This window comes from Eptesicus fuscus, chromosome 2 (genome assembly GCF_027574615.1).
Source record: "Eptesicus fuscus isolate TK198812 chromosome 2, DD_ASM_mEF_20220401, whole genome shotgun sequence".
In the NCBI taxonomy this organism is placed as follows: Eukaryota; Metazoa; Chordata; class Mammalia; order Chiroptera; family Vespertilionidae; genus Eptesicus; species Eptesicus fuscus.
Window position 1 is genome coordinate 68,013,679 of NC_072474.1, and position 112,313 is coordinate 68,125,991.

Genomic DNA, 112,313 nt, shown 5'->3' on the forward strand with positions numbered 1-112,313 from the left:
TGGTTGAAGAAACAAGGCTCAGCAATTTGGGATCACATCGCTCTCTCTGAATCAACTGTCACAATACTGGTATGAGAGTGTCATCTATCATCTGACACTTTACTTCTTCAAGGGAATAGTTCTTATTGTTACAGATCAAAGAGTGAGTTAGTGTTTCTCACGCATTGATTGCTAGGACTTGACGCTTTATGACTCACGTGTTCATCTCCATCCCCTGGAGCCATTCACTTCATGCTAGTTGGAGGTCCCTCTAAGAAAATGAAATTCCTGCCTCAGCGTTATCCAGTAAAGTAAAACCTGGAGTGTGTGCTTCCAGTTTCCACTTGCACACTGTAATCTTAGTAAAAAGGAAGGGAATACATTTCCTTTCCCCTACAAGGTTGACCTCTGACTTCATAATAAACTTACAAAATTGTCATATAATTCAGGTATCTCAAGCACACAAAGTAAAAAACACTCTCCAAATCTTTGGGGTTGAGGAGAAAAAAAAACTTCAAAAGAAGTACTTACAGCAAACTGTTATGTTTAACTCACTCACCGGCTGTTCCCATCATCTTTGTCCCTTTGCTCATTTTTTTTTAATATATATTTTATTGATTTTTTTACAGAGAGGAAGGGAGAGAGATAGAGAGTTAGAAACATCGATCAGCTGCCTTTTGCACACCCCCCACTGGGGATGTGCCCGCAACCAAGGCACATGCCCTTGACCGGAATCGAACCTGGGACCTTTCAGTCCGCAGGCTGACGCTCCATCTGACCATTGCAGTCCCTTGCTTGAGACTCTTCATGAATTCCCATTGTACACAAGATGAAATTGAAATCCCTGGTCCTGGTATACAAAGCCCTCACGATCTGGCTCCTGCTTGCCTATTTGATCTTATCAACAATTATTCTTTCTGCCCCATCTCTCCCAACAAACACATACAAGAACACAGAACATTCTTGAAATTCTGAATTATATGTAGTTCTTAAACATACATGTCTCTCTTCTGTTTTGGTATCTGCTCATCTGCCATTCCCTCTGTTGGTATTCTAGAACTTTCCCCCATCATGTCCAATGGATAAATTAATGTTTATCCTAGCCCAATCTCTTCTATGAAGCTTACTCCAATTTCTCCATATTACCCATCCATGACTATTTTTTTACAAGACTAAGTTCTTTGAAGAGGGGGACTACATTTAATTCATCTTTACAACCCTGTTGCTTAGCAGTATCTGGCATGATAGGTCCTCTATGTTCAAATAAATGAATGAATGCAAATCATAAATTAATATATCAGATATAAAGATTGAAATATTTTTTACAATATGTTTTTATTGATTTCAGAGAGAAGAAGGGAGAGGAAAAGATAGAAACATCAACGATGATAGAGAATGATGAGGATAATCAGGTCATGTTGATAGTTGGATGAAAAGAAAAAATGAGTGGCAAGATAACTGAGTGGATACTCTTAATCTTTAATGAGCTAGGAACAAAAGAAGCAGATTTAAAAGGAAAATTTTGAGTTCCATCTTGGATACATGAATTTGAGGGCCTCAATATCCAGTTGGAAAAGGCAGGTGTACATATGGATGTGGAGCTCAGGAGAGAGAGGTGGTGGCTTTACATATTTGGGCATCATCAGACTACAAATCACTTTGAAAGCCTTGGGTACAATTAAGAGTGCCCAGAGAGCAGAGGTCTGAGGAGCAAACTGTAGCACACAGACTTCCTAGGCTATTATGCAAATGTATACTTTAAGGTAATGATCTCCAAATTACGTTTTGTAGAACTTTAGTCCTACAAGATACTCCTAAAAAAAAAAAAATTGTTCTGTGGCAAAATGTTGAGAAAAATAATGACCACTAGAGATTATAATAGTACACAATAACATATCAACATAAAGGCTCTGAGAAGTCTGAGAATGAAGAAACCTCTAGCATTTTCATTATATTTGGCTACAGACACGTTTCTTCTCCCTCAATAATCATTGTTACTATCTTAAGAAACACACCCAAGGAACACATTTTGAAAAGTGTTTTTCTATGGTAATCTAATCCTTCAAAAGAATAAAAGGTCAAATAGAATTATATCAAAGGTAAGGTTTTTAGGGTAGATTTATGAAGAAATTACTTTGTCATTTCTGTCAAATAGATATATTTTCTATATCTAGGTTCGTCTATGTAAGTTTATGCATATGTTGGGGCATTTTAATGCTTTTAGAATTTGAAGTGCTCAAGTCAAAATAACTACCAAATTTTCCATGAGTATCTTTCTCTCAAACCTAAAGAAAGGTTGTAAGTTCATAACAAAGAAGAATTCTTGTTTAAATTTGAATATGGGATCTCTGATGGCTAATAAAAGTTATCTTATGAAAACAAAGTTTGAAGGACAAAAGTAATTTTTCAAGGCATCCATTAAAATTGAGAAGAGGCACAAAATTGGTGGGGGGTTTTCTTATAAACTGCTTATTTAGTGTGCAAGCTACTATAATTTACTTCACTTATGGTGCTTTCAGTATGTTGATTCAGAAAATGAGTTGGGTAATAACACACCTTATAAGAGGCAGCAGATGGCATAATAATTTCCCTTGCTTAGCAACTAATACCTTATCCACTATAAGCACTGTCTAGATTTCCATACTAATGTGCAGTGTTAGAACATTTAACAATAGGAAGCCCCAACTCCTGTAGTCACGGGTCTAGGTATGAGTCAGATGTTACATAACAGCCGGCTGCATCTAAACAAAGGAGTTCAGATTTAAATTCTAAATTTTCTTTGGTTTTAAGGTTGAAATGCCATAGTTTTAAAAACCTGAATTATGATTGGAAGTTAACTAGACTTGTGGTGCTCATTTCACAATATATACAAATATAGAATCATTATGTTGTACACCTGTATGTCAATTATGCCTCAATTAAAAAAACAATAACAACCTGAATCATGCCATCACTTTGTATTTATGTCATATATTTCAGAGAAGATGTTGAGTAAATTGGATCTTACTTTTCCCCCAAGAAACTCCTACATGATAGATGAGGAGTTAGGGGAGGAAGGAAAAACAATGGCTAAAGGAGCTGTTTCTTGGACTCACTAGCTGATTGATCGTGAGTAAATACTTAACTGCACCAAGTCTCTATTTCCACATTAGTAAATTATTAATAACATCACAGGGTTGTTGTGAAGACCAAAGCCAAACAACAGCCTTCACTAGAATGTAAGCTTCATAAAGGCACATATTTTTCTCTTTTTGGCTCACTTTTTGGCTTAATGCCTAGAATTGTATCTGGCATATACAATCATTCAGTGAGTTCTCTGAGATGTTTTCAATGTTAAAGACATGTAATGTATTATATGTAAGGTTTTATTATTATTCACTAAACTACAGAAGGCAGAAAAGGCAAAAGGAGGGAAAGTGACCAGCTTAAATTATTTCTTAAGTCAGAATGGAGTTAAGACTAGATTTTGAGGTCTAGACATTTTATCTATTTGATTATTCACCAAATTTTTTAGTGTACATACTATACACCAGTCATGGTACTAGGAACTAGATATATAATGGTAAAAATGTATATGATACATAATAGTAAGATATGGGAGATAGCTGTATGTTAAACCTATGAATACACAAAGTTTATTAAGTGCTATAAATGAAGAACAGCATCTGATGAGAGGAAAACAGGAAGTGAAGGTGCCGTAAGTTACAGCTAGGCTAAGCGTCTAAAATTTATCAACAAAAACAGCTCACTCTTTTGACAAGACATGTATTTTTAGAGAATGCTCATTCATTTTTATACATATCACTGTTTCTAGCTATCACCCAATCAGGAGAAACTTACCAATATCATATAGAACGAGCCATCCAAGACAAATTTATTAATATAGAAATTTGGAAAAACAATGACAACATTATTCACTCACACCTGCATTTTTGTTCTCACAACTATAAGCTCAATGATGTTTGTTGACCTTGATATTAAAAACTTGGCTATAAATCTTAAAACTTGTTTTCAAAATTACATACGGTCATTAAACCAAACTCACACCATGCCCTACTTTAAGTAGGCACTCAAAGGATTTTGTTGTGTTGAATTTTATTCTTTTAGAATGGTGAGAGTTATCACGGGGATAGCCAAACTTCAGTTTCCCATGGGAACACATATTTGTTAAATGATTAGCTTTCTCATTAAAAAAATATTTTTTCCAAACTAAAGACATGTAATGAAGGCTCTGACTTATTATTCCTTTGAATTCTCAATGAAGCCATTGAGATCACTTGACAAGCCCACCTGCTTTTAATGGTTAATTTAGGCTTTTAATCCATGTGAAATTACTATCTAACTTGCAGGCAATGCTGGGAGAAGAGCAATAGTTGAAATCAACCCTTTCTTTTTAAATGGACATAAAGAAAGAGAACATTGTATCCTATATTAAAGAGCAACTGTTGGTAGATATACTCTCTTAGCCTGACATGGTTGACAGCTAAAATTTTAAGGTCAGATATTTCTAATTACCAGTAATTTTTTGAAACTTAAAAAAATAATAATAAAAGCAGAAGTATTTCACTAAATAATTTAAGAGGAAAAAATAATCAAGCCTTTGTGAAAAAAATATGGATTTTTATGACAAGATCAGTGGAAGTAGAAAAATGGATTTAAATATCCATTAGGAAAGGTGTGATAGATTTCTTAAAATCTTTTTTAAGGGGTAAGTTTTCAAAAAACTTTCTGTCCAATACAATAACTTGTTACTCTAAAAAACTGCAATTTATAGTTTTAAATAGTTCTTCCCCAGAATTAGTTTCTTTTAAAAATCAACTATATTGAGGTATAATGTATATAAAATAAAATACACCATTTTAAGCATATAACTCAGCATAAGTATTCCTAAAAAATTTAGTGCTATACAAATTCCCACAATAAGAAAACAAAGGGGCCAGGGGGAAAATGGGGTTAGGAGAACAATAGTCAAAGACTATGTTATTGATACACTAAACAAACAAACAAAAACAACCTAATAAAAAGATAACACACTTGAACAACTTTAAACCAACAGACATTTATAAAACACTTTACCCAACACAAGTAGAACATATAGTCTTCTCCAGTGCACACAGAACATTCTATATGATAGACTATATCCCAGGCCATAAAACAAAACTTAATAAATTTAAAAGGATTGAAATCATGCAAAGTATGTTCTCCAACTATCAGACTGAGTAAAATTATAAATTAATAACAAGTAAATTTGAAAAATTAATGAAGATATAGAAATTAACACAATACTAAATAACCAATGGATCAAAGAAGAAATCACAAGGGAAACTGGAAAACAATTTGAGATGATGAAATATAACATATCAAAACCCATGGGATTTAACTAAATCAGCACTTAAAGGAACATTGATAGCTTTAAATGCCTATATTAAGAGAAAATGATATCAAATCAATAACCTAAACTTCCACCTGAAGACATTAGAAAAAGCAAGGGGAAGGATGGACATAATAGAATAGGGTGGTAATAAATCAAATAAGAAATAGAAATAACTACTAAAACCAAAACTTAATTCTTTGAAAAGATCAATAAAATTCAAACTTTAGACTGTTCAAGCAAAGAAAAGAATCAAGTAACTAAAACCAGGAATGAAAAAGAAGACATTCCTATCAACCATGCAGAAAAGCATAGTAAGAACAGATTAGTAATTGCCAGCGGTGGGGTGGGGAGTGAGGTGCGGGGAAAATGCGTGAAGGTGGTCAAAGGGTAAAAACTTCCAGTTATGAGATGAGTACGTCCAGGGCACGTAATGTACAACATGGTGACTATAGTTAAGAATGCTGTGCTGCACATTTGAAAGTTGCTGAGTGAGTAGATCTTAAAAGTCCTCATCATAAGAAAAAAAATTGTAACTATGTGTGGTGATGGATGTTCACTAAACTTAGTGTTATTACATTTTCTTTTTAAAAGGTAATTTTTTAATAGAAATGATAAAATGAGAAAAACATCTTTTGTATTTTCCACATATTTCTAGCATTCTTCATCATTTGTACAGAACTGATTTTATATCTGGCATCATTTTCTTTCCCTACAACTTCCTTTAATATTTCTAACAATTCATGTCTGCTGGAAAAAAAATGTTTGTGCTTTTGTAAAAGAAAGTGTTTATGATGCTTTTATTATTGCAGGATATTTTTACTTAGAATCCTAAGTTAACTTAAAAACACACAAAACATGCTAAAGTTATCATTCCATTCCTTTTGGCTTGCATGATTGCTGACAAGAAATCTGTAGTAATTCTTATCTTGGTACCCCTGGTGTGTTTTTTCTCTGACTTCTCTTAGAGTTTTATTTTATCACTGGTTCTCACCACTTTCAATATGATATGCCTATCAATAGGGACTGTAACACATATCTGCTAATATACTATATACCATGCTATGTTCATATTATGGAGTACTACAAAGCATTCTTTAAAATGCAGTAGTCATGGAATACTGCTCTATATAATGTTGAGTAAAAAAATTAATTGCATCCGCATCAGCAGTGTACTAGGGTTCCTTTTTCTCAACAGCCTCGGCAGAGGCAGCCATTCTGGTGCAGCCACTATGGAAATCAGTGTGGAGTTTCCTCAAAAAAATTAAAAATGGAACTCCCATTTGACCCAGTGATCCCACTTCTAGGAATATATCCTAAGAAGCCTGAAACACCAATCAGAAAGAACATATGCACCCCTATGTTCATAGCAGCACTATTTACAATAGCTAAGATCTGGAAACAGCCCAAGTGCCCATCAGTAGATGAATGGATAAAAAAGCTGTGGTACATTTACATCATGGAATACTATGCAGCAATAAAAATGAAGGATCTCTTACCCTTTGAGACAGCATGGAGGGACCTGGAGAGTATTATGCTAAGCAAAATAAGCCAGTCAGAGAAAGACAAGTATCACATGATATCACTCACATGTGGAATCAAATGAACAAAATAAACTGATGAACAACATAGATCCAGAAACATAGAAGCATGGAACAGTCTGTCACATCTCAAAGGGGAGGCCTGGGTGGGTGGTTGGGAAGAGATCAACCAAATAACTTGTATCCATATTTGCATAACCCATGAACACAGATAATAGTGTGGTGAAGGCCATGGGCGGGGGCCGGGGGGCATGAGCAGGGGGGCAGGAGTAAGGGGGCGGGGGTGGGCTAGAAAGGATCAATGGTGGGGGGGAGGAGACATATGTAATATTTTCAACAATAAAGATTTTTAAAAAATTAAATTTAAAAATTTAAATTGCAAAAGGATGTATATGGTATAATACTATCTATTTATAAATATGGAAACCCTCCATATGCCAAAAGGCAATAAATTGTATAGATCAAGGGACATAATTTGTACAAGTATAGAAGATCCACATGAAGCCACAGGGAGGCTGGGTGGGGAAATCACACAAATGTTGCTCTGATTGATCATTTACCATGGAATCTGTTCATGTGTGTATGTTTAATAAAATGAAATTGGCATTTCTCTCCTCCAAAAAAGGCAACATTTCTTTTACATTCAAATATTTTCTATTGTTTGAATGTAAAAACACCTTTAGAGTAACAGAGTTAATATAGTTATTGATTTCATAGACATCCTAGGAGACATTGAATAAATATTCAATGAATGAATGGGCCTTAGAGATTTGTGGAGCCTCCTGTCATTGTCACTAATTCTTCCTAAATATTCATCAGAGATAGTGGCCTGGTATAGTGGGCATTTATTGGTTTTGCCAGCCCAGCATCCAATAGCCCTTTCTTTTGGTAAAGGTACTTCAATACCCCCCTGGCATTTCTTCTACCCTACCGCATGTACTGTTGGTGAGATTATCAATTCTGCCTTCTCCTGACCAAGGAGTGGACATGTAAACTAAACCAGGCCAAGCAGACTCTCTCCCCTTAGAATCCTGAGTGGAGGGACAGGAGGTCAGAAAACAGAGCTGATTTGCCTTGACAGCATCTCTCTGGGGACACTGCCAATTGATTCCTATTTAGATTCCTTGAGCTGAGCTGCTTCAGATTCTGTGAATTACCCCATGTCCTTACAATACAGTCCTCTCTGGTTTAGTCAGTCAGTCGTTGATGTTGATTGTAACTGAAGAACACTAACTGACAGAGCTGCATGTAAATACATAAAATGAAAAGGTCACCACTAGCTTGCAAGAGTCCACAGCATTTTGTTTAACTTTGCGCCAGAATTTGCTTCTCTATTGTCTACATTAGTCCCAGCTCTACTTCTGGAAGCTCATAGCATAAATGTACTCCACCTTCCAAATGGCACACATTTAAAAACTACTCTCATTTATCCCTAAATACTTTCTCAGCAAAATAACTCATTTTCTCGATTAAAACATGTATGACTACTACACACTCACTAGAATGCCTACAATATAAAGGACAGGCCATTCCAAGTGTTGACAAGGATGTGGAGAAAGTGTAGCTCTTATGCATTGCTGGAGAGAATGTAAAATGATGCAGCCACTTCTGAAAAACAGTTTATATAATTTACACATAGATATAATTTACTTAATATTTTTAAATGGACTACAAAGAATCACCTACTGTAATGTTATCCTAAGCAGTAATACGCATGAAATCATGATCCTATACACATTAACTATTAATTTAAAATAGTGGATCACTTACTATTAAAATTACTTAACTATTAATTTAAAATGTGGATCACTTACTATTAAAATTAATTTCTTGTGCCACTAATGGCATACATAGTGCCCTTTGGGAAATATTAGGTTATTCTATTTAACTTAAATATTTATATAAATTAATTTTCATTAAAGCAGTTACCAACTTAGAAAAGAATAATATAAAGTTTATGTAGCACATACTGAAATACAAAAAGAATTAGATCTTTCAATTAGCAGTTACTTGGAAAGGACTTGGGTTGGCTTTTCTCAATTGAAAGTGACGAAAGAGCTGGAGATATGACCGATCTCCAGAGCCAAGATGTCTTCTTTCCTACAGGCCACCCAACATGATCTCAGCCTGTAATGTGGGGAAAGACCACCACACAGAAAGAGAGAAAAAGGAAGTATTAAAAAAATGTCATTACATAAAGAATTGTGAGGTCATTCTTTTCTTTAGATTCTTCCGTGTTCTTCCTTTCTCTACTTGCCAAATTTATTTAATGTGCATCAATTTTTAAAAATAAAATACAGTAAAAATTTCATTCTTTTGGATACCTTCAGATGAAAATTTAATATTTTTAATTATAATCATAGTTAAATTTCTAATCTTATTTCTAATCTTCTATTTTAATTCAAAAATAAAAATTTAAGTGGAAATATCAATTTCTTTTTTTAAGTACTGACACTCATACCACCTTTTGTGGCTAATTGTATTTACTATGTTCTTTAAGTTCTCAGAACACCAAAAACATATTATTTTTTCATTATTACACAAAAAATATAAACCAAAAGAACGAAATGCTCTCAAAGGCCAGAATAGAATACAAACACAATAGGTTCTGTAAAATGGACCTAAAATCTTCTTGTAATTGTGGTTTGATTATTCTTAAAACTCTATAGGTTAAGGGATATGATATATAGAATTCGCTTTAATTACTCCAGTAGGACTGAGGACAAGCTAGGGGTGGTGTGTAGATGAAATGGATAGATGTAACCAGAACAACATAATATTGATAATTGTGAAAGCTTGGTAGTGACTAAATAGGTATTATTTTATTTTTTAAATTTTCTGAATATTTGATTCTACAATAAAAGTTAAAATAAAAACAGATAAAACCCTTAATATGCAGTTACAGAGACAACTAAAGCAACCACTGTAGTGCCCAAAATAGAAAATAAACAAAAAAATTATTCCAAAACAAAACACCAAAAGGTCTATAAGTATTTTTGCTATTTAATTTGTATAGTAAAATGAAAAAACAATCCTTTACCATTAAGGCCACTATTTTCAAGTTGCATGAAAGGTTATTATCGCCACCTACTGGACATTGTGATTAACTACTTGTATTTTAAAAATCACTATTGAATAGATTCTCCTATCCTATCCCAAGCCTTTGGTCTTTAAGATAATGCATATACTATTGAATTTATGTTTATGTGTGTGTGTTTACACTCATAATGTTAATTAATAATGTTATATTACACAACTTCTAACAGCATGAAATGCCACCTGCAAAAGGTGTATCAAAATTTTTGTTAGAAAGTACACTGATGATCATCGAATGATGTCCTTCTTTAATAGAAAATCCCTTATTTTAAATAGTTTTCCAGAGGGTTGGAACACAGAATTTAAATTATTTACACATAGAAATAAACCATAAAGTTATAAACTAGTCTTGGCTCTTAAATATAGTGCTGCTTTATTTTTATCTCAGTCTTTCAAAATCTTGATTTTTTTTATCACAACTTTACATCCTTTGTAAGTTGGCTAATTGCATATATCAGTGATTCTCAGCCGTGGTGTATAGAATTACCTGTGGAACTTTTTAATAAACTGATGCTTGTACCAAAGCCAGATATCTTTTTATCCAGCCACAGTTAGAAGAGCCATTATTAGATACCAGTGGTTCTCAAAGAGTGGTCCCTGGACCAGCATAATAATCATCTGGGAACTCGTCAGAAATGTCAGTTTTCAGGGTCCACCCAATTGTTCAGTGTAGTCCAGCAATTTGTACTCACAAACCCTCCAAGTGATTTGGATGCAGGCTTAAGTTTGAGAATCTTTAGCATTTACAATTAAAATGGAAAGTTTTTACTCCTTTTAAATATAATATTTCATTTACTGCTAAGAAAATAGTAATAATTTTTAAAAGTAATCTAGTACAATTCTACAGTTTTTCCAGAAGCATCTACACTAATAAAAGAGAAACATGCAAACTGACCATCACTCTGCTACACCCACCAGCCAATCAGGAGCAAGTATGCAAATTAACCCAACAAAAATGGTAGCAGCCACGGAGCTGGAGCGAGCAGGAGGCTTGGGTTGCCCCTGGTGATGGAGGAAGCCAAGCTTCCCATCCGCCCTGGCTGGTCCTGGCCTCCGCTCTAGGCTATAAAGTTTCAATTATAGAAGATAAATAAATCCCAGACACCTGCTTCCAGCCAGCCCTGGCCTCCACTCAGGAGGCACTGGAAAAAAAAAAAAAAAGAGAAAAGAAAAAAAGGAAGGGCTGGGAGCTTGGATCGCTCGGGGGCATGGCCAGCCTGAAAATGGCCATCAGCCCCTCACCCAGGCTGGCCAGGCACCCCAGTGGGGACCCCAACCCTGAAAGGGGTGTGGCCAGCCTGAAAATGGTCCTCAGACCCTCACCCAGGCTGGCCAGACACCCCAGTGGGGACCCCCACCCTGAAGGGGGTGTGGCCAGCCTGAAAACAGCCCTCAACCCCTCACCCAGGCTGGCCACACCCCCATGGGGTGAGGGTCCCACTGGGGGGCTTGACCAGTCTGCAAACAGCCATCAGCCCCTCACCCAGGCTGGCCAGGCACCCCAGTGGGGATCCCCATCCTGAAGGGGGTGTGGCCAGCCTGAAAACGGCCCTCAGCCCCTCACCCAGGCTGGCCAGGCATCCCAACAGGACCCCCACCCTGATCCGAGACACCCTTCAGGGCAAACCAGCCGGCCCCCACCCATGCACCAGGTCTCTATCTATACTAATAAAAGGGTAATATGCTAATTAGATTGGGAGACCTTCCAGAAGATCTTCTGGACGTTCTTCTGGAAAAAGCCATGGTGGCGGGGCCAAGGGAGAGGCGGTTAGAGGCCAAGAGGGGAGGGCAGTTGTGGATGATCAGGCCAGGATGGGACAGCAGTTGTGAGTGATCAGGCTGGTGGGGGCCAGGGCTGTTGGGGGTAAGCAGACCAGCAGGGGGGCCAGTTGGGGGTGAGCAGGACATCAGTGGGGGTCAGTTGGAGGTGATCAGGACAGCAGGGGGGCCAGTTTGGAGTGAGCAGGCCAGTAGGGGTGCAGTTGGGGGCGAGCAGGCCAGTGGGGAAGAAAGGTGGGGTCGAGCAGGCCAGCAGGGGGGGTAGTTGGGGTGAGCAGGCCAGCAGAGGGGAGCATTTGAGGGCAGGCGAGCACACTGGCATGGGGGGCAGTTGGGGGTGATCAGGCTGGCAGGGGGGGTCGTTAGGGGCAGAGTCGTTAGGGGCAATCAGGCAGGCAAGCAGGTGAGCGGTTAGGAGCCAGCAGTCCCGGATTGCAAGAGGAATGTCCGACTGCTGGTTTAGGTCTGATCCCTATAAACCGGCAGTCAGACATCCTTTGAGGGGTCCAAGATTGGAGAGGGTGCAGGCTGGGCTGAGGGACACCCCCCCATGTACGAATTTTGTGCACCGGAGCACTAGTCTATAATAATAAAAGCATAATATACTAATTAGACTGAACAGTTGAATGACCATCTGCAGGAAGCTGGGGCTGCAAGGGCCGAGGCAAGCCGCTGCCACTGCGAGGGCCAAGCCCCTTGCACGAATTTCGTGCATCAGGCCTCTAGTATTATTATAAACACTCAACATCAGTTCTAGTTAGCCAGTAGGGAAATTGCTGTAATGGAAGGGTAGGGAATTATTTATTCACTAGAAATAATTCCTTACCCTTCCATTAGAGCAATTCATGCATGGGGGTGTGTCCCTCAGCCCAGCCTGCACCCTCTCCAATCTGGGAACCCTCAACAGATGTCCGACTGCCCATTTAGGCCTGATCCCGGGATCGGGCCTAAATGGGCAGTCAGACATCCCGCTCACAATCCAGGACTGCTGGCTCCCAACTGCTCGCCTGCCTGCCTTCCTGATTGCCCCTAACAGCTTCTGCTTGCCAGCCTGATCACCCCCTAATCACTCCCCTGCCAGCCTGATTGATGACTAACTGCTCCCCTGCCAGGCCAATTGCCCCTAACTGTCCTCCCTTGCCGGCCTGGTCACCCCTAACTGCCCTCCCCTGCAGGCCTGGTCCCCCCCAACTGCCCTCTCCTGCCAACCCAGTCACCCCTAACTACCCTCCCCTGCCAGCCTAATTGCCCCTAACTTCTCTCCCCTGCTGGTCTAGTCCCCCCCCCCCCAACTTCCCTCCCCTGCAGGCCTGGTAGCCCCCAACTTCCCTCTCCTGCAGGCCTGGTCCCCCCAAACTGCCCTCCCCTGCAGGCTTGATTGCCCCCAACTGCCCTCCCTTGCAGGCCTGGTACCCCCCAACTGCTCTCCCCTGAAGGCCGGGTAGCCCCAACTTTCCTTTCCTGCAGGCCTGGTCCCCGCAACTGCTCTCCTTTACAGGCCTGGGTCTCCCCCTCCCCCCAACTGCCCTCCCCTGCTGGCCTGATTGCCCACAACTGCCCTCCCTTGCAGGCCTGGTCCCTCCCAACTGCCCTCCCCAGCTGGCCATCTTGTGTCCACAAGGGGGCAGCCATCTTGTGTGTTGGAGTGACGGTCAATTTGCATATTACTTTTATTAGATCGGATAGGCCAGTTAGTAAAACCCTGGAATGTTCTTGCCCTGAGAAAGTTTTCCAACCATATTCCCTTGTCCTGATCAAAAGGCACCTTTTTAAAACATAAGACCTTTAGCCATGTCATACCTTTTAATCCAGGAATGTCACTTCTAGAAATAGAGAAAATAAATTTTGCCCAAAGAGTTTCTCTAAAGCATTAAAAATAAGAGGGGAAGGGAGACCCAAGCACATTAAATGCCTCCAAATTGGGAAATGACTCCATAAATTAAACATCAACAGGATGGAATCTTTTTAACCACTAAAAGGATGTTTTTCATATGAAATTTTACATAATATGGAGAATTGTTTGATAACAACATGTGTCTTAATGTTCTGTCAGTTGAAAAAAACAATGGAAAACATCAAAATTTTAATACTCCTGGCTGGCGTGGCTCAGTGGTTGAGCATGAACCTATGAACCCAAAGGTCATGGCTGGATTCCCTCCCCATCAGGGCACATGCCTGGGTTACTGGCTCGATCCCCAGTGGGGGGCATGCAGGAGGCAGCCTATCAATGATTCTCTCATCATTGATGTTTCCCTTCCTCTCTCCCTCTCCCTTTCTCTCTGAAATCAATAAAAATATATTAAAAATATATTAATGCTGGTTACCTATGAGTAGTAGGATTATGTGATTTTGAAAATATTAGTGTTTTTAAAATTGTCGATTTTCTTGTGATTAACAGAGTAAATACAATAGAGCTTCTACTCTGTGAACCTGAATCTTCAAATAATGATTAATTAGTAAGCTTTCAAAAGATGGTAATTGTGGGAAATAAGATGTTTTCTCTCTCCATCCTGCATTACTCTTATCTCATTCATCCCACTCCTTCCACCTTTTATTTCTACTCTCTTCCCATCAACCGTCATTACCCCATAATCTCAGATACTAAGAAACTGAGGTGTAATTATTCAATATTTTTAAATTTTAAGTGCTCAGATAAATAGTTTAATTTACCTTAAAATATACAAACAGAAAGTAAAATAGACTAATGGTTAAAAGAACATGCTGCAAAATCAGACAGACCTAGTTTAGAATCTTAGCTTGCCACGTATGGGACCTCCTACAAATTTAAACTTCCTTATCTATAAAATGGGAGCAACACTCTCCTCCTCCCTGGACTGCTGTGAGGATGAAATGAGAGGACGCAGGGAAAGCATAAGATGGAAGGCAACTGCCATTATTGTTTTATAGTTAATGTAGCTGGCTGTTTTTTGTAAACAGCCTTTAAATTTTCTCTGTAGGAAAAAAAGCTTACCGAGGTTCAGTGCTTGCACAGTTATTTGGACTTCTCAAAATACTAAAATTCAAAAACAACTTGGGAGACTTACATGGAGCTGTCAAAATATTCTTCATAAACTGGCTGTTACTAAAACCCACCAACAAATTTATCAGTACTGTTATTTCATAAAGTGAAAGACAGCCTCAGAATATGAGAAATCATTCCCAAGAAAGGACAGTTGGCAACTGTATGACAAAATTATCTACCTTTTTTAAAATTATTATTCCTGTTTGTCATCTACCAGTAAACACTTTAGGACCAATACCAGTTTGCAAACTGGCACTTGATGAAAGACATATAACTTCTTAGCCTGATTCTTCATCCATAAAGGAGGTTGTTCTAGCTACCTCCTGGGATGTTCATTCAACAAACACTAAGCAAGTGATTACTTCCTATTAAGCAGAGGAATTCAGAATCAAACGAGGTTAAGTATATGAAAACACTATACACAGTGCTTGTATATCACAAAGCACCATAAAAATAGAGTATTATTATAAAAATAAAAATATTATATATTGATTCCTAAGAGGAAAAAAAAAAGATTTTACACCTACATTTAAATGGCTTAGTCATTTTCTATATTCATGTTACATCAAATAACATTCAGAATTTTTTAGTATGAACACTTTCCAACGTTTTCCATATTTTTTCTTTAGAAAATAGTCATATTTGTGATGTACTTCACTACTCTGTCATTCTCTCTCTTATGGGAATTGCGGATGTTTCTTTTCCCTCAGATGGTATAGTTCTCAAGGGAAAGTTATTAAGCTAAAAATTGCTGCTATAATAACATAATAATTCAGCATGTAAAAGCTGAATTCTAAGGAAGATTTAAAGGGATCTAAAGGCAGGCTCAGACACAGAGAAAATTTTATTTTCTTATTTTTGAAAATGTAAGACTTTCCAGTGTTAAAATCCACTTCTAAGTATGATGATCAAAAAATAACAAGACAGCCCAGTCCAGCCAGTATCGCTCAGTGGTTGAGCATCCACCTACGAAGTACAAAGCAGGAGGTCATGATTCGATTCCCAGTCAGGGAACACGTCCAGGTTTCCTGTTCTATCCCCAGTAGGGGGTGTGCAGGAGGTGGCATATTAATGATTCTCTCTCATCATTGATGTTTCTCTCTCTCTCCCTCTCCCTTCCTCTCTGAAATTAATACTAGTAAATAAAAATAAAAAAAGAGCGCTAGGTAGTCTGGCTCAGTGGATGGAGCATCAGCCCACAGACTGAAGGGTCATAGGTTCAATTCCGGTCAAGGGCATGTACCTGGGTTGCAGGATTGATCCCCGGCCCTGGTCAGGGCCTGTGCTGAAGGCAACCAATTGATGGGTCTCTCTCACATCTATGTTTCTCTCTCTGTCTCTCCCCCTCCTTCCCATTCTCTCTAAAAATCAATGGAAAAATGTCCTCAGGTGAGGATTAACAAAATAAATACATACATACATACATACATCCTATATCATAAAAGGCTAATATGCAAATAGATCGAACAGTGGAACAACCAAACAACCGGGCGCTATGACGTGTGCTGACCACCAGGGGCATGTGCAGAACACGGCAGGCGTCGGCCGCAGCGGGATGGTGGAGCAGGTGAGCCGGGGTGCCAGACCAAGGCGGGGCACTGGTCGCTGTTATCGGAGCGAGCCTCTGGTGGCTACTGAAAATTCTTTGCTCCTGTGCACCGCAGTCCCATCCAGCTCTCAAACCTTCTGCTGGCACTGGCCCCACTTGCACCTGGCACCAGAGCCACCACTTGCACCCACTACCAGTGCCCAGCCCCAGTCCCAATCACTCGGTGCCATCAGCGGGTGCGAGCTGCGGCTGCCAGCCCTGATCGCCCCTGAGGGCTTCTCCACCTTCCTCTGCTCCTGAGGGGCAATCAGGGCAGCAGCCATCACTTGCACCCACTGCTGGTGCCAGCTCCAATCACTCCGCACAGTCAGCGGATGCGGAGCAGGGCTGGCGCTGTCGGCATGTGGGAGCGGAGGCGGGAGCAGAGCTGCTGGCAAACGGGGACTGGGGGCCACAGCAGGAGGGGCCGGGCAGGAGCATGGAGGATGGGCTGAAACCCGCCCCTGTGCCTACCACAGCCTTGCAGCCCACAGTTCCTTCCAATGTGCACTTATTCGTGCAATGGGCCCCTAGTACATAAATAAATAACAAGACACCAAATGTAGAAATTATACAGTTTTATGATTTTTCTGTTGCTTCTTCATCCGCTATGAGTAATTTCACAATACAACACTTTCAGGCAGCTTCTCTGCTACTTTCTTTGGTTTCCACTTCTTTAGGCAAAAATGGCTCCATCTTTAGTAACAAACCTTCGCTTGTCGAACTACGAAGGAAAGCTCGTACCACAAAGGGTCCTGGAAACAAAGAGAAGAATCAACTTTCATTTTATTCGAGATACCTAATAAGCAAATATAAACATAAAACAATAAACCTTATAGAACTCATGAGATAGCTTGTAAGTACTGACATTACTGAACTAATATTTTGAAGTATAAGAAAGGAAAAATCATTTTATTTCTAGAGTAGAAGACAAACTAGCTACACTCTAGAATATCAGAGACTTATCCTTTAAACTACACATAATCACGAAAAATGCATTTCTCTCTTCCAGAATATGGTCACTTACAATTTATTTTATTGCAAAGTCAACAATGAAAGAGCAGGTGGGTAATATTTACATTTGATGAAAATAGTCTAAATATTTATTTAAAGTAGTCAACACAGATTTAATAAAATTCCTTAAAAATTAAAAGGCTTTTCCTATGACTAATGTTAAAGGACTTTGTTCAAAGTGGCAAAAACCAGATAACTACATTGTTTTTAGAGATTTACTATCATTCTACTCCGCTATCGTCTCAGAGGAGCCTATACTCAAATCAAAGTTATCCATGGAATACAAGAATCCATATATATACCATTACTAAGCACTATGGTCAAATCTAGGACAACAGATTTAGCAAATAAGGTAGTTATCACCAGTGTGTTTTAACTCTCAAAGAAAGTGAAAAATAGTGAAATATTGTGATATAGTTCGACACTTGGTTATGAAACTCAAAGTGACAGATTCCTCTAATGATAGAATTATAAGTGGGTAGTCCATTGAAGATAAAGACACTTGCTTGGCTTCAAACAGCTGCGAGTGAAACTTGCCTCAGGAAGGAATGAGTAGCATGTGTGCAATGATAGGGGCACTGGACGTGCGCCTAGTCTACTACACAGCCTCGATCACGTTTCACTGTTCTCATGACATAATTAAAACCTTGTCTCTTCTCTGAAATAAATAAGATTTAGAAAGCTAGTGCCAGTGGCAAAGTGAATGGCGAGGCTTCATACCATTTCTATGTTTTATTTTAGTTTCTATTTAATGCCATTGTAAGTTTAAGGCGATCAGTTACTGTTTTCCTTCAAATTTTATTTATTACATGTAATGGAAGAAATCATGTGGGAATTTACGAAGGTTTCAGGATGTAAAGTATTCCCACTAATGTTAAAGAGGTCTTCTCTCTAAACAACTACACTTGTTAATAAGGCAATTAAGAATCCTTTGAAGAGGAGAGAAACCAAGATGGCGGTATAGGTAAACACCTAACCTGCAGCCTCGCACAACAATTTCAAAAATACAACTAAAAGTCAAAACGGACATCATCCAGAACCACAGGAAAGCTGGCTGATTGAAATGCCCACAACTAGAAGGAAAGAGAAAACCACAACGAAAATCAGAGGAGCCGTAAAAGCCTGAGGTACGAAGACACGGGCGGAGACATGGGCGCGTGTGCGTGCGGGGAGGACGGATCTGGAGAGGACGGGGCAGCTGAGTGCCTGGCCGGCGTTCTCTAGCGGGAAGGAGATAAAAGGTCCAGATTGCGCTGAACCCCAGCTCCGACTGCACTGAACCCCAGTTCCAGGCGAGACCCTCGGGACCCAGGCTCATACTGGGGGAATCTGGGCTGTAAGGTGGAAACTCAGGGGAGCGGCGAAAGGCAGAGCTCCAGAGGCGCGCACGGGAATGTGCGCAGAGGACGGACTGTTGACTGTGCCGCTGAATTGCCCTAGCGGGAAGGAGACAAAAGCTCCGGACTGCGCTGAGCCCCAGTTCAGACTGCACTGAACCCCAGTTCCGGGCGAGAATCTGGGAATCCAGATTCATTGGGGGAGTGACTAGACTGTTTGGCAGCGGGCAAAACTCCAGGGCGCCTTTCTCTCAGAGGTGCCTGCAGGGAGTACAGAGGGACACTGAGGGACACTGAGACCCAGGAACCTCATAGGGCGGGGTTGACGGGAAGCCAAGGCTGTAGGCTCCACCCTGAAACTCCGCCCCATCCAAGCTGAGCACAGAGGCTTTTATAATTTTGCAAGTCTAGTTGAATAAGGCTGTCTCCCAGTGTAGACACAGCTGATCCTCACAGCCAATTGGACTGGAGGTCAAATCCTCCCAGTGTACCAACAGCAATCAAGGCTTAACAACACCAAGACTTTGCACTCAGCCCACAAAGGGGGGTACCAAGAGCGACCACCTAGGGATATTGGGGAAGCTGAGCTACCAGCCCCTATAGGTCACTGACCACACAAAGCCACTCCATCAACACAGGGAGGCAGCCAAAATGTGGAAACACCGAAGCAGGTCACGAATAGAAGAGATGGAGGAAAGTAAACTAATGGACGACACAGTGTTCAGAACCACATTTATAAGGTTACTGAAGAATCTTCTAAAAACCGCTGAGAAACTTGAAGAGACCTTCAAGGACCTTAATGAGAATACCAAAAAAATGGAAAAGGACCAGTCAGAAATTATGCATACACTGTCTGAAATAAAGAATATACAGAAACTCAACTGTAGATCACCGCACCCCAAAAGTCAAACCAAAGATCTGGAACATGAGGAAGCAAAAAACACCCAACCAGAGAGGTGGAAAGTAAGAAGAATCCAAAAGTGTGAGGATAGCGTAAGGAGCCTCTGGGATGGCTTTAAGCGTACCAACATCCGAATTTTTGGGGTGCCAGAAGAAGAGAGAGAGCAAGATACTGAAAACCTATCTGAAGAAATAATGACAGAAAACTTCCCCCACCTGATGAAAGAAATAGACTTACAAGTCCAGGAAGCACACAGAACCCCAAACAAGAGGAATCCAAAGAGGACCACACCAAGACACATCATAATTAAAATGCCAAGGGCAAAAGACAAAGAGAGCATCTTAAAAGCAGCAAGAGAAAAACAGTTAGTTACCTACAAAAGAGTACCTATACGACTGTCAGCTGATTTCTCAACAGAAACTATGCAGGCCAGACGGGAGTGGCAAGAAATATTCAAAGTGATGAACAGCAAGAACCTACAACCAAGATTACTCTACCCAGCAAAGCTATCATTCAGAATTGAAGGTCAGATAAAGAGCTTCACAGACAAGAAAAAGCTAAAGGAGTTCACCACCAAACCAGGATTACATGAAATGCTGAAGGGTATTCTTTAAGAAGAGGAAGAAGAAAAAAAAGGTAAAGGTAAAAATTATGAACAACAAAAAGACATCAAATACATACCTACCAACAAGTGAATCTAAAAATCAAGTGAATAAAAAAATCTGAAGAACAGAATGGACTGGTGAATATAATAGAATCAGGGACATAGAAAGGGAGGCGACAGACAATTCTCAGGGGGAAGGGGGTCTGAGGGGTGCAGGAAGAGCTTGGACAAAAATCTTACACCTATGGATGAAGACAGTGGTGGGGGGGGGTAAGGGTATGGGGTGGGGTGGGGAATCAGGTGGAGGGGAGCTATGGGGCGGGGGGAGAGGAACACCTGTAATAATCATCTGAACAATAAAGATTTATTAAAAAAAAAAAAGAATCCTTTGAAGAATTAAATGTTATTTATTTAATCCCTGGAAATACTGTTGCTATTGTAGTTGCATATGACTTAATTGTCTTCTTAATATTTTACATTTTTAAAGTATCACAGGGCTATAGGGAAGTCTAACCCTGCTACCCACTCACCCAAATTCAGCGGTCTGTGCCTACAAACGTCATCGATAACAGCTTGCAGATTGGCAGTTATCTGGTCACTTGACATATCCAGCTTTAAAAAAAAAAGTATAGCATTAATGACGTGAAAGTGAAAAAAAATAATACAAATTTTGGTAACTGTATCAGTGTTTATTCTAGACAGTATTTTTCAAATATTCAACTAATGTAAATTATCTATCAAAAGTCCCTACTGTAAAAGAAAAGCCTCTAACTCTTCTTTTAGAATGCTACATTTACATGTCTTTATATGTCAAGACTTAACTGCCTTACAGAACATATTACAGCAAAGTGTTTTGAAGTTATTCCATTTGAGATTCCTTGATTTCCAAGTAATTTCCCCAAAACTTATCCTCGGGCACACCTCTTACTCCTAACTCTCAAGAAATAAGTAATATTTTCTTTTGAGGTTATTGACTTACTTTTGAAGGAAACAAAGACAATGTTTAGAAATTAATGCTTTCACAAGGTCAAAATAAAATGACTTGACTACATACATTCAGACAAGCACAAATCTCACACAGAGACGTTTTTCAGGATGCTATGCTAACATTCTATGCCATAATAATTATCCTGCTATTTAGCAAAAAATACAGCAAGTAAATAAATACAGGGAACAAGATCTATTCATAAACCCCTAAACCTTGGGAAAATCACACCTTCGGAAAGTCCTTATGTTTATTATTCAGATTCAATGCATGTTATTCTTAAGTATCCCAGTTAAAACCAGTTATATTACATTTCAATATTTAGAGGATTTTGCACTTTACAAAATGAATCCATTTTTTAAAAATTAATTTAAAACTTATAATAGCGTAACCAGCAAAAGCCACATAGTAAGAGTTCAAGTTCAAACAAGATTTCTATTTTCCAATGACCCTGAGAAATGTGTCACATAACCATAAAGATAATTCCTCAGGGGGAAAAATATATCCTCATCCTCATTAGACAACATTTACCCGACACTCTCTTGGGCAAGATGCAGTACCAAACCCTAAATAAGAGGATATGGACATTACTAGAGGAATTTTCACTTTTATGCCAATCTGGGAAGAAAAATATCAAGCAATGCTTAGTTCACCTTACAAAGTCCACAGACCTGATAGTCTTTACTTTGCATTGTAGCAAGTAGTACACTGGCAGACAAGGCACCTGATATTTGTTATGTTAGAAAAGAAAACAAAAACAAAATGCCAAAGGTATCAACATGTGTCCCTATCTCCTTTCATTCCCCCCTTAATTCTCCACCTTACCTCAAATCGGCTTTCCTTCTATATCAACTGAAGCAATCACCACAGATCTAATAAGTTCTCTTACCCTTTGCTAAAGATCTACCCTAAATTTAGGATAGCAATAGACACAAGGAAAAGCAAGATGTGCAGCATAATTTTTTAAATAGTTTGTTATGCTATATAGACTAAACTTATCAGATTTTTGTAACTACTATATAATTTCTGCTGACCTATATTGCCATTCCTATAGTAAACTAATAATGACATGGCTTTAGAAATGAAAAACAAATACTTCCCTTAAAATTTTCATCAGTAGGATGATTTCAATTATTTCATTAAGTTTTGAAATAGTTTATACTTTTATCCAAATTATATTACCCTATCTTTACTGCGTACTATGTCTCTAGTGAACTAAAAATATATTTGTAGCCATAATACTTCATTTTATTTTTTCGTTTAGGTACTTTGCAATCTTATTTAAAATTTATATATTTTATGGGCATAACTGTGGTTATTTAATTGGCTATTGATGACAAGATAGCTATGTACAATTATAAAATGTATGCATGCATGAGAAATTTATTTGGACTGATAACAATCTAGAGATAACTCACGAAAGCAACATCAGTTACTATGCACTTCCAATGGTGTTTTCCCATGCAATTACATTTTGTGGTCTTCCGAAGGAAGTCAAGGATGACCATTATGAGGAAACAATACCTGTTCTATTCTCAACAGCAGAGCATGAGACTTGCTACAGCAGCTTAAAACAACAACAAAACAGGACTGGGTTGACCTTGAAGGGTAACTGAACTATGTTAAGCACCATATCTGGCAATATAGGTCACCATATTGTATGTGCATAATGTATGTACTTGAATATATAATAGTTACATAACTATCTTTAGCTAAGATAATTATCCACTGCAGGACAAAATAGTTATTCCTCATCTGCAGCATAGATGTTTTTAAGAAAAGACTGCTTCACTGAATCCTACCTTCTGCTTAACATTTCTTATTATAGAAATAATTTCCTAAGCAGACTAGATGGAAGACTGACCACAGAAATCAGAAGGTTCGTGCAGCGAATATACGTGAACTCTACCTCTTTGCTTTAACTCTCAGATTTTCCTCTTTCTGTGAAATTCCTAAACTTTGTCTTCAATCACTTTCTACCATTATGAGAAAATTAAAAAACATTTTCTGTCCCTTTGAGATACAAATGTATGCAGGACAAATTGTAGTCGTGAGCATGTCTAAAGCAGTGATTCTTAAATGTTCTTCAGGTTATCAAACCTCATTCCAGAAAAATGCACACAGGCACAAACAAAAAATTTAGGGTATATCTTCATGGATTAAAAGAAGGGGGAAGAGAGAAGTAGGCGTCCTGAGAAAAGTTCGTCAGTTAAGCAAGATCTTGGGGCCACACTTTGAGAATCACCAGAATAGAATTAAATCTGTTCAAATATTCTGAATGACTAAGGACTACAGTGTGAAAAAAGGATTCAATTTAATTTTTTACATTTTACAGAGGATAGAAAAAAAAAAAGGCAAATTATGTATACATGACTGTTAGACAATCACATGACCCTCCCGAAGTGGCCAGCTCTGTCACTGTAAGTGCTCTGACAGCCTCAGATGACTGATCATCTCTAAATGGAACTGCAGGGAGGGCTGCTACTTTACGTTTTAGAACATCTGACCTCCAAAATCCCTTCCAAGTGCAATGTTCTAAGATTAAATGACTGTGGCCTGGCATATGGGCCAATACTCTTAATCCCCATGACTCCTAACAATCTAAACCAAGAAAAGGAAGATAATCTGAGTTTCCTATACAACACTAAGGAAAATAATAATTGATTTATTAACTAGCTGTTTATTAGGTCTTACTCTTATTCAAGCTCCGTTCTAAGCATTACAGAGATATTATCATTCACGTCTCTTAAGACATAAATAACTTTATGAGGTCCTTTTCCCAAGTTCCCGTCTCTCCCTGATCTCCCTAGTACTTTCTGGTTCCCTGGGGCTCTCCCTTTTGGCAGTCTGCCCAGAAAGCTGGAGCTTTATTTACGCCCCATTTTGCCACTATCTGCAACTGTTCCTGCAGTGGGGGCCAACTGGTAGGCAGACAGAAAGAGAAAAAAAAAAAAAAGCAAAGGCAGTGTGCCCCATCCTCTGGTGACCACAGATCCTCTAGTCACAAAGGAAGGCTCCCCAACTCAACATACCTGGATCCTCCTCTGCATCCACTGCTACTACTAAGAGCCATACCTCTACTTCTCAAGCCTGGCGCGCTCTGCCTGCACTGCTGTCTGCTGCCTGGTTTCAGTCTAAGTTGAGACCAGGCCATGTGACAACACAAGGGAAAAATGACAAACTCACAGCCAGTTTGGTGGTACTTCAAATTCTGGTCTACCCTAATTTTCCTGCCACTATTTACTTTTCAGCATCTTCGAACAGCTGCTCCATGCATTCTGTGCAGGTTTATAATAGTGGCATTCCTGAGAGAGATGGGGGTCATGTCATTACACCTCCTCACCCGGAACTGGAACTTCCCAAGCTTATGAATTATGTATTTATATTCTAGGGTTGGCAAACTTTTTCTGTAAAGGATCAGATATTTATATTTGATATAAATATTTTAGGCTTTGAGGGCCACATATGATTTCTGCTGCATATTCTTTTTTATCTACAACCCTTTAAAAGACCATTCTAAGTTCACATATGATTTAAAAAATGATCACTGAGCCATGATTTGCCAACTCTTGTATTAATATACACTATTTGTCTACAAATATATAAAAATGCATGCAAAGGCAAGTTGTGGTATGAGTTATGTTTTATGTCACTTTAACAAATAATTTACCAAAATCTAAAGGAACTAACTGCTTTCACCATTGCTTATGATAAAGCTGTTTAAAAACAAAATTCTGTAAAAGCTACCATACTTATCACTGGTTTTTTAAATAAAGTTTACAAAAGAAAGCTGTGTGGGCAGGATACTGACAACTACTTATTAAAAAACTAGAGGCCCAGTGCACAAAATTTGTGCACTGGGTGGGGGAGGGGAATGTCCCTCAGCCCAGCCTGCACCCTCTCCAATCTGGGATCCCTTGGGGGATGTCCGACTGCTGGTTTAGGCCCGATCCCAAACAGGGCTCTCACAATCAGGGCTGCTGGTTCCCAACCGCTCACCTGCCTGTCTGCCTGGTTGTCCCTAACCACTCTGCCTGCTAGCCTGATCACCCTCTAACCACTCCCCTGCCAGCCTGATTGATGCCTAACTGCTCCCCTGCCGGCCCGATTGCCCCCAACTGCCCTTCCCTGCTGGCCCGATCGCCCCCACTGCCCTCCCCTGCCAGCCCGGTTGCCCCCAAGTGCCCTCCTCTGAAGGCCTGGTCCCTCCCAACTTCCCTCCCTCCCCTGCAGGCCCAGTAGCCCCCAACTGCCCTCCCCTGCCAGCCTGGTCACCCCCAACTGCTCTCCCCTGCTGGTCTAGTTGCCCCTAACTGCCCTCCCCTGCTAGCCTGATCACCCACAACTGTCCTCCCCTGCCGGCCTGGTCGCCACCAACTGCCCTCCCCTGCTGGCCTGATCGCCCACAACTGTCCTCCCCTGATGGCCATCTTGTGACGGTCATCTTGTGACCACACGGGGGCGGCCATCTTGTGTGAGGGTGTGACGGTCAATTTGCATATTACCTCTTTATTATATAGGATGGACTGGCAAAGAAAGGAAAGCACGTCAGTTCACTTTCCTTTTACACATTATGCCACGTTTGTATTTGTCATCTGTGCTATTCTACTGATTGGTGATCACTACATTGTTGAGTGAATGCAATGTATTAAAGAGAAAAATTAGCTGTTCTCCCAAATACTATGGTTTTTCTTATGCTATTATTTATCTAAAGAAGGGGAGAGACACGCTTTCAATTCCCCCAAATTCTGGGAAATTATCATCTGATTTCACAACAGTATAGGTAAGAAAACTGGAAATAATAAACTATTTTTCATTCTAATATTCCTACTGGGAAGAATACTGATAAAAATCTATCCAACGAATGCAACCTAAAATACTACAAGGATTACTCATCCCAGTTAAATATACATCTTTCACAACAAAGCAGCAAGCAAAATGCTGGCACATATTGAGTTCTAGATACATCTTAGTTTCCCCTTGTTCTTAGTCCCATATTATTGGAGGTCTAAGATCTATTGCCAATATACTTCCTTTAATTTTAATGAGAACAAGTACAGAATTTGACTTCTACATTCTACAATTTACCTTCTTCTCTTTATAAGCCTCTTATTCATGGCACAGCACACTATAGTAGACCAAAAATAATGCAACCAAAAAAAGTTAATCATCAACTAGAAGGAATGGAGGGAAAGGAAGGGAAATAACAGTGAGCCCTGAGCCAATGGGCTGCCACCTTTTTTTTTTTTTTTTTTAAATATATTTTATTTATTTTTTACAGAGAGGAAGAGAGAGGGATAGAGAGTTAGAAACATCGATGAGAGAGAAACATCGATCAGCTGCCTCTTGCACACCCCCTACTGGGGATGTGCCCGCAACCAAGGTACATGCCCTCGACCGGAATCGAACCCGGGACCCTTGAGTCCATAGGCCGACGCTCTATCCACTGAGCCAAACCGGTTTCGGCTGGGCTGCCACCTTTTAGCTAATTATTGTTTCTAATTGATTTAAGCAATATTCCTTGTTTGCCAGTTTTTCAACTTATGGACCTAGATGCTTCAAAATAAGTCTTCAATTTCCATGCACTATATACTATCCACATTTTGTTTAACTGAACTCCAACACATTCACTTTTCCTGTTCTAACATGTTCGCTGAAACTAAAGACTCTGATTTCAACACAAGATTTATGATGCTTATTCCCTTACCCTGAACTTGTTTATTTTTGTTAGAATATACTTCATCTTTTATCAGCTTCCAGGTTGATAATATTCCTGCCACAAAATAATCACTATTACTCAAGCGAAGTATAGTGATACATGCCTATGAATGGACCATGTCTACAACTTTAAAAAACAAGGGAGAGAAAAGCATATCAAAGACACTGCCTTTATATTAAGTATGTAAAAGATCCAAGTATATTTGAAACCCAGACAAGAAACACTAGTTAAATCAGGTCTTGGCATAATCTGGTATAAACATATGAGTTGTCCTACCTCTGTTTTTTCTTTTTAGAAAATGAGCTTACGTTTGATTTGCCAATAGCATTATTACTTGTAAGTCCTCCAAGTCTGGATATTTACATGGTTTTAAAGGGGGTTATAATTGTTTTTCCTTTAATGCTATGATAACTGTTCATGTCAAAGCTAGGCTATTACATAATGTATTTTCAAAACATGTTCTTCAAAATTTCAGTCATATTTAGTGACGTTTTTACAAGTCTTCCCCTTTCCAAATTATTTAAGATTTCATGTTCTAATTACCTATTAATAAAAATACAGAAATAGTAAGTTTCTAAACTAAAACAGGAATATATACAGGTATCTATTTTCTCTAAGCAAACTACTTTTACTGGTTTTTCTAAACAAATTGGTGACTCTAGGTATGATGAGTGTATAGGTAGGTGTTCACTGTACTATTTTTTTCAACTTTTCCATTCATTTTAAAATTTTCAAAATAAAAAACTGAGGGAAAAGATATGTAGACATTGAAGATACTTACCAGTGCCAACTTAACTAGAGGCCAGGCTTTATGAAGCAATAAATTCCAAGAAAATATGTGATATTTCATTACTTTCTTACCTGAAATGCTATGAATATGGTTTAATTTCTCTTTAGATTTTCTTTTCTAAAGTGCTTTGAACACTGGGTGTCCCCAATGTTATAAAATAAAATGAAGATAAAACATCAAGATTCCTGATTTTATGGTTTTCAGAAAATTTTCACAGTAAAGTCTTTTTTAAAAGCCTCACTTGAATGAGCTTTTATACTTGAAAAGAATTACTTTGAAGTGAAAAATTAAAATAGAAAGTTGATTGGACTATATAACTGGTGCTCACTAAACATTCTTTTGCTGGCCAAATACTTGTTATAAAGAATGAGAATTCAACCAAGTTGCTGTGCTGACAGCTAAGCACTTATAAAAGCAACAAACTACAAAAAATAATCTGAAACTATGATTTCATAATATACTGTACTCTTTAAAAGGCCCAGGTGCATTATAATGCAAATCTATGTTTTATCCTCAAACTGTAACTTTATTAATCCCAAAAGATTTTTCAGTCAGAATTTATTTGAAAATCAAAGTAATTTCCCATGAAAACTACATTCTTCTACATAAGTGAGATTCTATTTAACTAAATTCACACGCAAAAGTTAGCTAATTGCTGCTTGAAAACATATACAGAAAAAACATGGGTCAGATATTAAAGACTCTTTCAGGAGTATATATAATAGGCCATGAGAGTCATGTAATTTATTCTGGTATTAAATATTATGATACTTAAATACACCACATAAGCACATTCCAAATTTTCCTTTAAACTACAGTTCATGTCCTCTCTTCTGAATAAATGCTTCCTATTACATGTCTTAATGTGCCATATTTTACTACAATGTTATCACATCTGTTTGTTTTGAAATATGTGAGACAGTTAACATTAGGAGAGAGAACATTTTTAGTTTTTGACAAAAATAAAGGTATTATATGTGCTTCATGTAAAACGGTAAAGTCAATACTAATAGAAAATCAGAAAGAACTTTTACTTTATAATAAAGGCCAAGTTAAGAAAGCCAATCAACAATGCAAATGGCTTAAAATTACACTTAACACGTCTTCTGAAAAAGTAGGTTGGAGGCCAAGTATCTTAAATCACACAAGGAATCCATTAGTGAGGAAAAAACAAAGCAGGTTCTGAGAGCCTCAAAGCTAACATAAAATGGACTTGTGGTATGTTGTAAAATACTAACAGGCACCCTTTGAAAAGTACTTCAAAATCTTTATTCTGGCAGGTGTATGCTATAATATCTGGAGACTGCTTAATTTTCCTGTGTAATGTCAAAATATACACCTAAGTATTTCCATAATAAATAGAGGATAGGATAATTCTGACTCTCATTTTGTGAAATTCCAGAAATTAAAATTTTCACTTTCTATATTACTTACTCCATAAGGATTGCTTGAAAAGTTTATTGTAAATCAGTCAAATTTTTAGAAAACAAAACACTGATTCACTATATATTATGTATAACAGTATCTCAGTAATTTCTAACTGATCTTCCATTGGCAGTAGCTTTTGATTATTTGTACCTTCATTCATTCAACAATTATGTATTGAGCACCTACTATTTGCCAGGCACTATTCTAGGAACTGGGGGTACAGCAATAAACAAATGAACAAAAATTCCTACCTTTTATTTTTTTATTCTTTTAGGTTTCTTGGCTCCTCCTCAATTGTGGCAAAACCTTAATTGTCTCCCAAATCTATCCCCTCATTTTTATTTTTTTAATTTACTGATTTTGAGAGAGGAAGGCGGGGGGGAAGGGGGAAGAGAGAGAGAAACATCCATTTGTTGTTCTGGTTATTCATGCATTCATGTGCCCTGATGGGAATCAAACCCATAACCAAATGAGCCACCTGGCCAGTGCCTCCCCTCTTCGTTTATTATTTTCTTAAATATATTTGTATTGATTTCAGAAAGGGAGAAATAGAAACATCAATGATGACAGAGAATCATTGATCGGCTACCTCCTGCACACCTCCTATTGGGGATGGAGCCTGTAACCCGGGCATGTGCCCTTGACCGAAATCGAACCCAGGACCCTTCGTCCACAGGCCAACACTCTATCCACTAAGCCAAACCTGCTAGGGCTCCCCTCTTCTATTAAATAAAGTTTTAACTGGGCACATGAGCATCTAGATAGATACTAGATAGCACAGACTTTCAGCTAAGCTACATGACTAACTCTGGACCATGGGACGGGAGCAGAAGTGATGAAGCCAATGACTCATATGCTTGAAAGAAAGCTGGTTGCTGTCTACCTTTTCTTGCCTCCTCCACACTGGCTACAAGTCAGACTTGGTAGCAGCAAGATTCATCTATAAAGAATAAAATACCCTAGGAAACGGCAGAGAGAGAGAGAGAGAGAGAGAGAGAGAGAGAGAGAGAGAGAGAGAGAGAGAGAGAGAGAGAGAAGGCGGGAGGGAGGGAGAACCTTGATCCCTGTTTAACTCTGTGAAGAATAGCTCCGAGCTGCTCACCAGCTCAAACTTTGTCATAATTAAGCCACTGTTATTTGGTCCCTTTAAAACACCTGAACCAATATAAATGTATAGTAGCCCATTTATTATCTTACATATTATTTTAAAATATGAATATGACCCTTAATTTACCTGCTGTATATTTTCAAACTCCTCCTAGAAATAGTCCTTGACCTACTCCATGGCATAATTACACATCAATCATTGCTTCTTTTCTGCAATTTCCTTCTATCTTATATATATTTCTATTATCATGTTTTTATATAATTTATTTCCATATGTAGCTCCTCTACCACATATATTTTTCTTAAGAAAAAAGGTCTTCAGAGAACCAAGATGGCAGCAAAGGTAAACAACTCAACTGCCGCCTCGCACAACAATTTCAAAACTACAACTAAAAGACAAAACGTCTACCATCCAGAACCACGGGAAAGCTGGCTGAGTGGAAGATTTACAACTAAGAAGAGAAAGGAGCACAAACGCTGAAAAGCTGAGGTACGGAGGCGCGCGAATCGGGCTGGTGGCGGGTGACTGGGCATACGGTTTTTCAACCTGAAGGGAGACAAGCTCCCGATCACTCTGAAATCCAGTTTCTGGGACACGCGGGGAACCCAGACACCTACGGGGAGAAGCTGGACTCTCAGCCATCGGGTCGGAAAGTGAGAGTGACTTTTTTGCAGAGGTGCGCCCAGTAATCATTCTTTACTGCACTGGAGCGCAGGACGCAGGGACTTGGAAATGCGGAATAGCAGAGAAGGCTGATGGCAGCCATCGCCATTTGCCACGCCCTAGCCTAGTGACGCCCTGAGACCCCGTCCCGCACATTCTACAAACCTGCCCAGGCTTCACACAGCAGCTTTTACATATAAATGGCCCGTTCTGTGGAAGCTTAACCAAATAAACTGCATCTCCAGTCAGACTGCTCCAAAACCGCCCAAGCAAGGAGGAGAAAACTGTAGTTCTTGCTGTAGCTCCTGCTGGGTGGCCTCACACAGTAGCTGACCTGCACCCCATTGGAGATCCAGTCACTAGTGTATCTAGTGGTTGGTGTGAGACGACACCAGATTTCAACCACTCTCATAAGGGACACAATGAAGAGGCAGACTCAGTGAGCACCAAATCCCCACTGGAACAAGTCCTGCCCCATAAACGTGTCTCCAGCACAGCAATTCTTCTGTTATAGACACAGCGGGTCCTCACAGCCAATTGGCCTGGAGGTCAATTCCTCCCAGTGACACCAACAACAATCAAGACTTAACTACAACAAGGCTGTACACACAGTCCACAAAGGGGTACACCAAGAGTGTCCACCTCAGGTAACTGGGAGGCTGACCCGTTGAATCAATAGGACACCTAGTACACAAAGCTACCCTACCAACTCAGGGAAGCAGCGAAAATGAGGAGGCAAGGAAACAGATCACAAACGAACGAAATGGAGGAGAACAAACGAATGGACATAGAGTTCAAAACCACAGTTATAAGGTTTTTCAAGAATTTCATGGAAAAGGCCAATAAATTTAATGCGACCCTCGAGGATATGAAAAAGGACCAACTAGAAATTAAACATACATTGACTGAAATAAAGAATATTATACAGAGACCCAAGAGCAGACTAGAGGAACGCAAGAATCAAGTCAAAGATGTGTAATACAAAGAGGCAAAGGACACTCCTCCAGAGAAGCAAGAAGAGAAGAGAACTTAGAAAGTTGAAGATAGTGTAAGAAGCCTCTGGGACAACTTCAAGCATACCAACATCAGAACTATGGGGGTGCCAGAAGAAGAGAGAGAGCAAGACACTGAAAACCTATTTGAAGAAATAATGACAGGAAACTTCCCCCACCTGGTGAAAGAAATAGACTTACAAGTTCAGGAAGCACACAGAACCCCAAACAAAAAGAATCCAAAGAGGACCACACCAAGACACATCATAATTAAAATGCCAAGGGCAAAAGACAAAGAGAGAATCTTACAAGCAGCAAGAGAAAAACAGTTACCTACAAGGGAGCACCCATACAATTATCAGCTGATTTCTCAACAGAAACTATGCAGGCCAGACGGGAGTGGCAAGAAATATTCAAAGTGATGAATAGCAAGAAACTACAACCAAGACTACTCTACCCAGCAAAGTTATCATTCAGAATTGAAGGGAAGATAAAGAGCTTCACAGATAAGAAAAAGCTAAAGGAGTTCATCACCACCAAACCAGTATTATATGAAATGCTGAAAGGTATTCTTTAAAAAGAGGAAAAAGAAGAAAAAAGTAAAGATAAAAATTATGAACAACAAATACATATCTACCAACAAGTGAATCTAAAAGTCAAGTGAATTAAAAATCTGAGGAAAAGAATAAACTGGTGAACATAATAGAATCAGAGGCATAGAATGGGAGTGGATTGATAATTCTCAGGGGGAAAGGGGTGTCTGTGTGGGGGGTACAGGAAGAGACTGGACAAAAATCATACACCTATGGATAAGGACAGCCGGGGGGAGGTAAAGGCAGAGGGGGGGGGGGTGGGAACCGGGTGGAGGGGAGATATGGGGGAAAAGAAGGAGAAACAATTATAATAATCTGAACAATAAAGATTTATTAAATTACAAAAAAAAAAAAAGGTCTTATTCTATTTTGCATTACATTGTGCCTGGCACAAATTCAGAACTTGAACATTAATTTGGTTGTTTTTGTTTTTCTTTTTTAGGCTATACTAGGTGTATTGGTTAATAATGCGGAATTTTTTCAATAGATGGAGTTACACATATGTTGATATATATGTGATTTGATGTTATGCCATTTTGTTGTATTGACAAGCTTCAAAACTTCATATGTCAAATTTGCTGAAGGTGTTAACATCATAAATATTTTTACACTTAAAAATGTCAAATTTCATGCCAAAAGAAAGAGCATTTGTGGGAAGTTATAATTCATTACTTTATTTTGAAGAAAAGTGCTGCTGAATACTTCAGGAAGCTTATGGTGAACATGCTCCATCTCAAGATACTTGTGAACGCTGGTTTAAATGCTTTAAAAGTGATGATTTTGATGTGAAAGACAAAGAACATCCAGGTCAACCGAAAAAGTTTGAAGGCCAACAATTACAAGCATTATTGGATGAAGATGTGTGTCAAACTCAAAAACAACTTGCAGAAAGATTAAACGTTGCTCAGCAAACAATTTCTGATCGTTTACAAGCAATGGGAAAGATTTTAAAGGAAGGAAAATGGGTGCCACATCAACTGAACCAAAGACAAATGGAAAACCAAAAAATCATCAGTAAAATGTTGCTTCAACAGCTAGAAAGTCTTTTTTGCATTAAATTGTGACTGGCAATGAAAAGTGGATTTATTTTGAGAATCCCAAATGCACAAAATCATGGGTTGATCCAGATCAACCATCAACATCAACTGCAAGGCCAAATCGCTTCGGAAAGAAGACAATGCTCTGTGTTTGGTGGGATCAGGAAGGTGTGGTGTATTATGAGCTTCTAAAACCAGGTGAAACAGTTAATACTGATCGCTACTGACAACAAATAATCAATATGAACCACGCTTTGATCATGAAACGACCAGAATGTGCCAGAAGACATGGCAAAGTAATTTTGCTTCATGATGATGCACCATCACACACTTCAAAACCAGTTAAAGACACGTTAAAAGATCCTGCCTGGGAAGTATTAACCCACCCGCTGTATTCACCAGACCTTGCTCCTTCAGATTACCACTTGTTCTGATCGATGGCAAGACACTTTCTGAGCAGCACTTCAAAACATAGAAAGAAGTGGAAAATTGGGTCTCTGAATGGTTTGCCTCAAAGCAAGAAAAGTTCTATTGGGAAGGTATCCACAAATTACCTGAAAGATGGGGAAATGTGTAGCTAGCGATGGACATTACTTTGACTGAAATACTTTTGATGTTTCTCTTGAGATTACTGTGTTTTCTTTGATTACAAAATCCACTATTATTAACCGGTACACCTAGTATTATAAGTGAGCTAATAATTTTTCCTATTCAGAGAATAAAATTTAAGCAAAGTCAACAAATAAGAATAAATTTTTAAAATATATACGATATATTAAAAATCTCTAGAGATCCTGGGTTAGAAAAAATATCAGTCCCAAACACTGTGTAGAAAGGCTTTATTTTCCATAGTTAGCAGATGCCAGGCAATCTGTTTGTGAACACTTCAATTTTACAAGCAGTCCACCTTCTATGAACATGGCTCTTGTCAATTCCATTTAGTAGGCACTAGTAAACAGTGAATCATGGCAGAGGCAAATCAGCAGGGGTGCACAGTAAACGGAGTCACAGGACCCCACACAGAAAAAAAGAGAGAGGTAGAGAATCAGGTCAGGCCTAAGAATATTTGAAAAGAAAGTATTAAGAATGGATGACAGATGAAGAAACTTAAAATTTTAAGAAGTAGAACAGAAGAAGATTTTATCCTAAGAAAACAATAGTAATGTTCACCTTAGAATTTTTAAGCTACTAATTTAACCAAGTACATATATCAATTTGAAAAATTTTAAATGCCAATAGAGTTATCTAGGCAGTAAAATTATGACTGTTATGTTGTTTTCTATATTATAAACTCAGATAAATCACTTTAAAGTTATTTAATTATTATCTGAAATGAAACTGCTACTTAGAATATATATACTGGACAGGTTCATATTATATTTCAGCTTCATTTTTTTTTTTTTTTAAAGAATCTACCTTAGTTCATTTCTATTTCATGGAAAGAGTCATAAATTAAAAAAAAAAAAAAAAAAAAAACTAGGGCCCTAGCCAGTTTGGCTCAATGGATAGAGTGGACTGAAGGGTCCAGGGTTCGATTCTGGTCAAGGGCACGTACCTCGGTTGCAGGCTCCTCCCCGGCTCAGGCTCAGGCCCTGGTCCTCTGCGTGCAGGAGGCAACCAATCCATGTTTTTCTCTCATATCCATAGTTCTGTCTTTCCCTCTCTCTTCCACTCTCTATACTCAGGTGAGGATTAAAAAAAAAAAAAAAAAAGGTTAGGGTCCAGTTGTAAAAATGTGTTTCTACTCCCCTGTAAACCTTTATTTTTAGTTTTATGCTTTAAGATCCTTCCCTTAAATCTGGCCATTTAGCAACTTATTTTATCCCAACCAATTCATTCTTCATGACGAGAAATATTGATTACATGATAGCAATATAATTGACTAAAAAATAAAATATTCCAAAACCAAACTGTTCTGTCTGCACGATGTCCAACATTATCCTCTGAATGACATTCTCGCTGACATAAGCATTTGCATGTACACGTAACCAATTTCATGAACATGTAAAGTATAGGTACAAATGGTAGGAAAGAAAAACGAAACCCATTTACCCACAAGTACTACTCACAAATGTTGGACAGTGGCTCTAACACATTAGTACAGTTCTGATAGACAAAGGCATCACAAGTGGCTTGGTTCTCATACTCAAGATGCTAATCCTAAAATCAGATAACTATATAAGATCATTCAACTGATTGTATTTATCACTTTGATACAGAAGAAAAACCAGCTTAAACTACTCAACATCAGTTTCACATTACATCAAAAGTAGATATGAATCGTGAAGCAATGTGGCAGTGCAGACTCTAGAACAGGCGTCCTCAAACTATGGCCCGCGGGCCACATGCGGGTGTTTTTCCCCTTTTGTTTTTTTACTTCAAAATAAGATATGTGCAGTGTGCATAGGAATTTGTTCACAGTTTTTTTTAAACTATAGTCCGGCCCTCCAACGGCCTGAAGGACAGTGAACTGGGCCCCTGTTTAAAAAGTTTGAGGACCCCTGCTCTAGAACCATAACAAGGAACACCAAGATGATTTAAGTAAAGTTAAGACAGTCTCTCTTGTACAGGTAAAAGAAAACACAAAATTAATACATTTTGGAGAAACCAAGATGGCGGCATAGGTAAACACCTAAACTGCTGCCTCGCACAACAATATCAAAACTACAACTAAAAGACAAAACAGACATCATCCAGAACCACAGGAAGGCTGGCTGAGTGGAAATTCTACAACTAGAAGGAAAGAGAAAGGCACACTGAGACTCAGAGGAGCTGCAGAGGCAGAGGCACTGAGACACGCGCAGAGAGGACTGGCAACTGAGTGCACGGCTGGCTTTCTCAATTGGGAGGGAGACAAAAGCTCCTGACTGTGCTGAACTACAGTTCTGGGCAAGACTCTGGGGACCCAGACTCATACGGGGAGAAACTGGACTGTCAGGAAAGAGAAAAGCACACTGAGACTCAGAGGACCTGTGGAAGGCAGAGGTACCGAGGCGTGCACGCTGAGAGGGCGAGCAACTGAGTACGCGGCTGGCTTTCTCAAGCGGGAGGGAGACAAAAGCTCCCGACAGCACTGAACTCCAGTTACAGGTGAGACTCTGGGCACCCAGACTCATTTGGGGAGAAACTGGACTGTCTGGCAGCGGGAGGAACTCGAGGGCGGCTTTCTCTCAGAGGTGCTTGCAGCGATTACCACGGGACACTGAGACCCAGGGGCCTATTAGGGCAGGGCTGACGGGAAACCAATGCTGTCTGCTCCGCCCCATCCAAGCTGAGCACAGAGGCTTTTGCAAGTCTTGTCTCATAAGGGTGTCTCCAGCACAGAAGTTCTCCCAGTAGACACAGCTGATCCTCACAGCCAATTGGCCTGGAGGTCAATTCCTCCCAGTGATACCAACAACAATCAAGGCTTAACTATAACAAGACTGTGCACACAGCACACAAAGGGGTGCACCAAGAGTGTCCACCTCAGGTAACTGGGGAGGCTGCGCCACGGGGCCCTATAGGACACCTAGCACACAAAGCCACTCTATCAACTCAGGGAAGCAGCCAAAATGCGGAGACAAAGAAACAGATCACAAATGAAAGAAATGGAGGAAAGCAAACGACTGGATATAGAGTTCAAAACTATGGTTATAAGGTTTTTCAAGAATTTTCTAGAAAAGGCCAATAAATTTAGCGAGACCCTTGAGGATATGAAAAAGGACCAACTAGAAATTAAGCATACACTGACTGAAATAAAAAATATTATACAGAGACCCAACAGCAGACTAGAGGAATGCAAGAATCAAGTCAAAGTTTGGAATACAAAGAGGCAAAGTACACTCCTCCAGAGAAGCAAGAAGAGAAGAGAACTTAGAAAGTTGAAGATAGTGTAAGAAGCCTCTGGGACAACTTCAAGCATACCAACATCAGAATTATGGGGGTGCCAGAAGAAGAGAGAGAGCAAGACACTGAAAACCTATTTGAAGAAATAATGACAGAAAACTTCCCCCACCTGGTGAAAGAAATAGACTTACAAGTCCAGGAAGCGCACAGAACCCCAAACAAAAGGAATCCAAAGAGGACCACACCAAGATACATCATAATTAAAATGCCAAGAGCAAAAGACAAAGAGAGAATATTAAAAGCAGCAAGAGAAAAACAGTTAGTTACCTACAAGGGAGCACCCATACGACTGTCAGCTGATTTCTCAACAGAAACTATGCAGGCCAGATGGGAGTGGCAAGAAATATTCAAAGTGATGAATAGCAAGAACCTACAACCAAGATTACTCCACCCAGCAAAGCTATCATTCAGAATTGAAGGGCAGATAAAGAGATTCACAGATAAGAAAAAGCTAAAGGAGTTCATCACCACCAAACCAGTATTATATGAAATGCTGAAAGATATTCTTTAAGAAGAGGAAGAAGAAAAAAAAGGTAAAGATAAAAATTATGAACAACAAATACATATCTATCAACAAGTGAATCTAAAAATCAAGTGAATAAAAAATCTGATGAACAGAGTAAACTGGTGAATAGAATAGAATCAGGGGCATAGAAAGGGAGTGGACTGACAATTCTCGGGGGGAAAGGGGTGTGGGGTGTGCGGGAAGAGACTGGACAAAAATCGTACACCTATGGATGAGGACAGTGGGAGGGTTAAGGGCAGAGGGTGGGGTGGGAACCAGGTGGAGGGGAGCTATGGGGGAAAAGAAGAACAATTGTAATAATCTGAACAATAAAGATTTATTAAATTAAAAAAAAATACATTTTGCTCTCCCAAAACCCATCTTTCTAGATTAGGGGTCAACAAACCTTTTTCCCTAAAGAGTCACATATTAACCCTTTGCACTCGCTTGCTTTTTTCTCGATTCCTTTATTCTAATGCTAACCGTGTCGAGTCACACTCGACATCCGAGTGCAAAAGGTTAAATACTTTAGGCTTTGTGTGCCTCATATGATCTCTGTAGAAAATTCTTTGTTTTGTTTTGCTGTTTACAACCATTTAAACGGTAAAGGCCATTTTTAGTTCACAGACTATAAGAAAATGAGCCACAATTGGATTTGGGCTATAGTTTCTTGACCCTGATCTTGATACCCATTTTGTATCCAAAATGAGGAGGAACTCTCCCTAAATGAGGACTGTGATGCTGTCAATGGCCTTTCATCTGCATATTCATCCCCAATCCAATTCTAATAATACACAGGTGGCAACAACAAACAGCTTCAGTATTTCCAACTATATAATAAGAGTAACATCACTCTTGGAAATATGAAACGTTTAGGAAAACTATGTTACTTTGCTTTGAAATCTTTTTTTCAAAAATCTGTTATCTCTGATAATTAAAACCAGTATTTCTATGGAATAGTTATACTGTATTCTATACAATGGTAAACAGATTTTTATTCCTTTTTAAACAACTTTATTGAGGTATTCCTTACTGCATATTTTTAACAGTTTTATTGAGGCATATTTTGCATTTCATATTATTCACCATTTTCTAATTTACAATTCAATTATTTTTTAATAAGTTTACCAAGTTGGGCAATCATCACCAGCAAGCAGTTTTAAAACATCTTCATCAACCCAATATGACTTATGCACATTTACTGTTCTGCCTGTTTCTTCCTGCTGCCACCCCAGGTAACCACTAATATACTTTTTGTCTTAAAAAAAAAAACAACACATCTTTTTTGGATATTTCATATAAATAGTAGCACACAGTAAGTGATTTCTGTGTCTGGTGTCTTTCACTAAGCATAATGTTTTTGAGGTTCATCCACAACATAGCATGTATCTATAGTTTGTTCCTATTTATTGCCAAATAGTATCCCATGGGATCTGCTGCACATCTTTAAAGTGTTAATATATTGCCACAGCCAGTTTGGCTCAGTGGATAGAGTGTCAGCTTGTGGACTGAAGTGTCCTGGGTTCGATTCTGGTCAAGGGCACATGCCTGGGTTGTGGGATCGATACCCAGTAAGGGGCGTGCAGGAGGCAGCTGATCAATGATTCTTTTTCTCTCTCCCTCTCTTTTCCTCTCCGAAGTCCATAATATATATATATATATATATATATATATATATATATATATATATACACACACACACACACACACACACACACATACATACACATATTAAAGTGTTAATATGTTAACTATGTACACACTCATGAAACCATTACCAGTCAGGATAACAAACATGTCACTGATCCTCAAAATTCCTACCCTCTTCTTCCTAATCTCTCCTTCCCACCTTTGTCCCCAAGGCAACTATTGATCTGCTTTCTGTCTGTCACTATACATTATTTTGCATTTGCCAGAATTTTATATAAATAGAATCATACAATATGCAATCCTTTTTGTCTGGCTTCTTTCACTCTGCATAATTATTTTTAAGTTCATCCATGTTAAAGCATGCATCAGTAGTTTCTTTTTTTTTTTCTTTTTTTTTCAAATATATTTTATTGATTTTTTACAGAGAGGAAGAGAGAGGGATAGAGAGTTAGAAACATCGATGAGAGAGAAACATCGATCAGCTGCCGTCTGCACACCCCCTACTGGGGACGTGCCCGCAACCAAGCTACATGCCCTTGACCGGAATCGAACCTGGGACCCTTGAGTCCGCAGGCCGACGCTCTATCCACTGAGCCAAACCGGTTTCGGCGAGTAGTTTCTTTTAATTTCTGAAGAATATTCTATTATAGAGATACTAGAGGCCTGGTGCATGGATTCATGCACCGGTGGGGTCCCTCAGCCTGGCCCGTGCCCACATGCAATTCAGGACCCCTCGGGGGATGTTGGACTGCCGGTTTCAGCCCAACATCCTCCAAAGGATATAGTAGTGTGTGAAGTGGCAGGGAGCCGGGGAGGAGCCTGAGTCTGGGCCAGGCACCACGCTGCTCCCACTCATCCTGGCCCCGCTGTGCCTGCCACCGCCTGGTAGGTGCTGCTTGTGCCACCGCAGCTGCGCTTGCCAGCCATGAGCCCTGCGTCTGGCACCCATAGGTCAGCTGAGCGGGAGTGCACTGACCACCAGGGGGCAGCCCTGTGTTGAGCATCTGCCCTCTGGTGGTCAGTGCACATCATAGTGACCAGTCGACAGGTCGGTCGGTCACTTAGGCTTTCATATATATAGATAGCCCTGGCCAGTTTGGCTCAGTGGTTAAGAGCATTGGCCCATGGACTGAAGGGTCCAGGTTCAATTCTCGGTCAGGGGCATGTACTTAGGTTGCAGGCTCAGTCAGGGAGTATGCGGGAGGCAACCAATCGATGTGTCTCTTTCACATCTCTCTCCCTCTCTCCTTCCTCCCACCTCCCTCCTCCCTCCCTTTCACTCTGTCTAAAAAATCAATGGAAAAACATCCTTGAGTGAGGATTTAAAAAAATAATAATTTTATAAAAATCTAACAAAGTTTATTTATAATTCATATTTCACTAGATATGTAGCTATTACAAATAACTCTTGATATAAGCATTTGTTTACAAGTTTTTTTATGGAGATATGTTTTCATCTCTCCTGAGTAACTATCTAAAAGTGGAATAGTGGAATCATATAAGAGGTGGATGTTAAGCTTCTTAAACTGCCAAACTGTTTGCCAAACAGATGGCAGCATCATTTTACATTCCCACAGTAGTGTTATGAGCATTCCAGTCCCTCCATGTCCTCATCAACACTTGTCATAGTCTTTTTAATTTTAGTTATTCCAGTGAATATATAATGATATGTCACTGTGATTTTAATTTGTATTTCTTTAATGACTAATAATGTTGAGCATCTTCCAATGTGTCTGTCATGTGTTTGTCACACCGTGGTAAGGTGTGTTCAAATCTTTTGCTGATTTTTAAAAGGGAATTGTTTTATTATTGATTTTATAATTTTAACATCTATGTTCATGAATGATATTGGACTACCCTTTTCTCATTTTGGTCTGGTTTTGATATCAAGGTAATGTTAATTGCTTTAGAAGGAGGATAAATCAGGTTCCTATTAACTCCATTTCAACCTAGAAAGTCTTTGATAGTTACCATGTCATTTTATCTACCCCTTCCTCGCCTAGAAAGTCCGTATCACTATTAACTTCATTTTCCATATACAGGGCATGGGGGGAAACTGAAACTCAGAGAGCAAGGTGGCAGAGTTCTAATCTGGAACTAGGATTTGAAGAGACAGTATGAATCTAAAACCCATTATTATACTACAATATTTAAGTAGTATTCAAAAAGGTTCACTTTAAACACACAGAATAAGTTGTTTTTCATTATAAAAATTACTAGAGGCCCAGTGCACGAAATTCATGCACGGGTAGGGTCCCTAGGCCTGGCCAGTGATCAGGGTCGATCGTTGGGGAGACCGGCGGGGTGATCGAGGGGCTCCCGCTGCCACCCGCCTTGGCCGGCCTGGCAACACTCACTCGCTGGACCCGCGCCCCCCCACTCCCCCTACTGCTGCCACCTGTCGCCTCCCTCTGCGGGCTGGGAGCAGCTCCTGCATTGAGCGTCTGTCCCCTGGTGATCAGTGTGCATCATAGCGACCGGTTGTTCCTCTGGCGGTTCTGCTGTTCAGTCAATTTGCATATTAGGCTTTTATTATATAGGATTATATCTCTAAAAGATCCAGGGAGTCTGATCTGAAGCCCATGTCTTTTTTTTTTTTTTTTTTTTAGTATATTTTTATTGATTTCAGAGAGAAAGGGTGAGGGAAAGAGAGACAGAAACATCAATGATGAGAGAGAATCATTGATCAGCTGCCTCCTGCATGCCCCATACTGGGTATTGAGCTGCAACTGGGCATGTGCCCTGACCGGGAATCAAACTCTGACCTCCTGGTTCATAGGTCAATGCTCAACTACTGTGCCACACTGGCTGAGCTGAAGCCCATGTCTTAATCATTATAGTATTTGTTGAAAAGAATAAATAAGATGCCATGGCTTAGTATACTCTAAGTCTGGATCTATATAAACTACTAACTATTGAATATACTGAAAACATTACTTAAAAAGAAAAAAATCTAGCTGTAAAGAGTTTTATAAAGATATTCTATAGCCCCCAAAAGTCCAACCAAAAGAGTAACGACAATAGCTGCTACCATTTTAAAATTTTACTTAATCTTTAAAACCACATTGTGAAACAGGTATTACCATATAAGTTTTATGGATGAGGAAATGTGAGACACAACAACATTAAGACACTTGTTTAAAGTCTGCCATTCCTTAAGTAGCAGTACTGGTATTCAAACCCATGTCACTATAGCTCCAGAATATTCTCTTAAAATTTGTATTTCTTTTTTTTTTTTTACATTACAATGTTGTCATCCCTAAGAAACAAGAAGCACTGCCAAGGGCCTTTGGGGAATAAGGAAATTCCTACATCAGGTTCTGGCAGAGGTCAAAGCCAAATGAACTGGAGCTGAGCTTTGATGGTAATGATGGCAATGAGCGGTTTCCCAATCCCTGACTGGATTAAACCTGCTTTGCCCCTTTATAAAGCAAGTTTTCCTTCCATAAAACTATCAGAGCACTTTTTCTACATCTCTGATTATCTACAGTGGACACAGTTCAATTAGCTTGGACTACTACCTGTTGGCTATAATGCATAATTCCTCTTAGGAGTAGGATGGGAGGAAGAATAACAGCTATTCACGTAATTCCAGCCATGAGGCTGAATGGTACAGAGGTAAAGAGCCTGCACTCTGGAGGAGACTGCCAAGATTCAAATACCTATTCTGCCTTATACTAGCTATGGGACCTTGGAAAAAGTATTGAACCTCCCTGGGCTTCCATGCCTTCATCTATAAAATGGGGATAATTTACCTCTCACAGGTTTAAGGATTAAAAGATACAATACATAAAAAATGTTTAGAATGGTGCCTGGCACTTGGTAGGCAATTTAAAATTTGCTATCAATATTACTATTATCCCTATAGTTATTGCACAAAATAAAATTACATTACATAGATATTTTAGAGATTCTTTAATATAAAAAAGATATTAGCGGTCCTAGCTGGTTTGGCTCAGGAGACAAGAGCGTCAGCCTACGGACTGAAGGGTCCTGGGTTTGATTCTAGTCAAGGGCACATGCCCGAGTTGCGGGCTCGATCCCCCGTGGGGGGCGTGCAGGAGGCAGCCGATCAATAATTTTCTCTCATCATTGATGTTTCTATCTTTCTCTCCCTCTCCCTTCCTCTCTGAAATTAATAAAAATATATTTTAAAAAAAGATATTAGCAAATAGCTGTGTATTTAAAAACATAATCCTATAAAAATTTGACAGATCTATAGTAGTTTCTTAAAAGTAGATTTGGAAATTGATTTCTAGCATCTTCTGTAAATAGACAAAAAAGTTTTAAAACCCATTCAGAGATAATCAGAAATAATTCATAAAAATAAAGGAAATTACTCAATTCCATTAAAGTAGTATAAAATCTAGACCCTACTTTATTAGGGGACAGAAATAACATACAGAATAGATAATGAAATAAGGCAAAGTACAAGTAAATATCAGTGGGTAGCACGTAACTCAGAAGGAAGAAATTCTATAGTACCATTAAAATTTATGTGTTCAATCAATAAACAAATTATCTATGTGCCACTCCTAATGCTAGTGACAAGAACAAGTTCAAAGGACTGATATGTTATAAATTATTAATGAATCACTTAAGCAAAAAAATATAAAAGGGTTATTGAATAATTTCCACTGTTAACTTACTGTTGCTATTTTGGTCGAGAGAAAGTTCTCCCTTTCTTCATCTACATTAATTTCAATTCCAGTTTTAAATAATTCAAGCATTTTGGGGATGTCACGGCCAATGGAATCTGGTTAGAAAAATAAAATATCCAAAGTTAATCATTCCATCTAACCAAGTAGCAAAAATTAATGAATAAGAAAAGCATTAATCTCATGTTAATATATACTAAATAAGTTGTGGCAGAGATACTCCAGGGTGGCCCCAGTTCCTGGAGTTTATGCCCTTGTGTAATCCCCCCTTGAGCGTGGATGGGACCTGCAACTGGCTCTCACCAACAGGATGATTATGTGTACATGATTACATTACATAGAACTGCAATGCCTATCTTAGAGGAGACTCTCCTCCTACTGGCTGTGAAGAAGCAAGCTGCAATGTTATGAGGTGCATATGAAGATGGCCACAGGGTAAGAAACTGAGACCCTCAGTCCAGCAGCCTGAAAGGAACTGAATTCTGCCAAAAAGTCACATGAATATAGAAGCGAATCCTTCCCCAGTCACAGATGAGAACACAGCTCTACTCTACACCTTGACTGAAGCCCAAGACCCTGAAGCTGAGATAATAAATGTGTGTTGTTATAAGCCACTAATTTTGTGGTAATATTGCTACACAGTAATAGATAACTAATAAAAAAGTATGTGTAATTATGCTGCTTATCTACTTTAGAAACACTAATGACAAATTAAAACAAAATCTGTAAAACAATCCAATATAATAAAAGGCTAATATACAAAGTGTCCCCTCGGGAGTTTGACCCACCAGGAGTTCAACCGCTCACTATGATGTGCGCTGACCACCAGGGGCAGCACGGAACAAAGGAAGACCCTGGCCGGCAGCCGGGGAAGGAAGACTCCAATAGTCCCTGATCACTGGCCAGGCCTAGGGACCCTACCCGTGCACGAATTTTCGTGCATCAGGCCTCTAGTCCATAATAAAAGGTAACAGTGGAGTCTTGAAATCTTTTAAGAACATTTTACCTACCTTTGTGTAAAATTCACCTGACCTGCCTTACCATAAAGAAAGGTAGAAACTAGGAAAAGTAGCAAGATTTAGCAGCAGAAATAATATCATAGTGAATGATACAGCTCATTACTGTACAAAGCTGGCATAAAAAACAAGTTAAGAATTAAAACTTAATTTATTGGATTCTAATGTCACTTTGTCATCCCTTAACATGAAGAAAAAAAAAAAAAGGATGCAATTGAATATAGAAAGGAGAAAAACAGAATCAAGGTAAAAGAAAAATAAGAATTTTCAAAGGATCATAGTGGAAACTCCAAACATAAACTAATTTTCCTAATCATTAGTCATTAAAATTTTAACTTGAATTTACTACATAAAAATACATATTTTTAATATTCTACAATACTATAATTAACTTGAAAATTTTTTGATTTTGTACATAGAAAATGTGAATTATTTGAAGGGTAAGAAGTAAAATAAGGAATGTGCTATTAAAGACACACTACTACCACTGTGACTCCAGCAATTCTTCCCATGATAAGTCAATATTTAAAATTTATAAAGAACTTACACAACTCAACACCAAAAAAAACCCAAACAATCCAATTACTATAAGAAAATGGACAAAGGACCTGAATAGACATTTCTTCAAAGAGGACATTCTGATGGCCTACAGGCATGTGAAAAGATACTCAATGTCACTAATCATCAGAGAAATGCAAATAAAAACCACGAGATACCACGTCACACCTGCCAGAATAGCTACCATCAATAAATCAACAAACAAGTGTTGGCAAGGATGCAGAGAAGAGGGAACCCTTGTACACTGTTGGTGGGAATACAGATGGTGCAGCCACTGTGGAAAGCAAAAAATTAAAAATGGAATAGCTTTATGACCCAGCAATTCCACTTCTGGGGATATATCCAAAGAAAACTGAAACATTGATTCAAAAGAATATATGCACCCCTATGTTCATTGCAGTGTCATTTACAATAGCTAAGATTTGGAAGCAGCCCAAGTGGCCATCAGTAGATGAGTGGATAAAAAAGCTGTGATAGTGGATAGTGTTGGCCTGAAGACTGAAGGGTCCTGGGTTCAATTCCGGTCAAGAGCACAAGCCCAGGTTGTGGGCTGGACCTCCAGTAGGGGCCGTGCAGGAGCCAATCAATGATTCTCATCATTGATGTTTCTCTCTCTCCCTCAGTAAAAAGATATTAAAAAAAAAAAAGAAGAAGAAGAAAGTTGTGGTACATTTACATAATGGAATACTACTTGGCCATAAAAAAAGTAAGTCTTACATTTTGCAACAGCATGGATGGACCTGGAGAGTATTATGCTAACTGCAACAAGCCAGTCAGAGAAAGACAAGTACCATATGATTTCACTTATATGTGGAATCTAATGAACAAAACAGAAACAGACTCACAGATACAGAAAACAAACTGACAGCTGTTAGAGAGGAGGGGGCGGGGCTGGGTGGAAAAATGAAGGGATTAAACAAAAAACAAAACTCATACACACAGATACCAGTATGGTGATTATCAGAGGAAAAGGGTGGGAGGGACGGAGAAGGTAAAGGGTGGATAAATGGTGATGAAAGGAGACTTGACTTTGGGTAGTAAACACACAATACAATATACAGATGATGTACTATAAAATTGAACACCTGAAACCTATATAACTTTATTAACCAATGTCACCCCAATAAAAAATTTTTTTAAAACCTTATTCTATAGAAAGCACAATATACACTCAGCATATATTACTTCTAAGGATCATCTGAGTCATTCCATATGGCTCAGGAGCACTTTACTCACAAGGAGCTTTAAATCTAATTAGGAGAAAAGGGATGTGCAGAAGCAACAACTACTGAAAAATAGATTTTTCTTAGTATCACATTCTGATATAACTGAGTACTAAATAGTATGATAGATATTATAATAACAAACAGTAAGATGCTAATGCAGTAGTCCCCCATTATCAACCATTTGGCTTTCCATGCTTTCAGTTATCCATGGTTAACTGCAGTTCAAAAATATTAAATGAAAAATTACAAAAATAAAAAATTCATAAGTTTTAAATTGCATGCTGTACTAAGGAGCATGATGAAACCTCACACCATCATCCCACTGGGACATGAGTGATCCTTTTGTCCAGCGCACCCCCACTGTATATGCTACCTGCCTGTCAGACAGTTAATAGCTGTCTCCATTATCAGAGAGAGACCACATTCACATAAACTTTTAATACAACATATTGTTATAAATGTTCTATATCATTAGTTACTGTTGTTAACCTCTTACTGTGCCAAATATATAAATTCCATTTTATCATAGATACATATAGAAAAAGTAAGGAATACAATATAACAAATGTATGCTGAAAGAATGAGCAAACAAATTACTTCATAATTTTGAGTCTGATATCACAGTGATATTATAGTGATAATGAAATGGGGAAAATAGGGCTTAATGAGGAAAGGGAACCACTGTAGTTCTGTATTAAAATATAATGAAGTGAAGTTGCTGATGGGATACTGTACACAGTTAGAAGAACTAGAAAACAAGTGAGAGATTGGGGATAATGATACGTATGAGTTGTTAAGCCAGTTCTATCCTAAAACAAACACAAACAACCTTCCTTTGACCTAAAATATTTCCTTTTCTCTCTCTTTCTCTTGATGTGAATTTGCATTTGCCTAATGACCAACATGTTGAGAGCATCATTTCATGTTCTTAATGGCCAACTGCATATATTCTTTTGTATAGTGTCTGTTTAATTCATTAGCCTCCTCTCTTTAAAATTCTATTAGACAGTCTTCTTACTGAGTTATAAGAGTTCTTTATATATTCTGGATACAAGTCCTTTGTTAGATATGTGTGTGCCAAGTATTTTTCCCCCAATCTGTGGCTTGTCTTTCCATTTTTAGTGATGTCTTTCCATGAGTAAAGATTTTAAGTTTGATAAAGTCCAATTTAGCAACTTTTTCTTCTATAGCTTGTGCTTTTTGTGTCCTAAGAAATCCTTACCTAATCCAAGGTCATAAAGATTTTCTCCTAGAAATTTTTATTTTACAATTTCATGGCTTTAGCCCTTAGAATTAGGACTATGATCCATTTTGAATTAATTTTTGTGTTTGATTTGAGGGAAGGGATACCCAGTAATTTCAGCATCATTCATTGATAAACCCATTCTTTTCTATGTAACTTTGGTACCTCTGTCAAACACCAGTTGACCCTAACCTGGCTGGTGTGGCTCAGTTGGTTAGAGTGTCTTCCCATGTACCGAAGGGTCTCAGGTTCGATTCCCAGTTAGGGCACATACCCAGGTTGTGGGTTAAATCCTGGTAGGGGCATGAGGGGGAGGCAATCGATTGATGTTTGATGTTTCTCTTTCTCCCTTCCTCTCTCTGTAGAATCAATGGATACAAGTCCTACGGTGAGGATACAAAAAAGTCGACCAAGTTGACCTTTAGGGTTGGGTCATTTCTGAACTCTCAACGCTTATCCTCCTATATAATAAAGAGCTAATGTGCAAATGGTTGTCACTCCCTCATGCAGACACTCAACACTGGGGAGAGAGGTGTGGGGACCAGCCAGGCACAAAGGAGCTCGCGAGAGAGGAATGGGGACCAGCCAGGCTACGGCCCGGGAGAGGGACAAGCCACCCGCCCCGCAGTCCCGGGCGCCAGTGCCTGTGGCTGTGGCCTGGGAGAGGGACAAGCCGCCCGCCCCGCAGTCCCGGGCACCAGTGTCTGTGGCTGTGGTCCAGGAGAGGGACAAGCCGCCCACCCTGTGGTCCCCTATGGCTGCGGCCGGCCCGGGCGAAGTCAGCCCGGGTCCTGGGTGCCTGCAGCCAGCCGAAGGGAGGGAAGTCTGGGTCCTGGGTGCCTGCAACCGGCCGGAGGAGGGAATTCTGGGTCCTGGGTGCGGGGTGAGGAAGAGGCAGTTAGGGGCGATCAGGCAGGCAGGCAGAGGGGTTAGGGGCAATCAGGCAGGCAGGCAGGTGAGTGGTTAGGAGCCAGCGGTCCCAGATTGCGAGAAGACAATCGGACATCCCCCAAAGGGTCCCGGATTGGAAAGGGTGCAGGCCGGGCTGAGGCACCTCCCACCCCATGCAAGAATTTTGTGCACCGGGCCTCTAGTTTATATACATCCATCCTTATGCCATACCACACTCTCTTGATTACTATAGCTCTCTAGTAAAATCTTAAACCAGATAATAAAATTTTGAAGAATTTTGTTCTTCCTTTTTAAAATCATTTTTCTATTCCAGGTTCTTTGTCTTTTCATTTTAATATCAGAATGAGCCCTGGCCGGTTTGGCTCAATGGATAGAGCATCGGCCTGCGGACTGAAGGGTCCTGAGTTCAATTCCAGTCAAGGGCACGTACCTCAGTTGCAGGCTCGATACCTGGCCCTGGTTGGGGTGTGTGCGGGAGGCAACCAATTGATGTGTCTCTCTCATACCGATGTCTCTCTGTCTCTCTGTCTCTCTGTCTCTGTCTCTCTTCCCCCCCCCCCCGCTTCCACTCTCTCTGGAAATCAACGGAAAAATATCCTCAGGTGAGGATTAACATAAAATAAATAAATGAAAAAAATCAGAATGAGATTGTAAATTCTTTAAAACTTTTTAAAGCCTTCTGGGAGTCTGATTAGGATTACGTTAAATCTATAGAAATATGTGGGGAGAACTCCATCTTAACAATATTATACTTCAAATCCATAGGCATGGTACATATCCCTTTATTTATGTATTCCTTAAACTTTCAGCAACATTTAGTAATTTTCTCTGAATAGGTCTTGTACATCTCGTTAAATTTATTCATATTTTATTTTTATGCCTTTGTGAATGGAGTTGTTTTATAAATTTCATTTTAATTGTCTATTGCTAGTACTAGAAATTCAGTTGATTTTGTGTATTGATCTTGTATTTGTAACCCCGCTAAATTCACTTATTAGAATTCATTTTCTAGAACATCTTATGGTCATATTCCCTAGGAATAAAAAGTTTTTATTTCTTCCTTTCCCATATGCATGCCCTTTATTCCTCTGACTTGTTAAAATGTGGAATGTAAGTGATGAGAGCAGAGATCTTTGCCTTGTTCCTGGCCTTAGGTAGAAAGCATTCAGTCTTAATGGTCTCCTCATTAAGAATAACATTAGCTGATTTTTTTCTAGACGTGTTTTGTCAACATGAAGTAGCTTACTTCCATTCCTAATATATACTAATAATAGAGGAATATGCAAATTGTCCAGGACACCATCACAGTAACAGTAACGACCAAACAGCAGGTTGCATGGGGCGACTAGGCTGGCAGGGGGGTTAGTGAGGGATGACCAAATGAATGAAAAGCAGGCTGCATGGGGCAACCAGGCCAGCAGGGGGGGCAAGTTGAGGGCGAACAGGCCGGCAGGCAGAGGCGGTTAGGGGTGACCAGGCTGGCAGGGGGGGCAGTTAGGGGCTATCAGGCAGGCAGGCAGGTGAGCAGTTAAGAGTCAGCAGTCCCAGATTATGACAGGTCCCCCCCCCCAAAGGGGTCCCGGATTGGACAGGGCACAGGCTGGGCTGAGGGGACTCCCCCCGCCCCCTGGCACGAATTTCATGCATTGGGCCTCTAGTCTATATATATAAAAGCCTAAGCAACCTTTACGACCAGAACGACCAGTCGTTATGACAAGCAGTGACTACCAGGGGGCAGACGCTCAGCACAGGAGCTGCCCCCTGGTGGTCAGTGAGCTCCCATAGCCAACCTCCCGTGGCCTGCCAACATCCCGTGGTCCCTCTCTCCAGTCAGCTGGCCAACCTCCCACAGTCCCCCCGCAAGCTGGCCAGACAACCTTCTACAGTCCCCCTCTCCCCACCAGCTGGCCCCGATTGGCCTGGCCCCAATCGGACTAGGCGAGATGACCCCAATCAACCAGCCAGGCCTAGGGACCCCACCCAGGCACAAATTCGTGCACCAGGCCTTTAGTATTCTGATAATTCTAGTTACTATGAATGGGTATTTGATTTTGTCAAGTTCTTTCATATACTGAGATGATCTTAAAGTCTCTATTCTTTATTCTGTTGACCTATTATATTGATGTCCAACAAATGTTAAATTAACTGTATTCCTAGACTAAATCTCCTTGGTTAAGATTTAGTAATCTTTATATATACATATATATACTGCAGGATTTAATTTTGTTAAGAATTTTTGCTTCTGCTCATGAGGGATATTGATCTGAAGTTTTCTTTTCTGGTGATGTCCTTGTCTAGCTTTGATACCAGGGTAATACTGAGCTCATTAATGAGTTGTTAAGTGTTCCTTTCCCACTATTTTTAAAAAGAGGTTGTGAAGAATTGGTATTATTTCTGTCTTAAGTGTTGGACAGAATTCACCAGTGAGAAGTCATGTGGGCCTGAACTTTTCATTGTGGAAAATAGAATTTACTAATTCAATTTCTTTACTTGATCCAGATCAATTTAGATATTTTCATTTCTTCTGGATACTTTTGGAAATTTGTATTTTTCATGGAATTTGCCCATTTCATGTAAGTTGTCACATTTATTGGCATAAAGTTGTTCATAATATCACCTTATTATCTTTTAATGTCTATGGGTTTGGTATTGAGGTCCCCCTTTCATTCCTGATTTTGATAATCTGCGTTCTCTCTTTTAAAGAAATCGGTCCAGCTAAAATTTATCAATTTTATCGATCTTTTCAGTGAATCAGTTTTCCTTTCATTGCTTTTCTCTATTATTTACCCTTTTGCTATGTCATTGATTTCCACTCTACTTATTATTTTCTTTTTATTAATTTGTTTCTTTGTTCCTAGGTTCTAAAGGTTAAAGCTTAGAACAAAGAAAGTCAAACTTTTCTTTTCTGTTAGACTTTAAAACTATAAATTTCCCTTTACAGATTATAATGTATGCATTACATTATTGTTTTAGCTGCATCCCACAAGTTCTGATGTGTTGTGTTTTCATTGTCATTCAGTTCAAAACATTTTCTAATTTACCTTGGGATTTCTTCTTTGATCCATCAGTTATCTAGAAATAGGTTTTTTAATTTTAATGTATTTGGAGATTTCTCATACTTCTTTTGGTTACCTAATTTGATTTAACTATTGTGATTAAACAAACACAGTCTGTATGATTTCAATACTTATAAATTTATTAAGACTTGCCTTACAACCCAATAAATGGTCTAACCTGGTGAAAGTTTCATGTACTCTTGAAAAGTGTAGACCAAACAACACTTTTTATTGTTGGGGAAAGTGTTCTATAAATATTAATTAGGCCATATTTGTTGACAGTATTACTCAAGTCTTCTGTATCTTTATGGTTTTTCTTATCTATAAACTAGAAGCCCAGTGCACGAATTCGTGCACGGGTGGGGTCCCTCAGCCTGGCCAAGGATCAAGGCCTATTGGGAGACCGACCAGCCAGGGGGGAGGTACTGCAGGAGGTTGGCCGTCCAGGGGGAGGGGCCACGGGAGGTTGGCTTTGGGAGCACACTGACCACCAGGGGGCAGCTACTGCGTTGAGCATCTGCCCCCTGGTGGTCAGTGCACGTCATAGCAACTGGTCGACTGGTTGTTCTGTTCGTTTGGTCATAACAGTCACCTAGGCTTTTATATATATAGACTAGTGGCGCAGCGCGCAAGCCGCTGCCAGCCGCGAGAGCCGGCGAGGAGGAACTGAGAGGTGCTCCATGCATCTCCTGGTGACTGGTCGTGCATGCAACCCTGCCCACCCGCGCACGCCTCATGCTGATCGGTCATTACAGTGTGAGGACATGATGACCATTTGCATATTAGCTTTTTATTATATAGGATTCTATCAGTTACTGGGAAAAGAATACTAAAATTTCTAACTGTATTTGGTGATTAGTCCATTTCTCCTTCAATTCTGTCAGTTTTTGCTTCATGTATTTTGTAGCTCTGTTTTAGACAAGTATGTCCTTTTATTATTATAAGATATCCATCCATCTTTTTCTCTAGTAAATTCCTTGTCTTAAAAGTCTATTTTGTCAGATATTAATATAGTTAACCCAACTCTCTAACACTTACTGCTTTCATGGTGTATCTTTACTTTTCATTATACTTTCAGCCTATTTGTGTTTGAATATCAAGTGTGTCTCCTGTAGACAACATATAATTGGATTGCTTTTTTGTAGTCTTATCATTTCTGCCTTTTGGTTGAAGTGTTTATACCATTTCCAGTTAACCTAAATTTTGATATGGCTGGATTTAGGTCTTTATTTTAATGTATTTTCTATTTGTCTCATCTCATTTATTCCTCTGTTCTTTCTTTACTTCCTTCTTTTATTTTAAACAAAAAGTTTTTAGTATATCATTTTTATTCCTCTATCTAGTTTGAAGAAATATCTCTTTTTTATGTATGTGTTTTTCATTTGCCCTAGAGATTACAATGTGCACATTTATTTATCACAACCTACTTCATCTTAATACTGACTTCTTCCAGGAAAACAGTAAGTTTGTGCCAGCCTATCTCCATCCTCTCTATCTCACCCAAACCTGCTTCATCTGTGTATCTATCTTCAAAATAGTATTCACTGTGCTACTCAAGAATCTAGAATCATTCTAGATTCTTCCCTATCCCTTACCCCAACAGCTCATCAATAACTCCTGTTATTCCTATCTCCTCTATATCCCCTAACAGCCTTCCTCTTCTCTGTCATTACTGCCACTGTTCAGATTCTGTCTTTATGCATCTTTTACCCAGCCTACTGCATTGGCCACCTCACTGGTCTCTGTTCTTAAGGTTTCATTGTCCTCAAATCACCACTCTATCATTTACAAAGCTTGCACATATAGACATTCTAATAAGCAAATCTTATATCATCCTTCTGAGCAATATTTTTCAATGGCTCCTACCTACATAGAGGATAAAATCAAATCTCCATGGCACTGTACACAAAGCCCTCCATGTTCTGACCCACTGCCTATCACTAACTAACCTCAGTGACCACCATAATCTGTTAATACTTTATGTACAAAATTATAGAAAGCTACTTTTAATTTCCTGAGCATAACTGGCTCACTCATACTTTTGTGCATTAATACAGGCCATTTCCTCTACCTGCAATGTTCTTCCCAGGCATGTCGGGAAAGAAAATGCCTATTCGTGCTTAAATGCTCAACATAGCTGGTACCTTCTTCATATGACCTGGTTCTACAAAGTAGTCCCTCATTCCTCTCAGTGCATTGTACCTTTTCCACTGGTACACTTTCTGCATTTTACTATAGCATTTTTGTTCTCATTTCTCTCACTGTTCAATTTTTACCTCCTTAAAGATGGGAACTATCGTTTCATCTGTGTACTGCCTGGAACACAGTAAGCACTCAATATTATATGCTTATTCAATAAATGAGTTATGAAGGTAAGAATGATATTTGAAGACATAAAAAAGAATGAGTTCTAAAGTAATTATGGAGCATGAGTAGTTACTTTAGAACTTGTAGGGAGTCAATAATAACCAAGGCACATATATATTATAAACTTGCTATATACCCAGGTTATGTAAAGCTCTTGCATACATTATGTAACAAAAACACCATGGGGAGCATAAAACCCATTTTGTAGATGAATAAACAGAGGCACAAAAATGTTTTAAATAATTTGTTCAAGGTCACAGTAAGTGTCAAAGCCAAGTCTGAGAGAGGTCTATTCTGTTTTTTCAGCGTAACCCAATGTTAAATCTTCACTCTTATTTCTAGGGATTTGCTACCCCTTATTGCTGTGTAATTGCTCTCCTTTTTCTCTGTACTTTTATGTTCTTCTACTTTTTCCCTGTTACTTTCTCTTCCTCTAATTTGATTTCTATACTGAACATAACATGTAAGAAACTATATTGTCGGGTATTTCACCCAGATGTACTTTCTTCTTCTTTACTAGGGAATATTGCAGGGAAGAAGCAAGTCGAATAATAGAAGCTAGGGAAAACAAAGAAGAAATAGCTACTGAGAAAGGAGATAAGTGAAGATTACTTAGTGTAAAAGAAAGTTTCAAGAAAGAAAAAACACTAAGAACAAATCTTTAAATGCAGCAAAAGAAAGATCCGTGATTATTACTGAGAACCACATTTTAGCTGAATACGGGAGAGAAGGATAAAAGAAAGAATAACACTAGCTAAGGAAACGGAGACAGCACTAAAGACCACTATTTGAAAAACTTGTATGAAACAACAGAAAGGATTAAGATCGTAGCTAGAAAGGATAGCTGAATCAAATAAAACTGTTGGGGGATGTGTTTTGTTTTCAGTTTATTTGTTTAGCGAAATGCTCAGTCAGTTTATATACTGCAGAAAACAAAATGCTTTGCTCCGAGACAGCAAGGGCCTTGTCTGTCTTTTTCACAACCATTACACTCCAGGCTTGGCACATAGCAGATACTCAATACCTATAAATGCAATTATCCTAATCTTAAAAAAAACCCTAAAAATTATAGATAAATATACTCTTCAGTTGCAGTATTTAATCTATATCTTCTATCAACTGAATGCTGCACTAAATGTTCATGCACTGTATAAATATTTATTGAGCACCTACTATGTGCCAGGTACTATTCTAGGCCATAGAAATACAGCAGTGGACAAAACCAAAAAATGCCCTTACTCTAATGGGAAGAACCAAACACACAACCACAAATAAAAAATGTAAGATGCCTAAGTGTAAGTCCTAAAAATAATATAAAAACATAAAAGGAGGAATCCAGTGTTAATGGGAAGTGATGGTAATATCCCATATGAGATGGTTATGGCCTGGCTGGAGTGGCTCAGTTGGTTGAGCGTCATCCAGTGATGGGCAACCTTTTGAGCTTGGTGTTTCAAACTTCGCCAAAAAACTGAGCATAACTCGGGTAGAGTGTCCCTTTGAGGGAAAAACATTATTTCGCGATATTTATAGTTTAAATAACATAACTGTTTCATCCTCGGCATGCGGCCGCCTTAGCGGCCGCGTGTCATCAGAAATGGCACTGACATGCGTGTCAGAGGTTCGCCATCACTGTCTAGGCACATACCTGGGCTGCAGGTTAAATCCCCAGTCAGGGCACGGACAGAAGGCAACTGATCAATGTTTCTCTCTCACAGTGACATATTTCTCTCTCTCTCTCTCTCTCTCTCTCTCTCTCTCTCTCTCTCTTTCTCTCTAGCATGTCCTTGGGTGAGGTTTAAAAAAAAAAAAAAGATGGTCATGGAAGGCGTTTTTGTTTAGGTCAGTGGTCAGCAAACCGCAGCTTGTGAGCCACATGCGGCTCTTTGGCCCCTTGAGTGTGGCTCTTCCACAAAATACCACGCGCGGGCGCGCATGTACAGTGTGATTGAAACTTCGTGGCCCATCTTCCTGGCCCATGCGCAGAAGTCGGTTTTCAGCTCTCAAAAGAAATTTCAATCGTTGTACTGTTGATATTTGGCTCTGTTGACTAATGAGTTTGACGACCACTGGTTTAGGTGATATTTGAATGAGAAAGTGAGCCAGGAAAATAAGCAAAGAGCATTATACACAGATGAGACAATAAGTCCAAAGACCTGAGAAGAGAGAACATTTAGTGTGTATGAGGAAGGGCAGCTGTAGTAAAGGAAATGAAGGAAAGAATAACAGAACCAGCTGTAATACATCAACAATTCATCTATAATAATTATAACCGTACTTAATCATCATTGGAATCTTTCACACATAAATACTTTTTAAACTAATACACAAGTGGGGGAAATTCAGAAAAATTTCAAATTGATTATTCTGCAAAAAGTCCTTTTTCAGTATTTCTTAATATAATCAAAAAGAGTTCTAATTGTTTAAATAATGCAAGCAATACCATGTTTAGTCTATGTGTTAAAAATATTTCACATTAGATTTCAACAATTTTACATCCATTACTCTCAAATACGACACAACACCACTTCCTTACAAAAGGCAGTAGATGTGAATACTCTTTGAACAAGTCTGCTGGAATATCCTTTTGGTAAGACTCCAAATAGAGCACTAACATTCAATTCTAAAAGCTACATATTAAGAGAAATACACATTAGAGCAGGGGTCCTCAAACTACGGCCCGCAGGCTACATGCAGCCCGCCGAGGACATTTATCCGGCCCGCCGGGTGTTTTTGCTATCGCTGCCTGTCCTGCTTAGCAGCCAACTTAGCAGTGTGCATAGGAATTTGTTCATAGTTTGTTTTTTTAAACTATAGTCTGGCCCTCCAACAGTCTGAGAGACAGTGAACTGGACCCCTGCTTAAAAAGTTTGAGGACCCCTGCATTAGAGGGTCCAATTTTTTAATCATGTTCCTATTCCCACCTATCAATAGCTGGTTTAACCCTTTGCACTCGCTTGCTTTTTTCTCGATTCCTTTATTCTACTCGGGATTTAATTTTTGAAATACCCCATATTTTACAAAGCGCAGCAGTGGAATAAAAAACTGGAGTTTCTTTTCATACAAACTTATTTATTTGGATTTTTTTATATTTCAAATTATTGATACATTCAAAGAGTAATTTTAATCTCTAACCGTGTCGAGTCACACTTGACATCCGAGTGCAAAAGGTTAAAAGAATTCAACTATTTTCATATACTACTAGAGGCCCGGTGCACAAAATTCATGCATAGGTAGGGTCCCTAGGCCTGGCCAGTGATCAGGGCCATCTTTCCCGGCTGCCAGCAGCTGGCCCTGCCACCGGTCGCCCTGTGTGTGTGGGGCGACTGGCGGGGTGATCGTGCCCCAGCGCTGCTCACGTCAGCTGCCACCCACCCCCAGTTTCTGGTTCCCCATCAGGCGATCGGAGCCTGCCGGCCAGGGGGAGGAACCAAGAGGTTGGCCGTTCCCGCCTGCTCGCCAGCCCCATCCCCCACCACTGGTTACCTTCTATGTGTGGGGCAACCAGTAGGGTGATCGGGGCCCCAGTGCTGCCCGCATCCACCGCCACCCACCCCTGGTTCCCCCGTTCCCCATTGGGCAATCAGGGCCTGCGGGCTGGGGGAAGCTCCTGTGTTGAGCGTTTGCCCCCTGGTGGTCAGTACGCATCATAGCCGACCGGTCGATTTGCATATTACGCTTTTATATATACAGATAACACCTACCATGGTTCAATATGCGTAACAAAAGACTGACTCAATTAAATCAAGATATTTTTCATACTAGTATTTTTTGTTTAACCCTTTGCACTCGCTTGCTTTTTTCTTGATTCCTTTATTCTACTTGGAATTTTTTAAATACCCCAGATTTTACAAAGCGCGGCAGTAGAATAAAAAACTGGCCTTTCTTTTCATACAAACTTATTTATTTGGATTTTTTTATATTTCAAATTATTGATACATTCAAAGAGTATAAAAAAAGCTGCTACCGATGCTATCCATGTCGAGTCACACTCGACATCCAAGTGCAAAAGGTTAAGTAAATTCTAAATAATATATAAAATTAGGAATAAAAATGTCAAAAATATCAACGAAACATATCAATATTAGAGATAAAAGAATTTCAGAGGGCAATGATGTTACGGGGTTAGGAGGAAGCTAGTTTACAAGCAAAAGGAAACCCACTTTCTTCCAAGAAATTTTAAAAAGCAAGTTTTAAATGTCTTTTTTTCTGAAATAAAAAAGAAATACTAAAAAACAAGCCAAATGTGCATTTAAAAACAGAGAACTTGCCTACAGTTATGTGAGCAATTAAGATAATAAATAAAACAAATAAAGCTGCAGCACTAAACATGCTGCAAAATGTGAACATTTAATCCAGCCAAGATGGTTACACCCACTCCCATTAGTAAAACAAAATGTAGGACAAAATGGGAAACTAATGAGCTTAGCTGTAGGGGCTTATTTGTTTTTTAATTTCATCCATTTGCTCAAAATGTAATTTCTATTTTACCCTAAAGTCTTTTGTTGGCTATAAGGAGAATCAAATGTTCCTAAACAAGAATCAGAACAAGCTCTGAAAATGCATAATACAAGCTTCATTTGTTCTAATGCACATCTGGTGTATTTTGTTTTAACATTTCTGACAGGTTAATCATTTGTCTTCATGTTTAAAGAACACGAATGTTTTGCCAGTGCTGTTACACAGATCATGTGGGGGTGAATAGAAAAAGCTAGAGAAGGAGAAAGGTCTCTCTGTTTTTTCAAGATGTTTTGTTAAACAAAGGTGGGGGGAGAGGGGGGAGTACACCTAGGCAACTTGACCTTGGTGTACAGAAACTATGACTCATTATGAAAGTAAAAATAAAGCCCATTAATAAAAATTAGCAATTTGAAGGGAAACTTTTCTTATTTGAAATGAAGTTATTTGAAAACCTTTCAGACTAAAAACAACAGTGCCTAATTTTGTGATGAAAATCTAATTTTAAAAAAATCCTCAAGGCTAAAAATCATAAAGGCCTAAAGGGTTGTTCAGAAAATAGAAAAAGTAGCAAAGGTGACAAAATTAACTTCTGTATAAAGCCAGTTCACCATGCAAAGAAAGGAGATAGCTAAATACAGATATATTTAGCATTTAGTTTCAGTTTTAATTGACTTTATTTAGTATTGTTTGGTTTTGTTGAGCTTGAATTTAATTAGAAAAAAGTATGAGAAATATTTTCATCAAATTGAACTGTAATTCACATTTAATTTTTAAAATAATGTTCAATTTCAGGTCTTACTTAGAAAAATTACATCTGATTCCATGACAACAAACACTATTGTAATGGAAATCCCTAATAAAAAGTGCCAAACCTCAATTCAATATCTAATAAGGATGTGTTATTCAAAGCAGGCTATCAAAATAAACAAATAAAACTCTAGTACAACAAAATAATTGGAGAGTACATATGAAATTGTTTAAAGTACAAAACATAATCTATAATCCATGGTGTTAGTGGCTACCATGTCTGAAGAATTTTGGTAGGAATTTTCAGCTCAAGTAGAGTTAAAATGTGAAGCCCAATCTACTAAAACAATATTAAAATACTTGTTCTGTTTACACTATGAAATTTTATTTGAAATAATACCTATCTATAGCAGATATACAGTAAAAAAAATACCAGCACCATTTGACTCTTCCCTTTGTCTTTCCTGTCCATTTTTAATTACTTAGTGCAGTCCTAATATATTTGACATTTGTCTTCTTCATTCCAGTCTCATTATGAAGACTTTAGTTTAAACATTAACTTTATTAGTCTCTGGTGACTGTGTCCAAGCTGGTCTCCCTGCTTCTAGTTTTGATTGATGCCAATACATCTTATGAACTCTTGCTAGATTAAACCTGTAAAGAATTCCCCACCTTAAAAACTTCTAAGGGATTCTGCTGAATACAGAAAAAAATAAAAGTCCAAGCTTACTAGGATCTTATTCCAGATCCTTCTCAATATGACATCAATCTACCTTTCCAACACAATTTCCCATTATTCTCTTTCATATCAATGTAGGGATATCTTTCAATACAGCTAAAGAGAATTAAATGATATTTCTTGTACATGGACTATAATTTCTGACTTACTCCAATGTCTAGGATTAACAGATTCTTTCTTCTTGTTACTGCCAAACTAACCTTGAAATTCTAGCAAAAGCTAACTAATAATAAAGTAGAGATTTATATGCTTGTGAAATCATATATTTTTACCTAAGTATCTTAGCAGAGCACACTGTACCTGTTCATTGTCACCACCAGATGTGCAGACACACTGGCCAACCACAAGAGAGCAAAATTAGTATCAGGAACAGGATGACTAGCTGAGTCAAACTGCATATCTAGTCCACAGAAAAATCCCTGCTACTCCCCTCAACTCAATTCCCACTTCCCTTTTACCTTATATAATTATCTGGTTTGACAAGAACTAGTAAGATGGGCTTTGGGACAGGAGTCCCCCATCTCAAGTTGCTGGCATGTGAATAAACCATTTTCCTTCTTGCCAGCACCTGTCTCACAAGTTTGGCTTTCATTGCAGCAGGCAGCAGAACTACAGTTCGGTTTCATACTTAAAAAGTATTTCCCTTACTTGTGTGCTTGCATATGAGCCTAACCAATGATCACGGACAACAGGGGGAGGGGGGCTTGTGTGTGGGGGGGATTGGGAAGGGAACGGGGGGAGGGGGTTGAGGACAAATATGTGATACCTTAATCAATAAAGTAATTAAAAAAAAAAAAAGTATTTCCCTTAATCTACGCATCCAATTATTCAAGATCAATTTAAATGCTAACTTCCTCACCTATATGTAAATTCTTCTTCTACTGAAAATCTTCAGCACTTTGTGAGTTTATCATTTATGTTATACTTTAAAACATAGCTATTTACGTAGCAACTAGAAGCCCGGTGCAAGAAATTCGTCCCTAGGCCTGGCTGGCAATTGAAGCACGAGCATCTGGCATGGAAGGGCAGGTCCCAGCTGACCTCTGAGCCCTGAGCAGCACCTGGGCCCCTGGGCCACCATGTGCCCCCCTCCACCTGATTCATCGGGCCCTCACCTGGCTCCCTCAGCACCTGGAGCCAGGCGGTGGCCCCACCCCCCACAGCTGCTGCTGATGGTCACTGTCTGCAGGGCAATTGGCAGGGCGATCGGGCCCTGCTCGCACCCACCTTGGCCTGGCGCCACCCGATCACCTGTTCCACCATCCCGTCACGGTCCCACTCTCATCAGGGCCCATCAGGGCCGGCAGCACCTCCACTGCCGCCCGCTGCCAGCACCGTGTCGCTGACGCCCATCATGTTCCATGCCACCACCTGGTGGTCAGTGCACATCATAGCAAATGGTGGAACTCCCGGTTGAATGGACAATTTGCATATTAGGCTTTTATTATATAGGATGTTACTTTTCTTACTAGATTTCATAAGGGAGAAATATTGATAAGGGAAAAGTTCCTTAACACGTTAAGCGCCAAGCCTGTTTTGTCTTCCTTTCCGTTTAGCCCACAATATCCAATTTCACTGATATGCTGGTGGCCAGAGACTGATGAGGTCCAAATGGAAAGTATAGTGTCAGTCACCGGTGACTGACATGGCGCTTAACATGTTAAGGAAAAAATCTGCAGAGCCATGCACACTGTAAGCATTCATATATGAGTTGAATGCTGACATAAATTAGCATACCTATTATATTGATAAAGAGGTCAAAAACAGTATGATTATAACATGTCTAGTGGGTAATACTTTCACTTAGTTTCAAGTTAAAATATGGCTTAAATTTAAAGTATTATATAGTAATTAGGTTTGCAAATTACAATAGATTACCAACATCAATGTCAAGAGGGAAAAAATTAAATCTGCATGTTCTCACATAACATAAAACTCAAATAGCAGGACATATTACTTATTCTACATATATATTAGCAACTTTGTTTTCTAACAAAATATATAAATTAGAAAGTTGTTCATAGCATATTGAAATAATGAAAAAGAATTCTCCCTTACTTCGATTAAGCTTTGGAAATTTTTTTTTCAGTTTCTTCTTTAATGGATTAAGCTCAGGCATAATTTCTGGAACAGCTACATAAAAGTCTGGTTCAATTTCATCATCCAAAATCTAAAAATCAAGATAAAAGATAACCTTCTGAAAATAAAGTATAATGTAGTAATTCCCCTTATAATTTAGAAAACACACATTAAACACAATGTTTTTCCTTTAAACAAGGATCATATGAACACATTTACCAATTATGAAAACTATTAGAAGCAAAACATTTTCTGATCTTTTCTCTTAAAAATAGTGACATCCATTTAAAAGATATGTATTTAATGGGTTTAATTCTTCCATTTAAAAATTTAGTTGATTATAAAATGAAGCAACTTTTTAGAATAGTACTTCCTAGGCAACAAATATTTTACCAATGATTCCTTCTGCTTCAATCTTACCACAATATGTCATTCAAAGCTGTGGTTTGGGATTACAGTGAACCCTAAAGACTTGAACCCTGGCAAAATTAAGCTGTGACTCTGAAATTTTATCTCTCTGTTATTATTCTTCATTTTTATAAATTCTTTATTCCCTTAATAACATTCTGTATTCCTCTTAACAATAACTTACATTAAGCAAACACTTATCACATGCCAAGCATTCAGTTCAATATTTAACGTGGTTTAATAAATCCAGTCTTCACAATAATCCTATGAGGCAAGTACTAATATTGACCACACATTCCTGATGCGGAAATTGAAGACTTAGGGAGGATGAGTCAGTGTGTGTACTTAAAAGGGACAGACCCAGAATTCAAACAAAGGCAGTGTGGATCCAGAACCAGGGCTCTCATCGCTAGAAATATTAAGCAGAGGCAATTTTGAAATGTCAAAGAACGGTATGTGAAATTTCTACTCCAAGACTTTCCAATACTAGTTCTAAAACATGTAATAAATAAATGGATGGCAAAGATAACAAAACAATTCATATAACTAATGAACGTGAAAATAACACTGTACCTTCTGAATCAGATTAGTTCCTCCTGCAAAAGCAGCTCCATGTTCTTCTGCTATTTTAATCTCTGATGCATTCTACCAAAATACAATAGTTTAAACATCAATTCAGTCTGCTTTCAAGTATTTTGTCAGAAATAATATTACAGCTCAAAATAAAAACTGTGGCTTTTATTTTTAATTGGAAATGCATCAATTTTCAATGAGATGCATCAGAAATATTACATCCAGAACAAGTTTAGTCTTTAGGTAACTGAGGTATTTCTTGTAACATGAGCAAATACCTAAAAAATGCATGCGGCCCTAGCCGGTTTGGCTCCGTGGATAGAGCGTTGGCCTGTGGACTGAAGGGTCCCAGGTTCAATTCCAGTCAAGGGCACATGCCCGGGTTGCGGGCTCGATCCCCAGTATAGAGCATGGAGGAGGCAGCTAATCAATGATTCTCTCTCATCATTAATGTTTCTCTCTCTCTCTCCCTTTCTCTCTGAAATCAATAAAAATATTTTTTTAAAAATGCATGAGGAATTACCAAGTAGTTCAGCCTAAGTCTCTAATACCATAAATATATCATCTTATAAAAGTAAAAATTAAAATATATTTAATTTTGTTCCTTAAATGGAGATATTTTATCAAATCAATATAGAGAGAAAAATTTATTTTTAAAGATTTTTTTATACTGATTTTTAGAGAGAGGGAGGGAGAGAAAAACATGGATGTGAGAGGGAAACATAGATCGCCTGCCTCATGCACGCCCCCTACCAAGGATTAAGCCCACAACATGGGCTTGTGCCCTGACCAGGAATCTAAGCAGCAACCCTTCAGTGCATGAGATGAAGCCCAACCAACTACGCCACACTGGTCAGGAAGAGAAAAATATTTTTAATAAATTCTAGAACCAAAATTTAGCCTGTTGTCTGAAAATTCAAAGAAAAATACACAGCATTAGTTATTTTCTTTCTCTATATTCCATTTATACCATTTGGTTTTACTGTGAAATGTATCACTCCCTTAGTTACTCAAGTTTTGTGGCATTCCAACAGCTACATGCTCCACTTTTCTGGGGAAAAAAAAAAAGTAAAGAATTTCTTCCTTGAAAGTGAGACAGATGGTGAGGAATCAAAATACCTTACAAAATAAAATCATAAACACATTATAAACAAATGTATATAAATACAAAAAGCTTGACCAAAAAAATTGTTATGACTGTATTTGTTATAGCCTTGACGTTCTTCACTTTCCACACTAGATATTTTTTAAAGTGTGGTTTGTTTCTGTGTCTTCAAAGCACTACATGGGCCCCAAATAATTTTATTGTTTGAAGAGTTTGAGTCAGAAGCAGGAGCTAGTAGAATAAATTCTGTACTTCCCTTCAGCTTTTTTTGTGAGTAACAGAATATGGTAGAATAAATAATGATGAAGTTAATGTTCTAGTTTAGCTTTTTCTTACTTTAATGACATAACCTCAAATGAGTCATCTTACTGCTTTGAGGTTCAAATGGGGAAAATAAGACTTGGTGAATGCTAGAATTTTCTCTAACTCTACTCATTCAGTTATTCTAATCACTTACTAATGTTATATTAAACAAGTTAAACGATATAAAAAGTTGATAAAGGTTACTCACCGCTGTAAATACAGCAACTTTATTGATTTCTGAAGCGAATGGGTATGGCAAACTAACAACACTGGCAAATGGCTCCACTTTTTTCTAAATACACAACAATGGAAAAATAATTGTGAAAAATTCATTCATCTTTTCTGTGCCTCTCATATCTGTAAAAAACAGAACTAACATGTCTTGTTTTTTAATGTTTCAATTCTACCACATATCCTCTCATTAATCCAGAACTATTCACTGATTATAATTTAAGGCATAAGAGATTTCATTTCTTTTGTAAGAAACCATCATGAAAATCTAAATCTCTCTTCCTAGCTCCATTCTCCCATGGTGCTTGTCTTCTATCTCTACATCATTCATCAGTGTCTCATATATTGAAAGATGTATTTGCATATCCATATCTTCCCCAGCACCTAGTACAATGCTTTCTACATGGATGCCAATAATTTTTGCCACCTTGAATTAAATTTAAAAGAACATGTAATCTTTTGACACCATCAACAAGGACATGAATGCAACTGTGCATACTGAACAATAGACATCCAGCTGATCTGCTCAGTAGGACACACTAATCTCCATCATTGGCTCTAAACAATCTGGTGATATTAACTCTAAATCCAAGACAGAATGCCAAGCCTGAAAGGCTCTTCTGAGTGGGTCTATTTGGAAAAAACCTAAACCACCTACCACTTTCAGACAGCTGTGGGAAGAAAATGGGAACATCTAAAATAAACAGTAGCATGCACTTGAGGCACCCTAATATGGGCGGGGATTCCACAGGGCCTCAGAACTAATTTGTTCAGTCATTTGGTCAAAGTCCTGCCTGTCTAGGGTTGTGGCTCAGATCTCTTAGGGCAGTGGTCGGCAAACTCATTAGTCAACAGAGCCAAATATCAACAGTACAACGATTGAAATTTCTTTTGAGAGCCGAAAACCGACTTCTGTGCATGGGCCACCAAGTTTCAATCGCACTGTACGTGTGCAACCGCACGTGGTATTTTGTGGAAGAGCCACACTCAAGGGGCTCACGAGCCACGGTTTGCTGACCACTGTCTTAGGGAAACTTTACATGGAAACAAGTTCTAAGTCCATAGTTTTGATGTAGTCTTAAGGTCTGGAAAAAAGAGAAAAGGGGTGTTCCTTAATTAAAACTGAAAGATTGTATTTTTAGTTTATTTTGAGTAGAGATAACCTTCTGAGGGTTTTTCAGACAAGAAAGCACCAACTCTTAAGTACGCACTCTATCAGACATGCAACTCAATTTTATTCACGGGCATTCCTTTGCCATTAACATGTCACAACTGGTTTCAGTAAATTTTTCAATGGCAAGCAATCATAATAGCATTCCCTGGAGAACACTGACTTGTTACAAGCAGTCTATCAAGATTAAGAAAATGTCTTAGGAAGACAACAGTATCCTTTCAATGTGTCTAGTTCACAAGTGGCTTCCATTTATGAAATATATTAACAGTTGACTGAGAAAGTGATCATCTTGGACACAACATTTTTAAAATAAACTAACAGTAACACTGTGATATAAAATAAAATTATAACATGGCTAGTATAAACTGTTTCTAAGAAATGAGACAGACTTTAATTCAAATTCTAACCCTACCCCTACTCTCTGACCTTGAGCAAGTTACTTTACTTTTTGTGTCCTGGCTTCTTCTGAAATTATTAAAGGATTAAATGAGAAAATGCATGCAAAGCATTAGTATGGTGGTTGGTACATAAAAACTTTCCAGTAAATGTTGACTGTTATTATTAAACACCTACCAAGTCCTTACATGCATGACCACATTCAATCTTTGCTATAACCATATGAACAAAGCTTTTTATCTCCCTTTTTAAAGAGATGAAAAAAGTGAGATTGGAAGAGGTAAAACCAGAAACTCAAGTTCAAAGAGTTAATAAGTGGTGACAACAAGATGCTGGCCTGTACTGTAATCTGACTCTATCCTGCCTCCTCTTACATGCTCAATCATTATTGTTATTATTGAGGTTGTTCAATTGTATTCCAAAACTTACACCTTCTAGTTTGACCAAAAAAGACCGAGAATAAAAATTTAAATATCATTTCCAAGAAAATTAGATTTCTTAAGTGAGAAGCTTACAAAATTTAGAGCTATAATGGACATCAATTCTAAGCAAGTGGAACTGCAATATACAAACAGATAAAGCAGAGAAGTTCTGATTGAAGCAAGTGAGGGGTCTGGCATCCCACTCATGCAAACTTCGTCTCAATCCAGGACTCTAAGGAAATATCTGAAGGGCAATGATCTAATCCAAAACTCTCATTTACAGAGAAGGAACAGGACACACAGGCAGCTTAAGTAATTTTTCAAAGTTATAGTAATACCTCAATTAATTTTAATATTATTTTTGTTGAACTTTATACCAATGATTTTATGCTGAATAGGAGATATATGTTCATCAACTATGAGAGTATGCTTAACATTCTATTTTATATTTGGAAGTTAAAAAACAAACATACATATTTTTCATGCTAAAGTATAGAAAGAGCATAAGTTTTTCTAAAAATTATTATAAAAGGCAAGAATTAAAACATTAAGAAATGTCAATTCATACAACTACTGTTCACAAATAAATTTATTTTGGGTCTATATACCTTCTTCCCCAGTGCCATGTCCAGTGTCAAATCAAGATAAACACCTTGCTTTGGATTTGTAAAGTCCAGAATTTGAAATTTCTTAAGTAAATGAATAGCTTTCTCCACCTCATATATCTGTCTTGGATATAAGCGTTTTAAGTAAACATCATCCTCAGGTTCACCTTCCATAAAGGGGATTGACTTTATTTTTTCTATGTCATCTTCTTTTTTTTCATTTGATGCTTTTTCTTTGGTTGTACCTTTTTTTGTCTTCTTTTCAGACCTTGAAAAAAGATAAATTCAAGATCAGTTATCTCAATATGTATTCCAAGAGACTGAAAAAAGAAAAAAAAAAAACCATGTATATAAGACAAAAAAAACAACAACAAAATATAAAGTTTGTTTTAATTTAAAAGCATAGACTGCTTTACAGTTTTTCTAGTTCAACAAATATTAAGTGAATTTTTGTACTGTTTACAGTTGATACAAAGTCGAAAAAGGCATTGATGCTGCTCTCCAGAAACTTAGAGGAACAGAGGAACATGCAAACAGATAATGTCACTATCATGTGTCAAGTACTACAAGTGTTATTTGAGCAATAGGGAATGAACATTTAATCCAGCTTAGGAGGCTAGGAAAGGGATCTGGAAGAGAAGATCCCAAAGTCAATTCTTGAAGAATAAAGAAGAATTTGCCCAGACTTTAATTCAAATTCTAACCCTACCCCTGAGAGAAATGAAAAATTATGACCACACAAAAACTTGTACACAAATATTCATAACAGCATTATTACTCATTATCGTCAAAAAGTAAAAACAAAATGGATGTCCATCATATCACAAATGGGTACATGTTACATACATACAATGGTATATTAATCAGCAATGAAAAGAAATGAAATACTGATATCTGCTACAATATGTATAAACTTTAAAAACATTATGTAAGAGAAGATGACAGTCACAAAACCCCACATATTGTATGACTCCATTTACATGAAATATCAAGAATGGGCAAATCTATGAAGATGAAAGTAGATTTAGTGATTGTCTAAGCCTCTAAGGCTTGGAGGAGAGGATTAGGGAAATGAGGAGTGACTGCTAATGAACATGGGATTTTTTTGAAAGGTAATGAAAATGTTCTAAAATTACAGTGATGCACAACTCTATCAATATACTACAAACCACTGAAATGTACACTTTAAATGGATGAACTTCATAATATGTTAGTTGTATCTCAATAAAGCTATTATTTAAGAAAATAGTTAGCCAGGCAAAGAAACAACATAATAAACATGTTGAGGCATGAAATAGAATAGTACAGAAAGTTCTCCTTGACTAGAGCAAGGGCTGGCAACCCTTTTCTGAAAAGGACGAGATAGCAAGTATTTTATGGTCTCTTGTTTCAATGACTCAACTTTGCGATTATAATATGAAAGCAGCCATATACAAAAATGAATGAACATAGTTGTATTCTAATAAAATTTTATTTATGAACACTGGTTTAGATTTTATAATTTTCATGTGTCACAAAAATGTTACATTTTTAAATGACTGTTCTTTTCATTTTTTCCAGTCATTTAAAAACGTAAAACCATTCTTAGTTCATGAACCATACAAACAGAGATTGTGGACTAGATTTTTTGACTCACTGGCCTTATTTTATTGACTCTTGAACTGAAGAGTAAAGCAAAAGACGGGAAACAGCAGAAGATAAAAGTTGGTGACTCTCATCCCTGAGGGCATCCTCTAGAGGCAATGTATTGCAAGTAAGAGTATTCCAGCTGAAATACAAAGAATGGATTTAAAGGAAACTAGATTGGGGACAAGTAAGAGACTATTCCCTCCTTTTCTTCTCAAGGAGATATGACAGCCTGAACCAGAACAGTGAGAGTAATAGGAGAGAGTTTAGAAAGATATTTACAAGGAAAAGGGGAAAGAGAAGATTCTAAAATACTTCTTAGGTTTCTGACTTAAATGACTAGGCATAGAGTAGTATCATTAACTAAGACCAGAAATAAAGTACAACGGGAAGGTAGTACAGAGGTGAGTGTGGGGTTAATTACATCACTGGCCCCAATTCTTTATCCCCTGTTAACCAAAAAATAAAAGGCCAGAGAGAGAGAGAGGCAGCAAGCATTTATTTGAGATACAAACTAATAGTGATTCTGGAAAAACTGACCCAGGCAGAAACTCAAATAGTTATAGCTATATTATCTGCTTTCTTGTTATCTTTGCAAACATTGTTTGGGATATAAGATTGCTTTAGGCCCAGTCTAAAGGTTATTTTGCCCAGTTTTAACATTCCAAAGTTCTGAGGAGTAGACCTGCAAGGCAAGTTCCTCTGGGATGGCAGCTCCAACTCTACTTAAAAGTGGCTCTGTTTATATTATTGTTTACAACCCTTTATCCATTCAAGTTTCTTTGCTAAATTCCTCCCATTTAAAAAGATAAAAGTATCTTTCCCAGCACCCTGACTTGGCCATGTGACTAGTTTGGACAATAGAATAAGCAAAAGTGACCGTTTCTCTGCTCTAAGCTTAGGTTATACGAGGCTTCATGTGTTTCCACTTACATGTTTGTATTTCTGCCATTTTCATAAGAACATGCCTGGGCTAACCCAAAGGTGGGAAGATGAGACATGTGAAACACAGCTGCCCCCAGAGAGCCCCAGGCTAAGTTAGACAATTCTCACTTGACCTGCCTACTCACAGATGCACAGCGTGCCCAGCCAAGGTCATCAGAGACACCCATCCAAACCTAGCTTACATCAGCTGACCCACAGATATGTGGGCAATGACAAATAATTGTGGGGTGGTTTGTTATATAGCAAAAGCTAACAAGGTGCTTACAAAATATCTAAGAAAATATGTTCAACAGGTAATTGCAGGTAAGAGTTTGAAGCTAAGAAGAAAAGACAGAACTAGAGGTGATATATTTTCTCAGCATTAAGTCAAATCACACCTATAATCTCTTAACCATAAGCACTTTAAAACACGTTAAGCGCCCAGCCTGTTTTGTCTTCCGGATGGAAAGTATAGTGTCAGTCACCGGTGACTGACAGGGCACTTAATGTGTTAAATCAGTGAAATAATACTATCTAATAAAAGGGTACTATGCAAATTGACCATCACTCCATGACAAAGATGATGACACCCCCAGCCAATAAGAAGGGAATATGCAAATTGACGCGACAAAGATGGAGGCGGCCAGGCCAGGACGCTTGTGTTGTCGCCATGGCGACGACGCAGGCGTTCCGCCCCACCCTGGCTGCTCCAGGCCTCTGGTCAGCGCACACGCATAGGCACGGAGTGGGCGGGACAGGACGGCTGCTATGATGGGGGGAGGGGCAGGAGGTGGAGGGAGCTACAGGAGGGCAGCAGGGCCAGAGCAAAGGCAGAAGGCAGCTCCGGTCGGAGCAAAGGCGGAAGGCGGTGGCCAGAGCAAAGGCAGAAGGCGACGGCCAAAGCGAAGGCCCGGGTCCTGGGTGCCAGAGGGAAGCTGGTGCCAGCAGCCAGGGGAAGGAAGGCCTATTCTTGCATGAATCTTAGTGCATCGGGCCTCTAGTATTCTATAAAGATGTTTGGGTTCTGTGGTAGACAGAATAATGGCTTCCCAAAGATGTCCATCTCTACATGGCAAAAAGGACTCTGCAGATGTGATTAAGGTTAAAGATCTGAAAATGGGAGAGTATCCTGAATTATCCAGGTGGGCCCAATCTAATCATACCGAATCCTTAAAAGCAGAGAAACTTTCCCCTTTCCCACCTGCATCTGACCGAGATGGTAAGAGATAAGAGAAATTCAAGCATGAAAAGAGAATCAATTTGCCATTCCTGGCTTTGAAGGTGGAGAACCTGGGGTAAGGAGCCAAGGAATGTAGGTGGCCTCTCAACGCTGGGAATGGAAAGGAAGCAAATTCTTCCTAGCCCTGCTGACACCCTGATCTTAGCCTAGTGAAATCCACGTCAGGCTTCTGACCTACAAAACTGCAAGATAATAAGCTTGTGTTGTTTTAAGCCACAATATATGAGGTAATTGGTTATAGAAGCAAAAAAAAAAAAATTAATAAAGATTCTATAAAATTTATATGAAAGAAGTGGATGCAGTAAAATAACTTTTTAAAAAGTACCCCAAAAGCCATTCCAAAGTTAATTCCATTCTCACTTTTAGACTCAATGAAACCTCATTACCACAACTAATAATAATATTCTCTCAGCTAACGAGCAATTTAACAGAATAGGAGATAATGCCAATGCTCACTGTCTAAGTCTAAGCAGGAGCCCAAGTGAATGGAGGCAACATGCCTCAGCTACCTGGGAAGTATATTCCACAAAACCCTGAAACCTTCCAAACTGGAGAAATCACATTGTTATTTTATATTTAGTAAAAGAGCAGTGGAGCCAATAGAAGAAGCTTAGAGAACGTGTTTTAGTAATAACCCCTCTACCTAAAATAAACAAAATGAGTAAGAGTCCTAGCTGTAAGGAGAAAATAAACAAATGGGACGACATCAAAATAAAAAGACTTCTGCACAGCAAAAGAAACCATCAACAAAACAAGAAAGCCCACTGCATGGGAGAACATATTTGCCAATGTTTTATCCGATAAAGGTTTAATCTCCAAAATGTATAAGGGAACTCATACAATTTAACAAAAGGAAGATAAACAACCCAATCAAAGAATAGGCAAAGGACCTAAATAGACCCCTTACGAAAAAGGACATACAGAAGGCCTAGAGACATATGAAAACATGCTCAAAGTCACTAATCATCTGAGAGATGCAAATCAAAATGGCAATGAGGTACCATCTCACACCTGTCAGAATGGCTATCATCAACAAATAAACTAACGATAAGCGCTGGCGAGGATGCAGAGAAAAAGGAACCCTCATGCACTGCTGGTGGGAATGCAGACTGGTGCAGCCACTGTGGAGAACAGTATGGAGTTTCCTCAAAAAAACTAAAAATGGAACTCCCATTCGACCCAGTAATCCCACTTCTAGGAATATATCCCAAGAAATCAGAAATACCAATCAGAAAGGACATATGCACCCCTATGTTTATAGCAGCAGAATTTACCATAGCTAAGGTTTGGAAACAGCCTAAGTGCCCATCAGCAGATGAGTGGATTAACGAACTGTGGTACATATACACAATGGAACACTAAGCTGCTGTATAAAAGTAGGAAATCTTACCACTTGCAACAGCATGGATGGCACTGGAGAGCATTACGCTAAGCAAAATAAGCTAGTAGGAGAAAGATAAACATCACATGATCTCACTCATATGAGGAATATAATGAACAACATAAACTGGTGAACTAAAATAGATCCAGAGACACAGAAGCATCGAACAGACCATCCAACCTCAGGGGGAAAGGGGAAGGACTGAGGGGGGGAGGGAAGAGAAGAGATCAACCAAAGGACTAGTATGCATGCATATAAGCATAACCCATGGACACAGTCAGTAGGGGGGTGGGGGGGTGAGGGCATGTACGGGGTGAGGGTGGGGGTGGGAACGAGTGGGGAGAGGTCAATGGGGGAAAAGAATTCATATGTAATAATTTTTTTTCGTTTTTTTATTAAGGTATTATATGTGTACATATCTTACCATTGCCCCCCCACCCCACTCCCATACATGACCTCACCCCCCAGAGTTTTGTGTCCATTGGTTATGCTTATATGTATGCATACAAGTCCTTCGGTTGATCTCTTATCTTGCCCACCTCTCCCTAACCTTCCCGCTGTAATTTGACAGTCTGTTTGATGCTTTACTGTCTCTGTATCTATCTTTTTGTTCAACAGTTTATAATTTTCTTTATTATCCATAAATGAGTGAGATCATGTGGTATTTTTCTTTCATTGACTGGCTTATTTCACTTAGCATAATGTTCTCCAATTCATATGTAATACTTTAAATAATAAAGAATTTTTTAAAAAATGAGTCCTAGCTGTAACCTACAGATTTACTTTACATAAATGCTGATTTCACCACTAAATTTTCATTCATGGCTGAACCTGTCCATTAATTTGCAATTAATATGAAATTCCCAGGGGCTGAAATATGATTTTTAAATTAACAAATATTTGCAAAACATAATGAAAGAAAAAAAGAAAGGAAGGAAGAAACTAAGAAACTGAGTTGGGTATACAACAATTTATTTATGCTTTGAAATTTGTTTCACAAAATACATATTTGAGGTGATTCAGTGAATATATATTTCTTAAAATACTCATTGATTTTTTTTTTAGGGAGAGGGAGAGGGAGAGGGAAAGAAAAAGAAATGTTGATATGAAAACAGAACATCAATCGGCTGTCTACTGTACAACCCCTACTGGGGATGGAGCTGGCAACCGAGGCATGTGCCTTGACAGGGAATCGAACCAGCAACCTTTCAGTGCATGGGATGCCCAACCAACTGAGCCACACTGGCCAGGGCCAGTGAAAATATTTTTAAGTTACAAATGGAACACTGCTTTAAGGTATAAATCATTACAACACAGGCTGAATAGGACTCTAAGGAAAATACTTTCTTACAAAAAAAACCTGCAACTGAGCAAAATCCATTAATAATAATTTCATAGACCAACTGCCTATTTTCCATGACTCTCCAAAAAGTGTCTATCTTTATTCACAAGAATCATGTCCAGAAGAACTTTGTTGTTGTTCATGTTCATGTAATTATGCAAGGCCCTATCAGGAGAGCTTAAAAACTATAATTCTCAGAGCCTAAAATAAATCATACTAGAAAGGCTTTTTTTGGAAAATGAGGGAGAAACACCTGGCAGCCTGAATCAAAGAGAACAGAATTTAGCTGCAGTTACCTGGGTAACTAAACCACAAAGATTAAATGAGTAAAAGGGACTGTGCTCAGGTAATAACTTTCTGCCTGCCTCATCTGTCCCCTAATTCCAAAAGCATGAAAAGAAAAATAATTCCATGGTTACACCCCAATAAAGAATTTTAAGAAAAAAAATCAGCGCTATAATAAAGCTCACTTCAAGACCTTTGAAGATCTATGACTGCAGAGACCCAAGTTCTTTGAAGAAAAGAAACCTCTGACATTGAAGAATTGAAGGGTTGGGATGGGGGAGGAGGGAGGAAAGCACACAACTTGTCAAAGTAAACTGAATTAAACAGCACTAAAGAGAAAATGCCTAGGGCATGTAATTATTAATGGAATGCAAATGTCTGGAATTTGTATTTCTCAGTGTACATCACATAAATAAATTCACTAACATTTCTGATGCTGGTTTATTCATTAAACTAAATGCAGAAGTTCTGCTTCTACTTACAATGTAAAAGCTGACAGAATAAAACCCATTCATTAATAATACAAATAAATGAAAGTAAAAAAAAAAAAAAAGGCTGGAAAGAGCTTTAACAGTAAGAAAGAGTGAAATTAACAATCACCACTTTTCTTGAATCCATCACAGAGCTGAGATCACAGGGCAAATGAGTAGCCTGAAATCCAAGGAGTCCATCCACACTCTCACCCCGCCCCCATGCATACCACCAGGGCAAGTTTCACCCCTAGCAGAGTATGAGAAAGGAAAGCAGGTAAGGAAAAGAAGTCAGCTAAAATTTTAGGGCGAGGGTCAGTGTAAACCCCCTTGGAATATCCAAACACAAGGGAAGTTCACACTCCATTCGTAGGGCCTTTTCACAGACCTCCACTGATACTCTTAGGAAATAGAGCAGGCCAAGAGACTAGAAATCCTCCCTTGAGGGTGCAGACAAGGCGGAGATCAGCCACTGCTGCCAGAAAAGCATGTAACCCTGAAACCCAGGGCATAGGTAAACATCCATTCTGTGCAGGAAAAAGAAAGAAGAAAAAAGTACTAAAACTTCTACCTTTGAGGGTAGGGAAGGAAACAGTCCTGCAAGCAGTATTCTCTACCAATAAAGATGGGAAAGGTCCCGGACATTCTCACACAAGGTCTGTGGCAGATACATACCATGGGGACAAGGAACAAAAATATTAAGAAGACCCATCCCCAAGGTCTAGCCACACTGTGCCTACTTAGATAAATGCTGGATTTGAAAAAACAGAGACTCCCTCACATACCTATCCCCAGCCTAACAAGCACTGAGCAATAAGCAACAGCAGTCTACTGCTAGGGGAGAGGCAAGAGTATGGAGAGACACCCCCCCACCCCGAACCCCCTCAACCTCTGCACTGTACTCCCCACTCTCCCCCAAAAACTGCAAGACAGAAAACTGATCAGGACCTAGAACACTGAAGAGAAACCTTCCACAGCCCAGCCCAGCCCCCACTCAAAGCACAAAGTGACAGTACAGAAATATGAAGCCAATGGTAACCATAGCAACAATAAAACCAAAACCTAGATCAACTGACTGGATTGATTCAAGGCTATGACAGAAGGGGCATGCACATTTCCAGGCATAAATACCACGTACTTCAGTCTCGACCGTTCTACACAAAATGTCTGGCAGTCCACAAAATTTTTGAAATACTTGAAGAAAAATAACCTCAGGAGAGGAAAAGAACCAGAGTCAGAGATGATACAGTGGCCTTTTTTTACCAGAATCTGCCACTGGCAAACCATGGTTTATATGCATGGAGGAGCGGGGAGATTTAGAATGATAAGAGGTAAGAGGAAAAGAGCAAGCCCCTCTGTCTCAGATCCTAATTAAAAAAAAAAAAAGCCGTGAAAAAACTATTTTTAGTATATTATAAAGTCAGTATATTTAATTTAAAAATTAAAACCACAACTAGAATTATGAATATTATGATCCTCTTCAAGCTACTGAATAACTCATTGTCAGGCATAAAAATATTGCTAATAATTTTTCATTTTTTTAAGTATGCAAACTTCTTATACTATGTTTTTTAGGTTAGTGAAATTGTTTTAAAAGTTGTACTAGAATACAAATTTAAAGAAAATATAAAATGAAAAATTTCTGTAGGACAAAAGAAAACACATTTAAACATAAAATATTCTCAAAATAATTGTTATCCCTAATAAACAAATACTTTAAGAAAAATGAACAACCCAATGGAAACATGGGAAAAATATATAAATTAGAAACACTGAAGAAACACAAAGATTGATGATATCCAGGGTTGTTAGGAATATGGAAAACTGGACACTCACTCACTGCTGGGTAGGGATGTAAACTGGCACAACCAATAGTTCTCGAACTTCTCAACAAGAAAAGATAACCCAGGTACTATTCACACTCAAAGGAAGCCTCCTTTCTAGTTATATTTCCACCATCTCTCTCTCTTTTTTTAATCTTTATTATTGAAAGTTTTACATATGTCTCCTTTTCCCCCTCATCGACCCCCTCCAGTCCACCCCCACCATCTCTCTCTTTATCCTATATTCAAGTCATATCAGACGGTATTACATCCATATCATTTACTTTCATGCCTCTATCCCACTGAAACACCATTCTCAAATTCCCCTGCAAAACTCTATCTTTCAAGACCCAGCTCAAATACCAATACTTCTTGCACTACTCTCCTCCAGGTAGAATTAACTGACCTTTCATTTGTGATCCCATAGCACTTGATCCATTCCTCTACCATAACAGTTAAAACATGTTAAAAGTTATGGTGCAGATATTTGATAATTTATAATATACAGAGAGCTTCTGTTAATCAACAAGCAAAAAAATGAGAATAGGACATGAGGAGAAAATTCACAGTAAAAAAAATTGTTCTTAAACATATGAAAGATATACAACCTCAATAATAAAAGTAATATAAATTAAAACCATGATGAAACCATTTATTACCTATCAAATTGGCAACAATAAAAATTTTGACTACACACTGTATATGGGAAAGTAGGCATTCTAATAATACTTGCTGGTAAGGACATAAACTGACAAGATCTCTATAAAGGCAAATTGCTATTACCTATCAAAATTATAAATGCACACATCTTTTTTTGTATATCAAAGAGAAGAGTTTTTTTGTTCTTAATTAAAATTGTTCGTTTTTTTATATTTTATTGATTTCAGAGAGGAAGAGAGAGGAGAGAGAGATAGAAACATCAATGATGAGAATTACTGATCAGCTGCCTCCTGCACACAACCAGGGCATGTGCCCTGACTGTGAATCAAACCGTGACCCTGGTTCATATGTCAACATTCACCGCCGGCTAGGACATATCTTTTTACTCAACAATTCTATTTCTCAGAATTTATACTACAAATATATTCATAATATTTGACAAGATCTATGTACATGACTAGTCATTGCAGGATCATTTGTAATAGCAAAAGATTGAAATAATAAATGTATAGCAATAGGAAAATGGTTAAATTATGGTAAAGTCACACAATGAAATAAACCCATGTTCACTGCAGCATTACTTCCAATAGCCAAAACATGGAAGCAACCTAAATATGAACTGATGGATGGATGGACAAAGAAAATGTGGTATATACAGGGTAGAGCAAAAGTAGGTTTACAGTTGCTCATGTGGAAAATCCTCCTATCTAATAATAGAGTAACATGTAAATTACCATCACTCCGCTACACCCACGATTGGGCAGCGGGAGGCTGGGGGGCGGGACTCGGGGTGGCCTATCCAGCCATTGAGAGGCACGGATCCGCTGCCACTGAGGGGGCCTGCCATGGACACCCAGCTGCACTTCTCAACGGCAGGGTAGCCAGGTGTCCGCAGCAGCCCCCCAGCGGCCATTGAGAAGCGCAGGGGGCGGAAGTCCCGCCCCCTGGGCCTCTCAACAGCAGGGTAGCACCCTCAGCGGCCAGGGACCATCAAAAGTGTGGGAGCTGGGTGCCTGTCTGCCCCGGCACCAGCGGACAGGCACCCAGCTCCACCGCAAAAAGCAAAAGTATGTAGGGGACCCTACACGTGCATGATTCAATCATGCACTGGGCCTCTAGTAAGACAATAAACTCTGTGTTTTGTGTACTCATAACTGTGGAATATTATTAAGCCACAAAATCTTGTCATTCGCAACATGGATGGATCTTGAAGATATGCTAAGTGAAATCAGTCAGAGAAAGACAAATACTATATAATCTCACTTATATGTGGAATAAGGGGAAAAAAAGAGAATAGATTAGTGGTTGTCAGAGGCAGAAGGTGAGGGGTAGGCAAAATGGTCAAAAGGTACAAACCTTACAACAAATAATGGGAATGTAATGTTCAGCATGGTGACTGTAGTAAATAATACTGCACTTTATTTTTGAAAATTGCGGAGAAAAATCTTAAAAGTTCTCATTACAAGAAAAAAAAGTTGTAACTCTATGATAATAGATGTTAACTAGCCTTATTGTGGTGAACATTTCACAATATACATAAATATCAAATCATTATGCTGTACACCTGAAACTAATATGTTATATGTCAATTATAACTCAATAAAAAAAGAATGACTAGACAGTTCTATCTGAAACAATCTCTAAGATATGTGGAGATATATCTGGAGATTGTTCAAAGTAAGCAAGAACAGAACAGAGTATCTGGTTAAATAGAAACTATTTCCTCTACTCACAAGAATTCTGACACCAAATGCACAGGCTTTTTTCCCACACCATCTAATTCTCTGACATCAGCTAGGTGTCCTACAATTCAATACAATTCTGCCGGTAGCTACCTGGTTTAGCATTAGATCCCACAAGTTACAGGCTCAGTCTCACAAGACTGCCTTCACTGCAGATGCCAATCACAAGTCCAGGCCTCCAGTACTTCTGACCAACAAGCTATAAATCCCTCCTCAGACTTCATAATTTGCTAGTATAATTCCCTCCTCAGACTTCATAATTTGCTAGAATGCCTCACAGGACTCAGAGAAACCCTTAAATATCTACCGGTTTCTTACATAATAAAGAATACGATAAAGGATACAGATGAACAGCTAGATAAGTCGATATATAGGACGAAATCCAGAAGGGTCTGTCCCCATGGGGTTGGGAGCACTACCCTCTGACACATAAATTGTGTGCACCAACCTAGAACCTCTCTGAACCCCAGAGTTCAGAGATTTTAATGGATGCTTCATCATGTAGGCCTTCTCCCCTCCCTGGAGGATGGAGAGCGAGGCTGAAAGTTCTAAGCTTCTAACCATGTTTTGGTCTTTCTGGTGACCAGCCCCAATCCAGGAGCCCACCAAGAGTTGCTTTGTTAGTAAAAAGGTGCTCCTATCACCCAGGAAATTATGAGGGTTTTAGAAACTCCGTAACAGGAAATGGGTCAAAGATCCGATATAAGAACAAAAGATGCTCCTAGCATCCCTATAACTCAGGAGATTCACAAGGGTTTTAGAAGCTCTGTGTCAGGAACTGGGCAGAGACCAATGTACCAGTAAATACGTATTATGTCACAAAATCCTAGCCTCAACACTTATTAGCTCTGTGATGTTGCACAAGTTACATAATCTATCCGTGCCTTGCTGTTTGGTTCTAAAAGAGAATATAATAACAATAGCTTCCACATAAGGTTGCTGTAGGGATTAAACTCATAACTGAATGTCAGTATTCAATAAATATTAAGTATTGTTTTAAGTTATATATTTTATTCAGGACTACAAAGTCAAAAAAGCAAAGATGATAGGCTTTTACAACTATATGTCCCTGTATCTGTTTATGGAACTGAGCATAATTTTTTTAATCAAAATTTAGGATGATAGCAAATGAAATAACTAAAAAAAAAAATACTTACTTCCTAGCAGCAGCAGCAAAATGTCTATTAGGCACATGAACACATGCAGAACAAGGATAAAGAGGTGTCTGATAAGCCATCTTGGAAAGATTATGCCTTTGATGTATCACGACTTGAAAGAAAAAAACATGTAAAATATTAATATTAAATAATAATTACATTCACAATTTTTATATTCTTAATCGCGTTTTCCAAAACAAAAACATTCAATATTTTGTGACTCTTAACCATTCTTTAAAAAGTGTAATAATGGACACTCCACTTCTTAAAACTAAAGCCAAGTAAACACAACTAATTGAACAATTTTGTCTTCACTTATTTTTAACTTAATCCAGTTCAGGCTCAAAGTATGTTACAGAATATGTATGTCTGTCCTGAGTATATAAAATAATTCAAATTTTACTCATTTTTAAAAATAGATAATACATTCACAGAGTTGCTGCAAGTACTTCTGAAAGATACGAAAAAAGTGAAGGAATTGCCTCACCAGAGATCAAGACTTGTTATAAAGCCATGGTAATTAAGGCTGTGGTATTGGCACAGGTATAGAAAGACAAAGAAATAAAACAACAAACAGCCCAACAACAGATTCGTGCACATAATGGATATCTGACATATGTGAAATGGGGGTGATGCTAGGTGATGCTTCCACCAAAAGATCTATCTTAATTAAATAACAATACACATCACTGTGCTTCAAAAACACAACACAAAACAAAAATCAAAAAGCAATGTACCAAAAAAGGGCTGTCATCCTAGCCCTTAACTGGACCTTCTGAGATGCTGAGGAAGAGCGGCTACCAAGAAGTATGCCTGAATTAGCCATCAAATGACAGCTGCTGATCCAAATTAGACAACGTCTTCGGAAGTTTAACAACTGAAATCACCTGCGACCATGCAGTACCCTGAACGCACCAACAAGCATTTTGTAAACGTTCAAGTTCACAGTGGTGAGCCACACACATGCATATACAGAACCTTTTCCTCATCAGTACTCACTTCGCGTAGCCAACTCCTTTCTCTCCCCGCACCTGCACCACCGGTATCGGAAACAGCCTCGGTCGCTACGAGCGGCCGGAGGGGTGTGGACGTACACCCTCCTCCCCTCCCACGCCCACGGCGGACGGCTCCAGAGGGAGCGAGACCGCCGAGAAGGTCGCTTTTCCACAGAAATGACCCTCTGGAGAACTTTGAGCCCAAAAGAGCAGGAGGCTTTTCCGGCCCCCAGTGCAGACCCGGGCGTAGGAGTCTGGCTTGCACTCTGGACAACAGGAGACCCCCCCCGCGCCACCGGGCTTTTCCCCCAAGCCCACACAACGCCTGGCTTTACCTCTCCAGAGGCATCTGACGGCCGCCGCCATGTTGGCCATTCCGGATTGTGCTGATGAAATGGGTCCTACGCTTCCACGTGGAAGAAATCTTGAAAGGGTTCCCTTCCGGAATTGGCGGAGGGGGGGGGGGGAGAGATTAGAAGGAGCAAGAAAAGGGGCAGGAACCGAATCGGCTTCGGCGCCGAGCGGGAAGGGCGCTGGACGGCGTGCCCCGTGGCGGTGTTCCCCTCAGCCCTCCGTGCTGCCCGGGACGCCGCGTTTCAAGGTTCCGGTAGGAGAGCGTAAACGTTTCCAGGGAAGTCGGCTCTTCCTGCAGAACGCGGTCCTGCTGGCCGTGTCCTCACCATCTTAATTTTTGATTCTGCAAGTGTACACGGGACGATCGTTTTAATAGATTGTGAGAGTACCCAGCAAAGTATGAAAAATAGAAAATCTGAAGAATCTCACCAGCTTCCACCGCCACATTGCCAGTCTTGTAAAGACTTTAAAAATTCGCGAGGCTTTCCACCGCACCCGAGGTGGGGGCCCCAATCACTGACAAACCTTTTCACTCAGCGCAAGGTCAGAGGGGGTTTAAGGTAATATTTATCAGCTCTACATTTCGCCCCTGCTGGCTAACTATGGCATTAGGATCAACTGAATAACAAGACTTAACAAATTTATATAACACTATTAGTTTTAACATGGCAGATGTAAGACCTACGCACAGGTGATTCTGACTGGGGGTGGAGTGGGGGTGGGGAGGGAAGAACCAGCATTCTTCCCATTACATTACAGCTGACCGTGTGGTTTATCTAAAGCAAATCTGGTCACAGATTGTGTCACTTCCCAGTTTAAATAAAACCCTCCAGGGACTACCTCTGAAGCTGCTTCTGCCTCCACTTACCTCCCCAGCCTCAATCTTCCTGCCAACATCCTCCCCGCTCCCACACCCAGGGTTTCTCATCACCACCAAGCTCAGCTGCTCCTTCTGTCCCCTCCGTTTGGAATATCTTGTACCACATCACCCAGGTAACTGTTTTTAAAGATTTCAGCGCAGACTTTAATCACTGATGAAGCCGCCCTTCTCTCTTCCCAGGCTGAATTATGACCATCTCTTCATGACTTTGCACAATCCCCAGGGCTTATACCTGGTTTTGTTTGTTTTAAAAGAGTTTTATTGATATTTAATTTACATACCAAACGATCCACCAATCTAAATTGTACAATTCAAACATCCACAGGGTCGTGCGACCGTTCCCACAATATTTCTGTTTTCCCCATCAATCTGAGCTCAGTGTGGGCAGAAATCATGTCTTGTTTATTTTTTTTATGTATATTTTATTGATTTTTTACAGAGAGGAAGAGAGAGGGATAGAGAGCTAGAAACATCGATGAGAGAGAAACATCCATCAGCTGCCTCCTGCACACCCCCCACTGGGGATGTGCCCGCAACCAAGGTACATGCCCTTGACCAGAATCGAACCCGGGACCCTTGAGTCCGCAGGCCGACGCTCTATCCACTGAGCCAAACCGGTCTCGGCTTGTTTATTTTTTTTAACCTCTGTTTAAAAATGAATTTTACTTGTGGACAAATGCCAGAGTAGGAGCAAATTTACCAAATCCATTCAGACAAAACAAACACCCAGATTAGAGGTGCTGGTCCTTAGACTCTACACCCGTCCCTTTCCGTAGTCAGAATGAGCTGGCCCCCATCTGTGTACTTCTTTATGTCTCCTTTCAAAACAGGAGAATTTAAATAGTCATTTTGGAACTCACACAGTATGATTGTAAGCCCTATTAAAACAATGTCCTACAGAGGTGCAGCTTCTTTACCTAATTGCTCACTTTGAGCACTAGAATTTGATGACTTTAAGTCAGTGGGATTCAGAGTCCAGTTATCTATATATAACAACATAGAAAGAGGTTAATTTAGTTTGAAACTTATAATAACTACAGAAATCCACACTCTGAAATGGGGAACTCCAAGACTCTAAATGTTTAATACATATGAGGTTCTCGTTGAAGAGAGGCAGTAGAACATTCTGGTTAAGCAGTGGTGTTCTGAAGCTAAATTTCCTGGGTTTCGAATCCCAGTATCACCACTTACTAGCTATATGACCCAGGGCAAGTTACTATATCTCTCTGAGCTCAGATTCCTCATCTGGGACTAATAATGAGATAATTTACTAAGGTACTTACTACGGTACCTTAGTACCTTAGACACAGAATAAACACTCATTTAATGTTAAATGTTGTCATTAGTAAGGAACCAGTGAGCGTTCTTAACCAGAGAGGCAAAATGAATATGCTGTTCTAATATCCCTTCTTCCAATATCTGCTTATTTCTTAATATGATACCTGCTATTCTTATCCCTACATGTGCTAGGAGGTCACTTTCTTTACATCAGAACTTTTATTCGTATTTGAAGAAAATCTTTAGGCTGTGTTTATGCACTTCCTCAAAGTTCACTTTAAAACAACTTTTTCCAGTTGATTTCTAGAGAGGCTTATACTCTCTAGGAGTCTTGGCAACATGCCAGTTGCCTGCCTGCTTGGCTAAGCAAAGCTTTTAAATATTTGCTTAGCCCTGTGATTCTCCTGATCTGTGTTTTCTGCCTCTCTCAACCATCTTCCAGTTGAGCTGAAGACTTCATTGCAAGAGGAGTCACTTCTCATTGGGGTTCAAATTGAAAATGGGTCTTATTGGGCCAAAAAAAGGAACTCCATGACACTTCCTACTTCCGTGTGTGCATCAAAATTACCCAGAAGACCTGTTAAAACTCAGATTGCCAGGCTCCACCCCACTGAGTTTCTGATCCAGTAGGCCTAGGGTGGGCCTGTAAATTTGCATGTACTAGGGTATAATAAGTATTCAGGTGATGCTGATGTACTGGTCCAGTACCACTCCCTCTATAATACTATGAAACATTTGCATCCTACCTGTCATTATCTTGGGGAGGAGTTGTTGTTTTGTTTAATAATTTAATGCTCCATATAATATAGGCAATAAAAACATGAATTTCCCCACATGGTGTCTTTAGGACCAGAATCTACCCACTCTTATCTTCTCCTCTATACAGAAACTGCTACTGCACACCTGATTGCAGCTCCTAAACTAGCCAGCTGTCAGCTGGGCAAATTTCCAGTGTTTGCCTATCTGCCTATTTGGATTTTAAGTATTACCAACTCCTAGATTCCCTTCCTTCCTTGGGCTTACTTCAGACTCAGATTATTTTTTCATAAAGAAATTACTATCTCAAATAATGATTTCTTAGTCATAAAGTTGAAAGTTTGGGAGGAATTGGAACTCATTTTGTCTGTCTTCCCTCCCCCATTTATGGGTGCTTCTCTTCAAAAATCCCTAGGAGACTAAATCCTAGATTGCCCAGTGGAATTGCTGGTAAGTGTTTTAACAACTGGCTCCTGGTACAAAGGAAATGAATTTGTAACATTTGCCTATCTCCATGGTGTAAATGTTCACACAATAGCTGATTTCAAGCTACCAAACATGAAATCAACTAACTCACAAAATTTCTGACAACTTCACACTTGGTTCTCACGTGTCTATAGATCACTACTGGAAGTTTGCTCATAAAAAGCCTTTGGTAACTTTCAGAAAGACTAAATCAAATCGGTTCATCTTAGAGCTGCACTTCTCAAACTGAACCGTGAATGCAAATCACCTGGAAATCTTACTAAAACGTAGATTCTAAATTAGTAGGTCTGGGGTAGAACCTTAGATTCTGATTTCTAACAGGCTCCTAAGTGGTGTTGATGTTGCTGCTCTATGGACTACACTTTGAGTAGCAGGATCCTACAACACATCCTACTGCAAAATTCATATTTTTATCATTAGCCCCAAACCAGAACTTTTTGAATAGGTTCTCTCTTCCTATACAGAGAATAACTTAAGTAGATCCCCAAATTTCTAGTATAACCTCCATGATCTCCAACAGTGGAGATTACAGAAATATCAGTAATTTCCTGCCCAGCCCACATCTGCTTCTGGTAGAAACCTCCTTCTCCTGCTAAGTAAAATTCCCCAGTCCCAGCTCTTTGGATCAGTGGAAGCCATCTGACCCAAGAAAAGTCCATCCGTTCTGTAGCCAGTGATCTGGGCTTGAAAAGAAAAGCTGGGCCAATTGTTCTCATGAAACTAAAATTGGGAAAATGAAAGACTAGAGAAAAACGAGAAAGACAACATTTTCTTTGCTGTGGGAGGACTCATGCTATAAGGTCATGAAGTAGATTCAAGGCTAGAGAAGCCTTGAAAGGCAAGCTGAAATTAATTAACAAGCAGAAATGATGCCTGAGTAGAGTTACATGAAGCCAGTCAGTATCAAGAATAGAATGGAGGGAGAATGCTGAGAACGGCAGATACCATGAAGAAGAAAGAGATCGACCAGCCTGAGAGGAAGACAGCAGATGCTGCTTCAGTTCCTGTTACAGTTTCCGTCAAGTCGCTGTATCACTGTCCCTCTCCCTGTGTCTTGTGAGATCCCTATCTACCATATATTTTCCTACAATAATCCCTGGTTCCTTGAACTTAATCAAGTGAATTATTATATATTTTAAACAAAAAACTAATTTAAATCATGGAACTGTAGTTTTTCTGGTCATAATGCATGAATTGGCAGCTCTCTGCCAGAATTAGGTGTAAATAAAGACTTAATCATGGAATTTCACACTTTGAAAAACTATTGAAGGTCTGTCTACCTGATGTATAACCCTCTGCATAATTCCCTGCTTGAATTGTTGGTGACAAACTCTCGTAAGGTAGTTCCTTCTATTTTTGGACAACCCTAATGGTTAAAATTGTTCCATATAGTATTAAAGCTAGAATCATCTTCCCTAGTAGTAACTGGGACCTAATTGAACCTTTTGGGTCAATTCCATTTTCACAGGGCAAACTTCCTGCTAATGACAACAGCTATCATGCCTCTTGAGTCTTCTCACTTGGCTGAATATGTTCATGTCTTTACCCCCCAATAGTTGCTGCCTTCCATGGTGTGGTGATGAGACCTTCTCTTCTTCATAGGAGCCTTACCAAGGATACACTCTAGATTGCCTATATCTTTCTTAAAATATGAGCCTAAAACAAACGAACAAACAAAAACACATCAGAAGAGAAAGGAATAGTTAATTTTTCCTGGAAAAATAAATGCAACCTAAAATTGCACTGACTTCTTTGGCAATTCTATGGCTTCCCTTAGTGCTTTGATTCCCTTGCTTTTCTGTAATATTTCTTATTTATGATGAAAAGCATACCAAAAGTATCCCAAACTTTAAACTAAAAGGTAAGGAAGGTTCTTTTTGATAAATTTCTTGCTTTAAGATTTCTATATTCTAGAATAATCCTGTCCAATACAAATACAACACAAGTCACATATGTACTTTAAAAAACTTTTTTTAATTTTATTTTTTATTGTTGACACTATTTCTTTGTCCACCTCCACAGAGCCCAGCCCCCCTCCCAGGGCCTTCACCACACTATTGTCTGTGTTAATGGGCTATGCATATCACATATGCACTTTTAAGTTGTCTAGTAGCTACATTAAAAAAGCAAAGAGAAACAAATCTAATTTTAATAATTTAACCCAGTATATTCACAATATTATTAGTTTAACATGTAATATAAAAATCATCGAGATATTATATATTTTTATAGTAAGTTTTGAAATTTGATATGTATTTTACACTTACAGCATGTCACAATTAGGAATCAATGCTCAATAGCCATATTTGGCTACCATATTAGCACAATTTTACAATAATGCTTATTGAACACACTGTATGCCAGATGCTTTTATAAAGCTTGCATATTTTAAATTTTAAATATTTAAAGTAACACTATAATTATTTTCATTTTATAGATGAAGAAACAGAGGTACTGAGAAGTTAAATAACTTGCCCAATTAATAAGTAGTTGAGTTGGGATTTATATTTTTTTGTTTCTACTCTATTTTAAAAATTGATGTTTTAGAGAGAGAGGAAGGGAGAGAAAGAAAAACATCGATGTGAACATGTATTTCTTAAGTAATTACCTATTTGTATATTTTGCTCATTTTTAAATTGGGTAATTTTTCTTGTCTTATTGCTTTATAGCAATTCTTTTTTCTTGATACTATGCTTTTGTCAGATGTGTGTGTTGTGAACATCTTTGTCCAGTTCATAACTTATTTCTCACTTTACGAAGATATCATTTGATTAACAGATTTCTTAATTTCAAGTGTTTAATTTTTGTTTTAATGTTTATTGTTAGCTATTGAGGCTTTTTAAAGCAATCCTTATCTAACCCAAGGTATGTAATATATTTATTTATTAAAAAAAAAAAAAAAAAAAAGAAAAACATCGATGTGAGAGTGAAACATCGATTGACTGACTCCTGCATGCTCCCTATCGGTCATCAAGCCTGTAATTCAGGCATGTGCCCTGACTGGAATCGAACGGGCAACTTTTCAGTGCACGGAATGATGCCCAACCAACTGAATCACACTGTCCAGGGCCAGAGACTTGTTCTTAATCACTGTTATATGTGTATCACATACATATTTTATGCTGGATGCTGTGAAAGCACTGGACATATAATATCTTGCTTAATTCTCATGTTATAGATGAAGAAACTGAAGATCCAAAAAGTTAGTCACTTGCCCAAGGCCACATGACCAGTGTTAGAGCCTAAGAGCAGAGGCAGTGCATCTCATCACTGCACCTCCTCCTGCTTGACTGCCACCCTGAAACGCTGCTGTTTACCTACAGACACTCATGACTCAATATTTTTTTTTTTAGGATTTAATAAATCTTTATTGTTCAAATTATTACAGTTGTTCCTGTTTTTCCCCCCCATAGCTCCCCTCCACCTGGTTCCCATCCCACCCCATGCCCTTACCCCCCCCCCGCTGTCCTCATCCATAGGTGTAAGATTTTTGTCCAATCTCTTCCCACACCCCCCACATCCCCTTCCCCCCGAGAATTGTCAGTCCACTCCCTTTCTATGCCCCTGATTCTATTATATTCACCAGTTTATTCTGTTCATCAGATATTTTATTCACTTGATTTTTAGATTCACTTGTTAATAGATGTGTATTTGTTGTCACTTTGTTGTTTATAATTTTTATCTTTACCTTTTTCTTCTTCCTCTTCTTAATGAATACCCTTCAGCATTTCATATAATACTGGTTTGGTGGTGATGACTCAATATTTTTGATGCCAATGTTTTAAATTTGAAAATGGCCAGATAATATCAGTGGGTGTGGGAGAAAGTAAATAACATGGAAGCACATGTACATTATTTTTGATCTTCAAAGCCAAGCATGTAAATCACAAGCACCAACAAAACACTAATTAGAGTTAATTTTTTTAAATCTCTAATGCAGGCAGGAGTAAAACTTGTTTGAAATGTTTATCTAAAATATGGAAATGCATTTTTTAAAATGTATAGATCTGAGAAAAATAAAAATATCAACAAAGCAAATTCCCAGGAAGGCGTTTTATTTTTATATAAGAGTGTGCACTGCTCACAAGAGGAGGCTGTTAGCAACTGAAAGGATGTGACTCTCTTCCTCCCTTTTGTACTGTGTGGCTTTCTTGTTTTGTAGACTTAGAAGTGAACTTGACCTTTTGTGGTTGTACTCCTTTTAGGTCCTTTCTTTTAGATGAGCTCAAACTGAGGCTGAGTTCCTCACCAAGCCCCAGGGGCCGGAGGGGTTAATAAGCTCTGTCTCTGTCTCCAGACGCTCCTTTGGCTGCTTCAGGACAGGAGCCTACGGTTTTTAGGGAATCTTGGAAACTGTTTCTTAGTCATTTTTATCTGAAAAATATTGAGTCCAAATACTCCAATATTCTCCCATGTATAGTAGCATCTTATCTTTGTCTAAATTATTTTATTCCATTTAACAATTTCCCTATTGTTGCTATGGTTAGCATTTTTCTGCTTCCCATAGTTACCAAGTGGTAAAGGTAGAACAGTTGCAGTGTTGGAGGGAATGAGAGGAGAGATGGGGAGGAGAGACTCAGAGTGGAGGGCCCTTTAATAATCAAGGAGGTTCATGTCAGGCTTTCCGCATGGCTAACCCAGGCGAGTTATGTCCTCACTTGGTGCCTCCGTTTCCCACCTGAAGACAGGAATGACAACATTTTTGTGGTTCAGGATTCTCCATTGCAGTTCCTCAGCTCCGGTGACATTAATTTATGATAAACAACTATGGATAATTGTTAAGGGTTACTTTTTATTGAGTTTTTGCAGAGAGGAAGAGAGAGGGATAGAGAGCTAGAAACATCAATGATAGAGAAACATCGATCAGCTGACTCCTGCACACCCCCCACTGGGGATGTGCCCGCAACCAAGGCACATGCCCTTGACCGGAATCAAACCCGGGACCCTTCAGTCCGCAGGCGGACACTCTATCCACTGAGCCAAACCGGTTTCAGCAAGGGTTACTTTTTAATAGAGAAATAAAAGTTGCTTTGGGGGATGGGGGGCTCCTCTGGGAGAGATGACAGAGCTCTAACCCAAGAAAAAAAAAAGAAAAGAAAAAAAGATCAAAGGAATACACAGGCACCTAAGAAGAGGGGGTAACTAGCATCCTAATCCATCAGGAAAAATAGATTGTATTTAGGAAAATTAATGGATTTCTCCATGGGTCAAAGGAAAATAACAATGGCTAGGCATAGAGATAAGGATAGATGGGTCACTAACTAAAATTTCTATTCAGCTATAATAATCTAAAGGTTCTAAAATATGTACTGTAATTGCTTATCTTTCCTTTGAAGCATCGTAAATGGTATCCTTAAAGAATGATGAAAGAAGATAACTTTCATCATTGAGGTGATACAAACAAAAACTTTAACACTACATGAAGGGACAGTCTCCTGCGGAGAACTGCAAAATGGGACAAAAGGCAGGAAGCTTTTATAGGGTAAAGAACAGGAAGGGGCTGCCCGCCTGCATGGCTCAGTGGTTGAGCAGGGACCTATGAACCAGGAGGTCACGTGTGGGTTGTGAGCTCGATCCCAGTGGGGGGGCATGCAGGAGGCAGTTGATCAATGATTGTCTCTCATCATTGATGTTTCTATCTCTCTCTGCCTCTCCCTTCGCCTCTGGAATCAATAAAAATATATTAGAGAACAGGAGGGGGAAAATAGAAAATATCTGATTTACTGGGGCCTTACTTGGGGTGAGAAGGCCCGGAGTTGACTTAGAGATGGGGATTGGCTGACTGGGTATACCTACTGCGTTTCTAGTCCAGGTGAGCATTTACTGGGACAGGAACGTTATCTAACCTTCGTTTTGCTGACGTGGCCCCCCAGGCTGGAGCAGCTCCATCTTGAGCCTAGAAATATATTTCAGTCATAAAAAAACACGTAATTCTTCAAGAAAACACAGAATGCATTGCTCTCCTGAACCCTCTCCAGAAGGAAGGCTACAGAAGATTAGGGCGAGTAAGATTCCCTGGTTCCCACAGCTCTGCTCCAGGAACAGGCCCGACGCCTTCTGCCTTCTGTGGTGGTTGACAGTGAGGGTGGGGACTTTTGCAGTGTTACCACAACTCGCCATTTAAACAGCTCACAGACCAGATTCAGGAAGTGGCAGCAATGTAGTAGGAAGGCTCTGCTTAAGCCAAGCTGTGTGCAGCCTGCGATTCAGATATGCATTAGACACACAGAGGACCTGCCTGATGTCTTTGCATGGCTCTGAGGAGCACTTTATCCTAAGGGACATGCGAGAGCATTTGAAGGGCACAGGACTAGTGGTGAAAGGGAAGGCAATGTTGAGGGTGTTCCTCAGGGCCCTGCTTCTGCCCAGTGCCTTCCAGGGCCAAGTGTGACCAGCTGGGCAGCCAGGCAAAAGAAAACGATATAAAAGAGACACTTCAGTGAAACCTCTGAGGGGCCTGTGAGCACAGGACTTCTTGTTTATGGGAACCAGGTAACAAAGAGGAAGGTCATCAGAGAAACTTTCCAATGCAACATGCTGTAGCCTGTGGCACACTTAACCCCTTTCTTACACACAGGAAGTAACTAAAAGCAGACACCTAGTCAATATATTGCTAGATCAGACTTTAACTGAAGGGGTGAGATAAACAACTGGTGGAAAAAAATGTAATACTCTGCTGATAATAACAATTTCCACAGTCTAAAAGAAATGTAGGCGAGAAGTCAAACAATTCACAGCAGGTCCTCTTATGGTTGGCTTTAGTTCTTAACTCTGTCCTGGGGTCTGTGTCTTCCAATAGGAAAATTATCTTCATAATACCTCCTATGTAAAATGCTACACTTCCAGCCTTTGCTGAAACCCCTTCCATACATAAAATGGATGGCCATCCTTCATAACCACAATATGTATCCAGCATTTGGAACTGTTTAGTCAAGAATAAGGGAATCCAACAAGACAGTTTGTTGTGTCCATTCGTGTGGAGAAGCATGGGGCTTGGTTGGAAAGTCTGTAAGGAGGATTCTCTGAAAGGTCAGGGGCCTCTGAGGGGACCTTGCCGAAGGCGGCAGCCCTGCCTTGACTTTTCCAAACAATTCTGAGCCCCGGGTGTTTTGCTGGAATCTCTATGTTTAGTCTTAAACCCGACCTTGTGGAAGCATGAGCTTTCTCAAGGATACTTACCCTGCTGATTGTATCTAGAGGTTAATTTTAGTTCAAGCTGTGATAATAAAAGCCTAAGGAGGCAGGCAATCAAGGCTGTTTTGGCTTCTAAAGCCAACCAGCCCCTTAGCCTCTCTTTCACAGAAATATGTGTCAGAGTAATCTATTCATCCATCGCTCAGGGACTACTGGTCAGCCCCGGCACATTAGCACTCTACAAAGGACTATAGAAGTGTCCAGAGGACATTGGCACTGTAGTCAGATCCTCTTTAACGTTTCCCTCAAGTGTGAGTTGCAAAAACCCCTCTTTGTTCTTTCGATTGTCTAGCAGGTAACTATTAAATTACACACACACAAAATCTCCTAAGCAGAAATTGAATTCTCAAAGATGATATACTTTGTTAATACAGTATTGGCCCACAAATATTTCTTTTTAAATTAAACTGATAACTAATTAAGCTAAAAATCTAGATTCCCCCCCCCTCTTCTTTTGTAAGTAATCAGCTGATCAAGCCATACTGGGCCCATATTTCTACATGGCCATGGCCCTCTTTTCAGATGGGGCATCTAAATAGTCACCATGTACAGCAATCATCACCACTTTGTACGCCTCTCTAGGCATGTCACTCTTTTACAGTGTCTGCCTAAGCCCTGCAGACACTTGAATTTGCAAACACCACCCTCACTCCTTTTCAAATTATGTCCTCTGGAGTCAGTCAGAATAAGAAATGGTTTCATTAGCAAAAACACGAGGCTACAGCTTTGCAATTACCATCTGTAAGTGTCCAACTAAAATCTTTCATATTTTAGGCAATTCACCAAAGGTCTTTCCATCTCAACCTTGCTGTTTAATAAGTATTTATAAAATTTGCTAGTTTTTGTAAGTGGGAGGATGTTTTGCATCCTGATGCTTTCTTTTCCATTTTATATACTGGAACACATTAGAAACTTTAGTCAAATTGGTTGAGGTAAACTAGTTATCAGTAAATTAGTCTAAACTCACTCAAGTATGAATGAGTTTTAAATTAATGAATTACTAAGAAAGTTTTTTCATTTGAATCCTGTGTGTTTTGTCCATTTTGAATTACATGCTGTGGAATAAATTATAGTGCTAGCTGAGACATTTTTATCTCCAAATCCAGAATTCTTGTTTGAAGCCCTCCACTCCCATTCCAACCCATTGTTTAAACTTGACCTCCTGCATTACATATGAAAATATAATGAGGCACTTCATTGAATTGATTAAATAGGTATTGTAATAAGATTGTTATGCGCTAAATGGAATCTCCATTGCCAAGGAAAACTTTATTCATATTTTGAAGGTGCTGAAACTTGTAAGACTAGTTTGTGCACTGGTGCATCTCACAGTGCTCATTTAAACTTTGCCATGGTCTAGTCACTCAGCGCTGGCTTAAAAACAATAAAGAAAAGGTGGTCTTGTTGCATTTGCAGTGCACACATTATTAACCAACTTCCATGTAATCAATTAACTAAATTAACTGAACCTTTTCAGTGCTTTGGTAAAAACATTGATTGATTCCCACAGCACCTTGAAATCTTGGCTAGCAATCTATTCTGTAATCTGCCCAGCAATTCTCCCACGAGTAGAGTTTTATACTCAAGACTTCACTGTTTCCCCAAATCTGTTTATGTTTGTTGATGAACTGTATGTACAAGAAAGAAAGAAGTTTTTTAAATATGAAAATTAATCTGAGTGTTTTAGAAAGAATTGATAAAGGCATGCTGCTAAAAACCATAGCTGCCAAATTTGGGGTAACAAGCCAACTGTAAAAATATGATAAAAAAAAAAAAAGGGATAAAAAACAAGAGGAATTCTTCTTCAGCTTACTCTTGCTCAAGTTCTTGTTTCACTTTATGCAAATACATATATTATACTTAGTATGTGCCAGACAAATGTTCTAAGTGATTAACATATATTAACTCACTAGAGGCCCAGTGCACGAAATTCGTGCACAGGAGGGGGGGGGGGCCCTCAGCCGGGCCTGCACCCTCTCCAATCCGGGACCCTTTGGGGGATGTCCAACTGCTGGTTTAGGGCCTAAACCGGCCGTCAGACATCCCTCATGCAATCCAGGACCACTGGCTCCTAACCACTCACCTGCCTGCCTGCCTGATCACCCCTAACCATTCTGCCTGCCTGCCTGATCACCCCTAACTGCCACTGGCCTGCCTGCCTGATCACTCCTAACCCCTCCCCTGCCAGCCTGATCACCCCTAACTGCCCTCCCCTGCCGGCCTCATTGCCCCTAACTGCTCTCCCCTGCTGGCCTGATTGCCCCTAACTACCTCTGCCTTGGCCCCTGCCACCGTGGCTTTGTCCAGAAGGAGGACCAGATGACCAGAAAATATCTGGTCTTTCCGGTCTAATTAGCATATTACCCTTTTATTAGTATAAATTGTATTCTCTTATAGGTGGGTACTACTATTACTCTCATTTTATAGATGAGAAAATGAAAGTTTAGAGAGGTTAAGTGTTCTAAATAATTACATATTGGGGTCCAGTTTTAAACCTAAGAAGTCTGACTTCTAGCTGAAAACACTGGATAATATAGGCATTGCTTTACATGTGTGTTTTATTCTTTAAAAAGACAATTCTGAACAATAATCATTAGATCCATATTCAAAGAACAGTTTAGCAAATCAATGAGTTATGTACATTGTAAATGAAAAATTGTTGAAGGTATATAGTTATCATTTTATATGATTAACGAACCAACTACTGATTCCAATTGAGTTACAAAAGAAGCTTTCTTCTATCAAAAGAACTAAAACACTGAAAATCTTTCCCCTCCCTCCCTCTCTCCCCACCCCTTTTTCCCAGGCATGTAACAAAGGGAAATTATCTTTTGGCACTGGACAAGAAGTGTGAGTTTGCATATTTAAAGACTGCAAAGTCTTGTTAATGATAATCATAATGTTTACTATAGATTGGTTATAAACCAAGATGCTAAACTGTACCTCTAGCAAGCAGACATTTCTTATCTGACTTAGTCTTGCATGATTTCCTGTCAAGCATTTACTATAACAAATGACCCACTTATTTACTGCCACATAAAGAAAGCATTGCAGAGCCTCTTTGTTCTGGGGAGAAAACAGGGCTCAGGGGACCAAACAGTAGTTTGGGGTGACAGGGTCAATGAACACTAACCTGTCTTTGCCATTCCTTGCCTTTGGGACCTTAAGCAAAGCATTTATTTATACGTCCATTCATTCATTTAATCACTTCCTTTGAACTCAAAGGGGACACCACAGTAGTTATAAGGAAAAGCTAACTAAATAATATGAATGAATAATATAAAATGAATAATATGAGTAACATAAGATGCTTTATTTAATAATTCTTTTAAACATTGAAATATCATATACAACTTACTTGTTAAATCAGATTTTTTTATTATCTAAACTATTCCCTGAAAATAACTAGGAAATTCAAAATAAACTTTTAGAGATATTGTAAAATCTTTTAGGTTACTATGAAAAAAAAGAAGAAAAAAACTGTTTCAGAGCCCAAACTGGTATCCTATTTTTAAAATTATTCTGATTTCAAAATAGAATAGGACTAAGGTTTATTTAATGCTTTCATTTAGCAAACATTTAATAATGACCTACTATATGTCAAGAATATAGTCTATCCCTTGAAAAATTAGACATATTGCTCTGGATACAATAAAATAATGAAATGCTGGTGAAGGGAAGGAAGTGAATGAAAATAATTTTCTGCCCAACGCCCATAATTGTAAACCATACTGGTAAAATTTACTTTAGAAAGTAGTGAGTACTTTTTTTTCAGCCAGAGAATCACACTAATTTACTGAAATGTCTTGATAACAAGCCTATTTTCAGTTTTGGACTATTAATATAATACATTAAAGTTTGTGGGGGTTTTGTTGTTGTTGTTAATCCTGACCTGAGGATATTTTTTATTGACTTTTAGAGAGAGTGGAAGGGATGGGTAGAGACTGAGAGAGAGAAACATTGATGTCCCAGGGCCTGAAACCGAGGTATGTGACCTTGACATGAATCGAACCTGCAACCCCTCAGCATTGACCACTGAGCCAAACCATCGAGGGCACACTGAAGTTTTTTTTTTTTTAAATAACAAAAGTAATACAACTAATTCCAAAGAGCGGAAAGTTAAAATGGAACTCTCTCTCCAGTGATCTCATTCCTTTGGAGTAGGAACACTATCATGTTTACTCATCCAGATTTTTTTCTATGCAATAAATTATAACAGTTGAAAGAAAATGGATATTTCTAAAGTACTGGGAAATTTGACTGTCAAACCTCTTCTCTGATTGATGAGAGCCAGGACAATCTTTAGTTAGCCAAAGATTGCCAACAGTGTAACATTGCATGCCTCTCTTGTTATCAGTGGTCTGTTGTGCTTCTTTGCCACAGTAGTATAAGAGTAGCCAGGTACAGAGAACATATCTATTCAACCCCTTCCTAGTCTTTTTGATAAAAGTGAGAGTTGAGAACTTCAAAACAATCACATTATCAAAATTTGGTCATTACTCTTCATAAGGCTTTAGCATATCCTAGAACTTCATGACACCCCATGTTGGGTATTACCAGCAGGGAGGCCTTCAACATGCCCCATTTCCCAGCTGGTTCTCTCATTCTATTGATGTCTCAGAGACCATGATAACTCTGACCAAACATGCATGTAAAAAAAATAGACTAATACTAATTCCTTCAATGAGTATGTTTGAAAACCTTCTTTATGTCAATGAACATTTAAGAAGGAATACCCTGAGAGGACATCAAGGCCAAAATTCTCATTTCATAGATAAGAAAATTGAGGTCCAAGAAGTGAAGGTTTTTTCAAAATTACACAGTTGACTGGTTCAGAAAAGTTAACTCAGGACCTGGGTCTGTATCCAGATTAGGGGACTATAACATGGAAGGGAGCTTCTAGAAGATGTCAAGAAAACAGAACAACATTTGAAAAAAAGACAACATTTTAAGATAAATATTAAAAAATGTAGCATGATTAGATACTTAACAATCCTTTATGACTTCCAAGAAATTACTACTGAGAGCAGAAAAATAGAGCAACATACAAAAAATACCAAAGGCAGGATTAACAATCAAGTCTCCTTTCTGAGTCTCTTATAAGCCCATGTAAACTGATCATGTTTTAGATCTAAAGACTTTCCAACAGGCAGAACAAAACCCAATGCAAAATTCTAGGAGGACATGAAGGGCCTGCTGCATTTATTAAGCATCTTGGATCAGGCTCTCTTCTCACTTATATAAAGGAAGGATTAAATTATGCTGACATATTTCTATTCTAATGCTCTCTTTATGGCACATCTTAGTATGCAAATGCATAATCTTTGGGATAAAAATATCATAGAATAAGAGCTAATGGAGCATACATATAAGCATAACAAATGGACGTAAGACACTGCGGCGGGGGTGGGGGGGGGTGAGGTCATGTGCCAGGGGATAGGGGAGGCCAGGGGAAGGTCAATGGGGGGAAAAAAAGGAGACATATGTACTACTATTTGTAATACTTTAAACTATATATATACATACACACACACACACACACACACACACACACACACACATACACACAAGAGCTAATGGAGATTTTAATCCACATCATAAATGACCTTACTGAATTTTCTTACCTGATTTTGACATTGTCATACTCCCTGGGTTAACAAATATTCAATTCACAAATACCCAAGATATAAAAATAGACTGTTAGACAACTATTAAAAAAAAACTTTTGGAAAGAATTTCTTTTTTTGTTAGTTGGGGTCTGGTCTTATGTGAAAGGCATGAGAAAGAGATTTTTAATTTTCAGTTTGCCTTTCAGTACAGCAGGCTTATGAGATGTGAGACTTAGTCGTTTTTGTTGTTGTTAATTCTCACCCAAGGATATTTTTCCATTGGTCTTTAGAGAGAGTGGAAGGGAGAGGGAGAGACCAAGAGAGAGAAACTCTGATCACATCAATTGGTTGCCTCCTGCACGTGGGGATCGAGCCTGCAACCTAGGTACATGTCCTTGATTGGAACTGAACCCAAGACTCTTCAGTCCCCAGGTGGACATTCTATCCACTGAGCCAAACCAGCTGGGGTGAGAGTCTTACATGACTTGTACATATGTAACACTAGTGAAGACTTTTGGAGAAAATACATTATAAAGTCTCTAATTTTTTTTTTCAATTTTAGTTTGTCATTTCCATCTAATCCTTCTATTAGCAAACACTTTCTGATAAGGGATTAGTATCCAAAGTATATAAAGAACTCATACAACTCAAAAGAAAAAACCAACAATTTGATTTAAAACTGGGCAGAGGATCCAAATAGACTTTTTTTCCCCCAAAGAAAACATAACAGACAGCCAACAGGTACACAAAAAGGGGCTCAACATCACAACTCATCAGGGAAATGCAAATCAAATACACAAAGAGATATCACCCCATATCTGTTAGAATGGTTATTACCAAAAAGATGAAAAATAACAAGTGTTGGTGAGGATGTGGAGAAAAGAAAACCCTTCTACACTGTTGGTGGAAATGTAAATTGATGCAGCCACTAGGGGAAACAATATGGAGGTTCCTCAAAACATTGAAAATAAAACTACCACATGATCCAGCAATCCCACTTCTGGGTATTTATCCATAGGAAATGACACACTAGCTTGAAAAGATATCTGCACACCCATGTTGTTGCAGCACTATTTATAATATCCAAGATATAGAAACAACCTGTGTGTCCATCAATGGATAAATGGATAAAGAAATGGTGGTACATGTATAATGAGATATTACTCAGCCATAAAAAAAGAAGGAAATCTTACCATTTGTAACAACATGGATGGACCACGAAGGTATTATACTAAGTGAAATAAGTCAGACAGAGAAAGGCAAATACCATATGATCTCATTTATATGTGGAATCTAATTTAAAAATACACAAAAAAAACAAGATCATAGATACAGATAACAGATTGGTGATTGCCAGAGGCAGGGGCCTGGAGAGAGCCAAATGGGTGAAGGTGGTTACTTACAAACTTCCAGTTATAAAATAAATAAGTCCTGGGGATGTAATGTACAGTATGTTGACTATCTATCTATCCATATAAAGAGGTAATATGCAAATTTGTCCGGGATGCAGTAACATCATGACCATTCAACAGGCTGCACGCACAGCAGGGGGACTTGCATGAGGCTTGCTTCCCTGCGCCAGGCCAGGGAAGTGAGGCTACATCCCCCACCCGGTGCTGGAGTCCTCTTTTTCTCCCGGTGCACATGCCCAACAAACACCTCCACAACACCATGCCCCGTCTGAGAGCACTCTGCCCGGGGACACCACCAACCCCCTCCCCGAGGTGGGGGGGGGGGGGCTGAGGGGAGATACCCATATGTCAGAAGGCCAGTTCTTGGGGCCCAGTCATCAGACAGCAACTGGGGGGTGTGAGCGTCGGCGGTGACCCCCAGGAGGAGTTGCGCACACAAATTGAGAGGGTGTGGACCCAACATAAAGGAAGGGCCCAGACGTGATGACAGAGAGTGGACGTCGAGGTAAGGCACCGGACCTGGATGGGCCACTGGGTAAACAACGTAGGGATCCCACCACCACAGACACACAGGGTGGCCCCACGATGCCTGGGACACCAGTCGATCCTCCCAAGCGCACAACCTTGAAGCCTCCTCCTGCGGCACAGACCTGGCCCTGCCACCGTGGAGACCACAGGTGACCCTCACACCACAGGGAAGCTGCCGTGGCTTTCTCCAGCCGTCTGTCCATTCATCTGCCCAGTCTGACCCGGACGGGGGCTCGCATCATGGGCAGAACCCCCCTCCCCCCCGAAGACAAGCCAGGCCCCGACCATGCCTGCACAAGCACGCCTATCACCTGTGAATTCGGGATGGGAGTGGACAGAGAGCTGCTTGAGGCATGGGAGCGGGCACACAAGATGGCCAGCAGGGGAGGCAGTTGTGGGCGATCAGGCCAGCAGGGGAGGGCAGTTGGGAGGGACCAGGCCGCAAGGGAGGGCAGTTGGGGACAACCAGGCCTGCAGGGAGGGCATTTGGGGGTAACCAGGATGGCAGGGGAGGGCAGTTAGGGGTGACTGGGCCAGCAGGGGAGGGCAAATGGGGGGATCGGGCCAGCAGGGGAGGGCAGTTGGGGGCAATTGGGCTGGTAGAGGAGCATTTAGGTGTCAATCAGGTTGGAGGGGAGTGGTTAGGGGGTGATCAGGCTGGCAGGCAGAAGCAGTTAGGGGCAATCAGGCAGGCAGGCAGGCAAGCGGTTGGGAGCCAGCAGTCCCGGATTTTTAGAGAGATGTCCAACTGCTGGTTTAGGCCCGATCTCACAGGATCGGGCCTAAACTGGCAGTCAGACATCCCCCAAGGGATTCCAGATTGGAGAGGGTGCAGGCTGGGCTGAGGGACACCCCCCCCCCCCCAATGCATGAATTTCGTGCACCGGGCCTCTACTTAAAACAATAAGAATTGTTGATATGAAAGATTATAAGAATGGTGTTAAGGGAATAAATCAGGCAAGCAAGATAAAGCGTTCTTAAGGGAGAGAGAAATTGAAAATGCTTAAAAAAAGAGAGAAAGGTAATGAGCTAGGGAATTTCAGACATCCCTGAGGTTACATGTTAAAGAAAGAGATATTTATGTTGGTGTCTATCTCTGCTACCAGATTTTTAGCTCTTTAAGGCAAGATGCCATATCTTACTCATACTTGGGTCTCCCAGAGCAACTAGCTAAGTTCTTTGTTCAAGAAGGTACTCAATGGGTATTGAGTTGAACTTCAATAAAAGTTACCTGCACTATACCACCAGGCTATGAAACACAATAATAGAACAAAACAAGACAAATCTCAATTAAGTGTATATGTACTGGCTTATTATTTATTCATTCTACAAATTCTTGGTGAGCACCATGTGCTGGGAAGGCTCTGAGGAGACAGCAATGAATCATATGTGTTAGGATCCTCTTTTTCTTTACAAAAATATAAGCCAGATCTTCCAAGTGTGGCATTAGAAAATTTTCTTGACAATCAGGAGACAGTTGGATCACATGGCACTGCCTTTTCCCCTGGCTTTCCCTAGCTGTTGGGATCTTTACATTTAAACTGACTGACATTGAGACAACCACACTGGGGTGGGGGTGGGGGGGCCTGGAGGGCGGTGCAGATCCTCCTTTTGGCACTGCCCCTGCTTCCTGGAATACAGCCAAAATAGTTCATTTAAGACTGGGGATAACAAAAGGTAAATAAACCTAAATAATAGCATGCATTTGGATAAGCTGGGTTGAAATTACAGATTGTCTCCAAAGCTCATGTGCTGGAGGGGAACAAAAAATTAAAAACCAAAGAGATCTTATTTATGTCTTTCCTTCTTGGCTCCCTATTTGCTACCATATGGTGGATCATGGGGTCATCTAGTCATCTTTAATAGTCATTATTCAAGAGTACATTTTCAAACATTCTGACCTTTCGAGATCAAATCTCATTTTATATCTATTTTGGGCCCACCCACTCAGTAAAACTTTCCTGTGTGAGGACTAGCCTCTTTCCTTGACAATTATCAACAAGAAAGACCTAGTCCCTTAAACTGCTTAAGATGAATGCTCTCTGAATACATACACACATACAGTAACAGAATAGGTGAGAAAGTTAGTTTACTAGTATACCATGAGGGTACTATACTCCCTAGTTTCTTCTTTTATTCCTAATTAGGGAGATTGGTTCTGTCTCTATTACAATGATCAGAACAACATAAAATAAAGTTTGTTAATTGTGTCCAGCTATCCTACCAAATTCCATATACATGTCATGGAGGGAAGAAACCCTTTATGTACACAAGTTCAAAATTTGAATCTTCAACACTTTGGCTCAAAGCACTCTGTGATAGAAAGGAGGTTGTGGGGAAAAGACAGAGTAGAAAGAGAAGCTACTCTTTTCAAATGTCTCCTATGTGCTAGTATAGTTCTAGCAACACACAAATATCTCAGTGGGTCTTCACAACAACCCTATGAATTCAGCTCATTTTATAGATGTGGAAACAAAACACGAAGGGTCTAAGTGAGGAAGTCTGTTCATGTTTAGCTTATAATTATTGTGCTGAATTAGATTGAACTCAGCTTAATGTAGTTAATAGATATTTACTGTGAATTTACTATGTACAAGCATTACAATATACCATAGAGGAAACAAATTACTTCCACTCTAGTAATGGAGAAAAAAACACTCCACTAATGAGGAGATCATTCATATCCACTGAAATAATATTTTCAGATGACTATAGTAGAGGTGAAGGCAACCATCCAGTGGTTTAAAAAGTGAATGTCTCTGAGGAAACAGAGGTAATAAACATGTAATAGTATACTCCCTGAAGATGTTGGTTCAGGTTAAAAATTCTCAAGCTCCTTTAAAAATTGAATTTGCTCAGTTATATTGAGTTATTCATTCAGAGACAGCCCAAGGCCTGGGACGTTAATTAGAACCATTTGTAGCAGATCCAAATCTAGCACAGATCTCCACTTTAAAAGGCAGGGGGAAGAGGGGGTGGGGAACAGCCTCCTGTTTCCAGAAAATAATTATTTCAGAAAGATCAAAAAGAAAAGGCAATTATGAAAGGGTGCTCATCAGAAGGTAGGAAAAGAATCGAACAGAAAGAGAATGACTGCTCTAAGAAGTAATAAAAACGTCATTTGTCAATATATTGTTCTGCCTGAGCACATGGACTTAAACATTAATAAGATCTGGATTTGGATCCTGATTCCCTTGAAGAAAGCTATTTTACATCTTTGAGCCTCAGGTTTCTCATCTGTAAAATGGAGAAAAGTAATACTACTACTTACCTTTGTATGGTGATTGTAAAGGTTAAATAAGATAATACAAATAAAATGTCATTGGGACATTGAGAGCTCTTAGTAAGTGGTTGCTATTATGATGATTAAGTGATTTAAGGAGACTGTGTCCTTGAATTTAGTGAATAGATGGTAACCCACTAGTGCCATATTAATTCAATGAAATGGTAAACAATCTTTAAAATATATTTTACAACAGTGGTTCATGGATAGGGATGCATTTTGAGAGTTTGTAGGGAAGGTTTTTGGACATCATGGTAATGCAAAGAGTGGAAAGTGCACTCTCTGGGATTAGTAGACAGAAGTTGAGGATGCTAGATATTCTAGAATTCTCAGGAAAGTCCTGCACATAAAAGAATGCATGCCCATGCTTCCTACATGATTTTTAAATGTCCCTCTAGAATTCATGCGGTTTTACCTACATGAATGTCCAGAAAAACCTGTGTAAAATGATCTGAACCTAGACCTCAACTCCATTTTACTTAAAACAATTTTTTCATGGTTTTAATATGAATTTCCTAGGAATGCAGCTATTATGTAAATAGAGAAAAAATTTTGTTTTGCTTCAATTTTTACTTAAAGTACTTCACCATTTTGGTAAAATCATTGACTCATGGCAATGTCACTTCTATGACAAATCAACACATCTGTAAATCAGTCTTCTTTTGTAGACCTGGTATTTGCATTAAAGCCACAAGCATCTCACTTCTTTACCCTGTCCTCCGATAAAGTCATGCCTGAGCAGTTCATATGTTATTTCATTATAAATTATTTTGCTTTTAATGGTCCTCTAAACTATAGCTAAGGCATTATATTGCTTTTTAATAAATTGTTTATATTCATATAATATTATCTATGCATTTCATGTCAGGATGGTAAAGAAAGTATTACAAAATATTTGCTATAAAGGGGAGTGTGGATCTGATGGGGTTGAGAAACATGCACTAGAATTATGTTTAATGTCATGAAAATATATTAACAATATAAGGTCCAGTGGAAAAGGTAAATTTCAAGTATTACCAATTGATCTCATTTTTTTAAATAAGTAAGCAAAAACCTCAGGATCTCACTTTCTCCCCCCTCCCCCATAATATCTTATGGGATCACAATAACCCAACTGAAGAGGCCTCCTTTTAGGTGCTGTATAGTTCTCCAGCTTTTTAATAAAATAATTTGTGTTTTATTTCAGTTGGAGAATTATAAAAATGTATTATTTGAGTGCCCAGGAATCAGATAAGAAATGAAATACAGATTCTAATCTTGGCTTTATTATTTAGACAAGTCATTTTACTTTTAATGGTCTATTTCTTTATCTGAAAAACCTGAGGTTTAAGATACATTATCATTAACAAAATACAGCTTTCTGGTTCTATGATTTTAAAGCAAGACTTTGCTGATTATAAGCTCAGGTCATGCTTCCCCAAGTATGCTTCACAGAGCACTGATACGATAGGTCATTTATGGGTATTAATAGGGTTCTGTGGTTAATATATCTGATAAAAAACTGGGTTAAGTGAAGTTAAACATGTTTCTTTACGTAAGACATTTCAATTTCCTTGGTAAGCTTGAGTAGTGTGAGTTTTCCAGGGAAGTACAGTGGGTAGCAATTCCTGTATACATTGAACCACAGAATCTCCCCTCTCCCTACACCTGAAAATCTCAAAAGTAGCTTTCTGCAATAGCAGGTGTTGGGGCACACTAATTTAAGATGATGTACATTGAAGATAATGTTTTAGAAAAAAATTACTTCCAAAGGACTCAATCCCCATGGTTAATTTTCAGGCATTATAACAAGCAATAGTTCTGTGTAGTGATTCTCTTAAATCACATCATATGGTGGAATCCTAATCTGTAAGTTCAGGTTGATAGAAAGAAGGAACTGAAAAGGTTAATAAAAGAACACAAATTAAAATGTGTGATGAGCATGAGTCATTTTAGAACTAAAAAGTGAAAGAGATTCTCTTCACATCAAGATTGCTCTATTTTAAAAATTCTGTCCAGAAAGACTATGATTGGTTGGTCTAGTTAAATCTGAAAGATATTTTTGCTTGCCTGTATTTTTTACAATGCAAATTCATTAATAAAGGGCTGTTCAGAACAACAACAACAAAACATATGACCTTCAAGGAAATGACAGTGTCCCTGTGATTTACAGGGAATATGACAAAAGCCAAGTTTTGCCAGGTCTGGATTCTATGAGTGAATTCTGAACCTCCAGTGTCCTGCAAAATGCTTCCATCATGCACCACTCCTATTTCCCTAGGAAAAACAGCAGGATAGATACAGAAGGAGTGTAATATTATGTATAGAAAATAAGTAGGAAAATAGATGATTTAAAGTATTAGACACATTGTGTTTTCTTGATTATTTGGGGGGATTACGTCACCAGTATAGAAGTGCTAAATTCTTAAAAAGTGGAGTATAATTCTAAAAAGAACACAAATAACATTATTGCTATTGTAGAAAAGAGCCTACTATCTTTAACTAATGATTACTTTAAAGGTCAGCTGGTAGAAGTTCACCAAATTTTTTGTGTGGGTGTATCAGCAGATGGTATTAGTTAAAAAAAAACCTGAATGCTTGACATTTAAAGAGTTATTTTAGACCATATAAGTCTCACATTTCAAAACATAAATTATTTAATGAGTGAAATTATCTGTTGAAAATTTTTAACATCTAGTTTATTTGCCCTGCCATACAGTGTATTTCTGGGCTAGTTTCCTACACAAGATGGTTTATGAAAACTAGTTTTAATAACATAACAAGTAAAACTTAATCTACCATCAAAATAAAAACTAAACAGTCAAATAATGGGTTCTAAAATAAAGTTAAGGCTTAACAAACATATAAAGCTCTAAAGGGCATAAACAATACTGAAGTCTATATTTTACTGAATAGTTATTAAGTTTTTACATGCACAATTCATTGAGCTAGATTTCTGGAGCAAAAACTGTTATCACTCTAATCCAGGGTCCAAATTCAGTATCATTTATTGTGAGTCAACGCAATATTATGTGCCTTCTGATGGTAGGTAACATTTCATGTAGAATGTACCTATGATGTATTCTAGCCAAAAATGTTTAATTTGAATTCAACAAATCTTTGGATATAACATCCAGGGATCATGGAACAAACCAAATGATAACACAAGGAAACAATTAAATAAACCAGGAAGTGTTACATTCTCTAGAACAATTGTTCTGGTTTCTTCAGCAAGTCAGGGTCATTAAAAAGGACAGTGCTAACCTGGCTGGTGTGGCTCACAGGTTGAGCATCGACCTATGAACTAAAAGGTCGCTGGTTTGATTCCTGGTCAGGGCACATTCCTGGGTTGCAGGCTCAATCCCCAGTAGGGAGTGTGCAGGAGACAGCCAACGGATGATGTTTCTTTCTCACCTATGTTTCTGTCTTTCTATTCTTCTCCCTTCTTCTCTCTAAAAATCAATAAAAAAATATATTTTTAAAAAGTATAGTGATAGATGAAGAGAGATGCAATGTGTGGTCCTGGATAGAGGCTGGCCCAGACAAACCTGTTTTAAAGCACATTTTTGTGTCATTAAGGAATTTTTAAAACTATATTCTGCATTAGGTAAAACAAACATTTCCTAAAATAGATAGGTGGGCCTCATCATGGTATGAGTTAATTTTCTTAAAAATAGAGAACCAGAAAGATTACACCACTAGGCATTAAATATAGTGGATACATAATGTTTTTATTTTTGCTTGCCTGTAGTTTTTACAATGTAAATTCATAAATAAGGGCTATTAAGAACAAAACATATGGCCTTCAAGGTAATGACAGTTTTCCCTGTGACTTACCAGGCTGTATATTAGCAAGGGTATATGACAAAACCCAAATTTTGCAAGGTCTTGATTCTAAGAGTAAATGCTGAACTTCCAGTCTCCTGCGAAATGCTTCCACCCAATGCCATTCCTATTCCCCTATTCCTCCATCAGTTACATATTCTGGGATCTTCCATAAGTTAAGAGTAAACTCTGCTCCTTGTCTCCTAAAGATAAAGAAAAAGACTTCAGCTTCTTTCCATTGGAACTCTTTCTCTCTTGGGCCTCGGGAAGGAGGAGTGGCCAACCAGATGGGCTAGAGCTTGACATTTACTAGAGCACAATTTACCGATGGGTAGGTTGCTGGGTCTCAAGTCCAATTCTGCATGCACATTTTCCCCCACACCAGATGGAGTAGATTGTGTGTCTAGCTCCAATATTTTAGCTGGATATCCAATATGTTAGCAGAACCTCCTTAGTGCTTCCCACCATGAGGACATGGCCTACCATCCTCTCTCTGTTTCACTTGTAGCTGCCTGTCCACTATTCTCTCTCCTGCTGTTCAAACTCCTCACATGTGACAGGGTAAGTCAGCCAACAGCCATCTTCATTTCTGTGGGAAAGAATCCCTCACTTTGGCCTCAGCCCAATACTAGGTGTACCAGTTAATAATGCAGATTTTTTTCAATATGTAGAGTTACACATATGTTGATATATATGCGATTTGACATATATGCTATTTTGTTGTATTGCTCCTTCAGATTACCACTTGTTCCTATCGATGGCACACGCACTTTCTGAGCAGCACTTCAAAATGTAGGAAGAGCCCTGGCCGGTGTGGCTCAGTGGATAGGGCGTCCACCTGCGGAGTGAAGGGTCCCGGGTTCGATTCCGGTCAAGGGCATGTACCTTGGTTGCGGGCACATCCCCAGTGGGGGGCGTGCAGGAGGCAGCTGATGGATGTTTCTCTCTCATCGATGTTCCTAACTCTGTATCCCTCTCCCTTCCTCTCTATAAAAATCAATAAAGTATATATTTAAAAAAAAATTTTAGGAAGAAGTGGAAAATTGGGTCTCTGAAAGATCTGCCTCAAAACAAGAAAAGTTCTATTGGGATGGTATCCACAAATTACCTGAAAGATGGGGGAAATGTGTAGCTAGCGATTGACATTACTTTGAATAAAGCACTTTTGATGTTTCTCTTGAAATTATCGTGTTTTCTTTGATTACAAAATCTGCATTATTATGGTTAATAATTTGGATTAATTATTAACTGGTTAATAGTGTGGATTAATTATTAACCGGTTAATAGTGTGGATTAACTATTAACCGGTTAATAATATGGATTAACTATTAACCGGTTAAAAATGCGGATTTTGTAATCCAAAGAAAACACGATAATTTCAAGAGAAACATCAAAAGTGCTTTATGCAAAGTAATGTCAATCGCTAGCTACACATTTCCCCCATCTTTCAGGTAATTTGTGGATACCGTCCCAATAGAACTTTTCTTGTTTTGAGGCAGACCATTCAGAGACCCAATTTTCCACTTCTTCGTACGTTTTGAAGTGCTGCTCAGAAAGTGCGTGTGCCATCCCTCAGAACAAGTGGTAATCTGAAGGAGCAAGGTCTGGTGAGTATAGCAGGTGGGTTAATACTTCCAGGCAAGATCTTTTAACGTGTCTTTAACTGGTTTTGAAGTGTGTGATGGTGCATCATCATGAAGCAAAATTACTTTGCCGTGTCTTCTGGAACATTCTGGTCATTTCATGATCAAAGCTTGGTTCAAATTGATTATTTGTTGTCGGTAGCGATCAGTATTAACGGTTTCACCTGGTTTTAGAAGCTCATAATACACCACACCTTCCTGATCTCACCAAACACAGAGCATTGTCTTTCCGAAGCGATTTGGCCTTGCAGTCTATGTTGATGGTTGTCCAGGATCAACCCATGATTTTGTGCATTTGGGATTCTCAAAATAAATCCACTTTTCATTGCCAGTCATAATTCGATGCAAAAAAGACTTTTTTCTAGCTATTGAAGCAACATTTTACTGATGACTTTTCCGTTTTCCATTTGTCTTTGGTTCAGTTGATGTGGCACCATTTTCCTTCCTTTAAAATCTTTCCCATTGCGATCGGAAATTGTTTGCTGAGCAATGTTTAATCTTTCTGCAAGTTGTTTTTGAGTTTGACACACATCTTCATCCAATAATGCTTGTAATTGTTGGTCTTCAAACTTTTTCGGTTGACCTGGACATTCTTTGTCTTTCACATCAAAATCATCACTTTTAAAGCATTTAAACCAGCATTCACAAGTATCTTGAGATGGAGCATGTTCACCATAAGCTTCCCGAAGTATACGATAACTTTCAGCAGCACTTTTCTTCAAAATAAAATAATAAATTAAAGCTTCCTGCAAATGCTTTATTTTTTATTTTTTGGCACGAAATTCGACATTTTTTAGCGTAAAAATATCTATGTTAACACCTTCAGCAAATTTGACATATGAAGTTTTGAAGCTTGTTGTCAATACAACAAAATAGCATACATATCAACATATGTGTAACAACTCCACCTATTGAAAAAAATCCGCATTATTAACCGGTATACCTAGTAGTGTAGCTAGTTCAATAGTCTCTTCAGTACAGTATAGGACCTATTTTAGAGTCTGTATACTAAATGTCCTTTGTTGTGAAAAACCCCATAAAGATATACTTGGTTTCTGAAAAAAACAAAGAAATGCTTCAAATAGAAAATTTAGAGCACATAAAATAACAATTTCTCACAATCTATATATATATATATAAGAAACCAGCAACCAGAACATCAGAACAACCAGTTGCTATGACACCCGCTGTGGCTGGCCTACCGGCCTGATCAGGGGTGGGCCTGGCTGGCCATCCTCCCACGGCCCCTCCCCTCAGCTGGCCCCACCCCTGATCGGCCCCTCCCATCCCACCCCCAATTGGACCCTCACACCCTTATTTGACTGCAGCTTCTTCCCCTAGCCGGCCCCGCCCCTGATCACCCCCACAATCATGACCAGGGTCGGGGCCAGCCGGCCAACCTCCCACGGCCCCTCCCCCCGGCCACCCCACACTAAATTGGACCCCACCTTTGCACGAATTCGTGCACTGGGTCTCTAATACTTTATGAAAATCATGCCTTCAAAACAACATACCAGGTAGTGAAATCTTGATTAAATGTACTGTGTCTTTCTACCTCTTAGCTTCTTTAGGCACTCCTACTTCTCTATTGAATATTCTGCTATTTTAATTAAAAAGCATATAACATAAATAAAAACAAAAATAAATCCAAAGGTTGAACATCTATATTTTTTTGCAAATTTTGGAGTTTCATGGAAATTTCTTATCCAAATAGTCATCTCCATAGCAACTAACTATAACTCTACTAACAGATTCACATATCAGTGTCAGGCCTGGGATAATGTCATATAATCTTTCTATGATGTCATTCTCTAGCTCATCCTTGCTACACAGAATTGCAAGTAACCTTGAAAAACAAGAACCAGCAAAACAAAAGAATATCCTTCGTCAATGCTTTTAGCATAACACGGTAACATTTGGTATTTTTGGTAAAGTAGTTATGTGTGCCAACCCGTGCATCAACATATAATCTTCTATCCACCAAAAGGATTGGTTGGGTTAAAAAAAATTAATTTAATTGATCAGACGATTATAAATCATGCACTATAAAGGAAGGAAGAAAAAAGTAAGGTAGGTGGATAGGTTGGTTCTGGGGAGCTGATTAGGTTGTGCCATCAGAAAACAAGGCATTGTAGCTGACAAGGAAGAAATTCATTGAGCTAAAGGAGATACACTTCTTTTGACCATTTATTTGTCTTATTGTAATACTGTAACATAATTACAAAACCTAGAGTAATATATATCATTTTTTTTTGTTATTTATTATTTCTCAGATTGTTTAGACTTGATTATGTTCATCTTCAAGTTGTTTAGGGTATGTAATATCATGTTTTCCCCCCTCTGTGTTTGATAGATCAGGAAGCTGAGAAAAGAAAATCCTGGCAAATTGCCAACGGTAAGCAAAACTATTTAATGATATAATTGGTCATTGAAAACATCATTTCTGCCTCCCCATCTGGTATGAACACATCTGTGTATTTATACAATTTTTTAGGCTATGGTTACCTGGAGATTTTTGTAAAGAGATTATTTGAATTAAATACATGCTTTGAGTATTTTCTACTTGTGGCTATGTAATTTCCTCATGTCACTGTATTTTGTTTTTATTTTTACTTTGATAAAATCTTACAGAAGAAATCACTGCAGCTTCTCTTTTAAGGTAGCTTTGAAACATTTATAATATTAATATAAATCAGCACAAACCTGTATACTATATTTATTAATTTAGACAAGAAACATTGTTTACTACTATCAGACTTAACATTTAGTATTTAATTTGTTTTCATGACAACTCTCCAAGTACGTATTATACTTATGTTTCAGACGAAATGACACAATTTGCCTGGCGTCACATAGTAAGTGGATAGTAAGTGGCAGAGCCAGAATTTGTATCGAGATCTCTCTTCCTCCCAAAGCATAGGATTTCCACTACACCAGAGTCCCTCCTCTCAAAGTGCTGTGGATACTCAGATGGGGTGGAAGATATATCTGACAAGGAGGGGACGATGTAAGGGTTCACAAAAGAAGGAGCATTGGAGCTAGTGCTTGAATGTGCTTGTTTTGATTATGTGGGAATGGCGGGTTGAGAAGTAGAAACCAAAAATAATGTGGACAAAGGTACAGAGAGGGAAAGTCAGTGCATGAAGGGAACAAGCTTGGGTGGAACCTAGGATGAATGAGAAAGAAATGTGTGAAGTTTAGTAAGGTGTTTGAGGTTATAAAGATCCTTGAACAAAAGGCAGTGAGAGCCTTTACTAACTACCATTGGCCTAGAAGAGGTATGAACACAACAGACATACTCCTAAAATTTCAATGGTATCTGGGTTAGGAGAATAACTCTCATCTTAAGAGGGGTTCCCCCCACCCCTCCCCTTCAATTTATAAAGCGTAAGGAACCCTTCTACTCAATAACTCAGAATTTAAGTGTAGATGGTGTTTGGGATATCAAAAACAAACCCTACTGACCTTTCATTAGGATAGACAGACAGACAGACAGACAGACAGACAGACAGACAGACACCATGAAAGTTGTACTGAAAGTGTCTTGCTTTAATGTAGATAAACATAATTATAAG

The 112,313-nt window shown here is 39.0% G+C and overlaps 1 protein-coding gene across 4 annotated transcripts; it reads right to left on the reverse strand.

Moving 5' to 3' along the window:
• Positions 1-16,939: 16,939 nt before the first annotated feature.
• MRPL1 (mitochondrial ribosomal protein L1) lies at positions 16,940-81,984 on the reverse strand. Of its 4 annotated transcripts, none has more exons than XM_028148406.2 (9): positions 81,847-81,984; positions 80,517-80,628; positions 67,870-68,134; positions 65,247-65,330; positions 63,631-63,702; positions 62,629-62,740; positions 44,240-44,346; positions 20,763-20,844; positions 16,940-17,131 (listed from the first exon to the last, which is right to left on the reverse strand). In XM_028148406.2, exons 1-9 carry the CDS (start codon positions 81,884-81,886, stop codon positions 17,013-17,015), a joined length of 993 nt encoding a protein of 330 aa, XP_028004207.2. In that variant the 5' UTR covers positions 81,887-81,984; the 3' UTR covers positions 16,940-17,012. The 4 variants fall into 4 exon arrangements, with proteins under 4 accessions (XP_028004207.2, XP_054584043.1, XP_054584037.1 ...); XM_054728068.1 differs by having other exon boundaries at positions 67,978-68,134; positions 81,847-81,973; XM_054728062.1 differs by lacking the exon at positions 81,847-81,984 and adding an exon at positions 81,254-81,492.
• Between the last annotated feature and the right edge of the window lie 30,329 nt (positions 81,985-112,313).

Bases quoted from the DNA above. Each gene is read 5' to 3' on its own strand.
- MRPL1 (XM_028148406.2), bottom strand. From the start codon at position 81,886: ATGGCCAACATGGCGGCGGCCGTCAGATGCCTCTGGAGAG. The intron at 44,347-62,628 runs GTAAGGGAGAAT...TTTTCTAACCAG, and splicing joins ATTTCCAAAGCTTAATCGAA to ATTCCATTGGCCGTGACATC. The intron at 20,845-44,239 runs GTAAGTTAACAG...TTTTTTTTAAAG, and splicing joins TCTCGACCAAAATAGCAACA to CTGGATATGTCAAGTGACCA.